Genomic DNA, 121,896 nt, shown 5'->3' on the forward strand with positions numbered 1-121,896 from the left:
AGAGAAGGGCAACGAGGCTGGGGAGAGGCCTTGAGCACAGCCCTACGAGGAGAGGCTGAGGGAGCTGGGATTGGTTAGCCTGGAGAAGAGGAGGCTCAGGGCAGACCTTATTGCTGTCTGCAACTACCTGAGGGGAGGTTGTGGCCAGGAGGAGGTTGCTCTCTTCTCTCAGGCGGCCAGCACCAGAACAAGAGGACACAGCCTCAGGCTGTGCCAGGGGAGATTTAGGCTGGAGGTGAGGAGAAAGTTCTTCCCTGAGAGAGTCATTGGCCACTGGAATGGGCTGCCCGGGGAGGTGGTGGAGTCGCCGTCCCTGGAGCTGTTCAAGGCAGGATTGGACGTGGCACTTGGTGCCATGGTCTGGCCTTGAGCTCTGTGCTAAAGGGTTGGACTTGATGATCTGTGAGGTCTCTTCCAACCCTGATGATACTGTGATACCTCCCTGACCACTCTTGCAGGAAAGAAATTCTCCCTAACATCCAACCTGGCCCTCCCCTGGCACAGCTTGAGGCCATTTCCTCTTGCCCTGTTGTTAGCTACTTGGGAGAGGAGGCCAAGCCCACCTGGCTCCAACCTGCTTTCAGGGAGCTGTAGAGGGAAGAGAGGTCTCCCTTCAGCCTCCTCTTCCTCAGCCTAAACAATCCCAGCTCCCTCAGCCCCAAACACACATGGCCTGACTGCCAGCCAAGGTGGGCTCTGACACCACATCTCTGACCCCTCCTCACCTCCTTTCCTTCTCAGAGCAGCACAGACAGCAATGTTGGGGCACATTTTGGCACACTTCTGAACAACAGTTCTGATACCTCTGATTTCTGCTAAGCTTTCCTCTTTCTTTTCCTATCCTTCCTCTCCCACCCCCCTTCCCCCCCCCTTTTTCTTTTGACATTTTACACAGGACAGATGTTGTCACCAAGGCTGCTGTTGTAAACAAGAGATGGAGATGGTCTGGATTGGGTTACCTTGGTCAAACAGCTTAAAATAAATAAAAGGATGGTTGGTCTCTCTCGGCAGAGTTAGCTTGATTGGAACTGTCAGATTAAAAAGGCCTAAATAAACAGTTGTGCATCTACCCTTAGTGGAGTTAAGGGCCCAGGACAAGTAAAGATACAGAAAGTGAAAGCCTGGATGAGGGAATTCATCCCTGCACAGATACAGCTGATGTCTGCAGGCATCAGGAACGATGTGGTCAGTAGGACAAGGGAGGTTCTTCTACCCCTGTCAGGCCATACCTGGAGTGCTGTGTCCAGTTCTGGGCCACTCAATTCAAGAGAGATGTTGAGGAGCTGGAAGGTGTGGAGAGAAGGGCAGCAAGGCTGGGGAGGGGCCTGGAGCACAGCCCTGTGAGGAGAGGCTGAGGGAGCTGGGGGTGTGCAGCCTGCAGCAGAGGAGGCTCAGGGCAGAGCTCATTGCTGTCTGCAACTACCTGCAGGGAGGCTGTAGCCAGGTGGGGTTGGGCTCTGCTGCCAGGCACCCAGCACCAGAACAAGGGGACACAGCCTCAAGCTGTGCCAGAGGAGGTTCAGGCTGGATGTTGTTAGGAAGTTGTTGTCAGAGAGAGTGATTGGCATTGGAATGGGCTGCCCAGGGAGGTGGAGTCACCACCCCTGGGGGAGTTGAAGCCAAGGCTGGCTGGGGCACTCAGTGCCATGGTCAGGTTGACTGGCCAGGGCTGGGTGCTAGGTTGGACTTGCTGAGCTCGGAGGTCTCTTCCAACCTGGCTGGTTCTATGATCTCCAAGACTCCTGTCTCAAGAGGGGTTTGCATGTACAGACACCACAGATTTAGCAACCACTAAAAGCTGAGCTGATTCTCCTTCCCTGCTAATAAATGATTACATGGAAACTTAAAGACACGAGCCAAGGAGATCTAGAGATGATCTAGAGAGCCCATCACTGCCTTCCTGGGATTCCAGAGCTCCAGGGACAGGGTAAGGATAAATGTTGCTCCACAAACTGTGCTTTGCATTGGTTAACATCTTCACAGAAGCCTTAAAAAGCAAACCTGTTGCACTACTCTGCCTTCTTCCACAGGTACCTATGGTCTGACTCTATGCACAGAGCTCCTGCACTCCTGTGCCTGCAGAGTTGTGTGGCACTGAGGCCTTTGTCTATTGGAGAAGGAAGGAGGGGGGGAAAAAAAAGGGTCCAAACAACCTCTTCTCCTACCCCACTCCTCCCACGGCTTCAGCGAAATTCTCAGCTCGTGAGGGCATGTAGGGAACAGCTGCTTATGATCTCTTCACAAGTGCTGGGTCACTGGTAAACAGCCATCCCTCCACCCTCTGAGAGAGAGAAAAAGAGAGAGAGAGGGAGAGAGGGGGAAAAAAATGATACAAAAAATGTATTCACGTTGGTGATGCTGAAGAGTAATGAAGAGCACGTGCACGGCGCGGCGAGAGGCAGAGAGCAGCAATGACAAATTAAATCATGTCTGGTTTGACAAGCCTCTAAGTGTAACAGATCTGCACTTGTGCTGGCTGACAGGCATGATTGATACCACGGAGCACTCGTCAGGTTTTAAACACACAGCCCCGAACAAAGGCTCACTTTCAGCCTTGCTCCTTGGCCCTTTTGCAGGCTGCCCGGTGCTAGCCCGGCTAAAGCAGCCCTGCTTGCAGCCCTGTTTGCCTTGGCAGCCTGCTCCCCAGCCTCACTGTTTGGACAACTATATTTATTTTTTATGGTCCTTAAAAATATTGTAACCCAGTCAACTCCACAGTCATTTAAGGTAATTTCTGCTCTGAGCAGCATCTATTTTCTGGGCGGCTTCACAAGCAGGGATGTTCGCTGCGGGCCAAGTTCTTTGTGGAGCTGCCTCCTGTTCCTGCGCTGCGCTCAGAGCCCTTCCCTGGGAGGCAGTCCCAGGAGCCAGGAATTCCTAATAACTTGAAATCTACACCTCCTGAGATGGCTTTCGACCATGCCATGTGTAGAGGGTCATAGAATCATAGAATGAAGCAGGTTGGAAGAGAGCTCCAAGCTCAGCCAGCCCAACCTAGCACCCAGACCTGTCCAACCAACCAGACCATGGCACTAAGTGCCCCAGCCAGGCTTGGCTTCAACACCTCCAGCCACACAGACTCCACCACCTCCCTGGGCAGCCCATTCCAGTGCCAATCACTCTCTCTGACAACAACTTCCTCCTAACATCCAGCCTAGACCTCCCCTGACACAGCTTGAGGCTGTGTCCCCTTCTGCTGCTTGCCTGGCAGCAGAGCCCAACCCCACCTGGCTACAGCCTCCCTTTAGGTAGCTGCAGACAGCAATGGCCAAACAATCTGCTTTGCTTCACCTTTTAGTTGTGTGTAAGCAAAACAACACAGAGGTGAGCAGCTTCAGGTTATGTTTTGGGGTAGAAAAACTCCTCTTGAGATGGCTTTTGACCATGCTACCTGTAGATGATGTTTGGCATGGCCAAACAACCTGCTTTTCTTCACCTTCTATTTGTGTGTAAGCAAAACAACACAGAGGTGAGCAACTTCAGGTTACCTTTTTGAGGTGGAAAAAACTCCTCCTGAGATGGCTTTTGACCATGCCATGTGTAGATGTTTTTGCCATGCCAAGCATCAATCTCTTTTTCTTCACCTTCTATTTGTGTGCAAGCAAAACAACACAGAGGTGAGCAACTTCAGGTTACTTTTTGGGGATGGAAAAACTCTGCCTGAGACAGGCTTTGAAGGTTACAGGATGAACAGCTCAAGGTGGACAGCTTTGAGGTGACTGAAAAGAGGTGATTCTGCCACTCTGCTTTGCTCTGGTGAGACCTGACCTGTAGTGCTGTGCCCATCTGTGGAGTTCCCAGCACAAGAGAGACTTGGACATGATGGAGAGGGTTCAAAGGAGGCCACAAAGGTGATAAGAGGGCTGGAGAATCTGTATGAGAACAGGCTGAGAGAGTTGGGGCTGTTCAGCTTGGACAAGAGAAGGCTCCAGGGAGACTTTAGAGCTGAATTGGAGTATCTGAAGGGGACCTACAGGAAGGCTGGGGAGGGACTCTTTAGAATGACCTGCAGTGATAGGATGAGAGAAATGGTTTGGAACCGGAGCAGGGCAGAGCTAGGCTGAACATCAGGAGGAAGCTCTGCACAAAGAGGGTGGTGAGACATTGGGACAGGCCACCCAGTGAGGTGTGATTGAGGCTCCTATCCTGGAGACATCCAAGATCAGCCTTGCTGTGTCCCTGGGCAGCTTGCTCTATCTGAAGGTGTCCCTGCTGGCTGCAGGGGCCTTGGACCAGATGGACAGAGGAACCAGATGAAGTCCAACAAGGACAAATGCAGAGTCCTGCATCTGGGGAGGATGCTGGCTCTCCACCAGCACAGACAAGGAGGTGATCTGCTGGAGAGCAGCCCTGTGGAAAGGGACCTGGTGGAGAACAAGTTCCCCATGGCACAGCAATGTGCCCTTGTGGTCAAGAAGGCCAATGGGAGCCTGGGGTGTATTAGGAAGAATGTGTCCAGCAGGTCCAGGGAGGTTCTCCTCCCCTTCTGCTCTGCCCTGGAGAACTCATCTTGAATACTGTGTTCAGTTTTAGGCTCCCCAGTTGAAGAGGGACAGGGATCTGCCAGATAGAGTCCAGTGAGGGCTATGAGGATGAGGAGGGGACTGGAGGGCAGGGCTGATGAGGAGAGGCTGAGGGACCTGGGGCTGTTTAGTCTGGAGAAGAGAAGACTGAGAGGGGATTTGATGAATGTTTATAAGTATCTGAGGGCTGCCAGGAGGGGGGGACAGGCTCTGCTCACTGCTCCCTGGGATAGGACAAGGAGCAATGGGTTTAAGTTGCAGCATAGGAGGTTCCAGCTTAGCACAAGGGGGAACTTCTCTCCTGTAAGGGTCCCAGAGCACTGGCACAGGCTGTCCAGAGAGGTTGTGGAGTCTCCTTCTCTGGAGCCTTCCAAGGCCTGTCTGGATGTGTTCCTCTGACCTGGGTTAGATAGCATTGTCCTGCTCTGGCAGGGGATTGGACTGGATGATCTCCTTGGGTCCCTCCCAACCCCTGACATCCTGTGAGCCTTTGAGATTCCTTCCAAGCCAATGCAATCTGTGTATCTCTCAGTTCATCCTGAGAAGGAAAATCTAACCCCAGGTCTTTTTGTTCTTAAGACCACCTCTCCTTCTCTGCCATAAACAAGCTGTCTGCCTCCTGCTAGCACATTTCCCATGCAGCCAGGGCTGGGCCAGCTCAGAAGCAGATGTCATGAGAAACTCCTTCCAAGCACAACAATGACAGTCCTGTCTCACATGCAGGAGAGCCCAAACTGAAGCCTTACTTATTCTAGCACTTCCTATGGAAAGATTTTACAGGTCCCCACTGAAAGTGAGCTGGAAGTAAGCAGAGGTAGATCTCTGCCATGTTCCACCATGGTGCACCAGCAAGGTTATGCTCTGAAATGCTTCTAACAGATGAACCTAGAGACACAAGGCTGGAAATTCTGAAGCAGGAAGTGTCAGCATTTCACCCAGTGAACCTTTAGGTCCCCAAAGCAGTAGGGGTCACCCATAAGCTAATTCAGGGCTAGGAGACAGAACTTCCATAGCGAGGCAAGAGGGTAGAGAGGCAAAGCACCTCAGCTCTGCTGGATGTCCATGCACTGCTGCCCACTTTGAGCAGATGAAAGCTTTACAGGACAGTCTTGCTTCAGTGCCAGCCTCAGGTTGGAAGAGAAATCAGAGATCACAGAATCACAGAACCAAGCAGGTTGGCAAAGCCCCTCAGGAGCACCAAGTCCTACAACCCTACTCTGCAAGATTCACCTTAAACCATAGCCCTAAGCACCACATCCAAACAACCCTTAAACACAGCCAGGGTGGGCAACTCCACCACCTCCCTGGGCAGCTCATTCCAGTCCCTGACCACTCTCTTTGTGAAGAACTTAGTCCTAATGTCCAATCTGAACCTCCCCAGCTTCAACTTGAGGCCATCCCCCCTTGTTCTGTCTCCAATAACCTGTGAGAGGAGCCCAGCAGCAGCCTCTCCACAGTGTCCCTTCAGGTAGTTGTAGAGAGCTCACCTACTCCAACCTCCCCACACCTCTCAGCTAGACTCATCCAACTTTGCCTTGAACACCTCAAGGAAGAAGACATCCACAGCCTCCCTGTTCTGGAGCCTCCTCGCCTTCATACAGGGAAACTGATAAGCTCCAGTCTCACCCTACTCTCCCTCAGCTTCAAACCATTCCTCCTTGTCCTGTTGCTAGACAGCCTCACGAGGAGTCCCTCTGCAGCCTCCCTGCAGGTTTCAGAGTGGCCACTCCACGAGGAGCAGCCAAGAGGAAGCAGGAGGACAGTTGGCCTTAAGCACATGCTTGATGGGTCTGCTGAGCTGAGACCCAAACCCTGCCTTACCTGTTGATGTGAATAGCCTCATTGACTTCAACTGGGCTGCTACTGGGAGCATGGATAGGAAAATGCTGGCTCTACTTTGGTAAATTAGACTCCAGAAACAGCCTGAGCCTGCTGCAACAAAGACCCCAAAGCCAGGCAGCACCACGAAAAGGAGCTCATTTCGTTACTAAATCAATTGCTGAGCACAAACCTGGAGTTATCTGGCTAAAATATGGATATTGCCCAGTTGAAATACTGCACCTCCAAGCTACTCAATGTCACCAAAAGGCATCCCTGAAGGAAGCAGGCAGCATGCTGCCTTTGGATGCCCCAGCTATAAATCAAGAGATTTCCTGAGGAGAGTGGAGAGTAGCCAAACTTGCATGAAGTGCTATTTGTGTGCTATTAGTTGTGGGGTGAGAGGGGGAGGAGTGTGGGAAGGGAAAAGGGGGAAAGAAGGAAAATCACTTTAAGAGTTCCTACAATGTTTGGAAAGCATTCCTTCAGAGCATCCATTTATCAGGCTTCCAGGTCCTAACTCCAGGCCAAAAGAAAGTGGAAAAGGAGGCAGATGGGGAGGGGAAAAAACAAATCAGGGACACTAGGCTGCACCAGGGAAAACTTGGAGTGTTGTCAATGCTCTTGCATGTAAAAGCAATATCATCATTACAAAGGGATGCTTGTGTCTAGGTGCCATGAGGATGCCAATTGGCTCTGCTCAGTGGATTTCTATCTGGCCACCACTCCAGTCTCACAGTCAAGATTTGAGGTGCAGCCTCCCACGCTCCAGATGCGTTTATCTTCACTCAGAAAATGCTTACAGTGCCATCTTGATAGCTGGAAAAACCTGGCAGATGTGCCAGGCCAGGTCCTGTGGCACAGCAAAGGGACCCCCAGCAGCTGTACTTGGAGCATTTCAGGTTCTGTGCTAAGCAGCATTGGTCTGAAAGGGTTTGCAGTGACAGGACAAGAGGGAATGGATTGAAGGCTGAGGAGGACAGATTTAGATAGGAGATCAGGAAGAAATTCTTGACAGTGAGGGTGGGGAGACACTGGCACAGGTTGCCCAGGGAGTCTGTGGATGCCCCATCCCTGGAGATGTTCAAGGCCAGGCAGGATGAGATCTTGAGCAACCTGGGCTGGTGGGAGGTGTCCCTGCCCATGGCAGGGAGGTTGGAGCTGGATGAGCTGTGAGATCCCTTCCAGCCCAAATCATCCCATGGGTCTATGCCATGCCATGTTGATGTGATGTGTGCACTGCAACAGGGGGGGGTCAGGACAGAAAACTGCCCCCACAGCACTCACACAGCTCCAGCTTGGTAGCTCCTTCTCACTTAGGGACCACACCAGCAGAGTCATCCAGGTGAGACCCTCCGGGGGAGCATCTCCATTTGCCAAGGCGAAGAATTAAAAGGCACAGCACAATTAGCCCCCAAGGATCTAATTTCACCCTGAACTTGAAACATGCAGCAGGAACCAAGGAAGGGAAAGGGAACAATGTGCATGTATGAAGCCAGAGACAGAGGATGGGAGCAGGCCATTATTAGAGTGCTGGAGCTGTCAGGAGGGACCTTCCCTGCTGAGTATTGATATGAGCTTAAAGGCAAAAGACATTTTTGCACCAGCTGTCATCTGTGAGAAAGAGAGAGCTGAGGGCAGGCAGAGCACAAGTTCTTTGTCTCCTGTTTTAGCAGATCACATTTGTGGTTGTCTTTTGATGTTTCTAGCTGAGAGAACATTTTCATCACACAAAACAAGCTCTCCCCCCCCCCCAAGAAAAGAAGAAAACCCTCTTTGGGAATCCCTGTTGCTGCAGTGGTTTTGATTAGTGCTAATGTTTTTCTGGCTGGCTGTGAAAATGCATTTAACTGTAATTGCTCAGGCATTGTAATTCCAAAGCTTTATGAGACCCACACAAAATCCACAGAGTGACAACCTGATAGAGGCATCTGGCAGGAGAAGAGGTGTTGCTGTGGTAGGCTTGATAGCCCCAAAATAGGCTCATACATGTCCTGCCTTGCCTAGGCATGGTTTTTTGTTCCACCAGAAAATAGGCACAAAAGAACCTGGAGCCACTGTATCTGGCCTGGCCAGGGTGCTGTGGTGTAAGGTACACACATTTGGCTTGTGCCTGCCCAGTGCAAGGCCTGTGCTCTTCCCAAACTGGGGATAAGTGAGCCTGTGGCATTGCCTAATGGGGTAAGGTTTGGCTAACTGCCATCCTGATTGAACTCTGTGTAGCACTCTGTGTCCAAAGGGCAATGAATCTCAGCCCACGTTGATGAAAGGAGATAGGCAGGTGAACAACCTGCTTTTGCTGCCCTGCTCTGTGCCTGCTCTCTCTGCTGTGCCCAGCCCTGCTGCTGTTGCACACTGCCTTACTGCTGCCTGCTGAACTCCACTGCTGCCAGTTACCAGCAGCAGACCCAGCATGGCACCCTGCTGAGACTGCACCACATCCAATCAACCAGGTTGGAAGAGAGCTCCAAGCTCAGCCAGCCCAACCCAGCACCCAGCCCTGCCCAAGCAACCAGACCATGGCACTAAGTGCCCCAGCCAGCCTTGGCTTCAACACCTCCAGGCATGGCAACTCCACCACCTCCCTGGGCAGCCCATTCCACTGCCAACCACCCTCTCTGCCAATGACTTCCTCCTAACATCCAGCCCAGACCTCCCCTGGCATAGCTTGAGGCTGTGTCCCCTTGTTCTGTTGCTGGTTGCCTGGGAGAAGAGCCCAACCCCATCTGGCTACAGCCTCCCTGCAGGTAGTTAGAATCATAGAATCAAGCAGGTTGGAAGAGAGCTCCAAGATCATCCATCCCAACCTATCCCCCAGCCCTATCCAGAGCAGATCACACAGGAACTCCTCCAGGTGGGTTTTGAATATCTCCAAAGAGGGAGACTCCACAGCCCCCCTGGGCAGTCTGCTCCAGGGCTCTGTCACCCTCACAGGGAAAAAAAAACCTCCTCATGTTTGAATGAAGCTTCCTCTGCCTCAGCTTCCACCCAGTGCCCCTTGTCCTGGCACTGGCATCACCCAGCAGAGCCTGGCTCCAGCCTCCTGGCACTCACCCTGCACACATTGATAACCACTGCTGAGGTCACCTCTCAGGCTCCTCTTCTCCCAGCAGCACAGCCCCAGCTGCCTCAGGCTCTCCTCCTAGCAGAGCTGTTCCATTCCCTTCAGCATCTTTGTGGCTCTGTGCTGGACTCTCTCCAGCAGTTCTATGTCCCTCTTGAACTGGGGGGCCCAGACCTGGACACAGCACTCCAGATGTGCCTCATCAGGGCAGAGTAGAGGTGCAGGAGAACCTCTTTAGACCTACTAACCTCATCCCTTCTAGTCCACCCCAGAATGGCATTGGCCCTGCTGGCCACCAGAGCACACTGCTGGCTCATGCTCAGCCTCCTATCCAGCAGGACCCCCAGATCCTTTTCCCCTTCACTGCCTTCCAACAGGTCAGTCCCCAACCTATCCTGCTCCCCAGGGCTGTTCTTTCCCAGGTGCAAGACTCTCCCCTTGCCCTTCTTGAATCTCATTCACTTTCTTCCTGCCCAGCTCCTCTCATTCCCTGTTGTAAACCACAAAGGTCCTGCTGAAAATGCCAGCACAAGGAGCTCTGAAAGGACCAAATAACACTAGAGGAGGAGAGAAGGAGCAGAATTTCCTCACCAGGATCCCAATTAGACTGCTGCTGTACCCAGCCAGCCAAAGATGGACTCAAAACACTGTTTGCCATTTCCTGAGGAGCTCCTTTTTATGGTAGCCATAAGGAAACCATGTGTTTGCTCTACTCAACCTCAGAGCTGGAAAAAGGCAAGCCTGGTTGGTTCTCAGACTGTAAATTTCAGAGAGTGCTTTTCAATAATGCTCTAAGTTGGATCTTCTTGTGGGCAAAAAGCCAATTCTGTCAGGAGGGCAGACTTTGAATGTGTGAAACAAGGAGATCAGCTGCACAGCAGCAACACCACCACCAATTTGCTTCTCCTAGTTGATGATAAAGCAAAAGAAGGACACACAGATTGAGACCCTGAGCAACCTGGGCTAGTGGGAGATGTCCCTGCCCATGCCAGGAGAGTTGAAATGAGATGATCATTAAGGTCCATTCCAACCACTTCTGTGGCATCTCCTTATGGGAGGCTTGAGGTCAGCACAGATATGGAAATACAGCATAGACAAAGCCTGTGCTTAAACCAGCTTGCCACTGGGTCCAAAATGAAATGGGACACAACATGCAACCTTTTCACATATCCATTCATGGAGTTGCTGGGGTGCTGGTGGAGGAGAAGCTCAACAGGAGCCAGCAGTGTGCACCTGCAGCCCAGAAAGCCAAGCAGAGCCTGGGCTGCAGCAGCAGCAGTGTGGCCAGCAGGGCCAGGGAGGGGATTCTCCCCCTCTGCTCTGCTGAGACCTCACCTGGAGTACTGCATCCAGTTCTGGAGCCCCCGGGACAAGAGGGATGTGGAGATACTGGAGAGTGTCCAGAGCAGGGCCAGGAGGATGCTCAGAGGCTGCAGCAGCTTTGCTGTGAGCACAGCCTGAAAGAGTTGGGGCTGTTTGGTCTGGAGCAGAGGAGGCTTCCAGGTGACCTTCTTGTGGCCTACTAGGATCTGAAGTGGGCTACGAAAGAGCTTGGGAGGGACTTTTGAGGCTGTGAGGGAGTGCCAGGACTGGGGAGAATGGAGCAAGGCTGGAGGTGGAGAGAGTCAGAGCTGGAGGTGAGGAGGAAGCATGAGAGTGGTGAGAGGCTGGAATGGGTTGCCCAGGGAGGTGGTTGAGGCCCCATGGCTGGAGGTGTTTGAGGCCAGGCTGGCTGAGGCTGTGGGCAGCCTGCTCTAGGGTAGGGTGTCCCTGGGCATGGCAGGGGGTTGGAACTGGCTGCTCCTTGTGGTCCCTTCCAACCCTGACTGATCCTATGAACTTCATCAAGTCACCTTCCCTTCTTCTAAGGAACTACTGAAACTCCATCTACTTTAGCTTATCCCTCCTCCTCCTCCTCCCCAGTTTGTCATCATTAAAGGTCTTTTCCAACCATACCACCTCTATGATTCTGCTTCCATCAATCTACGAAGGCAGCACTGACCAGGTGTGGAACCAGGGCTCTGCCCACAGCATCCTCCTGCTTGATTTTACCCCTGGCAAAAAACATTAGGGATAGGTTTTCCTTCTTCAGATTTGCTGTCTACAACTACCTGAGGGGTGGTTGTGGCCAGGAGGAGGTTGCTCTCTTCTCTCAGGTGGCCAGCACCAGAACGAGAGGACACAGCCTCAGGCTGCACCAGGGGAAATTTAGGCTGGAGGTGAGGAGAAAGTTCTTCCCTGAGAGAGTCATTGGACACTGGAATGGGCTGCCCGGGGAGGTGGTGGAGTCGCCGTCCCTGGAGCTGTTCAAGGCAGGACTGGACGTGGCACTTGGTGCCATGGTCTGGCCTTGAGCTCTGTGCTAAAGGGTTGGACTTGATGATCTCTGAGGTCTCTTCCAACCCTGGTGATACTGTGCTACTGTGAAATGGAGAAAAAAAAAAAAACAAAAACCCTTACAGAAAAGAAGAAAAAAAAAATTAAAAGTCGAGAAGCCTAAAAGGGGAGGGAGGGGGGGAGGAAAAAAAAGCAGAAGCCAAAAGAACACTGGGGATAAGGAAAGGAATCGCAGCATCGAATCAATTAATGCAAGTTCTTCCTAACTTCCATGCAAGCTTTGCCTTCAATTAGCATGATCTCACTGAACCCTCTTGTGCAGGCCTGGAGCAAAAGCAATGGAAACTTTCTCCCTTCTTGTTTTAATCTTTCACCAAGTCCTGACTTTCGCCTCCAGCCCGTCTAATTGAAACTAATCTTCGCGGGCGAGGTCTGTCTCTTTCCCTTAATCCCTCTCTAAGGAAGCTCACATGGTCCCAATTACAGCCACACCGGCCCCTTTTATTCCCCTCCTCGTCTCCTTCTGCCAGTTTCATTTCTTGAAAGTTTGCATTATTAACTCCATGCTTGCAAGTTCCTGTCTGTCACGGGGGCCTCGAGATGTTATCGCCGCTCGCCGCTGTCTAAGGTTACCATGAAAGCATTTTATGGATTAGGGTTTGCAAAAAGGCGATAGAGGGCATGATAGGCAGCGCAGTGGCCAGCCTCAGAGCTCTCTCTATCTGCCAGAGAGGAGAAGCCAAGTGTTTGTCTTGGAGCCCACTCTGTACCTGCTCAGTTATCTGGAGGCAGAGACACTAGAATGGGCTGCCCGGGGAGGTGGTGGAGTCGCCGTCCCTGGGGCACTTCAAGGCAAGGTTGGATGTGGCACTTGGTGCCATGGTCTGGCCTTGAGCTCTGTGGTAAAGGGTTGGACTTGATGATCTGTGAGGTCTCTTCCAACCCTGATGTTACTGTGATACTGTGATACAATAACGGCTAAGAAGGGAGCGGCAATGTTGGCTACAAGAGGCTCACGGAGATGCTGGAGCGATGGGCAAGTGAGGCTGCAGGGACACCAGCAAGGAGCTCAGCTTTAATAGCAGAGTCAAGGAGGTTGTGAAGTCAGAGAACACTGTTTGCTGCTTCCCCCACTGGCTCCTAAGCCCAGCTCACTAACAGATGCTAGAGTAATAGGGCTGCTGCCCTGGGAGACAAAGCGAGGCTGCAGGGACACCAGCGAGGAGCTCAGCTTAACATTAATGAGGTTGTGAAGGCAGAGAGCACTCTGTGGTGCTTCCCCAGCTGGCTCCTAAGCCCAGCTCACAGCCTGGCCTGCTAATAGATGCTAGAGTAATAGGGCTGCTGCCCTGGGAGGCAAAGCTAGGCTGCAGGGACACCAGCGAGGAGCTCAGCTCAACATTAATGAGGTTGTGAAGGCAGAGAGCACTCTGTGGTGCTTCCCCAGCTGGCTCCTAAGCCCAGCTCACAGCCTGGCCTGCTAATAGATGCTAGAGTGATAGGGCTGCTGCCCTGGGAGGCAAAGCAAGGCTGCAAAGACACCAGCAAGGAGCTCAGCTTCAACGTGAATGAGGTTGTGAAGGGAAAGGTAGCATTCTTTGGTGCTTCTCCAGCTGGCTCCTAAGCCCAGCTCCAAGCCTGGCCCACTGATGCTGAAGCTCAAACAATTTATTTGAAAGAGTCAATTTTGTCTCCTTTTCCTCTGCACTTCCTTCTCCTAACTCACCCAGTGGCAGGCAATGGCTTCTGTGTTCCCCCAGTGCCATGATTTATGGCTTGCTTACAGAGTTTCTGGTTCAAAGCTAGGTGCATAAATCAATCACAGTGAATACCTTCACTGGAACTTCTCTGTTGTAGCCTTGAGAGAGGGCTGCTCAGCATCACCACAGAGACCTTTCTCCTTCCCACCATCCCCAAAGCTCTCTCTGGATTTCTTTCAGCACTAGCATGCACACCCCAAAATGCCTCTCCCAAACTCATTGTCCTTCAGAGGCAGTCATACAAGAGTCTTCCTCATTGCACTGGCAGTGCAGGTGGCATCACTACTGAGCCAGCTGGTGACAGGCAAGGGACAGGAAGAGAGATGCCATCACATTAAGCAGTAGTCATGGTCTTAATAATCCCCAGTGGTCCTAGAAGTCACCTTACAAGCACCAAAAGCCACCAACTGCTGCAGAAGCTGGGTCTGAGCCTCACACAGCTCAATCCCCGGAGCACAAACCTGCTCATTGCTCACTCAAAGTGGAGGCAGCTGAAGTCTCTGCAGAGGAAAAGCACAGCAGCTCATCCACACAGGACATTCAATCTCCTCCATAAAGGAGAATGTCCTCAGACTGCTTCCCTTTCCCAGAGGAAGGAAAAGTCAGGGAGAGGATCCCCTGTGGCAGATATGAACAAGGCGTCTTGAAGGGGAGGGGGTTACAGAACAGCTTTGGGTACCCAGCTCAGCTGCTTTAGCCCATACATCCCCCTGGGATCCTTCCACATCTCCTTTTCCTGTCCTCAATCACCCCAACTCCAGCCACCTGAACTACAAAGGTACTTTATATAGTGCTGAAAGGGGAAATGCTGCAAGAGTTGGGGATTTTGTACAGCCCTGAAAGAGGGAATGCTGCAAGAGTTGGGGATTTTGTACAGTCCTGAAAGGGAGAATGCTGCAAGAGTTGGGGGTTTTGTACAGTCCTGAAAGGGAGAATGCTGCAAGAGTTGGGGATTTTGTACAGCCCTGAAAGAGGGAATGCTGCAAGAGTTGGGGATTTTATGTAGTCCTGAAAGGGAGAATGCTGCAAGAGTTGGGGATTTTATGTAGTCCTGAAAGGGAGAATGCTGCAAGAGTTGGGGATTTTATGTAGTCCTGAAAGGGAGAATGCTGCTAGAGTTGGGGATTTTATGTACAGTCCTGAAAGGGAGAATGCTGCAAGAGTTGAGGATTTTGTACAGTCCTGAAAGGGAGAATGCTGCAAGAGTTGGGGATTTTATGTACAGTCCTGAAAGGGAGAATGCTGCTAGAGTTGGGGATTTTGTACAGTCCTGAAAGGGAGAATGCTGCAAGAGTTGGGGATTTTATGTACAGTCCTGAAAGGGAGAATGCTGCAAGAGTTGGGGATTTTGTACAGTCCTGAAAGGGAGAATGCTGCAAGAGTTGAGGATTTTATGTACAGTCCTGAAAGGGAGAATGCTGCTAGAGTTGGGGATTTTATGTACAGTCCTGAAAGGGAGAATGCTGCTAGAGTTGGGGATTTTATGTACAGTCCTGAAAGGGAGAATGCTGCAAGAGTTGGGGATTTTATGTACAGTCCTGAAAGGGAGAATGCTGCTAGAGTTGGGGATTTTATGTACAGTCCTGAAAGGGAGAATGCTGCAAGAGTTGGGGATTTTGTATAGTCCTGAAAGGGAGAATGCTGCAAGAGTTGGGGATTTTGTACAGTCCTGAAAGGGAGAATGCTGCAAGAGTTGGGGATTTTATGTACAGTCCTGAAAGGGAGAATGCTGCAAGAGTTGGGGATTTTATGTACAGTCCTGAAAGGGAGAATGCTGCAAGAGTTGGGGATTTTATGTACAGTCCTGAAAGGGAGAATGCTGCAAGAGTTGGGGATTTTATGTACAGTCCTGAAAGGGAGAATGCTGCTAGAGTTGGGGATTTTGTATAGTCCTGAAAGGGAGAATGCTGCAAGAGTTGGGGATTTTATGTAGTCCTGAAAGGGAGAATGCTGCAAGAGTTGGGGATTTTATGTAGTCCTGAAAGGGAGAATGCTGCAAGAGTTGGGGATTTTGTATAGTCCTGAAAGGGAGAATGCTGCAAGAGTTGGGGATTTTGTACAGTCCTGAAAGGGAGAATGCTGCAAGAGTTGGGGATTTTGTACAGTCCCGAAAGGGAGAACGCTGCTAGAGTTGGGGATTTTATGTACAGTCCTGAAAGGGAGAATGCTGCAAGAGTTGGGGATTTTATGTACAGTCCTGAAAGGGAGAATGCTGCAAGAGTTGGGGATTTTGTACAGCCCTGAAAGGGAGAATGCTGCAAGAGTTGGGGATTTTGTACAGTCCTGAAAGGGAGAATGCTGCTAGAGTTGGGGATTTTATGTATAGTCCTGAAAGGGAGAATGCTGCAAGAGTTGGGGATTTTATGTACAGTCCTGAAAGGGAGAATGCTGCAAGAGTTGGGGATTTTTAGATCTATAGGTGAGATCTTATAGGAAGAAAATCTCAAACCACAGAAAACACTGCCCCAGCTAAATGTGCCAAACCCTAGAACCTCCTGAAGGAAACACTTGGCAAAACCTCACCACTTCTGCCCATCAAAATGCCCTTCCTGCATCTCAAAACATTTCACTTTCTAAACAGTTTGGGAGCATCTTTGCTTCGGTTCCCTGAAGGCTGAGAGCAAAAAGCCACCTAAACCAGAAAGGTGACAACTGCATCCTTCCAAATGGCCAAAGAGGAGAATTTCAACCAGCTCAAAGCATTTCTCCAAAGCACAATCCCAGTCCAGAACTCACCAGAAACCTTCCCCACAAGGAAAAGTGGCATTTTGAGGAAGAAATAATCACTTGCACATCTGGACAATGAATTCTTGGCCAAAACTACCTCGTGAATTGTGGTCTAGTTAGCAGCAGTTCCACCTGTGGAGCTGTAGCAGGCTCCTAAGAGCCTCAAGGAAGCAGCCCCAGAGTAGGTACTGCAGCTATTGCAGTCACCCTTGTGTGAAGCCTGCTCACACTTTGGCTTTCGGTGCCCCTAACCTTCCTTTGTAATGGAAATTCAAGATGTGCTTCTCTCCAGTGGCTCCCTCAGCATGGAAACCTCCAGTCCTCATTTGTCATTATTTCAGTGTCTCCCACAAGCTGCTTTGAATAAAGGCCTGGGGGGGGAGGGGAAAAATCACACCTTTCATTAACAACAAAACGTTTCTGCCTTCTGCAGTTGAGAGTCAAGCTCGGAAAAATCCCTTGAGCCCCAAAGTTTAGGATGATAAAGTTGATAATATAATGGAACACTGGAGCTTGGCTGCCAAGTCCAGCTGCTAGGTGCTGAGGTAGAGCAGGCTGCATCACTGCCCTCACTTGCATGTCATCCTTGCTGACTCTTTTCTTTCTCTCTCAATACCTTCACATCCAATCTCCTTTTTTATTTGGCCAGGAAAGCAGAGTCAGCAAGAAACATCCCCTTGCAACCTCTGCTTTGCTGCTGCTGAGTTTGCCACCTGAGGGCTGAGAAGTGAAAACTCATAGCATGAACCCACACATTTCATGGCACAGCAAGACCAGGCAGTTCCTTTTCTTTGCCTGGGATATTTATGAGGACTTAGAAAATGATTAACTGAGGGGGATGGTGGAAATGAATCCTTCTGAGGAGTGAAGCTTTAGGATTCTCCAACCAAATGAATGGCCTTTATTTCAGATTTATGACCTCCTCCCAGCCTGGCTGTGATGAGTAATGACCTATCTCCACACCATTCAAGAATTTATGATGACTATTTGTCACCAAAGTAACCTAACAAGAGTTGAGGAGGCACAGAATAATGCCAGGAGGGCAGTCAATGTTGTCTTAGTTGTTAGCTTGCCCAAACACTGCATGGCAAAGAAGGGTTATCTGCACCTGAGCACATGCTTGGAGGGGAAAGTGAGCAACTGGGTAGGAGAAAGTCCAGAGACCAAAGAGATGTGCAGTGTCTGAGGGGAATGCTCACAGGTTGCTTGCATTGGGTTGAATTCTGCACCTTTTCAGTTGTAAAGCTGTCAGAATTGCAGCTGCCCTTCAAGACTTTTCAGGTTGGTAATGTAGCTTGAGCCCAGTGCAAGAGCTAAAAAGCCACTTCTGCCTCTTTGCTAGCTCTGAGCAAAGCATTAACAGCTTAATGGCTACCAGAAGGTCTCATAGAGGAGTGTCAAAATTCACTCCTGAGGAAACCTCAGCCAGCAGAGCAACTCATCTGCTCTCAAGAGACTCAGCCCCTCCTGTTGGCTGAGCTTTCCTCCTTGCAGCAGGCTACGTTCTGATGGGAGCTCTGCCCCTGGAAGCAGGAGCAGCAAGGGGCTGCCTCCAGAGCCCCAGCACGTAGGAGAGATCAGGCCCTTCCACTGCTGAAGCAGGCTGCCAGTGAACATCACCTTTTATTTTGCTCCTGAAAGACAAAAATGGCAATGCTCACTTTGTGAGCAGGCCAAGAGAACGAGAAGTGTGTTCTGGTGAAAGCAGTGTTGATTGGGATGTAGCCTAGCACTGCTTGTACAACTGAATTACACTGTGCTTGCTCCAAAGAGCTGTGACCTTAGGCTCCTGACACACAGGCTCTGCTGGCAGCACAACTGCAGCTGATGCTCAGAGGCAAGGCAGCTCCTCCCAAAAGCACAGAAAGTCTCCCTTGACTCAACCCAGGCTTCAGCAGCAAGAGTATTATGTGAGAAGAGAGAATTCATATGGTCCAGTTGATAGGACAGGGCTGGGTGATGGGCTGGACTAGATGAGCTTGGAGGTCTCTTCCAACCTGCTGGATTCTATGCTTCTGGATAGCTGTAGGTGATCCAATACCAAGTCAATCACAGAGTAAAAGCTCCTTGAGTGCCTGCAGTCCCATTCAGTGCACAAGGAACAATGTCACCTACTGGTAGGAAACTTCCTCCTGAGCCATCTCTTCAAGCAGAGATGCTTTTAGAGCAGAACAGAGGAGAGCAGTGCACAAGGGACAATGTCACCTACTGGTAGGAAGCTTCCTCCTGAGCCATCTCTTCAAGCAGAGAAGCCCTTAGAGCAGAACAGAGCAGAGCAGTGCCCAGCCTGCTCCTAATTCCATCAAGCTGATGTCACCCAAGTGACAGAACCCATTTGACCTGTTCTGCTCTGCCTGGTTCTCTAATGACCTGCAGAGCCTGGAAAGCTGGTGGCAAAGGGAGGCTTTCTCAAGAGAAGGGGAAGGCTGCTTCCCTCCTCACTGCCACAACAGCTCAGAGAGACCTTTCTCTGTCCTAGGACTTCAGGTCTTGGTGTTTGCTTCCTCTCTCCGCAGAGAGCTCTGCCAGAGGCAAGGATGCTTTATGCTTGAGGAGCTCAATGGGCAGCTCTTGGATTCTGATGGGGTTTAGACAGTTCAAACACCTCTGAGACAGTGGTTCCTCTCTCTCTCTCTCCACGATGTGTTTTTGTTCCATAATGCAAAGAGTTCTAGGATAGTTCAGAGGCTCAATCCCTGGTCTGAACCAGATAGTCTACTTTCAGGCTAGGATACCAGCTCTGCCAGCTTTGGGCTGCCTTGGTCACAGCATCTCAGCTGTTGTCACTCAGGTACTGTTTTGACCTCTGCTCTTTTTCTCTTTTCTCCAGAAGAGTCTGGAGTGCAGGCAGAGCCCTGCTGTGGCTGCTAGTTCCAGCTTAACCACACCCAGCTGGACTGCAGGAGGAAGTTCTCTACTATGAGGATGGGCCAGGAGGATGCTCAGAGGGCTATAGCAGCTCTGCTGTGAGCACAGCCTGAAAGAGTTGGGGCTGTGCAGGCTGCAGAAGAGGAGGCTCCCAGGTGACCTTCTTGTGGCCTGCCAGCATCTGAAGGGGGACACAAAAGAGCTGGGGAGGTATCAGGGAGTGCCAGGAGTGGGGGAATGGAGCAAGGCTGGAGGTGGAGAGAGTCAGACTGGAGGTGAGGAGGAAACATGAGAGTGGTGAGAGGCTGGAATGGGTTGCCCAGGGAGGTGGTTGGGGCCCCATGGCTGGAGGTGTTTAAGGCCAGGCTGGCTGAGGCTGTGTGCAGCCTGCTCTAGGGTAGGGTGTCCCTGGACATGGCAGGGGGATGGAACTGGCTGCTCCTTGTGCTCCCTTCCAACCATGACTGATTCTGTGATTCTATGAGGGTGGTGAGACACTGGAACAGCCTATACAGGGAGGTGGTTAAGGCCCCATCCTTGGAGACATTTGAGATTAGATCTGATGTGGCCCTGGACAGCCTGCTCTAGTTGGAGGTGACCTAATTGGAGGTGACCCTGAGGGTCTTTTCCAACTAGAATGTTTCTGTGTGTCCCTGATGAATGCAGAGGGTTTGGACAAGCTTCCCTTTGAGGGTCCCTTCCAACCCAGTATGATCTATGAAGCTATAAAAGCACCTTAGGTGGATTGAGAGGAGTCACTACTTGAGCCCAGGCTGGTTTCTGTGTTCCCAGAACACAATCTCAAACCCAAACAACACCACCAGCAGCCTCCAGCTTCCCAAACCCACCATCTGCACCAACCATTAAACAAACTCTTGGGGCTGTCTTCTGCAGTTTTTAATGGACTGGAGCACTTTCACTGTCAGCTCTTACTGGGCAAGATGTAATTTTCCAATAAACACCACCTCTTCCAAAAAAGCAACACTTGCTGAACCTCTTCCAGGCTCCAAAAGGTTTTTGGCTGCAGCTGCAGCGATGGGAATCGAATTAGAAAAACAAAATCCCTCCTTTCACTCCAATGTTTTTCCAGGGCTGAAAGGAGAGGTGCACTCACTATTTGTTTCTGCTTCTGTTGGCTTTTAAAAGCAGGAGAGGCTAAAGGAGCTGGGTGGCTGGAACTTTCACAGCTTGCTTATGTACACAGTGCCATAACCTTTGTGTCTTGCTGTGAGCAGCTGCACGGCAATTGTATTAGCCTGCCTGACTGTAAACTGTGGGGGAATATGGAAAACATATTGTGAGTGATGATGACTAATTGGAGAACATCTTGTGAGACACTCCAAACGTGTCTAAAATGCCATCCAGCTGTAAGCTGCCTGCTGGCCCCCCTTGGCTGAGCAGCGCTTCGCCAGGCTGCGGGGCTCAGCAGCAAACTTCACTGAGGGCAGAAGTATCTCCTTGTTTCAGACTCCTCTGCCTCTGGTGATTGGGAAATGAGCAATGGAACTCAGGTACTGAGTTCTGCTCTCCTAAGAGTCAGAGGATCACAGATTGCATCAGGTTGGAAGGGATCCTCCAAAGGCATCTTTTGTCCAACCCCCATGCAGTCAGCAGAGATGGCTCTGACTAAAGCAGGCTGCCCAGGGACACAGCAAGGCTGAGCTTGAATATCTCCAGGGATGAAGCCTCAACCACATCCCTAAGCAACCTCTTGCAGTATTTCACCACCCTCACTGTGCAGAGCTTCCTCCTGAAGTCCAGACTAAATCTGCCCTGCTCCAGTTTCAATCCCTTGCCCTTCATCCCATCACCCTTCTGAACAGTCCCTCCCCAGCCTTCTAAAGGTCCCCTTTAGATACTGAACTCCAGTTTCAATCCCTTGTCCCTCATCCCTTCACCCTTCTGAACAGTCCTTCCCCAGCCTTCTAAAGGTCCCCTTTAGATACTGAACTCCAGTTTCAATCCCTTGTCCCTCATCACTTCACCCTTCTGAACAGTCCCTCCCCAGCCTTCTAAAGGTCCCCTTTAGATACTGAAACTCCAGTTTCAATCCCTTCACCCTTCTGAACAGTCCCTCCCCAGCCTTCTAAAGGTCCCCTTTAGATACTGAAATGCTGCTCTAAGGTCTCCCTGGAGCCTTCTCCAGGCTGAACAGCCTCAGCTCTCTCATGAAATGGGAAGCCCTCACTAAGACAGTGTGCAAAAGGAGACTCCTCAGGCCTGCAGAGTGACATCTCCAGGCAGTCTCCTTACAGATGCTCAGCACTTTCACTGCCTAACCTGCACTTACATCAGCAACAGATGCCCAACAATGTCTCCCATTGTTCACTTCAGCTCACACTGGTCCAAAACAATAGGTTGGTTGTAGTCCCAGTGAACTGGAACATATCTGCTATCTGCTGTGCAGGCAGCAGGGAGGTTAGTTAAGGGGGGAGATGATTCTGCCCTCCTTGGTGCTGAAAAGCCTTTCATTTGCACTGGTACCCAAGGCCCTCGTTTAAGTAGGACCCATCTTTTTTGGGCCACAGCTGACTGGCAGTGCAGGGTAAGGTTTCAGCTGCAGGGTCTATCTGGTCCATTATGCATTCAGACACCATTAGGATGATGCTAGTAGCCCTTGCCATGACCACTGCTCCCTTGGGATCAGGGCTAACTCCTCTGAAAGCTTCTGGAGATGATCAAGCAGCAGCAATGGAGTACCATAGAATCAGTCAGGGTTGGAAGGGAGCACAAGGATCATCCTGTTCCAACCTCCCTGCCATGGGCAGGGACACCTCACACTAGACCAGGCTGGCCACGGCCTTATCCAGCCTGGCCTTAAACACAGAATTTCTTAGATTGACAAAGCCCTTCAAGCTCATTGAGTCCAATCATCAGTTTCACACTGACAAGTCCTTGGCTAAACCAAATCCCTCAGCACAACATCTAACCACTGTGGTTGGAAAGGACCACCAGGATCATCCAGTCATAGAATCAACCAGGTTGGAAGAGACCTCCAAGCTCATCCAGTCCAACCTAGCACCCAGCCCTATCCAATCAACCAGACCATGGCACCAACAGTCCATCAATACCTCCAGGGATGAGGCTTCCACCACCTCCCTGAGCAACCCACTCCAGGCTCTCAGCACCCTCACACTGAAGAGCTTCCTCCTACCATCCAGTCTGAACCTGCCCATTCCCAGCTTGCTTCCATCCCCCCCCCTCCACCCCATCCTATCACTACCCGAGTTTGGTTTCCTGCAGCAGACCCACGGGCAAAGGCAGGACCCAAGGGAGCCTTGTCCAGAGCTTCCCAGGCTGCTGGCTCTGTCCTGGCAGGCAGAGCATGCCTCAGGTGGAGGCGCACACCGAGCACAGCAGCCTGCCGCTGACCTGCTCCTCACCTCCAGCGCCGGGGCTTTAACAGAGCCGTTTTGTTCCTGCCGGCGTGGAGGGCGTCCAAGCAGCGGCCGCAGGAAGAGCACTGGGAGGGAATTCTTGCAGAAATAAATGGGAATTTACTTAACTTACCATGTCTCCTGCCTTTCCCCTCAGCCCTCTCCCCCCACCCCCCCCCCCCCCCGCCTTTTCCTTCCTACTGCTGTTCCTCAATAGCATCCCTCTACTTTCCAAGTCATCCCTCACACTCACCACTGTGTACCTCTCTCCCTCTTGCCACCCACTGCCTGTTTTCTTTATTTTCTTTTTGCTAATTTCTTTCCCCTCCCCTCCATCCCAGCACAGATTTCTTTCCAGGTGAGAATATTTAACTCAGTGACTCCATTAAAGGGAAAAAAAAAAAACACCACACCAAAACACAGCACAGTGTAAAAGAGCTTTTTTTAGCTCCTCTGAGCACACTCCTGCAAACCAGGCAAGCAAAAAGGCTGGGAGCACCCACACAGTCAACCCTGCATGGGAACCTTGGGCTGCCCTCCCATCTTCTTCCCTCTCTGGGGAACCTTTGGCTCCCATCTTCTTCCCTCTTCCACATGGGGAACCTTGGGCTCCCCTCCCATCATCTTCCCTCTCCCTCACCAGGGATCCTTTGGTTCCCATCTCCTACCCTCTCCCACACATAGGGAACCTTGGGCTCCCCTCCAGTCTTCTTCCCTCTCCCTCACCAGGGAACCTTTAGCTTACATCATCTCTCTCCCACACGGGGAACCTTGGGCTCCTGTCTCCTTCCCTCTCCCATACGGCAGAAACTTAGGCTCCTTTCCTGTCTCCTTCCCTCCCCCTCATCAGGGAACCTTTGTCTCCTCTCCTGTCTCCTTTCCTCTCCTTCACTGGGGAATCTTTGGTTCCTCTCCTGTCTCCTTCCCTCTCCCTCACTGGGGAAACTTTGTCTCCTCTCCTGTCTCCTTCCCTCTTCCTCACTGGGGAACCTTTGGCTCCTCTCCTGTCTCCTTCCCTCTCCTTCACTGGGGAACCTTTGGCTCCTTTCCTGTCTCCTTCCCTCTCCCTCATCAGGGAACCTTTGGCTCCTTTCCTGTCTCCTTCCCTCTCCCTCACCAGGGAACCTTTAGCTTACATCATCTCTCTCCCACACGGGGAACCTTAGGCTCCTCTCCTGTCTCCTTCCCTCTCCCTCAGCAGGGAACCTTTGTCTCCTCTCCTGTCTCCTTCCCTCTCCTTCACTGGGGAACCTTTGGCTCCTTTCCTGTCTCCTTCCCTCTCCTTCACTGGGGAACCTTTGGCTCCTTTCCTGTCTCCTTCCCTCTCCCTCACTGGGGAACCTTTGGCTCCTCTCCTGTCTCCTTCCCTCTCCCTCACTGGGGAACCTTTGGCTCCTCTCCTGTCTCCTTCCCTCTCCCTCAGCAGGGAACCTTTGGCTCCCCTCCTGTCTCCTTCCCTCTCCCTCATCAGGGAACCTTTGGCTCTCCTTCCCTCTCCCTCACTGGGGAACCTTTGGCTCCTGTCTCCTACCTTCTCCCACCTAGGGAACCTCTGGCTCCCATCTCCTTCCCTCTCCCCAGCAGGGAACCTCAGGCTCCCCTCCCATCTCCTTCCCTCTCCCCAGCAGGGAACCTCAGGCTCTGTTGTCTTTCCTCTGAACAGCTCTGAGGTTTTATGGCTGCATTAGGAGCTTCTGCATCTCTGTGCTTGCCTGCTAACTGAGCTCTCCTTCACAGCAAGTTTCACCTCTCATGTTTTGGGCCACAGCTTCATAAAAGGCTTTTAAAATATCTTAGATTTCCAACAAGCACTCTCAGGTATCTCCTGGCTTTAAGGCAACCTCAGCAGTTTGGGGCTAAGCCCCTTTTTGAAGGCTCCTCCTCAGGGTAATCCATTAAGGTTTGATGCTCTAAAAGCCAGACCTCCACATTTCCCAGACACACCAGGGGCAATGGGCACAAACTTGAGCCTAAGAAGTTCCACCTAAACATGAGAAGGATTTCAGAGTGGTGGAGCCCTGGAGCAGGCTGCCCAGAGGAGGTGGTGGAGCCTCCATCTCTAGAGTCATTCCAAACCCACCTGGATGTGTTCCTGTGTGACCTTCTCCAGGTGACCCTGCCTTGGCAGGGAGGGTGGACTTGATCTCCAGAGGACCCTTCCACAACCCCTACCATCCTGGGATTCCTGGAGTGAATTTCAGGGGGTCAGCCTCAAGTTGTGGCAGGGGAGGTTCAGGCTGGATGTTAGGAGGAAGTTGTTGTCAGAGAGAGTGATTGGCATTGGAATGGGCTGCCCAGGGAGGTGGTGGAGTCACTGTCCCTGGAGGTGTTGAAGCCAAGCCTGGCTGGGGCACTTAGTGCCATGGTCTGGTTGATTGGGCAGGGCTGGGTGCTAGGTTGAGCTGGATGAGCTTGGAGCTCTCTTCCAACCTGCTTGATTCTATGATTCCTGCTCTGAAGGCTTAGGATAGAGATTGGAGGAATCAGGCAGCAAACAGGCAGGTGAAGGAAGGGTTTGGCTCCTTGTGCTGAGCACAGTTGAGGGCAGGAGCTTTCTGTCCCAGGGGCTGTAGTCTCTCCAGAGAGAGCAGAGCATGAGATGTTGAGGACCTGCTCTCTAGAGAGGCAGCACACAAGAACTAAGCTGGCAAAGTGCTTTCCTGGACTTAGAGCACCCCCAGCCATCCAGAGACACTACCCAGGTGGCAGTCAGGCTGCAAAAGCAGCTAACAATCACGCTGCTGTGCAGCTTCTTCTCCAGCTACCTCCTTTTTTGCAGTGGCCTGACCTCCTCACTCCTGCATCCTCCACCCTGCCAGGACTCAAACACATCCACCTAGGTAACATCCTTCCCTTCTCCACATTTTCACCCTCTCCACTTTGTCAAAGTTCTCCTAGCAGAACAGGCTCAGAAGAAACAGCTTCCAAAGCAGGAGTATCCCAGTAGCCAAACAAAGAGGAATTATCCCTTGTCTGCAACCTACCACCACAATTCCCAGCACTGGAGTTTCCCCTGTGTGGTGGCAACTGGCACCAGGTGCCCTTGCTACCTGCTGAGTGCCTGGCAAGAGTTAAAGTCTCTCCTGTTCTAGCTCAGAGAGCAGGGCAGCTGTGCTCAGAATGATCTGCAGGTGGAGTTTATTCTATTAATACTTGATATTAAATTTTAATACAGTGATTAGAGAGGAGAAAAATGATACTTCAGATTAGGAAGGTATTAAAGAGGTTGGAGAGAGAGGAGGGAAGGCCTTATTTGGAAAGCAGCATTTAGCAGGTCGTTCCCAGGATGTTGTTTATTCCTCACAGCACTCTGGAAGGATGCTCAGAGCAGGGGAAAAGCTTCCTCATCAATAAGAGGATTCAGCAGCAGCTTCTCTTTGCTTTTGCTCACCTCAACAATATGGATTGGGAGTATGTTTCCAACCCTGCAGGCACCCAGGTTGAGCATAGAACAACCCAGAGATCTTCCCATCAGAGAAATCATCCCAAAATTAACCCTGAGTTAACACATCCAGGCCAATATTTTGCTTAAACAGACAAGAAGTCTCCTCTGGAGACTTTCCAGCCCTGTCTGGATGCATTCCTGCGTGACCTGAGCTAGATTCTGTGGTCCTGCCCTGGCAGTGGGGTTGGACTCCATCTATGGAGGTCACTTCCAACCCCTAACCTCCTGTGATCCTGTGACCCCAAAGAGCTTGGGCATGCAAGACTTGAGCTGGAGATGGGTAGGTTCAGGCTGGATGAGAAGAGGAAGTTCTTCAGCATGAAGGTACTGAGAGCCTGGAATGAGTAGCCCAGAGAGGTGGTTGAGGCCCCATCCTTGGAGGTGTCCAAGGCCAGGCTGGATGAGGCTGTGGACAGCCTGACCTAGGGTAGGGTGTCCCTGCCCATAGCAGAGGTGGCTGGAACTGGCTGATCCTTGTGGTCCTTTCCAACCCTGACTGATTCTATGGTCCATTCCTCCCAGGATGTGATCAGCAAATCCCAGTGGCTCTGGCTGAGGATTCCCTTTAGCCAAACCCCTCAATGCAGCTGCTGCTGGAGAGAAAAAACCAAACAAGAAAATCCCAACCACCTTCTTCTGGCAAAGCCTCTGCAAAACCCATCACAAGCCAGGCCTCAGCTGGACCCCCTCTTGCCTCCATGGGGATTTGCATGGGGTCCAGTTCTCCTCCAGACTACCTGGAAGGCTTCACATTTTCCAGAGGGAAAGTGGTTGCACTGGGAGAGCACTGGAAGCATCCATCCCAGAGGCCCAGGAGGAAACAAAGAGCCTTGTGTTTTCTGGGAAGGGGATGGAAGGAAAAATCATTTTGGCTGAAGCAGCACTTTCCAGTGAAAACCTCTTTTGTCAGAGAATTCCCAGCTAGGTCTACTGATGGGAAAGTTATAAATACCATATCCCATTGCTCTGAATCACCCCTGACTGCCCTGTCCTGACCACAGCTGATCCAGGAGCACCACAGGCAAGTTGTCTCCCTTGAACACCCCATGGCACCAGCAGCAGAACAGCTTGGGAGGAGCAGCTCTTGTCAAGCAGAGCAAGTTACAAACCCACTTCTTACAACTGTGTCAGGCAGAAGACTCCAATTTCCTTCTGAAATGACTCCTTTGGGTTGGTATTACACAGCAGGAAGAAACAAAGATGAAACTGGACTGGAAGAGACTTTTGGTACAAGCACAGACACCCAGAGATGGAGTCAAAAGGGGTTTTTGTTCCGTGGAGAGATTTCTTTACTAACAGAAGTGACACATCCCAGCCCTGCTCTGGCTTCCTTATGTGCACAGCCACTGGTGAAAGGCAGAACTTAATGGTTAGTGCTAACTGCCAATAGCTGCCTTAACTCTTTGGTTCCTCCAGGTGCACCTCGAAGGCATCCCAAGCCCAGGGCCAGAACAAGCTGTTGTCTCTGGGCTTTCATTAGCAGCAAAGCCACAGTTAATTTCCTAAAGAAGAAAAGGAAATTGAAGGGGTTGGTTTTAATCTTGTCCTGGGCTGAGTGAATCCAAGAGGGGGAGCCAATGGTATCCCTGCAAAGCTCACAGCAGCCCCAGTGAAACACTATCCTGGGCCCTTCTGAGGAAGTACTTAGTGTAAGAAGTAGCAGAAATGCTTAGTGGAAACAGACCCCTGCCTCAGCACTGCAGCCACCCCTTGATGCTGTGACCCCTCCAGATGTGTCCAGTTCAGAGGCAGCACCAGGGCCAGAAGGAGGATCCTCACCATGGAATGAATCAGTTCCCATTTCCTTAACCCCTCACTTGCCTGTGCAGTGCCTCAGGGTTTCTGGGCTGAGAAAGATGTGGGCAAAGCTTCACCAGAATGAAGCAGGTTGGAAAAGACCTTTGAGATCATCGAGTCCAACCTATCACCCAACACCTTCTAAGCCATGGCACTAAATGCCTCATCCAGGCTCCTTTTAAACACCTCCAGGCACAGCAGCTCCACCACCTCCCCAGGCAGCCCATCCCAATGCCAATCACTCTTGCTGTGAAGAACTTCTTCCCAAGAACCACTTCTTCCTTGCTCCCTGCAGCCCTACTAAAGGGAGCAGGAATCCAAGCAGCCCCTGGCACGTTGGCAAGGCTGCAGGGTGCACTCATGATTGACAAGATGATGCTTGGAGCTGAAGGGCTTCATAATCATGGAGTCCTAGAATGAGTGACCTCAGAGATCATCTACTCAAACCCCCTATCCTGGACAGGGACACCTCTCAGCTGCTCAAGGCCTCATCCAGCCTGGCCCCCCAGGATGAGGCCAGACTCTTCTCAGTGGTGCCTGATGACAGGACAGGGGGCAATGGGCACAAAGTGGAACCCAGGGGGTTCCATCTGAACAGGAGGAGAAACTTGTTTGACATGAGGGTACCAGCCAAGGATTTTATTTCTAGCACAGAAATGAACCCTACAATGGCTCAGGTGGGAATGGACCTTAGAAATCTCCTACTCCAACCTCCCCACCATGGGCAGGGACACCTCTCAACTAGACTTGCTTGCTCAAAGCCTCACTCAACCTGACCTTGAGCATCCTCACAGGGAGGAGGCATCCACAACCTCCCTGGGCAACCTGTTCCAGGGTCTCATCACCCTCACAATGTAGCAAACCACATGTTAGAGGTTGAAAGGGACCTCAAAGCTTCACCCAACCTGGCCTTGAGCACCCCCAGGGAGGAGGCATCCACAACCTCCCTGGGCAACCTGTTCCAGGGTCTCATCACCCTCACAATGTAGCAAACCACAGAATGTTAGAGGTTGAAAGGGACCTCAAAGCTTCACCCAACCTGGCCTTGAGCACCCCCAGGGAGGAGGCATCCACAACCTTCCTGGACAATCTGTTGCAAGGTCTCACCACCCTCACAGTGTAGTGAACCACAGAATGTTAGAGGTTGAAAGGGACCCCAAAGCTTCACCCAACCTGACCTCGAGCACCCCCAGGGAGGAGGCATCCACAACCTCCCAGGGCAACCTGTTCCAGGGTCTCATCACCCTCAGTGTAGTGAACCACAGAATGTTAAAGGTTGAAATGGACCTCCAGAAATCATCCAGTCCAACCCCCCTGCCAAAAGCAGGGTGGATGAGCAGAAAGCAGAGATGCCCTTGAAGGAAAAGGGAAAGAATCTGAGATGAAAGCTTGGGAAGAGCCCAGAGAGAGAAGAAATGCACCTTTTGGGGAGGAGGGAAGAAGCAGCATTAGCAGTGCCATGGGCTGGTTGATTGGCCAGGGCTAGGTGCTAGGTTGCACTGGATGATCTCACAGATCTCTTCCAACCTGGTTCATTCCATGGGTCCAGCAGGGAAGCTGCCATGCTCTCCTTGCCCACCTGTGCCTCAGCCACAGTATTTCAGGCTTCCTCTTGGGGTGTTTCTTAGTTAATTTCCCAGGGAACACACTCTTTTATCATCCAGAACCGTGAAAAGTAAATTAAGAAGAAATGGTTTCCTTTCAATTAGCCCCAGAGTTGCTTTGAGTAACTGCCTATAATTCCATTTAATGAAAAAATAAAATCATTACTCCCCTTCTCCCTCTGACAAGCACACAGAAGGGCCCCATTAGCAGGCACTGTAGATTTACTTAATTAGAAAAATATTTTGTTTGCTCCAATTTTTTTAAAGACAGGAGAGAAAAAGAGGGAGGGGGAGGAGAGGGGGGAAAGGCAGCAAAAAGAAACCTCCAGGCACAATATTAATCCAACCTGTTACCTGGTGCTTAATAACTTATAAACTAAAGGCATCTATCAATCTCTAATTTAGTGTAGCCTTTGAACTGCTGCAGCATTTGGGGGACATTCTCAGCAGCAGCCTGCTGATGTCTTACCCTTTCTGCTCTGCTTCCAAGGCTGAGGTCCCATGCCCCTGCCCCAGCACTAATGGGCTTCTTTGGAGCCAAGACCCTGAGGTGGGTAGGTGTAGAAGAGTAGAGCTTGCAGCTGGAGGAAACAGCAAAGCAAGAGCCAGCTGCCAAAGCTGGAGCCCAGCCCCAGCCTAGAGCTGCTGAATCCCAGCCTGAGTGCAGGGTGTGTGGCTCCAGCAGCTGGTGTAGGCATCACTGCCAGGGCAAGAGGGTTTAGAGTCTGCTTTCAAAGAGGTCCCAGCAAAGGGAGAGATCATCTCTCTGGAGCACAGCCCTGTGAGGAGAGGCTGAGGGAGCTGGGGGTGTGCAGCCTGCAGAAGAGGAGGCTCAGGGCAGAGCTCATTGCTGCCTGCAGCGAGGCTGTAGCCAGGTGGGGTTGGGCTCTGCTGCCAGGCAAGCAGCCACAGAAGAAGGGGACACAGTCTCAAGCTGTGCCAGGGCAGGTTGAGGCTGGATGTTAGGAGGAAGTTGTTGTGAGAGATAGTGATTGGCATTGGAATGGGCTGCCCAGGGAGGTGGTGGAGTCTGTGTGCCTGGAGGTGTTGAAGCCAAGCCTGGCTGGGGCACTTAGTGCCATGGTCTGGTTGCTTGTCTAGAGTTGGGTGCTAGGTTGGACTGGCTGAGCTTGGAGGTCTCTTCCAACCTGGCTGATTCTGATTGCCTCCCATCAAGTCCTATCCATTTTCCCTCTGGATCTACATATCCCAGCCTCTGTCTCCTTCCTCTAGCTCCAGACAATGCACTCCTGTCCCACTCTTGGCTACCAGATGGGGGGCACTAAGGACATGCTCTGCAGTCTAAGTGGCTGCCTTGGCAGCAAGTGTTAGCAGGATCCAGAATGAAGTTTGAGAGCAAACACCCTGCTCTTCAGTCCTTTTGCTGACCTCAGAAGAGCAGTGACAAAAGGACAACTAAGTAGTACTGACCAGAAAGAACAGCTCCACTGTGCCAGGCACCAGCTACCCTTCACACAACCACACTTCAAGGAGGAGACTTGCTGGCAAGAGAGACCAGACACCAAGATTCTGATGGCAGATCTACTCTGCACTGGTGAGGCCACATACAGAGTACTGTGTCCAGTTGTGAGCCCCTCAGTTTGAGGACCACCTCAGGGAACTGCTTGAGAGAGCCCAGTGCAGAGCCAGAGCTGCTGCAGGCAGCAGAACCTCTCCTGTGAGGACAGGCTGAAGGAGCTGGGGCTTGGAGCAGAGGAGCCTGAGAGCTGCCCTCATTGTTGGTGATAAGGAGCAGTAGATGGAAGCTGCAGCACAGGAGGTTCCAGCTCAACACAAGGAAGAACTTCCCTCCTGTGAGGCTCCCAGAGCACTGGCACAGGCTGCCCAGAGAGGTTGTGGAGTCTCCTTCTCTGGAGCATTTCAAAGCCTGTCTGGATGTGTTCCTGTGTGCCCTGAGCTAGACTGTGTGGTCCTGCTCTGGCAGGGGGATTGGACTCGATCTCTTTGGGTCCCCTCCAACTCCTGACACCCTGTGATAAAGATGTGCAGTGAGGACAGAGCCAGGCTCTGCTCAAGGATGGCCAATTATAGGAGAAGAGGCAATGGGGGCAAGCTGGAGCAGAGATGCCAGTAGGAAAGTGAGGGTGCTAGAGCCCCAGAGCAGGCTGCCCAGAGAGGTTGTAGAGCCTCCTTTTCTGGAGAGATTCCAAACCCAGCTGAATGAGTTCTTGTGTGACCTACTCTAGCTAACCCTGCTCTGACCAGGGGGCCTAGACTGGATGATCGTTCAAGGACCCTTCTGACCCTTAACATCCTGAGATTCTGCTAAGAAAGAAAAAAGAAGAGCAGAAATTCCAGGGGAGATTCCTTAGCACAGCTGCATGCTTGGCACTAGGTGTCAGAGCAACCCTGGCTTCTCAGCATCACAGGATATTAGGGGTTGGAAGGGACCCAGGGAGATCACTGAGTCCAAGTGCCCTGCCAGAGCAGGACCATACAATCTAGCTCAGGTCACAGAGGAACACATCCAGACAGGTCTTGAAAGCCTCCAGAGCAGACTCCACAACATCTCTGGTGAGCCTGTGCCAGTGCTCTGGGACCCTTACAAGAGATAAGTTCCCCCTTGTGCTGAGCTGGAACCTGCTGTGCTGCAGCTTCCATCCACTGCTGCTTGTCCTATCCCAGAGAGCAGTGAGCAGAGCCTGTCCCCCCCTCCTGACCCCCAGCCCTCAGATGTTTCTAAACATTGATTCAATCCTCTCTCAGTCTTCTCTTCTCCAGACCAAGCCTGGAGGCTTAGGTCTCAGCCTCTCCTCATCAGGCAGTGTGCTCCAGTCCCCTCATCATCCTCATAGCCCTCCACTGAAACCTCTCCAGCAGATCCCTGTCCCTCTTAAACTAGGGAGCCCAAAACTGAAGATGAGTTCTCACCAGGACAGAGCAGAGGGGAAGGAGAACCTCCCTTGCTCTGCTGGACACACTCCTCTTAATACACCCCAGGCTCCCATTGGCCTTCTTGGCCACCAGGGCACATTGCTGTGCCATGGATGCTCCCCACCAGCACTCCCAGCTCCCTCTCTCCAGGACTGCTCTGCAGCAGATCACCTCCCAGCCCACATTGCTGTGCCATGGATGCTCCCCACCAGCACTCCCAGCTCCCTCTCCACAGGGCTGCTCTGCAGCAGATCACCTCCCAGCCCACATTGCTGTGCCATGGATGCTCCCCACCAGCACTCCCAGCTCCCTCTCTCCAGGACTGCTCTGCAGCAGATCACCTCCCAGCCCACATTGCTGTGCCATGGATGCTCCCCACCAGCACTCCCAGCTCCCTCTCCACAGGGCTGCTCTGCAGCAGATCACCTCCCAGCCCACATTGCTGTGCCATGGATGCTCCCCACCAGCACTCCCAGCTCCCTCTCCACAGGGCTGCTCTGCAGCAGATCACCTCCCAGCCCACATTGCTGTGCCATGGATGTTCCCCACCAGCACTCCCAGCTCCCTCTCCACAGGGCTGCTCTGCAGCAGATCACCTCCCAGCCCACATTGCTGTGCCATGGCTGCTCCCCACCAGCACTCCCAGCTCCCTCTCCACAGGACTGCTCTGCAGCAGATCACCTCCCAGCCCACATTGCTGTGCCATGGATGTTCCCCACCAGCACTCCCAGCTCCCTCTCTCCAGGGCTGCTCTGCAGCAGATCACCTCCCAGCCCACACTGCTGTGCCATGGATGTTCCCCACCAGCACTCCCAGCTCCCTCTCCCCAGGGCTGCTCTGCAGCAGATCACCTCCCAGCCTGGCCCGGCCTTTCGGGGTTCCTCCAAACACCACACTTTCATGTTCAGCTGCATCTTGCCCTTCCCCTGCCCCCCCTCTTCTATTCAGCAGCCATCACTACAGCGCTGCAGCAGGAACGCCTCCGAGAAGAGGAAGTTTCAATTAGGATGCCGAAACCCTAAGCTGCAGTTTTATGGCTCTAAATTAACATATAGAGATTCGCTCCAGGTACCGTAACCGAATCAACATCCAGCCCTGCTATCTGATTACAGCAGCTGATAAAGGGTTTATGGAACAGAGCACAGGAAGCTCTCTCTTTACTGGCTGCTGTTCCGCAGGGCACTGCCCCTCCCGAGGAAACGATGGGGGCCAGTGGCAGAGGAGATAAAACACAGTAGGCTGCATCCTCAGCTGGTGTAAATCAGCCACACTTCACTGACTGGGCTGGGGAGCTAGGCTGGAGTGCTCCAGACCTGCTTTATGCTCTGGCTCATGCAACATTCCCTTCCCCTTTCAGCATTTACTGCCCTTTCAGGATCACAGAACTTGAGAGGTTGGAGGGGACCTCCAGAGATGATCCAGTCCAACCTCCCTGCCAAGCAGGATCCCCAAGGCTAGTTTGCACAGGAATGCATCCAGGTGGGGTTTGGAAGTCTCCAGAGAAGGAGACAGACTCCACAACCTCTCTGGGCAGCCTGCTCCAGGGCTCTGCCACCCTCACTGTAGAGAAGTTTCTCCTCATGCTGAGCTGAAACCTTCTCTGTTCCAGTTTGTAGCTGTTGCTCTTTGGCTTATTGCTGCTGACCACCCAAAAGAGCTTGGCCCCAGCCACTGACCCCCACCCCTCAGATATTTGTACACACTGCTCAGATCTCTTCTCAGTCTTCTCTTCTCCAAACTAAATAGCCCCAAGTCTTCCTTGGTGACATTACAGAGTAACCCACAAGGGTGGCAGGTTCTCAGCTGGACCCCTTCTCTGCCATCATCTCAGCTGACAGCATCCTCTGTGCATGTGTCTGTGAAGTACATGATAACTCTTTGAGGCATCTGCACCCTCAGCAAGTCTGCAGATGACACCAAGCTGAGAGGTTTGGTGCATTAGAGTGAAGGATGGGATAGGATCCATCCAGAGTGACCTGGACAGCTGGAGAGGTGGGGCTGAGGAGAATCTCATGAGGTTCAAGAAGGCAAAGTGCAAAGTTCTGCACCTAGGCCAGTGAAAACCTCAATATCGACTTGGGGTGGTGAGTCTGAAAGCAGCCCTGCAGAGAAGGATTTGGGGGTGCTGGGGGATGAGAAGCTGGACAGGAGCAAGCCATAGGTGCTTGCAGCCCAGAAGGCCAAGGGCAGCCTGGGTTGCATCAAAAGCAACGTGGGCAGAGATGGAGAGAGGGGATCCTGCCCCTCTGCTCTGGCAAGACCTCACCTGCAGCACCTCATCCAGAGCACCAACACATGGCATGGATCTGTTGGAGCGAGTCCAGAGGAGGCATTAAGGATGGTCAGAGGGCTGGAGCACCTCTGTTATGGGGACAGGATGAGAGTTGGGGCTGTTCAGCCCAGACAAGAGAAGGCTCCAGGGAGACCTTAGAGATGAATTTGAGTATCTGAAGGGGACCTACAGGAAGGCTGGGGAGGGACTCTTTGAAATGGTCTGCAGTGATAGGATGAGAGAAATGGTTTGAAACTAGAGCAGGGCAGAGTTTGGTTAGGCATCAGGAAGAAGAGGTTGGGCATCTACACAAAGAGGGTGGTGAGACACTGGGAGCAGGCTGCCCAGGCCTGTGGTTGAGGCTCCATTCTTGGAGACATTCAGGATCAGACTTGATGTGTCCCTAGGCAGCCTGCTCTAATTGGAGGTGTCCTTACTGGCTGCAGTGGAGTTTGACCAGATGCCCTTGGAGAGTCCCTTCCAACCCAATGCAACCTGTGAAGCTGCAGATTCCTTCCTGTGGCTGGCCAGAGCATCCTTGAAGCACTGACTCAATCAATCCCCAGCCACCAGATGAGGTAGCTCTGGATGGTGCTGTGAGCATCTCACCATTGACTCCTTCGCGCTGCCTGCAGCAGTCAGGATGTTGAAAGCAGCCACTCAGGGAAGATTCTGAACACTGAACCCAGGAGGCAGCAGGTTCCTGCTCCGTATTGGCTTCAGATCCTCACAAGAAAGAGAACTCAAATCATGGTACCAATGCACCTGCCTGGTGCGCTGGTGCCCTCTGCTGGCGGCGCCTGGTCACTGCAGGGTGGGCATCGTCTGGCCAGCGGCCGGAGCTGCACCACGCTTCTGACACCTCTGCAGCTGCATTTCCTGCAAGCAGCTGCTTCTTTACCCTTCACACCACATGCCTGGCCCCAAAACTACCGGACAGCACCAGACAGAAACCACAGTCTACTCAGGCAGCTGCCCAGGAAGGTGGTTGAGTTACCAACCCTGGATGTGTTTTAAGGGTGGTTTGGCTGTTGGATACAAGGTGAATCTTGTAGAGTAGGGTTCTAGGTTGGACTTGGTGATCTTGAGGGGCTTTGCCAACCTGCCTGTTTCTGTGATTCTCCTCACTAAGACTTTTTTGATGTCCTTTGTAGGGATAAGGCTTTGTTCCAGCTCTCCACTGAATTCTGAATGCAATTAAAAAGAAAATCCTGACAACATCTTTAACAATGCTTGGAATTTTGGCTCTCCCAGTGTCTAAGAAAGCCAAGGGCATCCTGACCTGCAGAAGAAATGCTGTGGTCAGCAGAGGTGGTTGTCCCCATCTATGCAGCACTCTTGAGTCCACATCTCAAGTACCAAGTTCACTTTTGGGCTCCTCACTACAAGGAGGACCTTGAGGGGCTGAAGCAAGTCCAGAGAAGGGCAACAAAGACAGCGAAAGGTCTGGAGAATGGGATTGGTGAGGAGCAGCTGAGGGAATTGGGGTTGTTCAGCCTGGAGAAGAGGAGGCTGGAGGGAGACCCACTGGCTCTCCACAACACACCAAAAAGAGGTTGGAGCCAGGCAGGGATTGGTCTCTTCTCCCAAGGAAGAAGTTACAGGACAAGAGGGAATGGTCTCAAGCTGTACTAGGAGGGGGTTAGGCTATACCTGAGGAACAACTTCTTCACTGGATAGGTTGTCAATCCCTGGGCCAGGCAGCTCAGGGCTGAATCACCATGCCCAGGGGTATTTAAAAGCCTTGCAGATGGGATACTGAGGGCCATGGGGTAGCAGCAGGCATGGTGGCCTTAGGTTAATGGTTGGACCTGAAGACCTTAAGACCTTTTCCAGATTCTATACTGCTATTTAACATAGCTGTTTGCTCCCAGACAGAGAAGCATGGATCATCTACACTTTGACCACAACAACCCCAAGCAGCACTACAGGCTGGGGACAGAGTGGCTGAGAGCAGCCAGGAAGAAAGGGACCTGGGGGTGCTGGTAGAGAGCAGCTGAAGATGAGGCAGCAGTGCCCAGGTGGGCAGCAGAGCCAATGGCATCCTGGGCTGGCTCAGGAGCAGTGTGGGCAGCAGGACAAGGGAGCTTCTTCTGCTCCTGTGCTCAGCACTGCTCAGGCCATCCCTGGAGTGCTGTGTCCAGTTCTGGGCTCCTCAATTCAAGAGAGATGTTGAGGTGCTGGAAGGTGTTTGGAAAAGGGCAGCAAGGCTGGGGAGGGGCCTGGAGCACAGCCCTGTGAGGAGAGGCTGAGGGAGCTGGGGGTGTGCAGCCTGCAGCAGAGGAGGCTCAGGGCAGAGCTCATTGCTGTCTGCAGCTACCTGAAGGGAGGCTGTAGCCAGGTGGGGTTGGGCTCTGCTGCCAGGCAAGCAGCAACAGAACAAGGGGACACAGTCTCAAGTTGTGCCAGGGGAGGTCCAGGCTGGATGTTAGGAGGAAGCTGTTGGCAGAGAGAGTGATTGGCATTGGAATGGGCTGCCCAGGGAGGTGGTGGAGTCTGTGTGCCTGGAGGTGTTGAAGCCAAGCCTGGCTGGGGCCCTTAGTGCCATGGTCTGGTTGGTTGGGCAGGGCTGGGTGCTAGGTTGGGCTGGCTGAGCTTGGAGCTCTCTTCCAACCTGCTTGATTCTATGATCTCAGAACACCAAGAGAGCCTCCTGCAGAAGCAATGCTTGCTGCAGCCTGAAGCCCAGACAGGTGAAGCCTGAGCAGGCACCACACCAGCGTGTGCCTGGCCACAGGCCAGCATCACCCAGAGGGCACCAGCACAGAGCTGCAGTGGGGAACAGCAGCACTGAACACCCAAGGCTCATCTGACTTCATTAATCTAACTCTTGCTCATGTATCAAAGTGCAGCACGTTTGCTTGTAAAAATGATTAAGCTGCTAATTAAGCTGTTTATAACTTGTTTCCCCGGTTGCTAATGATAATTAACATGCAAATTAGCTGAGGGAAGAGAGGCACAGGGGTGCTCAGTTCATTACCAAGTTAATTACTGTTTGCATACTGAAACGTAGCAGTTATAAATGGTGGCATTTAAGGTAATGGCCAAGATGATAATTAGAGCAACGACATTCTGAAAAGTCATTTCACTTGGTGCTATTTTTCTGGGTGATTGATGTTGCCAAGGCTTGGGAAACTTGGGTCCAACCAGTACGAGCTGGGAACAGCTTCACCCGGTAAGTGGTCCCTTAGCAATGCTTTCTCAGCCCTGTTTGGGAAGGGATGAGAGTCCAGCACCTGAGAGAGGCCTAAAAGAAAGGCAGGAAGGGATTTTTTACAAGGGCTTGGGACAGGATGGGAGGGAATGGGCATGACCTGACTGCTTTTTCTTCCTGCTCAGGTCTGGGAAACTACAATGTGTGGCTTGTGCTCCTGACTTAAGACAACTGCTTTTCAGTGGAGCAGAAGCTCATCAGAAGATAGAATCACAGAATCAACTAGGTTTGGAAGAGAGCTCCAAGCTCAGCCAGTCCAATCTATCCCCCAGCCCTATCCAGTCAACCAGACCATGGCACTAAGTGCCTCATCCAGTCTTTTCTTGAACACCTCCAGGCACACAGACTCCACCACCTCCCTGGGCAGCCCATTCCAATGCCAATCACTCTCTCTGCCAACAGCTTCCTCCTAACATCCAGCCTAGACCTACCCCAGCACAACTTGAGACTGTGTCCCCTTGTTCTATTGCTGGTTGCCTGGGAGAAGAGGCCAAGCCCACCTGGCTACAGCCTCCTTTCAGGTAGTTGTGGACAGCAATGAGGTCACCCCTGAACCTCCTCTGCTGCAGGCTGCACACCCCCAGCCTCTCCTCATAGGGTTTGTGTTCCAGGCCCTTCACCAGCTTTGTTGCCCTTCTCTGGACACGTTCATACTCAGCATACCTCCAGGGACAGACAGGGAAAACAGAAGCCTTTGCCCCTCACAGGTATTCAAGAGCCACAGGCAATTTCAGCAGCCATTACTTCAAAGTTCCTTTTGCTCCTTGGGAACACTCCAGTCACATCATGGACCTTTTGTGCACAGCCAAGCACACCTGTCTGCCTGCACGGTAAGCAGATCCACTTCACCACCTCACACAGAGAGCTGCTTCAGGACTTTCAGCACAAGGAGGGCTGATTGAATCATGCAACTGCAGTGCTGAATCCCAGAGTTAAAACCGCAGACAAGAACTGAGAGCTTGGGGGATGTGTGTGTGTGGTGGCCTCTGGGTGCTTGCTGCTGCTACAGCTTTCATCTCTAGCATGCAAACAAAGGGATCCTTCCTCTCTCTAATGAAGTGACAAAATTCTTCTTGTAATCCTGCTCAAGTGCACCTTAATCCTGGCTCTTTACCGAGGAGCCCTGCAGTGCTTTGTGTTATTATCTCTTTTTTTGGGGTGAGCACAGATGAAAACAGCTCAGTGCAGCAAGAAATCATTTTGGTCTTCTGCAGCCTTCTACCTTTACACACACACAGAGTGTGCTGGGATGGTTCATGCATTAACACTTTGAGGCCAGCCCAGCAAAGCCAAGTGAAAAGTTAAGACAGATCCTGTCGTATTGTACACAGAGCTGACTGAGAACTTGAGCCTCCTGAGAAGAACCTTAGACCTACTTAGGTTTCTCCAGGTTGGAAGGGACCCCAAGGGTCATCTGGTCCAACCTTTCTAGGTGACAGTGGAGTCCAAAAGTCAAGCTGAGCCCTGAAACTGTCCAGTGTAGAGAAATTCACCACTTCCCTTGGGAAATGATCCCCATGTCCACCTGTTCTCTAGGAGAAAATGTTTCTTCTGGATTCGAGTCAGAACCTCCCCAGGATTTTAGAGCACTCAATGTTAGGAAGCAGATCTGCTAGGAACAAAGCTTAGAGGTCTCCATTTGGTATCTGCTGTCCTAACCCAAAGGAACACCAGCTGCTGTGGTCACAGAGACAGTACCAGAGGCACAAATTCCCTCTGTGAGAGGAGTATCCTACTTCAGTTTGACAACAGAGTAGTCACCAGCAGCCTAACCCCCCTGGCAGACTGTGGCTGTGGAACTAAATACACCTAGGGGTGAAATTTCATCATGTGGCTTCGCACATCACCAGAGCCTCTTGACTTCAGTGCTGCAGGCACCCAGGAACCCAGTCTGAGTAATTCAGTACAAGCCACCCTCATTCTCTAGCCTGCATAGAATCACAGAATCAACCAGGTTGGAAGAGACCTTGAAGATCATCCAGTCCAACCTATCCCCCAGCCCTATCCAGTCAACCAGACCATGGCACCAAGTGCCTCATCGAGTCCTGTCTTGAAGACCTCCAGGGACGGTGCCTCCACCACCTCCCTGGGCAGCCCATTCCAATGCCAATCACTCTCTCTGTGAGAAGAGCTTCCTCCTAACATCCAGCCTGTACTTTCCCCAGCATGCTTACAGCAGCCTGAAAGGGAGCAGAATTTGGTGTCTCTCCCACCCAGGTACAACTCAAGAGTGAAGGATGATAGTCAGAGCAAAGATGATTTTTTGGTCAGTTGTTATTCCCAGGCAAGCAGCAATAGAACAAGGGGACAGAGCCTCAAGCTGTGCCAGGGCAGGTCTAGGCTGGATGTTAGGAGGAAGCTGTTGGCAGAGAGAGTGATTGGCATTGGAATGGGCTGCCCAGGGAGGTGGTGGAGTCTGTGTGCCTGGAGGTGTTGAAGCCAAGCCTGGCTGGGGCACTTAGTGCCATGGTCTGGTTGGTTGGGCAGGGCTGGGTGCTAGGTTGTGCTGGCTGAGCTTGGAGCTCTCTTCCAGCGTGGTTGATTCTATGATTGCATTCCTTCCCATCACAGAAAGCTCATTCTCCCCTTTCTCTAAGCCAGACTTTCTGTACCAAATGCACATACGACCAATTTCACTCTATGATGGTTTGGGTGTTACCCACTCCCACACACACTTAAGAAAATCACCTAGACTAGACTCAGCAGCTGGAAATTAAAGAGTGAAGCTTTGTATTCACAGCTTAGCACAAGATCCAAGCAGGTGTTTACAATCCATACAGCTAGAGACACAGATAGACAAGTTGAAAAGTACTACAGAAACACAACAGCCCTCCCAGAAACCTGAGTCCCCAGGAGGGGCTCCCAACCACCCTTCCACCTCCTTTCCACCCCTGAGCCTTATCCCAGGCTTTGCCTTATGTTCAAGGTGAGTTTTGAGGGTCAGACAGGGGGGTTAGGAAGCAGAGGGATTAGTCACACAGACAGCAGGTTAGAGAGAGAAGGAAGGCAGCCAGAGAGCAAATCTGTTATCTATGTTTGTGTTCTTGTTTTTATACACCTCAGCAAGCCTATGAGTGAAGCAGACATCCCCACTGTTTCCTTCTCACAGCCTATCATCTAATTCCTCTCACTAATGTATCCCAGCCAGGCTCAAACTAGCACACACACCTTCAGCCCCAGCCCCACCTAGCCTTTAAAAGCCCTGAGGAGGGCTTCTTGCACATGCTGCAGGCACTGTCAGCCTTTAAAAGTAGGAAGTGCAAGATTTCCCAGCCACATCTCTTCCAAAAGGGCTGCTGCAGATGTGTGCCAGTGCAGCTCCTGCTTTGCCAAGCCCTCCACTTGTGCTGTCTCCTTCCCCACTCACCTCCCTTTAAAGTTTCATGAGTAACCTGAGCCATCACCAGGAGCTGTTGTAGTATCCTCAATATTTAATGTGTGTAGCATACTCTATGTTTAATTTTTTAGGTAAACACCTTCACACCTTTTCTCCCCCACCCCTAAAATCCTAGGAGCAGGACTTGCCATACCCACCCCACATGACAAACAGCAAATTGTCTGGTGGCTTGAAAGCACCAAAGTTAGAAGGCTCTGAATTACCCCTGCTGGTTCTGGACAGGTTTCCAGTCTGATCTCTTTTCACACACCTCAGATATCAAGCTAAGCCACAGTCCTTTCCATCAGAAAAAAACACTCCTTTTTCTGTCAGCACTGAGCTCCTCTGCATGCTGCCCCTCTCATTCCTTTGAGGACCTAAGTTAGGTATCTAAGACTCAAGTTTGAGGCACAGCTTACAATTAGGGCTCTGCAGCAGGTGGTATGGACACAGCCAAGACAACAAACCCATTTCTTTGTGTTGCTCTTCTCTTCCTGACCAACCATGCATAGCAGTGAACATCCTGGATTCTTAGCTAACATGGGACTCTTTATGCTAGAAATGATGAATGGAGGACGTTGGCATCCTCCACAGTCTTTGTATCTACAAGGCAAAACGTGGCTGGGAGCAAATTCCACACCACTCAGTCATGCAGCAAAGTCAGATGATGGGTAATGATTTTTGCAGCCTGGACCACAACCCATGGAAGGCACCAGCCTGGCTTTTATTCCCACAAGCTGTGCTTGAGCCCCAGTGGGGAGGGGCAAAGAGGCACCTGTGTTTGATCAGCCCAGCTCCCTTTAATGGGATTTCTATTCCAGAACTGCTTCCTTTTATGCCCTCAAGCCTTATGTGGCAGTATCACCTGTGGCCTAACATGATGGCAATGCTAAATTAGATCTGGATGGCTAATTAGGGTAATTAAAGTGAAAGTAATCAAATCACACTAATGGGCAAACTCTTAATAAAACGGCAACAAACCCCTATTCATCATAGAGGGTTCCCCCCCTCTCTCTTTTGAATGTCAAAGAGCACAGATGAGGAATAAGTCAGACTCCAGAAAGAGCTTAAAGGAACATCAGCAGCCTAAACACTCCTAAAAGTGGAGCTGATTTACCACTAAAAGCATTTTCGTTGTTAAAAAGGGGGGTGCAGCTTAAATTCTCTTCTATCACATCCCACCGAGGGGGTCAAGCAGCCCGGGTTACTTTTCCTAAGGGCACGGATTCTTCCCCGGGTCACCCTTTCTGCCAGCTCCATGCCCTGTGTAGCCAGCACAGCCCCTCCGGAGACGACAGCAAAGCGCAACCCACCCCCAGCAGTCCGCTCCCGACAGCAGCGCCGAGCGCCAGCGCGGCCGCCCCGCTGCGGGCTCCGCTCCCCCTTCGCCGCGGCCCGGGCAGTGTTTGCCGTCTCCAAGCAACAAGCCACCTGGCTGCCAACCCTGCTGCCCGTCTGCCCGCCTCGCCTTACCTCGGCTCGTCCCGTTCCGTCCCATCCCAGCGGCTCCCGGCAGCAACAGACCGCTCCGAAGGCCGCCGCTAGCCCCCGGCTCAGGTATTTGTGCTCTCCGCCCGGCAACGGCGCAGCCGCACCCCGGCGGGCATCAGCCTCAGGTGTGCGGGGTTGTGGAGGTTGAGTGCTTGCACTAACACCTGGCTGCAGGCTTGTAAAGGGTCGTCAAGCCCTGGCTCAGGCTGCTCAGGGCAGTGATGGAGTCCCCAGCCCTGGAGGGGTTTCAAACTCTCCTGGAGATGTGGTGCTGAGGGGCACGGTCTGGCGGTGACCTGGCGGTGACCTGGCGGTGCTGGGTTAGGGGTTGGGCTGGATGCTCTTAAAGGGTTTTTCCAGCCTAAACAATGGTGGGATCTTTCTCACTGACTCCTGAGACTCCTCTATACAATGGTGTGATCCTTCCCACTGACTCCTCAGACTCCTCTATACAATGCTGTGATCCTTCCCACTGACTCCTCAGACTCTTCTATACAATGCTGTGATCCTTCCCACTGACTCCTCAGACTCCTCTATACAATGGTGTGATCCTTCCCACTGACTCCTCAGACTCCTCTATACAATGCTGTGATCCTTCCCACTGACTCCTCAGACTCTTCTATACAATGGTGTGATCCTTCCCACTGACTCCTGAGACACTTCTATACAATGCTGTGATCCTTCCCACTGACTCCTCAGACTCTTCTATACAATGGTGTGATCCTTCCCACTGACTCCTCAGACTCTTCTATACAATGCTGTGATCCTTCCCACTGACTCCTCAGACTCCTCTATACAATGGTGTGATCCTTCCCACTGACTCCTCAGACTCTTCTATACAATGGTGTGATCCTTCCCACCGACTCCTCAGACTCTTCTATACAATGGTGTGATCCTTCCCACTGACTCCTCAGACTCCTCTAAACAATGCTGTGATCCTTCCCACTGACTCCTGAGACTCTTCTATACAATGCTGTGATCCTTCCCACTGACTCCTCAGACTCTTCTGCACATTTTCTTCATTTCTGCCAAATTTCTTCTCCCTTTCCTGCCTCTCCAAGAGAAAGAAGAAAAAGCAAGCAGTGGGCAAAGCATCAGGGTGTGATTCTGTCTCCTCCTTGTCTACCACCAGCATTAACCTACTGTCTGATGATTAAAAATTCATCAGACTGACATCTCAGCTAGGGAGGACAAAGCCTGGCAGGACAGGCTGCCCAGAGAGGTTGTGGAGTCTCCTCTGCAGACTTTGAAGGCCTCTGTGATCTGGGTTAGATAGGACTGTCCTGCTCTGACAGGAGGGTTGGACTGGATGATCTCTTTAGGTCCCTTCCAACCCCTGACATTCTGTGATCCTATGACCCCAGCCCCACATCCTGGACAGTCAACAGAGTAGGCAACACTGACAGTGTTGTGTGGCTGCTTTCCAGTCAATGCTACGTGGCTGTGGACTAAGAACCTCTCCTCACAGCCTGTCAGGGGCAGCCCCTTGGCTCCTTACAGCATCTAGACTTGCTGATGTCTGTCTGTTGGAAAGCTGCCCCCCCAGGCAATAAACCTCTGCTCTTCACAACCCCTGATTTTCTGTCCTATAGGCACTGGCCACGTTAGGAGTGTGATGCTGCTGGGTGAAGTTACAGCTGCTGAAGATGTCCCCTCAGGAGCTTGCTGCACTGATCTGCAAAGAAGGGGACCACCACCTCTCCCAGCAGGAGGTACCAGTAGCTACTGCTTTCTACATGGCTGCCTTCAGCTGCAGTGCCCCCACAGCAGTGCAGAAAGTGAACTCCTTGGAGAAAGGGCTGTGGGAGCAGGTGACAGCCACTCTGGAGACGTGGTGCAAAGGCGAGAGTCAGATCCCCAAGATCCAGAGCAAGAACTTGGCCGCCGTGTCCCTCAGCGTGGGAATAGCTGCCATCTTCCTCTCCACCCTAAGTCCCAGCAACGTGGTGTCCTCCGTGTATAAACTGGAGGCCCTGCTCAGGCAAGGATGCTCAGAGGAGGTGGTGAATAAGTGCAATGCCCTGCTCAAGGCGAGCCCCAAGTGCTCCCTGGAAGTGCTGCTGCTGAGGGCGCTGGCGTGGGTGCTGTCGGGGACACAGGTCAGGAAGGGAGTTGCAGACTACATCCAAGCCTTCGTGAAGCATGGGGCAGAGGCAGTGGCCTATGTGTGTGCCAGGCAGAAGGAGCAGCTGCCACAGGTCCTGCTGGCCTTCTCCGAGTACCTCTCAACAGATCAGAAAGAAAGCCCAGACGGCAGCTCCCTGGAGCAGTGGCTGGGCAACTGCTATGACTTCCTCTCCGCAGTGGCACCCGATGATGCCTGCGTTTGCAGGGTGCTGGCAGCTTACCTCTTGAAGAAAAACAGGTTTGAGGAGTGTGTGGCAGCCTGCAGCAAGGCCCTCAAGAGCTTCTCAGCCGATAATAGCGCCAGAGATGAGAAAGCTGTGGGGCTGCTCTTGGAGCGGGCTGCTGCCTACTTCTTCTTGGGCGGCCGGCCTCAGGAAATGCTGCAGGACTTAGCAGAAGCCTTTGCAGCAAGCCCTGCCCAGGCAATGAAACACTTCCAAGAGCTCTTCTCAGCACATGACACCGAGAGGATAGCAGAGCAGGCTAGAGCCAGCCTGGAGGGGAAGTTCGCAGCGTACCGCGAGGCTGTGCGCGCTCGGACGGAGCTCAGAGGCAACCGCGGCAGGGAACTGCTCCCCTCTGTCATCCAGACAGCCCAGCTCCTGCTGCACCTCTGCCCAGAGGCCCAACGGGAGCTGAGCGTGCGGCTCGCAGACTGCCACCTGCTGGGCGGGCACAGCCAGGCTGCCCTGCAGATCTGTGACCGCCTCCTGGCGGCAGAGCAGAGCACTTACTGCAACACTCTCTTAGCGCTGCGAGGGTTCTGCGCCCTCCACGCTCACGACCACCAGCGAGCCCTGCAGGACTTCCAGAAGGTCATTGAGCACAGCTCCCCACATCCCAGCAGCTGTGTCAAAGCCCTCTGTGGACGTGGACTGCTCCGGGTTTCTGGTGGCAGCCACTACTTGACAGCCCTGGATTATATCACAGCTTGCCAGTTAAAGCTGGAGGAAACCATCTTCACCATCAAGTCCTACGTGCCCTGGAACCAAAGAGGCCTGCTGCTGAAGGTTCTCCAAGAAGAAGGACAGAAGATGCTGCAGAAGAAGAGGTACCCAGGAGGCAGTGCAGCCCATGGGCAGACAGAAATAGGGCTGTGCGGATTCCTAATGGGAAGAGGGGGTTGAGTAGGGAGAAAGATGGGTTCAGATAGCTGGGAACAGGATCTGGAGCCTCTTGCAGCTCCTAATTAACATCATAAGTTGACATAAAACTGCTTGGGTGTGGTGAGTCCAACAAAATGCCAGGTGGGGTTGGTCTCTTCTGCCAGGCAAGCAGCAACAGAAGAAGGGGACAGAGTCTCAAGTTGTGCCAGGGCAGGTTCAGGCTGGATGTTAGGAGGAAGTCGTTGTCAGAGAGAGTGATTGGCATTGGAATGGGCTGCCCAGGGAGGTGGTGGAGTCTCTGTGCCTGGAGGTGTTCAAGTGCCTGGATGAGGCACTTAGTGCCATGGTCTGGTTGACTGGATAGGGCTGGGTGCTAGGTTGGGCTGGGTGAGCTTGGAGCTCTCTTCCACCCTGATTGATTCTATAATAAATTATGTCACCCACTTTGATATTGGACTAAAAAACAGCTTCTTAGCTTCCAGGTGAGACAAAGAGCCTAAGAGGCTCTGCTTTCTTTTTTTTTTTCCTTCCCTTGAATGTGGCTTTTTTCTTTACCTTTCCTTCCTCCAGAGATGCCCCTGGGGTTTTCCAGCTGGCTTCTCTCTTGGTGGAGCTGGACCCCTCCGATGAAGCCTCACGGATCCTTTGTGCTGATGCCCTGTACCAGATGGGCTGTGTAGAAGAAGCTCACAAGCTCCTCTCAGTAGCACTCTCCAGAAATCCACAAAGGTCTCCCATCCTGGCTAGACTTGCACTCCTGCAGCTGAAGAAAGGATTCATGTATGATGGCAACCAGGTGAGGAGCAGAGAGAAGGAGAGGGTGACCAGTGGTGGTGAGGTGGAGAGGGTTAGCACCTCTTTTGGCTGATAGAGAAGACGAGTGGTAGGGCTTCAGAGGGATCACTTTAGAGATGTAGGCTTGCCCGAGGGTGTTCTGAGAGCTTTCAGTTCCCCAGCACCATGCTCTGCTTGTCTCCTGCTCCTCAGAACTGCCTGACAGCTGTAAGGCACTGTGAGGCCATGTCTTTGGAACTCAGCCTGTCACACAACCTGTGATGGCTTTTCCAGTGAGGCTGCACTCAGCTCAACCTCTGCTGCAAGACATTTCTCAGGACTGCTTGGAAAACTGGGCAGAGGCCTTTGAGAAAGACAGGGAATGCTGCTAAAGCCTGGTGGCTTTCATAATAAACCTCCCTGCTTGAGAGGTGACTTTGACATTCAATCAACTTTGCAACCTGCTGTGGTTTGGGGCAGTGCAAGGTTCCATCTTCAGGGTCATTCCCTCTCAAATAGCTGCACTTGACCTGACTTGATGCTGCTTTTCCCAGCCTGCAATGAGGTTACAAATTACCTTGTCATGCTCAGTGGCTCCTCTGCATTCTCATTTTAAGACTAAAGCCTGTTGCTGGAAGCTCCATGCATAGCAACAATGAGCACTGTTAACAGAGTGGAACTCAGAGCTCTCCTGAGGTTTAGGCAGGTCAACATCTAGCAGATGAGCTAAAGAGAGGCCCCACAAGTAGGACTTTGTGTAGCACAGGTCATACGAGGACTAAATGCAGCTCATTGCTTTACCTGCACTTTTCCCTCGGAGCCTTCAGCTAGGCAGAGCACCACTGAGCATCCATCCTGCCCCTGGGGACACTCCTGATGGGATCAGTAACTGTTCCCTGGAAAAAAGAAGCAGAACTGCTAACTGAGTGCCTTGATGAAGCCTTGCAGGGGGAGAGTGGGGAAAGAAGCAAACCCAGAAAGCTCCAGTATGGGACTGCATTTCCCTTTCTTTAACGACTTGAATGCATGAAAGAGATTCCAGCAGGGCGAGTGCCCCAGCAAGGATTCCCGAACTGACTTAACCAGGTTCTGCCATCAGAGGGAACTGTTGTATTTTTTAAAGTCCCCTCTCCATTCTGCTAGCCATACAGAGAAAGGGTTTGCTGTCACCACCTCACCGTTCCCTGCGACCAACAGAAGTCTGGGGTCGTTTGCTGCATTTAGGAAGGCTCTCCATGAACGGTCTGGCTTCGTCAGAGACCACATGCGGCCCTTGGGATGCTCTTGGGATGCTGGATTCCTATCTGCACCTTCCTCAAGTTCTAAAAGGAATAAAGGTGCCACCAAAAAACTTCTCTTCACGATCATTTTTGTCTCCCCCCCATGCCTGTCAGCACCCAGGCACTTGTATTTATTAATCAAAGCAGAGGAAATAGGAAGTTAAATGGATGTGTCTGGTGCATCAAGGTAACTCTGTCCTTCTCCTGCCTTCTCTGGCTCAGCTTTTGAATCCATCCTTTTCCCAGGTTCCCAAGAACAAGAAAAGCACAGCACTTCACTGATTTCCCACTAATTCACTGGTTCCAGGTTTAGAGTCAAGAGGAGTCACTGGAATCCTTCAATTCCTTCCCCTTTTGGGGGGGCAATATCCTGTAGCTCAGCTTTATTTATAATACCCCACCTGGAGTCCTGTGTGCAGTTCTGGAGCCCCCAGCACAAGAAGGACGTGGAACTGTTGGAGCCAGTCCAGAGGAGGGCCATGAAGATGCTCAGAGGGCTGTAGAAGCTCTGCTATGAGGACAGGCTACAAGAGCTGGGGCTCTGCAGCCTGGAGAAGAGAAGGCTTTGAAGAGACCTCATAGCCTGAAGGGGACTACAGGAGGGCTGGTGGGGGGACTATTGACAAGGTCTTGTAATGACAGGACAAGGGGTAATGGGTTTAAACTGTCAGAGGGGAGATTCAAACTGGATGTTAGGAAAGGGTTCTTTGCAGTGAGGGTGGTGAGACACTGGCACAGGTTGCCCAGGGAGGTTGTGACTGCTCCCTCCCTGGAGGTGTTCAAAGCCAGGTTGGATGAGGCCTTGAGCAACCTGTTCCAGTGGGAGGTGTCCCTGCCTATGGCAGGGAGTTGGAACTGGATGATCCTTGAGGTCCCTTCCAACCTAAACCATTCTATAACCCTAGCTCCCTGCCAGACTGCAACAGATGCTGCCCGAAGTCAGCAAGGCAGGGTTATGGTTTTTTCCCCAGAATGATTTCCACAGCTGCTGTGGTGGTGAGGAAAGATAAGAATTAATGTTTTCTCCAGCATGCATTTGCACCAGGGCCAGCTGAGGAGTTAAGTGAAAGAGACTCATGGGCCCTGGCTGGACCTTGGCTGGCCAAAGCCCTGGTAAAAGGTGGGGAAGCACTGGGCGAGACCACCCTTGTCTCAGCAGACAACGAAGTGGCCAGCATTAGCATGACTTCATTTGTCTCCTCTCTTTTTCTTTCACATCACTAAGCTGCTAAAGAAAGTGATCAGAATTGGAGACACCTCCTGCCTGCTGCCAATCATGGACATTTTCAAAGATGAAGACAGGAGTCTGATGAGAAGGCACTGCCATGTCAGGGCACTGACCATCCTGAAGAGCAAACAGGAGGATGCTGACATCAAAGAGGCCATTGCCTACCTTTCCTTTGCCATCATTGCTTCAGGTAGGCTTTGCAAGGTACTGCCAGGGAATGTTCTTTCATGGACAAGCAGATCAGTGGGTGGGCAAGCATGTCCAGCCAGCTGTCATCTGTCATTTCCCCGAGGAGAAGTCTGAAACAGTGAACTTACAAAGGCAGGTGAAGAGCAGGATAAAATTTGTTTGAAGTAGCATCTCATCTGGACCATGAAATTGTGCAATTAAGCAGGGACTGCAGGGCTGCTGTCTCACAAATGGCTTGTGAGCTCCTGGAAATGGGTTCGTTTTGGTTCTATAGAGCCATCAGCTCCCTTCCCTCACCTGGCCAGACACATGGACTCCTCCTGCAGCACAGCTGAGGCTTACTTTAAATTGCATTATCCACGTGCTAAAAGCAGAGCAATCTGGAAAAGCTACCAAAGCACAGCCAGCTCCAGCCCATTTTAGACAAGCAGTGTGGTAGTGGAAGTAGAATAAAAGTAGAAGTAGGAATAGAAGTAGAAGTGAAAGGAGGAGAGGAGAGGCAGTGTAGAAGTGGAAGTAGAATAAAAGTAGAAGTAGGAATAGAAGTAGAGAAGTAGGAATAGAAGTAGGAATAGAAATATAAGTGAAAGGAGAAGAGAAGAGAAGAGAAGAGAAGAGAAGAGAAGAGAAGAGAAGAGAAGAGAAGAGAAGAGAAGAGAAGAGAAGAGAAGAGAAGAGAAGAGAAGAGAAGAGAAGAGAAGAGAAGAGAAGAGAAGAGAAGAGAAGAGAAGAAGAGGAGAGGCAGTGTAGAAGTGGAAGTAGAATAAAAGTAGAAGTAGGAATAGAAGTAGAGAAGTAGGAATAGAAGAGAAGTGAAAGGAGGAGAGAAGGAGAGAGGAGAGGCAGAGTAGAAGTGGAAATAGAATAAAAGTAGAAGTAGGAATAGAAGTAGAAGAGAAGTGAAAGGAGGGGAGGAGAGGGGAAGAGAGGGGAGGAGAAGAGAGGGGAAGGGAAGGGGAAATGGAATAGAAGTGGAATAGAAGGAGAAGTTGAAGTGGAATAGGAGTAGAAGTTAAAGTAGGAATGGAAGTAGGAATAGAAGTAGAAGAGAATTAGAAGGCTCCTCTCTTTTAGCCTTAGCTCATTACAACAATTAGTACCTTCAAAGCCTTCCTCCCAAAGGGATTTCTGTAGTGCCTCCTGTTTCATCAGCCTGAGCAGGCTGCAAGCACAGCCAGTGCAGCAAGGAACCTGCCATCTGCCTTCTTGTTGCAGCACAGCAGAGGCTGGGCAGTGCCAGCGCAGAGGAGAGCAGCCACTTGCATGCATCACTGCCCTTTTCCTAAGGAGACAGATCAGGCTAACATGGAAATGCTTCTGGCATGTTCCAAGCCAAGGCAGATTTGTATGGAAATCTGCCTTTCACTCTGAGCAAATGTTATGACAGCAGCACGGAGAAGCAGAGAGACTGGTTTGGGAAACTGGAATGAAGCCCTGCTAATTGCTTGGAGATGGCTCCATTTCACAGCCCAGCCACTCCAGCTGATCAGCTCCCCACCTGCTAGAGCAGATGCTTAGTAAGAAACAGATATTGTCTTTAGAGGAGCCAACTGGTGGAGCTCCAGAGCGATAATAACCTTTGGTACAGAAGTTTTGGAGCACCTCAGGAGGGAGGAAAAAGCCTCATTACTGCTAAAGAGCTGCTGGGAACCTGTCTGCAGGCTGAGCTCTGTGGGCAGCTGTGCACATGCTGCATTTGCTGGACCTCCCGATGAAAAACTCTTCACAGTGGCACTGATGATTTATCACCCAGCACTGGGATGCCACAGTTATTGATTGCAACCCTGGGCATAATAAGATCCTTAGCAAAATTGCTTTGAAAGGAAGGGGCAGGGATGGCAGAAAGATCTATGCTCTGCAGCCAAGTGACTGGCTGGGGCATGAATTTCACTGTCAGCTGGGTGGGGTTAGCTGGGCAGCACTTCTGGGAGAGCAAGGGACAAGAAAATAGCATCCCAGCATCACAAATCCCAGTGCAAACTAAGAGTGGCAGGAAATTAGTCAGGCCCATCTGGATGACTCTTTCATCCAAAGCAATGTCAGCCTTCTGACCATGTTATTAAAGCAGTCATATGGCCTCATGCCTCCATCCTCACATATCTTCCTCTCACAGCTTTCTCCCCTCCTCTCTGCTGTTCCTAAATAATAAAGTGGGACTTACTCTCCATTCCTGCAGTCACTGTAACACAAGAGGTAGGTCTACAGCACCATTTTGACTTCACAGAATGCCAGGTTGGAAAGGACCCCAAGCATCACCTGGTCCAGCTTAGCTTCTTTGAAGCCCTTTATCACAGTATCACAGTATCATCAGGGTTGGAAGAGACCTCACAGATCATCAAGTCCAGCCCTTTACCACAGAGCTCAAGGCTAGACCATGGCACCAAGTGCCACATCCAACCTTGCCTGGAAGTGCCCCAGGGGGACTCAGCAGTCTGCCCAAGCTGGGATTTCCTGCACCCTGATTTAGGGTACAGACTTGAGAGCATTCAGGTGAGCCTGGAGTCTTGGAGGCAGGGAATGGATGTGGCCAAGTCAGGAATTACCAAAATAGAATTAGCTTATTTTCCTGGAAAACTCTGCCCCCAAACTACAGAGAGAACTAGTTTAGGCTTATCTATGGATTCTGATTCCATCAGGAATTCTTCAAAGGATGCTATAGACAAATGCAGAGATTTAGCAAGTCAGGAAGTCAGCTATAAACACAGTTTTACCCCACTATCAACCAGGCTGAGCTGAGAATGAAGGGAACAGCAGGCTTTACTCACAGAAGTGAGATGGGTATTCAGCAATGATCCCTTGCTGGATTCAGAATCAGAGAATCAGTCAGGGTTGGAAGGGAGCACAAGGAGCAGCCAGTTCCAACCCCCTCTGCCATGCCCAGGGACACCCTACCCTAGAGCAGGCTGCACACAGCCTCAGCCAGCCTGGCCTTAAACACCTCCAGCCTAAAAAGTCCCTCCCCAGCTTTTTTGTAGCTCCCTTCAGATCCTGGAAGGCCACAACACGGTCACCTGGGAGCCTCCTCCTCTTCTCCAGCCTGCACAGCCCCAACTCTTTCAGTCTGTGCTCACAGCAGAGCTGCTGCAGCCTCTCAGCATCCTCCTGGCCCTGCTCTGGACACTCTCCAGCATCTCCACAGCCCTCTTGTCCCAGGGGCTCCAGAACTGGATGCAGTGCTCCAGGTGGGGTCTCAGCAGAGCAGAGCAGAGCAGAGCAGAGCAGAGGGGGAGAATCCCCTCCCTGGTCCTGCTGGCCACACTGCAGCTGCTGCAGCCCAGGCTCTGCTTGGCTTTCTGGGCTGCAAGTGCACACTGCTGGCTCCTGATGAGCTTCTCCTCCAGCAGCACCCCCTTTCCTCAGGGCTGCTCTCCAGCCACTCACTGCCCAGCCTGGATTTGTGCTTGGCATTGCCTCAACCCAGCTGCAGGCCCAGATTTCTCTGCAGCTCAGCTGCCTTCTGATGCCACAAGCAGTAGCTGATAGTCTGGATCCAGGCAGCAGCAGCCCAATGTGAGTGGCAAAGCTGCCAAACTCAGAAATGCCTCTGGTCACAGCTGCCACAAGACAGGGATTCATGGAAGTGATGCTGGCTCTGCAGCAGCAGCGGGGGAGAACCACACTGCTGGGGTCTCCCCAGGCCAGGATGGCAGGCAGCAAATCAGCTGTGATACAGTCCAAGAGTAGCCAGGTCCAGATGCTGCCAGCAGCTCTCTCAAATGGACCCCAGGGCTTGCCAAGCTTGCAGGCTTGCACAGAACGGTGCAGAAGTGAGGAGAACCATCCACAGGCAGGGACAGTGTAAAACCAAGAGCTGTGCAGAAAAGTAGGAGCCATCCAAAAGCAGTGATGGTCCAAAACAGGAACTCTGTGACGGCAGGAACCTGTCCTGTCGGGAGCTCTGTCAGGGCAGGAGCTCTTTCAAGGCAGAGACCCCCTGGCACCTTCTCCCTTGCTCTATTTATGCTCTTCTAGACAAAGTGTCCATTTGCCACTTTATGCTGGGTGTGAAAACCCAGCCAAGCCCCAGCCTGACTCCAGCACAGCCTCCCCGGGTCAGCAGAGGTGTGGAAAGTCCTCCTGCCATTCGCCCTTCAAGCCTGCAGGGTGGGGAGGGGGGAAGCATTCTTCACGCCGCCTTTTCCTCCCCATTCAAACCCGTGGCAGTGGGGCAGGGAGGGGGGGTGAGAAGAAAGGTCTTTGGAGTGCTCTGGAAGCCCTGGCTGCATTTCTCCCCTCCAGGTGGCTGTGCTGCAGATTGCCTGCTCATCAGGGCTCGGTGCTACAGCCGCCTTGGGCAGAAGAAAACTGCCATCTTCGACTTCAATGCTGTCCTGAAAGAGGACCCCCACAACGTGCAAGCTCTGAGTGGACGAGGACTCACCTACCTTGCTCTGAAGCAGCAGAAGGTATCATCACCCTGTGGCTCAGCTGCTGCTTTCTCTTGTGGTGTTAAGCAATATAAGCATGAGGTACCACAGGCTTTGCCATGGACTCGCTGATACCAAAAGACTTTCTCCCAGGATTTGAGCAGTGAAAGGTTCCTGTTTTGGCTGATGGAGGCAGGACTCCACTTGACATCAGTGCTGGCCACTTCCAGGTCTAGAAAGAAAAGGACTAAACATTAGAGGAGATGTTCAGGCTGGGTTAGGAAGAAATTCTTTCCAGTGAGGGAGAGAAGACACTGGAACAGGTTGCCCAAAGAGGCTGGGATGGATGATCTTGGAGGTCTCTTCCAACCTGCTTGATTCTATGATTCTAACTACCTGCAGGGAGGCTGTAGCCAGGTGGGGTTGGGCTCTGCTGCCAGGCAAGCAGCAACAGAACAGAACAAGGGGACACAGTCTGGAGTTGTGCCAGGGGAGGTCTAGGCTGGATGTTAGGAGGAAGTCATTGGCAGAGAGAGTGATTGGCATTGGAATGGGCTGCCCAGGGAGGTGGTGGAGTGGCTGTGCCTGGAGGTGTTGAAGCCAAGGCTGGCTGGGGCACTTAGTGCCATGGTCTGGTTGGTTGGCCAGGGCTGGGTGCTAGGTTGGACTGGCTGAGCTTGGAGCTCTCTTCCAACCTGCTTGATTCTATGATTTCTATGATTTCCCCTCTCTGGAGGTGTCCAAGGCCAGGGTGGATGAGGCCTTAAGCAACCTGGGCTGGTGGAAGGTGTCCCTGTCCATGGCAGTGAGGTTGGAACTGGATGATCTTTAAGCTCCCTTCCAACCCAATCCATTCTATGAATCTTGCTCCCTGTCACTCCCCTATGCTTGACCTCACATTTCACAACGTGAAGTTGTGTTAGATGAAAACAAACTGTGTTAGACCTAGCAACAAGAGGGTAGAGAACAATGCAAGGTTTCAGGAGTCCCTCTCCATCACCCGTGAAGAGCTCATGTGTGCAATCAGTGGCACAGAGGATGCTGGGGACTGCAGTTTAACAGTGCCTGGAAGCCATGCCAGATGTTTGCATGGTTTCCCTGCTTCTAAGGTGGTCACCTGCCTTAGGCTTTCCCCCAGTCTCACAGCAGTCCTGCAGGGAGTGTGACACGGTGCATCTCCACTTGGATGTGCTGCATTTGGGCTGCTTTATCCTGCCTGAGCCAAATCCTGCTGGCACTTACTCACAGCAGCTCTTTCTTGTTGCTGTAAGGATTATTCTCTTCAGTGGCAATCTGAGGAGTTCAAAGCACTTTGCAAACAGTCACTCAAACCTGTCTTTGTGCTCTCCATGTGAGCTTTGCAAACAGAAACGTTGCAGGGGGAGGACAGGGAAGAGCAAAGAGCTTCCAAAGGTGTGCAGATGAGTGGTGGGACAGCAGCTGTAAGAACAGGTTACTCATGCCTGGTTGTTGCTGCCCTTTCCTGTTTGCTGTTGTTTCCACACAGGAGGCAGTGCAAGATTTGATCTCAGCCCTGAAGGTGGAGGCAGGAGCCGTGATCCAAACCATCCTGTCCTTAAAGCATGAACCCCAAGGGCTGATCACTCAGTGGCTCCTCCAGCACGGCAGGACTGCGTTAGCAGAGCTCGTTGCTGCTAAAGACCTGTCAAGAGAAGAGACTCTCAGGGATCTTCTGCTGGTTGCCAAAGCACTCATTAAAATCTGCAGGGATGTGCAGTATCACATCTTCTACACAGACGTTTTGATTGCAGGTGGTAAGTTCCCACTCCTTGGCACAGCTGAGCAGGCTAAAGGGAAGGAGCAGAGCAGATGTGAATGCTAAATGGCCATGGACTGTGGTGCAGCACTTCTCAAGAGGAGCCTGCAAATGTAGGAAGAACAACTCCAGGGATCAGGACAGGCTGGGGACTGACCTGCTAGAAGGCAGTGAAGGGGGAAAAGGATCTGGGGGTCCTGGTGGATGGGAGGTTGAGCATGAGCCAGCAGTGTGCTCTGGTGGCCAGGAGGGCCAATGCCATTCTGGGGTGGATTAGAAGGGCTGAGGTTAGTAGGTCTAAAGAGGTTCTCCTGCCCCTCTGCTCTGCCCTGGTGAGGCCACATGTGGAGTGCTGTGCCCAGGTCTGGGCCACCGTGTTCAGGAGGAACACAGAACTGCTTGAGAGAGTACAGCACAGAGCCACAAAGATGCTGAAGGGAATGGAACAGCTCTGCTAGGAGGAGAGCCTGAGGCAGCTGGGGCTGTGCTGCTGGGAGAAGAGGAGCCTGAGAGGTGACCTCAGCAGTGGTTATCAATGTGTGCAGGGTGAGTGCCAGGAGGCTGGAGCCAGGCTCTGCTGGGTGATGCCAGTGCCAGGACAAGGGGCACTGGGTGGAAGCTGAGGCAGAGGAAGCTTCATTCAAACATGAAGAGGAATTTTTTTCCCTGTGAAGGTGACAGAACCCTGGCACAGGCTGCTCAGAGGGGTTGTGGAGTCTCCCTCTCTGGAGATATTCAAAACCTGCCTGGATGTGTTCCTGTGTGATCTGCTCTGGATGACCCTGCTCTGGCAGGGGGGTTGGGACTGGATGAGCTTGGGAGGTCCCTTCCAGCCCCTGGCACTCAGTGATTCTGTGTTATTCATACTCAGACGTGGACAGGCAACCCAAGTGCTGCTTTAGTGAGCCCTGTTGATGTCTCTCTCTCCACATGGGAAGAGTGACACAGTTTGTCCTGCTGTTAACCAACAGGAAGGTACGAGGAGGCTCTGGCTCACCTTCGGAAAGCCTTCGGCCCCTCTCCTGGCGATGACTTTGCTGGAGCAAGGCTGGCTGTGCTGCAGCTGAAGAGGAGAAACTTGGCAGTGGCAGCTCACTCCTTCAGCATCCTGGCCAAGAGAGATGAAAGAGAGCTGGAGTTCCTCCTGAACTTCGTAGATGCTAAGCAACAGCAGCACCTCTGTAAGGTACAAGCCTTTTTTTTTCAGGCCACCTCTGGGGATTCGGTGGGGAAAGAAATGGCAGGAAAATTGGGCTGCAGAGGTTTGTCTCTGCCTCCTCTTGAACAGAGAAGTGTGTGGGAAGATCATTTATCAGATGAATGAGGAACAAATTGGCCCCTTGCTTCAGCATCCTTTTCAGCCAGACGAGGGAGTTGAATCCAACACTCCTTTCACTGCAGTGATCTTGCTTCAGGCTCTAATAATTCATTGCTACTTCTTACTACTTGGAGGAATTCTTGTTGGTCTCTCCCTCATGACACCTCTTTAATCCCAGCAATGCAGGGGTGTGAGGGGCAGCAGCTAGAGCTAAGAAGATCTTTGCTGTTGCACTCTGTATGAGTTACCTGCTGCTCAGAGCTGGCCTCTGGGGAAGGGCAATTCACCTTTTGCTCATTTTCTTAATGAGCCTGGAGGTTCTGACTCAGCCACACTAAATGCCTCAATCGTTTTTGCCTTTGGGGTTGGATCCAGGCTGAGGGAGCTGGGGGTGTGCAGCCTGGAAAAGAGCCCAAGGGCACCTTAGAGCTGCTTTTCAGTACCTGAAGGGATCCTGCAGGAAGGCTGCAGAGGGAATTTCCCTGAGGGTGTCTAGAGACAGGATAGGGGGGAATGGTTTGAAGCTGAGGAAAAGCAGGGTGAGACTGGAGCTGAGGAAGAAGTTCTTCAGTACAAGGGTGGTGAGACTCTGGAACAGGCTGCCCAGGGAGGCTGTGGCTGCCTCCTGCCTGGGGGTGTTCAAGGTCAGGCTGGATGAAGCCTTGAGCAGCCAAGTCTAGCTGAGAGGTGTCCCTGCCCATGGTGGGGAGGTTGGGGCAGGTGATCTCTGAGCTCCCTCCCAACCTGAGCCATTCTATGATTCTTAGCTCAAAGACTTTGACACACAAATCCCTGGAGGTGTTTAAGAGGAGGCTGCATGAGGCACACAGTGCCATGGGTTAGTTAATTAGAAGAGTGAGCCAAGGCTAAACTTCCACCATCATCTCAACCTGGAAAGCACAATGGATGACATTGAAAATCAGGAAGATGACTTTCCCAGGCTGCATGTTCACTGCCCAGGGAGGTGGTGGAGTCACCATCCCTGGAGGTGTTTAAGAAGAGGCTGCATGAGGCACTTAGTGCCATGGCTTAGTTAATCAGAAGGGTTAGGTCATAGAATCAATCAAACAGGTTGGAAGAGACCTCCAAGCTCCTCCAGTCCAACCTAGCACCCAGCCCTTTCCAGTCAACCAGACCATGGCACTGAATGCCTCATCCAGGTTTTTCTTGAGCACTCAATGATCCTAGAGGTGTTTTCCAACCTGGTTAAATGTGTGATTCTGTGAACTGCACATTGCTCTACTCACTCCACCCCAGGATGGCCTTTGCAGTGCTTTCCCCCCTCCCCAAAATTTCTCTCCCAGAGCACACCCAGCTCTGAGAAAGCCTCCCCAATAAGACAACAGGCAAGGTCAGGTCACCACTGAGGAGCTTTAACACTCACTCAAGCATCTGCAATTCTGACTCTGCTACCATCCTGTGTTCTGAGAATCAGTTTGCTTCCTTTTATTCAATTTGGAGATGGCATGCACCCTGGTGAGGAGCTAGATTGTTCTGCTTTCTCCCAGGTTATAAACAAACAACATGCTGAGGTACTTAATGCATCTTGAGAGGAGCACTTTGGATGTAGTTTAGCAAAACAGCAGGAGGAGATAAGTAAACAAGTATTAATTTAGCAGTCCCTAGGTAGAGACCCCATTACAGGTCCCTCTCTTCTGAATAATGCAGAAGTTTGGGCAGATGGGGAAGAGTTTGAAGATTCCAGAAGCAATTTGCAGTCTTTCACTAGAGAAAGCTGGGAAAGGAACAATCAAGAACGTGTCTGTGGAGGCCCTCAGGAGGTGTCTGCACTTGAAGGTACACTTTGCAGCTGTGTTTCCCTCGCTGCCACATCCTCTGCTCTGTGTGGAAGGCTCACAGCTAAGTCCATCATGCTGCTTACTGGGAAAAAAAACCTCAGGAGGGATTTGTTTCTGTGTGCTGCCAATAAGAATCATAGGATCACAGAAACAAGCAGGCTGGCAGAGAGCTCCAAGCTCAGCCAGCCCAACCTAGCACCCAGCCCTGCCCAATCAACCAGACCATGGCACTAAGTGCCCCAGCCAGGCTTGGCTGCAACACCTCCAGGCACACAGACTCCACCACCTCCCTGGGCAGCCCATTCCAATGCCAATCACTCTCTCTGACAACAACTTCCTCCTGACATCCAGCCCAGACCTCCCCTGGCACAGCTTGAGACTGTGTCCCCTTGTTCTGTTGCCTGGCAGCAGAGCCCAACCCCACCTGGCTACAGCCTCCCTGCAGGCAGCTGCAGACAGCAATGAGCTCTGCCCTGAGCCTCCTCTGCTGCAGGCTGCACACCCCCAGCTCCCTCAGCCTCTTCTCATAGGGTTTGTGTTCCTGGCCTCTCATCAGCCTTGTCACCCTAAGATGAAGAGGGAGGGGGAAAAAGAGAGAGAGAAGAAGGAAAAAAGGAGATAAAAAGGGAAAAGTAAAATAAAAAAAGAGGTGGGGAAGAGGAAAATAGAAGAAAAAAAACTCCTACTTTTTTTTTGGGGAGGGTACAGCTTAAACTGCCCTGAAGTATTAGGAGCTCCCTGGTGCCACAGGTCACTGAAACCTTCCAAATGAGAAGGGCATTTTGGTTCTGCCTTTTTTAGGCAGCAGTGGAATAACTCCCAGCCCCTGAAGGGATCCCACAGGAAGGCTGCAGAGGGACTCTTCCTGTGGGTGTCTAAAGGCAGGGCAGGGGGGAATGGTTTGAAGCTGAGGCAGAGCAGGGTGAGACTGGAGCTGAGGAAGAAGTTCTTCAGTACAAGGATGATGAGAGTCTGGAATAGGCTGCCCAGGGAGGCACCTCCCTGGGAGGTGTTCAAGGCCAGGTTGGATGAAGCCTTGAGAAGCTGAGTCGAGTTGAGAGGTGTCCCTGCCCATGGTGGAGAGGCTGGAGATGATCTGAGGTCTCTCCCAACCTGAGGCATTCTATGAGCAAACACTTGGACACAAGCACCTGGGAGTCTTTCCACATTCTCTGATCCTCAAAGATGTGCTGAGTCTGATTGGGTTTGGCACTGATCAGTGCCATTTTTAACACACAACTTTTCAACACAGAACTCCTGACCAAAAGAGGAGTTTGTATCTCGCAGGAGTGGGAAGGAATTGGTTAATTCACCTGCCCAGTGCCTCAAAGGATTTTCCAGCAGGACTTCCTTTAGCCTGGAAGGTTATTTCAGTTAGGGGGTGAAAGGAAGATCTCAGTAAAAAAAAGCTCAGAGAGAATTAGTGCCAAACCCCTTTAGCATGGCCTTAATTTGCTACAGCCCCTAACTAGAGTCTAGGGGAGAGTCTTCTTTCTGCTCCCTCCACAGCACACACAAGGAGCCTGGAGCAGAGAAGAGTTTAGTGCTTGACACTCAGCCCTTAGTCTCAGCACCTCATGCAGCAAAGCTGTCTGAGAGGCTCGGGAGGTTGCAGGCAAGCTAGAAATGTGTCAGCATCCTCCTGGAGTCTGGGCTGAGAAGCTAAAAATAACCCTACCTAAGCTGAATAGGAAAGGGTGGAGGAAGGAGAGCTCCTTGATGTACTAAGGGTTGTTGTTTGGTTGGGGTTTTTTTTCACGTGGCAAACAAAGCAGTGAAGTTCTTCCATTATTTATTGTCTAAGGGGTCCCATGCTGAGGTTTGTAAACAAGTGGGAGAGCCCCAGGGGAATAGGAGCCTGAATGATTTATTGAGCTGCAAAAGGTCAGAGGAAGGGAGTTTGCTTGCTGCTAGAGTAGCTTCAACCCTTCAGTTTCCTATGTCAGAGGTTAAATGCATGACTGATCACTAGCTCCAGAGCTGTGCATTCTGCTGCCTGCTGACATCCCACAGCATAGCCAAAGCTGAATCCTACCATAATGGGGGCAAAACCTCTTGTGGTCTGTGTCAGAGTCACAGAATCAGTCAGGGTTGGAAGGGACCACAAGGAGCAGCCAGTTCCAACTCCCCTGCCATGCCCAGGGACACCCTACCCTAGAGCAGGCTGCACACAGCCTCAGCCAGCCTGGCCTCAAACACCTCCAGCCATGGGGCCTCAACCACCTCCCTGGGCAACCCATTCCAGCCTCTCACCACTCTCCTGCTCAACAACTTCCTCCTCACCTCCAGCCTCACTCTCCTCACCTCCAGCTTTGCTCCATTCCCCTCAGTCCTGGCACTCCCTCACAGCCTCAAAAGTCCCTCCCCAGCTTTTTTGTAGCCCCCTTCAGATCCTGGAAGGCCACAAGAAGGTCCCCTGGGAGCCTCCTCTGCTCCAGCCTGCACAGCCCCAACTCTTTCAGGCTGTGCTCACAGCAGAGCTGCTGCAGCCTCTGAGCATCCTCCTGGCCCTGCTCTGGACACTCTCCAGCATCTCCACAGCCCTCTTGTCCCAGGGGCTCCAGAGGTGGCTGCAGTACTCCAGGTGGGGTCTCAGCAGAGCAGAGCAGAGGGGGAGAATCCCCTCCCTGGCCCTGCTGGCCACACTGCTGCTGCTGCAGCCCAGGCTCTGCTTGGCTCTCTGGGCTGCAAGTGCACACTGCTGGCTCCTGCTGAGCTTCTCCTCCAGCAGCACCCCCAAGTCCTTCTCCTCAGGGCTGCTCTCCAGCCACTCACTGCCCAGTTAGGCTGGACCATTTAGACCCAGCCTAAGCCATTCTATGATTAACTCTACCAAGTCAAAAGTGCAAGTAAGCTGCTAATTAAGCCACCTGCATTACACACCAAAAATGGGTCCCAGCTCAGGGAGGCTGTAGCCAGGTGGGGTTGGGCTCTGCTGCCAGGCAAGCAGCAACAGAAGAAGGGGACACAGCCTCAAGCTGTGCCAGGGCAGGTCTAGGCTGGATATTAGGAGGAAGTTGTTGGCAGAGAGAGTGATTGGCATTGGAATGGGCTGCCCAGGGAGGTGGTGGAGTCTGTGTGCCTGGAGGTGTTGAAGCCAAGCCTGGCTGGGGCACTTAGTGCCATGGTCTGGTTGGTTGGGCAGGGCTGGGTGCTAGGTTGGGCTGGCTGAGCTTGGAGCTCTCTTCCAACCTGCTTGATTCTAAGATTCTATGACTTGCCCTGTGACATGGACCCATTTCATCCAGCACCTGCTTGCCTTGCTTCTCTTAACCAGAACCGACTCCAGGCTAAGCCAGCACCTAAAGAAAAGGCACACAGGGATGTGAGACAGTGGCTGGGCTAACTGAATCCCTGGGAGCCACAAGCAGCCAAAGCAAGGTGTGAGCCTCCTCATGTGCCTGAAGGCTCAGCCTGCTCAGCTCAGCCTTCTCTAAGAGCTCAGCTGCTGGGGGCAGCCTTGTCTGTAACTGGAATGTTCACTCTGCTGCAGCAGGTTATGAGCTCTGTTTGTTACCAACACAGGGAAATAATGAGGAACCCATTCCAGGCAAATAGTTCTGCTGGATTTGTCTTTACTGACCTTCTGGAACCTCGAAATTATGGGGAGGGAGTTCCTTTTCTTGTTGCTGCTTTTCCCTTCAGACAAGGGCAGGCAGTTCCCTTGCATTTCAGATTAGCAAAGCCAACATCAGCTGGCCAGTTTTTCTTACAGCTTGGAGAGACTTGAGCAGAACCAACCTGCCCTCTTAGCACATGGAGATACCTGTGGGGCAGCACATGGGGAACATTGTCTGCTTTGAGGCTCACAGGATGTCAGGGGTTGGAAGGGAGCTCCATAGATCATCCAGTCCAACCCTCCTGCTAGAGCAGGACAATCCAATCTAGCTCAGGGCACACAGGAACACATCCAGACAGGGCTGGAAAGGCTCCAGAGGAGGAGACTCCACAACCTCTCTGGGCAGCCTGTGCCAGTGCTGTGTGACCTTTACAGCAAAGAAGTCTTCCTCATCTTGAGCTGGAACTTCCTGTGCTGTAGTTTATATCCATTGCCCCTTGTCCTATCACAGGGTGCAACTGAGAAGAGTTTGTCCCCTCTCTCTTGACCCCCAGGTCACTCAATTCTTCAGTTCTCATCACTCCCAAAGAATGTAAACAACTTCAGAGGAATTTTCTCAGCCATTTCTTAGAATGTTCTGAGTAACTTCTGGTGAAACATAGAGAAAGTGGCTCAGAAAGTCTGGAGGTTAACAGCAAGTACCACTGAGCCATGACTTTTATATCTGCATCCCACACATCTGCCAACTCTACTCACAGAGCCATAGAATGGGTTGGGTTGGAAGGGACCTTCAAGATCATCCAGTTCCAACCCCTGCCATAGGCAGGGACACCTCCCACTAGAACAGGTTGCTCAAGGCCTCATCCAACCTGGCCTTGAACACCTCCAGGGAGGGAGCATCCACAGCCTCCCTGGGCAACCTGTGCCATTTCCCCTTATGGATCTTCTCCAACTAGAAGCAAAACTCAGCACCTGAAAAAGAACCCAAGATTTCTGTGAGTCTGTGCCTGCCTGTGTCCAGACTAGACACTTTGCTTTCTGCACTTGTAATCACAGGACCACAGGATGCCAGGGGGTGGAAGAGATCAAGTCCAACCCCCCTGCCAGAGCAGGGCCATCCAATCTAGGTCAGGGCACATAGGAACACATCCAGACAAAAGGCTCCAGAGAAGGAGACTCCACAACCTCTCTGGGCAGCCTGTGCCAGTGCTCTGGGACCCTTCCAGCAAAGAATCATAGAATCATAGAATCAACCAGGTTGGAAGAGACCTCCAAGCTCATCCAGTCCAACCTATCACCCAGCCCTAACCAATCAACTAGACCATGGCACTAAGTGCCTCATCCAGTCTTTTCTTGAAGACCCCCAGGGACAGTGCCTCCACCGTCCCTAGGGGTCTTCAAGAAAGTTCCCCCTTGTGTTGAGCTGGAACCTGCTGTGCTGCAGCTTCCATCCCCTGCTCCTTGTCCTCTCCCAGGGAGCAGTGAGCAGAGCAATCAGTAACATGCAGTCCCTTCCTCTCCCCCCCAGGCAGCAGCCCAAGAAGCAAACGCTCTGACCAAGAGCCGCCGCTACGAGAAGGCTCTGGGTTATTACACCCTGGCTGTCCTGGCCAGCAAAGACAACCCAAGGTACCTGCGACAGAGAGCTGCTTGCCTGATGCACCTGAAAAGCTACGACGCTGCTTTAAAAGACATGGAGAAAGTGATCCAGCAGCACAGCTCCAGCAGCCTCAAGAGGCAGGTGGAGGACCTGTGCGCCAAGGGGCGGCTGCTGCTGTGCGCGGCCGAGGAGGCGGCAGCGGTGCAGCAGTACATCCAGGCGCTGCAGCTGGAGGAATCCCTGGCCTTGTGCAGCATCATGCATGCTCCTGGCAGTGAGGTTTTGACCAAGGCCTTCCATAAGGTTGCACAAGGCAGTTTGGAGAGGCAGCATTACGAAGAAGCCTGGAAGGTCACAGACTATGGGCTGAAAATTGATAACAACACGGAGCTGAAGAAGCTGAAGACGAGGCTGAAGCGAGAGGCATCGAGCTGTAGCATACACTGATTTGTCTCCTGGGGGCTTTCCCCAATCTCTGACTGGATGGTAGGAAGAAGTTCTACATGGAAGGAGTGATTGCCCATTGGAACTCATTAAAGTGCCTGGGTTTGCAGGGGCTGTGAGCCAGGGCCAAACTTCCACCATCATCTCAATCTGGGAAGCACAATGAATGCGACTGAAAGCCTGAGTGCAGCAACTTTGAGAGATCTTGGTGCTCTCAGCACTGGGCAGGTCACACCTTGAGTGCTGTGGCCAGTTCTGGGCTTATCAATTCAAGAGAGATGTTGAGGTGCTGGAAGGCATCCAGAGAAGGGCAACAAGGCTGGGGAGGGGCCTGGAACACAAATCCTAAGAGGAGAGGCTGAGGGAGCTGGGGGTGTGCAGCCTGGAGGAGGCTCAGGGCAGAGCTCATTGCTCTCTACAACTACCTGAAGGGAGGCTGTGGCCAGGTGGGGTTGGGCTCTTCTCTCAGACAACCAGCAACAGAACAAGGGGACAGAGCCTCCATGGGGGAAGTATAGGCTGGATGTTAGGAGGAAGTTGTTGTCAGAGAGAGTGATTAGCATTGGAATGGGCTGCCCAGGGAGGTGGTGGAGTCTGTGTGCCTGGAGGTGTTGAAGCAAAGCCTGGATGAGGCACTTAGTGCCATGGTCTGGTTGACTGAATAGGGCTGGGTGCTAGGTTGGACTGGCTGATCTTGGAGGTCTCTTCCAACCTGCTTGATTCTGTGATTCTCTTAAGCCTTCAAGACTTCTTAGGCTGTGACACAGGCTGAAGGCTGAAGCACAGCTATATCCAGACACATGTAAAAGGAAAGGCTCTCATGGATTTGCATTGGGTGGATTCCACCAGGCCACAGAGGAGATCTTTTCATTTTTATCCAGCCATAATGGCAGAAGAGCAAAGTATCAACATGCAAATACAGCCACTCAGACTTCCCAGGCTGCATATTCACTGCTTGGGGAGGTGGTGGAGTCCCCATCCCTGGAGATGTTTAAAAGGCGGCTGGGTGAGGCACTTAGTGCTAGGGTTTAGTTAATTGGAAGGGTTAGGTGATAGGTTGGACTTGAGGTCTATTCCAACCTGTGATTCTGTAATCCTGTGATGCTGTGATTCAAGCATGCAGAGGAACTTTTCCTGAGGGTGTCTAGAGACAGGCCAAGGGGGAATGGTTTGAAGCTGAGGAAAAGCAGGGTGAGACTGGAGCTGAGGAAGAAGTTCTTCAGTAGGAGGGTGCTGAGACTCTGGAACAGGCTGCCCAGGAAGGCTGTGGATGCCTCCTGCCTGGGGGTGTTCAAGGTCAGTTGGATGAAGTCTTGAGCAGCTGAGTCTGCTGAGAGGGGTCCCTGCCAACGGTGGGGAGGTTGGAGGAGATGATCTCTGAGCTCCCTCCCAACCTGAGCCATTCTGTGATTCTTGGCTAAAAGACTGTGACACACAAATCCCTGGAGGTGTTTAAGAGGAGGCTGCATGAGGCAGTGCTGTGGGTTAGTCAATCAGAAGGGTTAGGCAGTAGGTTGGACTCGATGATCCTAGAGGTCTTTTCCAACCTGGATGATTCTGTGACTGCTATCTAGCTTTGTTGTGAGGCTTGTAAGAGTAAGGGGAAAGATGACAAATATGCAGTGGACACAGGCACTGCTCATGGCACAGCAAGGTTAGAAGCAGAAAGCTTAGGCAGTGAAACAAAACTCACCAAGTGAGCCATGAGAAGGCAAATTGCAATGTCCAGTGCCCTTCAGAGAGGATGTGGATGTTTGTCAACTCTGCTTCTCATAGGCTCATAGAATGGTTTGGATCATCTAGGTCCAATCCCCTGCCTCAGAAGGGGACAGCTTCCACTAGCCCAGGTTGCTCAACCTGGCCTTGGACACCTCCAGGGAGGGAGGAGGCATCCACAGCCTCACTGGGTAGCCTGTGCCAGTGTCTCCCTAGCCTCACTGTCAAGAATTTCTTCCTCACCTCCAGTCTCAGTCTCCTCTCATTTTCTCCTCTGTGAAGAAAGGGTTTTGTCCTGCTAAGAGGAACTAATTATAGCACATGATTTCCAATCACAGTGAAGGAAAACATGCCAGCAGCTTGCAGTTTATGATTAACAGCCCTGGATAAGTGGCCAAGTGAAAAGATCAGGCAAAAGCAACAGTTGTGTTTCTGAAGAGCTGTCTGTGCTGCACCACTCAGATGAGCCACTCCTGAGTGGAAGGAACTGCCCTTGTCATAACCTAGTGGATTTGCAACAGTCAGCACCAACACAGGGGAGTGGAGCAGTACAAATGCCAAGTAAATTGTTTTTCTAACCCAGGGAACAGAGATAATATGGAGGATGAGACTCAACAGAGATGAACCATCCAACCTAGAGGCTAATACCCTCTTATCTGGGACACACAGGCAGCTCTACCCCAGACTTCACCTTGGAGTTGCAGATGCCTGTGTCTCAGCTGGCCAGTGCAGGCAGTGGAGATAACCTCCCAGTTGGGGGTATCTACAAGAGCTTGCTAAATACTTTTCACACTCCTGGATGTTGGTGCACAAAAGACAGCCCTGGAGCATGAGCTAATCAAGAAGTGATCAATGTACAGGCAGGAGGTCAGGGCTGGAGGTAGTGATGGTTGAGCACTCATGAGAGCCCATGAGAATCCACATCTTGCTCTGGCAGGAGGAGTTGGACTCAATGACCTATGGAGGTCCCTTTCAACCCCTAACACCCTCTGATTCTCCAAATGGGCTCTGCTTGCTGGTTTAGAGGCAGCTCCATCACCAGTAGGGACAGCATGGCTCAGGGGCAGCACAGAGACCATAGAATAAGAGAACCATGGAATGCCAGGTTGCAAGGGACCCCAAGGATCATCTGCTCCAACCTTTTCAGGTGATAATGGAGTTGAAATGAGTCACAGAATCACAGAAACATCCAGGTTGGAAAAGACCCTCAGGATCACCAAATCACAGAATCATAGAATTAAGCAGGTTGGAAGAGAGCTCCAAGCTCAGCCAGCCCAACCTAGCACCCAGCCCTGGCCAAACAACCAGACCATGGCACTAAGTGCCCCAGCCAGGCTTGGCTTCAACACCTCCAGGCACAAAGACTCCACCACCTCCCTGGGCAGCCCATTCCAGTGCCAATCACTCTCTCTGACAACAACTTCCTAACAACATCCAGCCTAGACCTGCCCTGGAACAGCTGGAGGCTGTGTCCCCTTGTTCTGGTGCTGCTTGCCTGGCAGCAGAGCCCAACCCCACCTGGCTACAGCCTCCCTTTGGGTAGTTGTAGACAGCAATGAGCTCTGCCCTGAGCCTCCTCTTCTGCAGGCTGCACCCCCCCAGCTCCCTCAGCCTCTCCTCACAGGGCTGTGCTCCAGGCCCCTCCCCAGCCTTGCTGCCCTTCTCCGGGCACCTTCCAGCACCTCAACATCTCTCTTGAATGGAGGAGCCCAGAATACAGAACCATAGAATCAGTCAGGGTTGGAAGGGACCACTGGGATCATCTAGTTCCAACTCCCCTGCCATGGGCAGGGACAACCTAGAACCCTACTCTACAAGATTCACCTTACACCATATCCCCAAGCACCACATCCAAACCACCCTCAAATCCATCCAGGGTCAGTGACTCAACCAACCTCCCTGGGCAGCTCACTGCAGTCTCTGACCACTCTCTCTGTGAAAAACCTTTCTCCTAATGTCCAATTTAAACCTCTCCATCCCCAGCTTGAAGCCATTCCCCTTTGTTCTGCCTCCATTTACGTGGTCCAGCTCCCTTGCCCAGCTGAGGCTCAAAGCTGCCCGAGGTGGCCAGTGCTGCCCTCTCACCTTCTGCCTGGTTCGGTGCTGCTGCTGCGCACTGGGAGCCTACAGCTCACTCGGGAAACAGAATGCCTGATGCTGTGCAAGAAGGAACCAGTGAGCTGGGGCCCGACCCAGCCTGGTGTGTTCGTTTTATCTGGGGCAAGCCAAAGCTTCTCTGTGCTTTTGGAGTGCGATAATGCAAGCGGGAGGCAAATGGGAAGCGCTATTGAAAACAAAGATGAAAGCGCTACTGAGGACTGCTCTCCTGCTTTGATTGGGATGAAAGGCAAAGGGAAACGCCTTTGTTCTTGCCTTGCTTTCTGAAGGGCAGCTTCTTTCAGCAGCCGTGCAACCGACCCAGCAGGCACTGATACCATCCCTACCCTTCCATCTCTTCCCTGCGTGCTCCTTGTTCCCTTCCCCGGGAGCACAGGGAAAATTTGGCTTCTTTCCTTTCAAAGCTTGGATGAGGCACTTAGTGCCATGGTCTGGTTGATTGGATAGGGCTGGGTGATAGGTTCAACTTGATGAGCTTGGAGGTCTTTTCCAACCTGTTTGATCCTATGGAATTCCAGAGAAGTTACTCTGCTTTTAATCCTCCTGAGACTGAGTATTTCTTTGCTCCTAATTGGCACCAGGATGCCACAGGATCATTTCTTTCCAAGCATGAAATGAGACATCCTTAACCAACTGCTGCTTCCATTTGCCAGCTGAAGGAAGTAAACTGCTCCTTCTCCTTCCAGAAGTAATCATCAGGCAGGGATTTCTCTGTGTGCCATGCTGAAATGGTTGAGAAGCAGTGGCTGGGGTTGAGGATTGATGCAGAAGTGAGAGTATTTGTACCACAGATACAGCTACACAAGCAAAGTTTCCTCACCTTATGCTCTGCTGTCCAGCAGGAAAAGAACAGCTTAGGAATGATGGCTGAATGGGTTGGAATGGAATATTCAGCTGGAAGCTTTACCACAGAGTGCAGACAGCTCAGCTTTGACTCTTATAGACTCACAGAATTGAATCATGGAATTGTCAGGGCTGAAAGGGACCTCAAGGATCATTCAGTTCCAAGCCCCCTGCCATGGGCAGGGACACCTCACACTACAGGTTGCTCAGAGCCCCATCTAGCCTGACCTTAAAGACCTCCAGAGACTTCTGCCAATCTCACATGACTTCATGTGTTCAGTTTTGGGCTACCCAGTTGAAGAGGGACAGGGATCTGATGAAGAGAGTCCAAGGGAGGGCTACGAGGAGAATTAGGGGACTGGAGCACTGCCTGGTGAGGAGAGGCTGAGGGACCTGGGGCTGTTTAAGCTGGAGAAGAGAAAACTAGGAGGGGATTTAATCAATGTTTATAAACATCTGAGGGCTGGGGGACAGCCTCTGCTCACTGCTCCCTGGGATAGGACAAGGAGCAATGGATGGAAGCTGCAGCACAGCAGGTTCTGGCTCAACACAAGGGGGAACTTCTTGCCTGGAAGGGTCCCAGAGCCCTGGCACAGGCTGCCCAGAGAGGTTGTGGAGTTTCCTTCTCTGGAGCCTTTCCATGCCTGTCTGGATGTGTTCCTATTTGCCCTGAGCTAGATTGGATGGTCCTGCTCTAGCAGGGGGATTAAACTCAATGATCTCTTTGGGTCTCTTCCAACCCCTGACATCCTGTGACTTTATACCCTTGTATAGGGTTAACACTCCTGGGGGAGTGACCCTGAACCTGACCCTAGGGGTCTCGGCCCCTCCTCAGGGGTGGGCCACACTCCAGGTGATGGTTAGCCCACTCCCCCCACTTCCTGTGGTATAAAAGACAGGAGTTCTCCTGTCTCTTCCTCTTTTCGCCCTCTTGCTCACTACCTGCGTTCATGACCGCACACACACACTGATACTGTATACCAGCCACGAGGCAGAGACACCATCACACTACTCGGGTTGTATCCATCCCTGTTTTGTATTTTGCTGTTTTCCCTTCCTCATCCTTTGTAAACTCCCCTACCTCCAATCCCTTTTTTCTAAGTTATTGTTAAACTTTTCCTTTTTAACTTCCAAATCGAGTGAGATTGATTTATTGGGGTGTCCCTACCTTTTATCTCTCTCCCTGTCTTTTGGGGAAAGGAGGGGGAGGAGGGGAGGGCACTCTATAAATTCTATAAATTGTCATTGGGTCTACCAAATTTATAAGAGTCTCTGGGAACTTGCATTTGAACCCAAGACAATTTATTTGGCGTCTCAACGTGGGGCTAGGTAGAAAGAATTCTTTCAGAGAAGATTTGGAAGTTAAAAAATGGATATTCTGACAGTCTTAATCATTAACGCATTTGGATGTCTGTTTTGGGGCTGGCTGTTAAAGTTTATAAGTTACCATGTCTTCTGGATTGTCATTGATATGCTCTGGGAATATTCTAAGCTTTTGCCTGCCCGAGTCTATGCCTATTTCCTGAATTCTGTTAGTAATATCACTGTGTTTAGAAATGTTTCTGGAACATGGAATCAATCTGAGTATATGCATTGGAGCACAGAAGCTCCAGATATTTTGGGCGAGAAATGGTACTGGATAGCTGTTATTTCACTGTGTGTAAATGTGGGTTTGGGAATTAATAAGATAGCGGTGAACTGGGACACGTGGAAATATCGAGTGGGCGCCGCCATTAGGGTGCTTAGGGGGAGGGGTGGTCCTCACTGCCCCAGCTGCAGTTGCGGGGGTTGGGCGACAGGTCAGGCCGTTCCGGCCGCCCCCAGCGCAGGCACCGCCCCTAGCGCGGCTCCGCCCCGAACTCCGCCTCCGGTCCCGCCCAGGGCAGCCCCCCGGACCCTGCCCCCTCAGCCCAGCCCCCTTCACCTGGCGCCAATTACGACGCGGCCCGCAAGATCAAATCAAAACCCTCCCGCAGATACCGATCCAGGGCAAGGGACCTCTTCGGGAACCAGCACCCCCCAGCAACAGCAACCAGCTGGAAATGGACCTGATAATGGAGTGATCCTTATCAGCTCCACGCCCAGAAAGGAAATCAGGCACATAAGGCAGGAGTATGCAAGGGCAAACGGACAGCCCCTTTTAGCCTGGCTTTTGAAATGCTGGGATGCAGGAGCAGAAACAGTGGACCTAGATCACAGGGAGGCGAAACAGCTGGGATCCTTGTCGAGGGATGGAGGTGTGGATAAGGAGCTGGGAAGGCTCGATGGTACCCACTCACTTTGGGCCAGGCTTCTGATAGCTGTGAGGTACAGGTACCCGACTAAGGATGACATGATTTTCCATCCCCTTAGATGGACAGATATGGAACAGGGGATCTCATACCTGAGGCAAATGGCGGTTCAAGAGATAATTTATGGAGCCGACCAGAGGCCCTCGGACCCTGATGATGTCCGCATGAAGCCAGCCCTCTTAAAGAAACTGACTCAGTGTGCCCCTTCCACATATGCCCCCACATTGGGAGCACTGCTGCTGGGCAGAGACCCCAACAACCTTCCCACAATCAGGGAGTTTGTGAATGACCTAAGACAGTTTGAAGACAGTTTGTCAAGGAAAACCTTAATTGCCACTGTAGAGACCCTCACCCAAGAAATGAACGAGCTAAAAGCCTCTTTCTCTGAAATGCAGAAGGCAGAGGATGACTGCTCTTCACCTTCAGAATGGGTGCAAGTCTCAGCTATAAGGAACACACGCCGCCGTGCTCCTCCTCCTCCCCGCAGGAGACCAGCCCAGAGCAGACAGGGTACACACAGGGGGTCACTCTGGAGAACACTGTGTGACCATGGGGAAAACATGGATAGATGGCATGGCCAGCCCACCTCAGCTCTATGGGCCAGGGTAAGGGAACTGCAGGGGACAAACACAGGGAATAACTCCTCCAGAAGAGGGGTTGCCCCAGTGTCCCGCAGGCAGCGCTCTCGCTCAAGGGGTGGTGAAGCTAGTAACTCAGGTCCATGTGCCTCATGCAGTCACACTGCTCAGAATTAGAGGTGCCCTGTCTCCAGCCAGGCGGAGGCCAGGGATAACAGAGTATATTGGGACGTGTTTGTGAAATGGCCTGGCACTTCTGAAGCCGAGAAGTACAGAGCGTTGGTAGACACCGGTGCCCAATGCACTCTGATCCCCTCCAGCCACAGGGGGACAGATACTGTTACAATTGCAGGAGTCACAGGGGGGTCTCAGGAGTTGACTGTGCTGCAGGCTGAGATAAGCCTCACCGGGAATGTGTGGGAGAAGCACTCCATAGTAACTGGCCCTGATGCACCTTGCATCCTGGGGATTGACTTTCTCCGGGAAGGGTACTTTAAAGATCCGAAGGGGAACAAGTGGGCTTTTGGCATAGCAGCTGTAGAGACTGCAGACAAAGAGCAGCTGTCTATCATGCCTGGCTTGTCAGATGACCCTTCCGTGGTTGGTACCCACAAGGTGGAAGATGTCAAGTTACCTATTGCTTCTCGTGTAGTTCATCGCAGGCAATACCGCACCAACAGAGACTCCCTGCTACCCATACAGCAGCTGATTCGCCGCCTGGAGCAGCAGCTTGTCATCAGCAAGAGCCACTCGCCCTTCAACAGCCCGATATGGCCAGTGCGAAAGGAGACGGGGGAGTGGAGACTCACGGTGGATTTCCGAGGCCTGAATGAAGTGACTCCTCCAATCAGCGCAGCCGTGCCTGACATGTTGGAGCTGCAGTATGAACTGGAAACAAAGGAGGCCAAATGGTATGCCACAATTGACATTGCTAATGCTTTCTTCTCCATCCCCATTGCAGAAGAATGTAGGCCGCAGTTTGCCTTCACCTGGAGAGGAGTCCAGTACCACTGGAACAGACTGCCTCAAGGGTGGAAGCACAGCCCTACAATCTGCCACAGCATCATCCAGACTGCACTGGAGAAGGGTGGCGCTCCGGAACATCTGCAGTACATCGATGACATCATTGTATGGGGTGAGACAGCAGAGGAGGTCTTCCAGAAGGGTGAGAAGATCATTAATATCCTGTTGGATGCAGGTTTTGCCATTAAGAGAAGCAAAGTGAAAGGGCCTGCCAGAGAGATCCAGTTCCTGGGAGTTCGATGGCAGGATGGCCGACGCCACATCCCTATGGATGTGGTGAATAAAGTGGCCACTATGGTGGAACCCACTAACCGGAAGGAGACACAATCCTTCCTGGGGTTTGTGGGCTTTTGGAAGATGCACATTCCCGGGTACAGTCAAATTGTGAAACCCCTCTTTGACGTTACAAGAAAGAGAAATAACTTTGGGTGGGGACCTGAGCAGCAGGTGGCATTTGACCAGATCAAACGAGAGGTGGTCCATGCCATGGCCTTGGGACCAGTTCGAACCGGCCCAGAGATTAAGAACATTCTCTACACAGCAGCCGGTGAGAATGGTCCTAGCTGGAGCCTATGGCAGAAAGCTCCTGATGAGACAAGAGGCCGCCCACTCGGGTTCTGGAGCAAGGCGTACAAAGGCTCAGAGACCAAGTATACCCCCACAGAGAAAGAAATCCTAGCTGCCTATGAGGGAGTCAGAGCTGCCTCTGAGGTGATTGGGACGGAGTCACCACTCCTTTTAGCTCCAAGGCTTCCAGTCCTGACTTGGATGTTTAAAGGGAAGGGTTCGACTCCGCACCATGCCACAGATGCCACTTGGAGTAAGTGGATGGCTCTGATAACTCAGAGGGCTAGGATGGGGACTCTCGAGCGTCCAGGCATTGTGGAGGTCATCACCAACTGGCCAGAGGGCACTGACTTTGGAAAGCCAGCAGAAGAGAAGGCAGTGACCCGGGCTGAGGAAGCCCCCCCATACAGTGACCTTCCTGAGGAGGAAAAGGCATATGCTCTCTTCACAGATGGATCCTGCCGCCTGGTAGGCAGCAAGCGAAGATGGAAGGCTGCCGTCTGGAACCCCACACGCAGGGTTGCAGAGGCAAGAGATGGAGAAGGCGAATCCAGCCAGTATGCTGAGGTGAAAGCCATCCAGCTGGCCCTGGACATTGCAGAACGAGAGCAGTGGCCAATGCTATACATCTACACCGACTCATGGATGGTAGCAAATGCCTTATGGGGGTGGCTGAAGGAGTGGAAGAGAAATGATTGGCAGAGAAAAGGGAAGCCTATTTGGGCTGCTGATCTCTGGCAAGACATTTCTGCACGCCTGGACAAACTGCCAGTTAAAATCCGCCACATCAGTGCTCACATCCCAAAGAGCAGAGCCACTGAAGAGCAGCAGCATAACCACCAAGCTGACCAGGCTGCCCACATCTGCCAGATTGACCTGGACTGGAAGCACAAAGGTGAACTGTTCTTAGCTCGGTGGGCACATGACTCTTCTGGTCACCAAGGAAGAGATGCCACATACCAATGGGCCCGAGACAGATCTGTGGACATATCCATGGAGGCCATAACTCAGGTTATCCATGAATGTGACATCTGTGCCACCATAAAGCAAGCCAAGCGCATGAAGCCTTTGTGGTACGGGGGAAGGTGGTCAAAGTACAGGTATGGGGAGGCCTGGCAGATTGATTACATCACTCTGCCTCGGTCTCGTAGTGGCAAGCAGTATGTGTTAACCATGGTGGAGGGAAGCACGGGGTGGCTGGAAACCTACCCAGTACCTCATGCTACTGCCCGTAACACCATTCTGGGCCTGCAGAGCCACATCCTGTGGAGACACGGAACCCCAGAGAGAATTGAGTCAGACAATGGGACCCATTTCAAGAACCACCTTGTAAGCAACTGGGCAAAAGAGCATGGGATAGAATGGGTTTATCACATCCCATACTACCCACAGGCTGCAGGAAAGATTGAGCGACACAATGGTCTGCTGAAAACCACCCTGAAGGCTATGGGAGGTGGAACTCTCAGAAACTGGGAGAAGCACCTTGCAGAAGCCACTTGGCTGGTGAATAGCAGGGGATCAGTTAACAGAGCTGGTCCTGCTCAGTCTGCCCTACTGCCCATAGTTGAGGGAGATGGAGTTCCTGTAGTCTGTGAAAGGAATCTACTGGGAAAGACTGTGTGGGTTGCTCCTGCCTCTGGTGGGGGAAAACCTATCAAAGGGGTGGTATCTGCAGAGGGTCCTGGTCACACATACTGGGTGATGATGGAAACTGGTGTTATCGAGTGTGTCCCTCAGAGAAACCTCTCTTTAGCTGAAAAGGTTTTGAAATCTCAGAGTTGATTCCATGTGTTCCAGATATTTCAGGTTATCTTGTATTATAGTTGTATAATAGTTGTATCATAGTTGTGCAATACTTGTATCATAGTTGTGCAATACTTGTATCATAGTTCATAAGGGGTTACAAGTTGTTTTTGTAGTTATACCCTCACCACTACACGGCGTCCAACAGAACCTACATGACAGCAGCAGCTATCCAGAGTCCTACAGCATCACATCACACCACGGCGTCCAACCAGAACCCTGCATCTGATTCGTCACTGATGCCCTGCAGTGAGAGACTGTTCCTGATTTCCCTCCAGAGGATGTCTACAGCCATCTCATCTACACCTGTTCCCCTGATGCCAGACATGAAGAGACTGTTCCTGATGTTTTCTTCGCAGAGGGAAAAGACTCTTTTCCTGAGTACCAACAAGAACTGTTCCTGTTTCACTGACTTTTCTTCCGTTCCTGCCCTGCTCACATCTCAGCAACCTGCACCGGGCCAGAGGAGCACATCGCCTTGAGATACAGCCGGGGACCAAGAAGGACTTCACGAACTCTTAACCCATGGACACTTTTCCCATCTTTGGAGAAGAAGACTGTTCTTAGGAAGGTGGAAGTGGTCTAACCAAGGGGTGGAATGTATAGGGTTAACACTCCTGGGGGAGTGACCCTGAACCTGACCCTAGGGGTCTCGGCCCCTCCTCAGGGGTGGGCCACACTCCAGGTGATGGTTAGCCCACTCCCCCCACTTCCTGTGGTATAAAAGACAGGAGTTCTCCTGTCTCTTCCTCTTTTCGCCCTCTTGCTCACTACCTGCGTTCATGACCGCACACACACACTGATACTGTATACCAGCCACGAGGCAGAGACACCATCACACTACTCGGGTTGTATCCATCCCTGTTTTGTATTTTGCTGTTTTCCCTTCCTCATCCTTTGTAAACTCCCCTACCTCCAATCCCTTTTTTCTAAGTTATTGTTAAACTTTTCCTTTTTAACTTCCAAATCGAGTGAGATTGATTTATTGGGGTGTCCCTACCTTTTATCTCTCTCCCTGTCTTTTGGGGAAAGGAGGGGGAGGAGGGGAGGGCACTCTATAAATTCTATAAATTGTCATTGGGTCTACCAAATTTATAAGAGTCTCTGGGAACTTGCATTTGAACCCAAGACAACCCTTTAAAATCACATCACTTCTGTTTACTTCTATTTCAGTTAATGATTTGCTCCCAGGTATTAAGAGGCTCTAAGCACATCAGCAACTGACCAAATGCATGTTTGAATCAGAGATTCACAGAATTAACCAGATTGGAAAAGACCTCTGAGATCATCCAGTCCAACCTATCACCTTACACCTTCTAGAATCATAGAATCAAACAGGTTGGAAGAGAGCTCCAAGCTCATCCAGCACAACCTAGCACCCAGCCCTGTCCAATCAACCAGACCATGGCACTAAGTGCCCCAGCCAGGCTTGGCTTCAAAACTTCCAGGGATGGCAACTCCACCACCTCCCTGGGCAGCCCATTCCAATGCCAATCACTCTCTCTGCCAACAACTTCCTCCTAACATCCAGCCTAGACCTGCCCTGGCACAACTTGAGGCTGTGTCCCCTTGTTCTGTTGCTGCTTGCCTGGCAGCAGAGCCCAACCCCACCTGGCTACAGCCTCCCTGCAGGTAGTTGTAGACAGCAATGAGCTCTGCCCTGAGCCTCCTCTTCTGCAGGCTGCACACCCCCAGCTCCCTCAGCCTCTCCTCACAGGGCTGTGCTCCAGGCCCCTCCCCAGCCTTGCTGCCCTTCTCTGGACACCTTCCAGCACCTCAACCTCTCTCTTGAATTGAGGGGCCTCATCCAGCCTCCTTTTAAACACCTCCAGGGATGGGGACTCCACTACCTCCCCGAGCAGTGAACATGCAGCCTGGGAAGTCATCTTCCTGACTTTCAGACTCCTTCATTGTGCCTCCCAGATTGAGATGATGGTGGAAGTTTGGCCCTGGCTCCCAGCCCCTGCAAACCCAGGCACTTTAATGAGCTTCCATGTGCACATCTGAGGCCATCCCACTCCACTTGCAGAGGCAGATGTTTCACTTTAATGACAGACAATCTAAAAGCCATTTCTTTTACTACCTTTTCCCTCTGGAAGATTAACTCTGTTATCATTGCACTGTGTCTGCATCCAGCAATTTCCAATTTGCCAGGGCTCAGAGGAGCTGCTGTCAGCATTAATTTCATGTGCTAGATGAAATTATCACTGGCACTGCAGTCTGCCTGCAGAGCCTTGGCTGTTTAAGTCATGTTTCAGCTCAAGTGGCCTATGTTGGAAGCTGGAGGCTCAGTCAGCCATTACTCAATGACACCTTAAGGAGAGAGACTCATTACTTAGAAGCCACAGCACTCCAAAGCTGTGAGATTCAGCAAGCTCTTTCTCCTCCTCCTCCTGCTGTGGGTTCCAGGAATGACTTTTTTCATATTCATTAGGGCCACCAAGGTGCTCAGAGGGCTGCAGCAGCTCTGCTGTGAGGACAGGCTACAAGAGTTGGGGCTCTGCAGCCTGGAGACAAGAAGGCTTGGAGGAGACCTTGGAGTGGCCTTCCAGGATCTGAAGGGGGCTACAGGAGGGCTGGGGAGGGACTACTGACAAGGTCTTGCAATGACAGGATGAGGAGGAATGGGTTTGAAGTGGCAGAGGGAGGATTGAAACTGGATGTTAGGAACAGGCCCTTTCTAGTGAGGGTGATGAGGCACTGGCACAGGTTGACCAGGGAGGTTGTGGAGCACAGAAGCACCCAATGTGATCTTTGATCACATTCTGTGCTTCTGTGCTCCACAACCTCCCTGGAGGTGTTCAGGACCAGGTTGGATGAGGCCTTGAGTGACCTGTTCTAGTGGGAGGTGTCCCTGCCTATGGCAAGGGGTTGGAACTGGCTGAACTTTGAGGTCCCTTCCAACCTAAACCATTCTATGAGTCTATGATTTGCTCTGGAGGGTGCCAAAGAATATAGAGCCCTGCCCCTGCCTCAGCTCTGACACCCCAGGTACAGGAGCAGCTATTTGTGTGGTCACAGAAGTGCTTGGAGGGTAGAAGACAAATGCAGAGGGGATGCTGCTGCTGGTAGCACTCAGCAGCTGGGGCTGTAAGAGGACAGGTGGGAACAAACTGCCATCCCAAATGCCACAGTTAGAGAACGTGAGCCAGACCCAAAGAGATGCCAGCAGAGAGTGGAAAGCACTCCTGAGCTTAGTGAGGCTGTTTTCAGTTTCTCACAATGGAAAGGCAATAGATGTGCAGGGGAGAAAACAGCTTCTCTTGGGCAGCTGCCACTGCTCAGCCTTGGCCTTCCCTGCCCTCTGGTTTCCTCACCTGCACACAGATGTTTAACACACACATCTAAAAGCCATGCAGCCATTGAACTTTCAATTCATTTCTCCTCCAAGTTTATTTTGGGCACATGATGCACATGCCAGAACCTCCTCGAGACCCTGACAAGTCTCCTCTGTGTCCCTGGGGACCACCAAGTGCTTGTTCTGCAGCAGAAGATGGAGTCTGACCTCTAGACGAGCTGTGTCTTCAGGTGTCCTACCAGCCAACCCCTGCAGGTTTGGCTTTGTCTGTTCCCTACACAGTTCCAAACAGCCAAGAGATGGAAGAACAATCTGGCATTAAGGATTTCCCCCCCCCCCCCCCAAGACTGTAGAGGAAACTAAGAACAGTATCTGATAAGAAGTTGTCTCACCATCCCCCAGCTGTATCAGAATAAATGTAAAGCCAGAGGGGGAGTGTAGGAGGGAGCAGGAAACACAGGAGGTTGTTAATGACTGCACTCCTGCTTTGTGTTTTGTTATGCCCCTCAGTTGTGCTTTCATCTCCAGGTCAGTGCTGTGTATGCCTAACACAACCTAGCAAAGATGCTCCACGGGTGTCACAAGCATGATCTGCAGCCATGAGGGAGCCACACTTCCAGATGCAGATCAGTAGTGGGTGAAATGAAACACTGGCAGCAATTAGTACTTAAAATGACCATCTCATGCAGCATCCTGATTGCCTAGAAACCTCAGATGCCACATTATCAATCCCTGCTTACAGACTCAATACCTGCTAAGAGCCAGATGAAACTCTGACAAAGTGAGGACCACTTCTCGAGTGCTGGGGGCAGCACAGAATGGCTCAGGTTGGGAGGGACCTCAGAGCTCATCTTCTCCAACCTCTCCACCATAGGCAGGGACACCTCTCAACTAGTCTCAGCTGCTCAAGGCTTCACCCAACCTGGCCTTGAACGTCCCCAGGGAGGAGGCAACCACAGCCTCCCTGGGCAGCCTGTGCCAGAGTCTCACCACCCTTGTACTGAAGAACTTCTTCCTCAGCTCCAGTCTAACCCTGCTTTGCCTCACCTTCAAACCACAGAATCATAGAATCAATCAGGGTGGAAGAGAGCTCCAAGCTCAGCCAGTCCAACCTAGCACCCAGCCCTGCCCAACCAACCAGACCATGGCACTAAGTGCCCCAGCCAGGCTTGGCTTCAACACCTCCAGGCACACAGACTCCACCACCTCCCTGGGCAGCCCATTCCAATGCCAATCACTCTCTCTCACAACAACTTCCTAACAACACCCAGCCTAGACCTGCCCTGGCACAGCTTGAGGCTGTGTCCCCTTCTTCTGCTGCTGCTTGCCTGGCAGCAGAGCCCAACCCCACCTGGCTACAGACTCCCTGGAGGGAGCTGCAGACAGCAATGAGCTCTGCCTTGAGCCTCCTCTTCTGCAGGCTGCACCCCCCCAGCTCACTCAGCCTCTCCTCACAGCAGAGCTGCTTCAGCCCTTGGATCATCTTTGTGGCCTCCTCTGGACTCTTTCCACCAGCTCTGTGTCCTTCTGATGCTGGGAACTCCAGGATTGAAGGTGAGGTCTCAGCAGGGCAGACCAAAGGCACAGAATCCCCTTTCCTGCCCTGCTGGCCACACTCCACGGGCTGTGTTTTGGCACAGGATTCATTCTTCCAGTGGAGCCTCTTAACAACAGGAACATTCATACCTTGCCATTGTCTTTTCTCTCCAACCCTGCCAACAGCATTTTTGCAGTGCTGTTCCTTTTCTTCCCAGCCATTATTCACCCATTCTCAAGCAAGGAAATTTCCTTGCTGCAGACAACAGGTAATTAGCCAGCTCCATAAATTGCCCTGTGTCCATAGCCTTAATGTGTTTGGATGTTTGAATTGATTACATTCTCAGCTGGCCTGGATGGCTCAGAGGCCAGCTAATGCAATCCAGTTAAGCCTCCTAATAAACCTGACAGATGAGCTGCAACATAATCACACACCGAGCAGAGACACAGAGGGAAATGCCACAAGCCTGACACTTCAGAACAGGCTGTGGCATTTGGACAGAGCCAAAGCACTTCTTAACAGGGAAAGCTTCTAATTGACTTTAACTGGTGGTAGATTTGGTAGTCATGATCTGGATACAAAGGGCTGCAAAGGTGCTGAGGGGACTGGAGCATCTTTCAGCCTCGACGTGGCCCTGGGCAGCCTGATCTAGTTGGGAGTGTCCCTGCTCATTTCAGGGGGGATTGGACAAGATGACTTTTGAGGGTCACTTCAAACCTAATACAGGCTGTGCCTGAATCCTACAAGGAAAGGCTGAGATCTGGGGGATCTGATCAATGCTGAAGGGTGAGGGGCAAGAGGATGGGGCCAGACTCTTTTCAGTGGTGCCTGGTGACAGGACAGGTGGGCAACAGGCACAAACTTGAGCCTAGGAGGCTCCATCTGAACATAAGGCAAGAATTCTGGTCTGAACCTCTTCCCTTGGAAAATGGAACTACCTTCTCTCATTTGTAAGACACAAACAGTCCACTTAGTGGCCAGGGCCTAGCTGGAATGGGCATCTGCTCCACAGCTGAAAAGAATCTCAACTGAAAGACCACCAATCCATTTTCTCTGCAATCTATATTCCCACACAACAAAAGGTTGCCCAAGCAGACCTCTGAAATCATGTGGACACGAATTTTAAAGCCTTGTGCCATGAAAAAAAAACCATTTAAGTGCAGTATTCATCCCTGTACTGAAATGAAGCAAATGGGATGCTGCCTTCCAGGAGGAGCCTTCCTGCCAGAGACACTTGAAAAAGCTCTTAGGCAAGACACAAAGCATGGCATGTAAAAGGAGAACATCCCCAAGAACGCATTCCTGCAGCAGGACAGACTTGGCTGAGTGCTAACCAGCTAGGAGATGACCTCCACTTCAAAGTCACTGCTCCTGCCTGCTGCACAATCCAGTTTCCTGCCTGGATAGGAGATCAGCTGGTTTCCTATTTGGTAGAAAGAGTTAATTCTCCCTGGTGAGGCTCTGAGCAGAGCATTTAATTCATTGGGCACTGGAAGCCACTAGTGTGTGAGTGAACATACAAGGGAAAGAGAGAGGGAGATGTAGGCACAGCACTTTGCAAGACCATTGCTGGGGAGAGCCTGTTCAAGAGATGAAAGCTGCTAAGGAGGTTTGGTTCTGCCTGCCAGGGAATGTAAAGATCCCAACTACATGCCAGAAACTGCATGCAGCTGCTGGAAATCGCCCTGCACAAGACAGAGGTAAGACAGCTTCCCATTTTTACCTGCTTCTCCAGGCAAAGTGCATGCATTCAGGAAGGCACTGCTGGAATCACTGCATCCCTGTTACTTAGGGTGGCATCAGTTGTCCCTTCTGATCACTACCTGTAAAGGGAGGCTGAGGGAAGAGTTTTGCAACATCATCCAGGTTTTCCCAACTCTAATCTGTTTGGGCTGTGCATCTCCTAGGAGTTATTCACACTACCCACATCTGGCAGCCAAACTTCAGTGCTGATCTGTACTTTGGGTTGTTCCTTTATTTCTAATGCTAGCTGACAGCTGTCAGGGTTTACAGTGGCTCTGAAAACCAGACCCATTCTTCCTAAGCACAAGCGAGTTACCCTCTGGAGCCAGCAGCCCTGCTAGGAGAAATCAAAGAGCAGCATCCAGCCATTGTCCTGCAGCCATTCGCGGGGCTCATTTCCTTCTATATCTAAGGTAAATGTCTCTGCCAGACTCATTTCTGTCACAGCCTCTTAAATGCTCCTTTCCCTCTTCACAAAGCACCTGAGGAGCCTGAAGAGATTGAAGTTAATGAAGACTTCTACTGGCATTTGACAGCCCTGGGATGGTGCAAATTGCTTTGGTTACTAAATAAAAGCAGGGATGGTGACAGGAAACCTGACAGCTTTAGGCAGGCTTGCTTCAGCTGAGCTCTCCCACTGAGATTGAACTCATGCACGAAGAAGAAACACAACTTAGTGTCTCTGTAACCTGAACATTGAAACCTGGGCCACAGGACTTTTTTCCCCCCTACTTCTCCATTTTTTATTGGACTTCTTTTTTCTTTTTCCAGTTGTACTTTTCTGTCTATTCTACTTCTCTATTTTTTTTCTTATTGTATTGAAAGACAAAAAGGTAAAACAATGAAAAAAGTTTGCAGGGAGTCTTTCCAAAGAGTTTTGAAGCAGCTCACCCTACCCCTGCTTCTCACACACACACACATCCAGGAGGTGGGAATTTGTGCCCTGCACTAAAGGAGAAATGCAAAATGTTTCACATGCAAGTGGTTGAAATGCAAAATACTTCATGTGCAAGTGACTGAAATGCAAAATACTTCATGTGCAAGTGACTGAAATGCAAAATATTTCATGTGCAAGTGACTGAAATGCAAAATACTTCATGTGCAAGTGACTGAAATGCAAAATACTTCATGTGCAAGTGACTGAAATGCAAAATACTTTATGTGCAAGTGACTGAAATGCAAAATATTTCACATGCAAGTGGTTGAAATGCAAAATACTTCACGTGCAAGTGACTGAAATGCAAAATACTTCATGTGCAAGTGACTGAAATGCAAAATACTTCATGTGCAAGTGACTGAAATGCAAAATACTTCATGTGCAAGCAATTTAAATGCAAAATACTTCATGTGCAAGTGACTGAAATGCAAAATACTTCATGTGCAAGTGGTTGAAATGCAAAATATTTCACATGCAAGTGGTTGAAATGCAAAATACTTCATGTGCAAGCAACTGAAGTGCAAAATATTTCACATGCAAGCAATTCAAATGCAAAATATTTCACATGCAAGTGGTTGAAATGCAAAATATTTCACATGCAAGCAATTGAAATGCAAAATATTTCATGTGCAATAGGTTGAACTGCAAAATACTTCATGTGCAATAGGTTGAAATGCAAAATACTTCACAAGCAATAGGTTGAAATGCAAAATACTTCATGTGCAAGCGACTGAAATGCAAAACATTTCATGTGCAATAGGTTGAAATGCAAAATCCTTCATGTGCAAGCAAATGAAATACAACATACTTCATGTGCAAGCGATTTCAGACCTGGTGCTGCACTTCTGCTGGGATGTTAGGATCACAGAGTGCCAACAAGGGACCCCAAGGATCATCTGCTCCTTCCTTTCTAGGTGATGGTGGAGCTGAAATGAGCTGGCCCAGTACTCTGTCAAGCAGAGGCTTAAAACTACCCAGTGCAAGGAAATCCACTGCTTCCCTTGGGAGACTGATGACTGTCACTTGATGACTGCCTAAAAATCAAGATCTCTTTGTGACCTGTTGCATGGTTCAGGTACTCAGAGCAAAGCACAGGCAGGTGATTTTCTCCCATGGATCAGTTTACATGGAGGTACAAAGCGTAAAGGATAAATGTATGCCTCGTTTCCATGGTAACGATACTTTAGACAACTCATCCTAAAGATGATGTCAGTGCTGTGTCCTGCTTGCTTTTGATTGCTTTAGGACACCTTTGCTTTCGATTGCTTTAGGACACCTTTGCTTTCGATTGCTTTAGAACACCTTTGCTTTTGATTGCTTTAGGACACCTTTGCTTTTGATTGCTTTAGGACACCTTTGCTTTTGATTGCTTTAGATCACTTTTGCTTTTGATTGCTTTAGGACACTGAGTTTGGTTTGAAGCAGCCTTTTAATACCTGCAGGAGAAGCTCAGAGCACTGCCTGAGCAGTAGCTGCCCTACTGTCCATGCACTCCTTGATTTTCTTGGAGCACAGGGAGCAGCAACCATTAGAACTTCTACTCAGATGACCCAGCACATCCAATGACATCAACAGAAAAGATGACAAATTGCCTCAGTGCAAGCTGAAGGAGTCACTGGGAGAAGGTCACTGAAAGACTGTGCAAGACCTCAGGATGGCAGGAAACTAAATGAATAAACTCTCCTACAATCCTAGCAGAGAGTGTCCAGATTCTCCAAGGGAAGTATGAAAGTATTCACAGCCCTGAATCAAGAAGTCTCCCAGGAAAGTGAGGTGCTGGCCAGGGCTGGAGCTCTTTGACCATAAACTCCTCTCAGAGCTTTTCTAAGATGAAAAACATCACATCCAGACTCCAGAGCAGCTCCCTTCTCTCTGCCACAAAGGCTGCAAGGTGATGCTGCCACTGCGTGAGGAACCAAAACTGCTTCCCCATAGAGGCAGTGAACAGCCCAGGGACCTGACTGCACTGGAGAGCTGTCAATATGACAGATTGCTCCATTTCAGTGACCACACCAAGCTGCTCAGGGCAATCAGAATGAATGATTCTGCAAATGTGTCCTCTGCAGCTGCTGCTGCTTCTCTTCTTTCACTTTCTTACAGCACAGCAACTTAAATACTTGTTACCAGATTTCCCTTCGTGAAGAGAAGATCTGATCAGACCAAGACACAGCATTCTTAGATCAGAACCATACTGCCTAGCACTGCAAGCTTTGTGTATTGTACAGCTGATGTCTCCCTCATAAACCTCAGCACAAACCAGAAATGCATCAGGCCACAAGATTTTTTCACACCCATCCTTTGCTCACTCAGATGCTTGACTTAGTGTAGGAAAGCAGGTTAAAAAGTCAATAAAATAAGACCTGAAGGAAGAAGGTAAACTTATTAATCAATTTCCTCCCTTTTCTGACATGTCTCAGTGGTAGAGGGTGGGGAGACACTGGAACAGGTTGCTCAGGGAAGTTATGGATCACAGAATGTCAAGGGTTGGAAGGGACTCAAAGAGATCATTGAGTCCAGATTGTATGGCAAGAGCAGGGCCAACCAATGTAGCTCAGGGCACACAGGAACACATCCAGGCAGGCCTGCAAAGGCTCCAGAGGAGACTCCACAACCTCTCTGGGGAGCCTGTGCCAGTGCTCTGGGACCCTGGCAGTCAAGAAGCTCCCCCTTATGTTGCAGTGGAATTTCCTGTGCTGCAACTTATATCCATTGCTCTTTCTCCTGTCACAGGATGCCACTCCATGATTGGAGTCCTTGAGCAACCTGGGCTAGTGGGAAGTGTCCCTGTCCATGGCAGGGGGTTGGAACTGGATGATCTTCAAGGTCCCTTCCAACTCAAACCATTCTCTGAATCTATGAAACAAGCTCAGCTCTGCTTAAACCATTTGCCACAGGTGCCCGTTTGAGAGCTCCCAATGGAAGTCTAACAGCAAGGGAAGTATTTTCATCACAGACCTGAGCTGATATAAAACCCTTTTGCCACTGCTGATTTTCCAGCCTAATGTCCAGATTGGCCTAACATAACCTTGAGAAGATGCAAGTTGAACCCAAAGTTCCTTGTGCTTCCAAAGGCAGACAGTACCCCTTTTCCTCAGCTCCATAAGGAAGTGAAGTCATTAGAGACACAGGAAGAGATTCTTGGTAGAGTTCCCATTAGAGATACAGGAAGAGATTCTTGGTCAAGCTCCCAATTCTTCCCAAGAGGAAAAAAAATAAGGGGAAAAAGGTGTGTGGGTTTTTTTTCTTTCTCTTTATGATTAGGTCAATGCTTTTTGAGGGAACTGGGAATTTTCTGGGGATGTAGGAGAGATCTACATCCTTGGTGCTCAAGCATAACCCCAAGTCACTCTGGACCACGTGCAAATACTCTATTACAGATCTCACTTAGGACTTTGCCAAGCCCTCTGCCTCTTGATTGCATAGGGGGTTAGACTCTGCACCCCAAGCAGAGGTGGTCTGAGTCACTCCTGGCATTCCCAGCCTCGGGCAGCACATCAGTCACAAGAAAAGGAGATTCCCAGAAAGAAGAAGCTAAATCTTTTGGGTAGCAGCAGAACTGCCTGCAGACAGGAATAAGAAGAGCATTTAACTCATCACCAAACGTCTACCTTTGCCCCTAGAAGCCCTCTTCCCTTCTGTAGCTTGTTCCCACAGAGGGGCACACAGGAGCTGCCAAAGGCACACATTCCTGTCGGAGCTGTGTGTTCTCCTGCTCCTCCTCAGACGGTGGGATGGGAGCAGCCGCCTGCACACTCGACAGAAGCCCAAGATAATGTGACTGAGGGGAAAAAGAAAAGGCAAATCCTCCTAGAGGCTTTCTGAGGCAGAACGGTGACTGCAAGAGAAGGCTCAGCCCCCCTGGCAGAAGGAACTGGCATCCTTTGTTTCCTGCCCCATTCAGGGAAGCAGGTCTGCCTGCACATTCCTGGAACACTCTGCCTGGATGCTCCCAGTAAACAGGACTGCCACAAAGAAACCCCTGCTCTGCCCTCAGCTCTTCCTCCTGAGCGCACACTGAGCTGGCACTCAGCTCGAGAGGGAGAGCAGCCTTAAGATGTACACAGGCTGAGCTTTGGCACCGAGTTACAGCAGCTCAGAGTGCCAGGCTGCAGGGGTTAAAGCCAAGCTGAGGGTAAAAAGCAACCTGCAGGGGTTAAAACCAAGCTGTGAGGGTAAAACCCAACCTGCAGGGGTTAAAACCAAGCTGTGAGGGTAAAACCCAACCTGCAGGGGTTAAAACCAAGCTGTGAGGGTAAAACCCAACCTGCAGGGGTTAAAACCAAGCTGCGAGGGTAAAACCCAACCTGCAGGGGTAAAAAACAAGCTGCAGGGGTTAAAAACAACCTGCAAGGGTAAAACCCAAGCTGTAGGGGTAAAAAAAAACAATCAGAAGGGTTTAAAACCAAGCTGCAGGGGTAAAAAATAACCTACAGAGGTTAAAATCAAACTGCAGGGGTAAAACCCAAGCTGCAGGGGTTAAAACCAAGCTGCGAGGGTAAAACCCCACCTGCAGGGGTAAAAAACAAGCTGCAAGGATAAAACCCAAGCTGCAGGGGTAAAAAAACAATCAGAAGGGGTTAAAACCAAGCTGCAGGGGTTAAAATCAAACTGCAGGGATAAAAAACAACCTGCAGGGGTTAAAATCAAACTGCAGGGGTTAAAACCAAGCTGCAGGGGTAAAGCCCAACCTGCACGGGTTAAAAACAAGCTGCAAAGATAAAACCCAATCTGCAGGGTTAGAACCAAGCTGCAAGGATAAAACTCAACCTGCAGGGGTTAAAGCCAAGCTGCAAGGGTAAAACCCAACCTGCAGAGGTAAAGCTCAACCTGCAGAGGTTAAAAACCAAGCTGCGAAGATAAAACCCAATCTGCAGGGGTAAAAAACAACCAGCGGGGGTAAAAAAAGAACCTGCAGGGGTTAAAACCAAGCTGCGGGGGTAAAACCCAACCTGCAGGGAGCGAAACGCATCCTGCTTCTCCCTCATTCCAAAGACAGCTTCTAGAAAAGAAGAAACTAAAAGCCAAGGGAGATCACATGCCTGTCCTGCCCTAGGTCTGACTGCCTGTCCCAGTTGTTAGCAGATAGATTTCCAAGCAGCAGCATGAGGGGATTCTACGCACAGCCTACACCGAGCCATAAATCAGGGCGTTCTCCAAAGCTGTCCCTGTACTGCCCCCCCGCAAGCTGCCGCTGCTCTCGGAGCCAGGAGATTTCAGCAGCTTTGCCCCTCCGCGCTCCTCCTGGGAGCGCAGCAGCCAAGTAACCTGGTGGCGGATCGCAGGCAAGCTGGAGGGAGCTGCGGAGCAGCTGCGAAGCCGCAGCAGAGCGGAGCGGCGCTGCCCGCAGGCTCGCAGCGCCCCGAACCCTCCTCCCGCGGCCGCCCGGGAGCGGGCGCCTGGAGCCGGGGGCAGCGCAGGGCTCCGCTGCGAGCTTCCAGCATGGCTCTGAGAAGGCTGAGGAGCTGGAGGTCACCAACTGCTGCGGACCTGGCAGCTGACACGCGTTCCAGGAGCGTTCTGCTTCCCAAACCCTTCCTCTGTGCTAAGGACGGAGCAGACGCAGCCCAAAGGCACCCGCACCTGTAGGGATCTCGGGTTGGATTCTGCTGCTGCTAACAGAGCTCTCTACAGACCTGCGAACATCCCCGGAGGAGCATTCCGCAGAGCAGCAAGCTCCTTTTCGGAGTGGGGAGTGGAAGGAGGCAGTTTTCCCCCTCCTTCTCTGTTTGGGAGAAAGGAGTTGCCCAACCTGGTCATGAGACTTTTCCACACTTCTCCAAGCAGGCTCCTGAAGTTCTGACACTGCACCTCTGAGAGCCTTGGGGTAACATAGCCCAGAACAGCCCCCACCCCCCCAGCAGCACACCCCGAGTGCAGACAAGCTGGTGGGCACAGGAGATGGAGAATGAGGTTGGCAAATCAATGGACAATCAGATGGACAAATACATGTAATACTTCAGAAGTTTTCTTTCCCTTTGCTCTTACTCCGCTTCCTTCCCCCCCTGCTCTCTCGTGTATTGATCTCTCTTTTGATTTAGCTGCACTCTTTAACTCTTTCTTACCCTCCCCTCCTCAATTTAGAGTGACAATAATGGGGAAATCAGAGAGTCAAATGGATATTGTGGAGAAATCAACAACATCTGGGAAGAAGCCCTGGAGCTTTGTGGCAATCGCTCTGGCTGTCCTGCTGCTCCTCATGACTTGTGCAGTGGTCGCCCTGGTGATCCTATATGCCAGCAGCAGAGGTAAGGAACCTGGGACTGATTCTCCTCTTCCCTCTGCAAGCAGCACAAGAGGCTTTTTGCAGAGCTAAATGAAAACAAAAGTGCAGGGAAAACAGTGAGGTCACCTCGGTGAGGGTCGTGGCTTTCCCTGCCTCGTTCCAAGCTCAGGCATGGAGAGGATCCTGATGGATTTTCCTTCACTCTTGAATTATGTGGTGCAGGTTTCTGTGCTTTTAATTGGTTCTGTGGGGTTTTGCCAGGTTCAGCACTGCTTTGACAAAGGTGAAAAGCCCATGGCACTGCTTTAGGAGGGGGAAGATGTGTGTCTGTCTGTCTGTCGGGTGGGACATCTCCTTAGTTTATGGAAGCCTGAGTCAAGAACTGGTGCTTGCAGGAGCTGCAAAGCACAGCTGCTTGGCAGATCTAAAGGGGAGGCTGTTTGTTACAGTCTGAAGAACAAAAAGCCAGGCTGCTGCTGAGGAAAGGGAGAGTTTCTTAGCATTAGGGCTGGGTGATGCTCAGGGAGTGCAGTTTTGTTCTATGTTAGCTTGCAGAAGGAGCCTGTGGTGCATGGCACAGGCCCCTGCTTGTAGCAGCAATCTCTGTGTGTATTCATGGTCATTTCTGTCTATCAAAACCACCAAAGCTCCCACAGCCACCCAGGTCTATAGGGCTACAAGAACTGGTTCTTGCAGGAGAGGTAAAGCACAGCTGCATGGCAGATAGAAAGGGGAGGTTGTCTGTTACAGCCTGAAGAACAAAAAGCCAGGCTGCTGCTGAGGAAAGGGAGAGTTTCTTAGCATTGCCAAAGGCAGTTTGATCCCTAGGTGAAATTTGGCTCAGTGGCTTTCATGCAAAGGTCTAGCCAGGACCCCACCAGTGAGGTGTAGCTCCCTGAGCTGCTTTGCCTGCCTGTGTGAGCTGCTGAGGACTCTGATCTCAAGACTTAAGTTTTTCCTCTAGCACACCAAGTGCAAAGACCTATTTCAAAATCCTGGGGAGCAGTCAACCTGCCTGCTAGCAGCACCTGCCTCAAGTTTGGCACTTCCATGAGTGCCTCCTGGATTCAGAGCTTTGCTAGGACACCAGAGAATAAAACTAAGCAGCACGAATGGCAGAACTGCTTTCTCCTTGCACTGCCTCTGCATCCCCTGCCTGCAGTGAACTGCTTTCTTCAGCACTTGTGAGTAAGACACTGCACAATAATCCATGAGAAAAACCTTTTTCTGATTTAGTCCTTTGCCAGCAGCTGTTCCACTGTCAGCTGAAGTACTCACAATACTCCTGAGCAGTTTGTTCTGCTAGCCCAGGAGACAGGAGGAAAGAAATTCCCCAGAGTTAGGTCCTAGGGTAGGAGTGTCCATATCAAGATACTGAGCTAGGCAGAGGTGTTTGGGTTTTTTTTTCCTGCATGCATAAAGGATTTGAGAAATCTGCTTTAGGATGAGGGTAGGAAGACCCTGGAACAGGTTGCCCAAGGACACTGTGGATGCCTCCTCCCTGGAGCTGTTCAAAGCCAGGTTGGATGAGGCCTTGAGCAATCTATGATTCAGATTCACTTCATCTTTGCACATCCTCTATCAAAATGATGCTATCCAGGCAAGGTTCTAAGAGGAGGCTCTGAGGTGACCTTATTGTGGCCTTTCAGGATCTGAAGGGGACCTAAAAAAAGCTGGGGAAGGACTTTTCAGGATATCATGGAGTGACAGGACTGGGGGGAATGGAGCAAAGGTGGAGATGGGTAGGTTCAGACTGGATGTGAGGAGGAAGTTGTTGAGCAGGAGAGTGGTGAGAGGCTGGAATGGGTTGCCCAGGGAGGTGGTTGAGGCCCCATGGCTGGAGGTGTTTGAGGCCAGGCTGGCTGAGGCTGTGTGCAGCCTGCTCTAGGGTAGGGTGTCCCTGGGCATGGCAGGGGGGTTGGAACTGGCTGCTCCTTGTGGTCCCTTCCAACCCTGACTGATTCTATGATTCTATTCTAAATAGTTGGTTAACTAATGGCAAATCCAAAGGCTCCCCTGTCCTGCCTTATGTTCTCTCTTTTATGTATGTGAAGTTATGTATGGGCTTGGTGATGCTCAGGGAGTGCAGTTCTGTTCTATATTAGCTTGCAGAAGGAGCCTGTGGTGCATGGCACAGTCCCCTGCTTATAGCAGCAATCCCTGTGAATATTCATGGTCATTTCTGTCTATCAAAACCACCAAAGCTCCCACAGCCACCCAGGTCTATAGGGCTAGAAGCAGACTGGGCATTTCTGGCATCCATAGAAGTTTGTACAGCCAAGAAACCTCATCTAAGCAAGCTGAGAGAAAAAAAATGTAGTAAGGATAGCAGAGTAGTATTTGGGGGATCACAGAAAGGGAAGCAGACAGAGCTGAATCATCTGGGTTTGAATCTGTGTGCTCTCAATCCTTCCATCACACCCCCACACATCTCTGCAGCCTTTTCACAGCTCCTTCTCAGCCATGCTCTCCAAACACTCCCTGACCTCCAAAATCTCATCACTTGTAGGGAAGGTTACAGTCTGAAGAACACTTCAACACTTCTTGGAGCTGACACATCCAGTCACAGTCAGCAGACAACCAACTTACAAACAGCTTCCCTTCCCACCTCACTGCTGGCCCTGCCTGCTCCAAAGCCACTTTATTCCTTTACTTGGGATTTTGGTCACTTTTCTGCCTCCCAAGTTTGTAGGCTTTCTAGAACTCAGACTCACAATTTGTGTGAGTGATTCTTTGGGTCACTTCTCTGCCTCCCAAGTTTGTAGGCTTTCTAGAAGTGAGATTCACAATTTGTGTGAGTGATTCTTTGATTCTTTGGGTCACTTTTCTGCCTCTCAAGTTTGTAGGCTTTCTAGAACTCAGACTCACAATTTGTGTGAGTGATTCTGTGATACTTTGGTCACTTTCTGCCTTCCAGGATTCTAAGCTTTCTCAAAAGTGAGACTCACAATTTGTGTGTGTGTCTGCATCCCCCCTCCAGGTTGTCCCTGTCCACATCTGTTAGTTAGGCTGCTGGAAAGCTGCAGCCATGCTCATGCTGCTCTGCTCCATCCAAACAAAGAAAGAGAGAAATGCTCTTGAGCTACCAGCAGCTTGTTCTGGGAGTGAGCTTCCAACCAGCCCCATTGTGCTGCTGCATTTCCTGGGCTGGAAATGCAATTAATGTGCACTTGAATAACAGATTCACAAGAATCTGCTCTCCAGGGACAATCTCTAAGCCAGTCACTGGAAAAGCTGGTGGCTGAGCTGTGGCTGGGCTCCTAGACTGGTGCCTACTCATCCTTTGGCCTCATGAATGCTCAATAACGAGGCAGCTATCCAGAGGAGATGGAGAATTTGAAGAAGTGGCAGCTATGGCTTTAAACTGGGGCAGGCCAGAGTTAGATTGGACACCAGGAGGAAGTTCTGCAGAGTGAGGGTGGGGAAACACTGGCACAGGCTGCCCAGGGAGGTGGTTGAGGCTCCATCCCTGGAGACATTGAAGATCAGCCTTGCTGTGGCCCTGAACAGCCTGCTCTAGTTGGAGGTGTCCCTGCTGCCTGCAGGGGGTTGGACAAGATGAGCTTTGGTGTAGTCTGCAAGCACAGAAGTCATGATGAAAGGACATCTGGGTGGCAAGAGCCTTCTCACTTGTACTCAGAGCTACATGTGAAGGGGGAATGTGGAGTGACAGAGCTACAAGAGTGGGCAGATACAGGTGAATGCTTACAGGAATTTCCATCTCAGCCTACAGACTGTAGGCAAGAAGTGATAAGAACAGTGGAATAAACCCAAATCCTTGTGTTCTGGAGCCCATTTGAAAACACTGACCTTGGTACAGGCAGTCCTGTCTGAGGAAGAAGTGCCCTGAGTGTGTGACCAAGGCTTCAACACAGGTTTGGCTTCCCTCCTTACACAGCTCAGTTACATTTCACCTTGAGTGCTGTGTCCAGTTCTGGGCTCCTCCATTCAAGAGGGATGTTGAGGTGCTGGAAGGTGTTTGGAGAAGGGCAGCAAGGCTGGGGAGGGGCCTGGAGCACAGCCCTGTGAGGAGAGGCTGAGGGAGCTGGGGGTGTGCAGCCTGCAGCAGAGGAGGCTCAGGGCAGAGCTCATTGCTGTCTGCAGCTGCCTGCAGGGAGGCTGTAGCCAGGTGGGGTTGGGCTCTGCTGCCAGGCAAGCAGCAGCAGAACAAGGGGACACAGACTCAAGCTGTGCCAGGGTAGGTTCAGGCTGGATGTTGTTAGGAAGTTGTTGTCAGAGAGAGTGATTGGCATTGGAATGGGCTGCCCAGGGAGGTGGTGGAGTCTGTGTGCCTGGAGGTGTTGCAGCCAAGCCTGGCTGGGGCACTTAGTGCCATGGTCTGGTTGGTTGGCCAGGGCTGGGTGCTAGGTTGGACTGGATGAGCTTGGAGCTCTCTTCCAACCTGCTTGATTCTGTGATTTCCACAATCACAAGGGCTTTGAGTGTGAGGAAGGAGTGGAGGCTTTATGGGGCACTTGGTGCCATGGTTCAGTTAATTAGGAGGGTTGGATGATAGGTTGGGCTCGATGATTCTAGAGGTCTTTTCCAGCCTGGTTAATTCTGTGAGTCTCTGAATTGGAATCTTGTTTAAAGCAGTTGGGATCTGAGAACTGCCATTAGATTTTGTCACATTGTATTAACCACAAAAGCTTTGATTAAAGAAAAAAGGCTTCATGTGAGTCCTGCTTGGTCTCTGAGAAACAAGGACAGGAGTGCAGCACTCTTGTGCAGTTCTCTTTCTCACCTTGCCCTTTGCTATTTGTTTTCCCCAACAGGATTCTTTCCCCCTCCTTGGAAACCCTCTGGGCTTTCAGAGGGGTTTATTTTGTTGGAAGGATTGGAAAGGTTGGAAAACTCCACAAATTCAACTCTCATTTCATCTGGTACCAAGAACAACAGCTAACCTCCTCTGCCTATAGGAAGCCTCCCATGGCTGCACATACTTTGCTCATCTCATGTTCAGTTGCTAGATGCTAAACTGTACTCAGAGAGTTCTTCTAACCCAACTCTGCTCCCCCAGCACAGCTCAGCTGAACCCTGGATGTGACATTCCCAGTCACAGTGGGGGCTTTTTATGTTGCTTCCACTGATGAGTTTCAAAGCCCTCTTTTCTTCCCTACTGTTTTATTCCTATCTGAATGGCTGTAATCTTGTTTGCCCTTGTGTAAGACCCTTATTTTCATTGGGAGGAATTTAAGAGCTCTTTTCCTGCAAACATCCTAGTGCAAGGGTCAAAGAGAAGTTTCAGAAGGGGCTAAGCCTGTTGGCAAGCAAAGCTGTAAAGCTTTCATTTCCCACTCTGGAACCAAGTAGTTGTCTGTTTAGTTTAAGCAGTTGAGTTTCACAAATTGAAACAGCAAAATTCATTTTCTTGTGCCCAAGGCCAAGCCAATCCTCAGGCTGGGCTGCTTAGACCCTTCCCATTCCAGTTCTGTGCTGAGCAGCACCCAAGGGTGGCCTGAGCAGCATCACAAACACCCCCACTTCTGTACCCAGCATACAGCATTCTCTGTCCAGGTACAAAGGCTTCAGTGTGAGCTCTGCTGCAGAACTTATGGCTGTGAAGTCACATCAAGAACCTGTGTAGTCACAGCCATCAAGCCCCTGGTGCAGAGCAGCAGGCAGTAAGAGCTAGGGACAGGTCCTGTTTCAGTCTCTGCTCACCACTGGTGCATTAGAAGTGCGTAAGAGTTTGGTGGAGCTTCTTCACTGGAAGAACTCCATGAAAACAGAAAAGGAATAGCCAAGAGTAGCCCTTTGTGTGCTGGGATGGCCATACAGAGCCACGTCCCCATGCAGAGGCACACTTTGTGTTCTGCTGTCTTAGAAGCCACAGCAAAATGCTGCTGCTGCTGCTGCTAAGGATTCAGCTGTGAGCTCCCACTCAAACCCCTCCTCACATCACTGCTGCTCTGTGGGCTGAATCCAGCAAGTCACAAAGGTCCCCAGAGCTCCCACATGTGATTGTTTACAGCTGCTGAGGGAGGTGATGACCAGGCCTAAGCCAAGGCTTTGAAAGAACAAAAGTCATGCTTGACTCGAGGTGTGCTCATGTCAGAGCTGAGCCAGCCCTTACTGCTACACCCATTAGCTCTCAGCACAGCCTGTACTGCACTTGGAGCACTGAGATGACTGATGAGGGCTTCACTGGACTTTTCCAGGCTCACTTCAAAGGCAGAACATGGATTTGAACACAGATCCACAGACTGCTTCATGATAGACCTAAGCATGAGTGGTTAGGGGACAACCTCTCTGCTGAGCAGCAAGGAGTAGCCCCAAAGGGCGCATCTGAAACGCTGACCAAACATCATCTGTTACCAGCTCCCCCCCAAAAACAACACCACACACACACTTAGAGAACTCATTTCTTTCCCTAAACTTGATCTTTGTGACTTTAAACAGTGTGAAAGCAGTAATCCACCCATGGATTACTTGGAGGACTTTTCCTCCTCCTTTCAACCTCTGTCACAATCACAACTGAGCTCAGATGCTCAAAGCATCTTAGCAGATTGCCTGGAAAAGGATCTCCTACTTCAGTGTGTGTCAGAAAGGCTGCAGGTGGAAAAGCCTGGGCTTAGTCTCCTCCCAGGAGGCTTCACACTCACTGCTGAGACTCTTTTATTGCTGCTTCCAATTGGTCTTCCTCACAAGTCTGCAGTTAAGAGATGCCATTTGGCATCTCCTCCTGGCACCGATACTCCTGCACTTGCTCTAAAACTAAACACAGAGCAAGTGGTTTGGTTTCAGAGCAGGAGAGCTCTAAAACAACAGAGCTGCCACCGAGGTTGGGCTGCTGGCAACTGACTTCAGTAGCAGCTTCTTTCCAAACCAACTCATTCTAACTGCTTGCTCCTTCCTCTCCCTGCAGGCACTCACTATGGCACCAATTCAGGCAGCATATGTACCACACCTGGATGTGTTACAGCAGGTAATGACTGCTCCTGTGAATGCTGATGGCAGAGGAGATGTTTTACATGGTGTTAGTCCTACTGAACCTCAATAAACAGCACTCCAGGCTCTTTAAGAGTGGAAAATATGTGCTTGTATACTGTGCTGTGCAGAAAATGAGAAGTGAGGAGGAAGTTGTTCAGCAGGAGAGTGGTGAGAGCCTGGTATGGGTTGCCCAGGGAGGCAGTTGAGGACCCATCCCTGGAGGTGTTTAAGGCCAGGCTGGATGAGGCTGTGGCCAGCCTGATCCAGGGTAGGGTGTCCCTGCCCATGGCAAGGCATCACAGGATGTCAGGGGTTGGAAAGAACCCAAGGAGATCATCCAGTCCAACCTCCCTGCCAGAGCAGGACAATCCTATCTAACACAGATCACACAGGAGCACATCCAGACAGGCCTTGAAAGTCTTCATAGAAGGAGACCTCACAACCTCTCTGAGCAGCCTGTGCCAGTGCCCTGGGACTCCTACAGTCAAGAAGTTCCCCCTTGTGTTGAGGCAGAACCTCTTTTGCTGCAGTTTACACCCACTGGTCCTTGGAAGTAGATGACCCTTGTGGCCCCTTCCAACCCTGACTGATTCTGTGATTCTATGATGCTGTGAAAACAGGACCCTGTGAGTCATGGTACAGGAGCAGGAGGCTCTGTCAGCAGCACAAGCAAGGAGCCTTCACGCCAGTCTTTGGGTAGCCCCCCAGATTACCCAGCAGCCTGTGGAGCTCACCCTCCCCTGTTTTGATCCCTAGCTGCTAGATTAATTCAGAACATGGACCCAACAGCTGACCCTTGCAAGGATTTCTACCAGTATGCCTGTGGGGGCTGGCTGAACCGCCATGTGATCCCAGAAACCAGCTCCAGGTACAGCATCTTTGACATCCTGAGGGACGAGCTGGAGATCATCCTGAAAGGTAGGAACGAGGCTGCTCTCACCTCAGTGACACACCTCTGCTTAGCTCCAGCTGTTACTGACTGCACATCAGGCTGAGAAATCAACTCACAGAGGAGTGCTGATTGCCTTCCCCCAGTTCTTTAATCTCTGCATCTCTTCCTACACCAATTTTATGGGCACGTCCTGTTCCCACTAACTATTTGCCATAGGTGGTTTGCTCCTGAGCTCAAAAGGAGCAAGCCAAGCTGTCTGCATGTCCTTCTCCCTGACACTTTTTGCATCAGGAGCTCCTTGGCAGTGCTGAAGAGCACTCCAGTTTCACACTCATTGAAGCCTCCAGTAACAAGTATTTATCACAGCCCTGCATCCTCTGTGATTTCTATGAAGAGATCAAAGCTTTCCAGGGCAGAAATAAACAAACAAATGCAAATCTCCACAATGGTTCTTTCCCCAGGTGTGCTGGAAACTTCAGATCAAGGGGACAGAGAAGCATTTCAGAAAGCTAAAATACTTTACAAGTCATGCATGAATGAGAGTGAGTCTCTTCTTGTTCCACTGATTCATCGTTCGAGTGTGCTGAAGTATCAGTGTTCTTCTAAGCAAGAACTATCATGATCTGTGGAGGTCCCTTCCAACCCCTAACATCACAGGCTCACACCATGTCAGGGGTTGGAAAGGGACCCAAAGAGATGATTATCCAACCCCCCTGCCAGAGCAGGACCATACAATCCAGCTCAGGGCACACAGGAACACATCCAGACAGGCCTGGAAAGGCTCCAGAGAAGGAGACTCCACAACCTCTCTGGGCAGCCTGTGCCAGTGCTCTGGGACCCTTACAGCAAAGAAGTTCCCCTTTGTGCTGAGCTGGAACCTGCTGTGCTGCAGCTTACACCCATTGCTGCTTGTCCTCTCCCAGGGAGCAGTGAGCAGAGCCTGTCCCACTCCTCCTGACCCCCAGCCCTCAGATAGTTATAAACATTTATTGGGTCCCCTCTCAGTCTTCTCCAGCCTAAGCAGCCCCAGGTCCCTCAGCCTCTCCTCACCAGGCAGTGCTCCAGTCCCCTCATCCTCCTAGCCCTCCCTTGGACTCTCTCCATCAGATCCCTGTCCCTCTTCAACTGGGGAGCCCAAAACTCCACACAGTACCCATCCTTTGCTCCTGTGCAAACGCCAGCCAGTACCTGCATAATCCACACAGCCTTGCCTGCAAGACCCAGTCATGTGAAGGAAGCTGCCTTGGTACACCCTCAAGGCTCAAGACACACACTCTGCATTGCAGACAGAGCAGACATCAGTTGCCTGCCTTTGGTATCAAGGCAAAGCCTTCCCATCTGAGTGCAAAGCCCTCTCCTTCCACCCTTACCAAACTGATTCAGCCAAAACTGCCCCCAGAGTCAAAGCATTGCCCTTGCTTTTCTGACATCTAACACAGGAGACTGATGGGTTTGTGGTATCTCATTTTCTGCCCTGACAAAGTCAGTCTCAGCCTCAAACCATCAGGCCCATTACCTAGTTTTCTGCTTTGCTTCTCCCCCCTGCTCCATGCACACAATGTGATGTTTGTCTCTCCTCTCTCAGGTCTCATAGAGGAACGAGATTCACTGCCTCTGCTGGAGGCCTTAACAGTGGTTGGAGACTGGCCAGTTGCTTCTGCTGACTGGAATAAGACCAAAGGTAATGCTGTGCCTGGAGGAGTTCAGTAGTGTTACATCAGAAAGATGTACTGCACTAAGGAGACCATTGTCAATGAAGCAGATCCTGGTTTGGTGATAAGCAGCCAGGGGTTCATAGAGATCTGGCATGCAGGGGTCTGTGCCAGGAGGGGAGCAGACATTTCATACCTGCCTTGTCAGATCTTGTTCATCAGCAGGGCACATTTTGAGACAGCCTAAAGGACCAACCCAAATCACACAAACAAAAGCAGTGCAACCAATTTGGCTGTGTCCTGGTGCCTGTGCATTGGTTGGGGGTTGGAACATGACTGCCTAAGGGGGTAAGGTCATGGTGATCTGTGCTGTGCACAGGCAGTTGTGGACAGAGTTTAGTCAGGGATTGGTCAGTGTTAGGTTAATGATTGGACTCAGTGATATTAAAGGTACCTAAAAGGTTTTCCAGTGTAGGGAACTCTGTGATTCTGTAATGACATATATCAACCATTTACTAATCATGCCACTGAGAGAGAAGAACAGGCCAGCAATTTACAGCCTCTGGAGAAGCACAGAGTCACAGAATGGGATGGGTTGGAAGGGACTCTGAAGACCATCCAGCTCCAACCCCTTGCCATGGGCAGGGACACCTTGCACCAGCCCAGGTTGCTCAAGGCTTCATCCAACCTGGCCTTGAACACCTCCAGATGCTGTGATTCTGTGATCCACAACCTCCCTGAAGGTGTTCATTCTTTGGTTCTGTGATCCACAACCTCCCTGAAGGTGTTCATTCTTTGGTTCTGTGATCCACAACCTCCCTGGGCAACCTGTTCCAGTGTGTCCCTACCCTCACTGTCAAGAAGTTCTTCCTACTCTCAATCTGCCCTCCTCAAGCTGCAATCTGTTCCCTCTCATCCTGTCGTCACAAGCCCTTCAGAAAGTCCCTTCCCAGCTTTCTTGTCAGCCCCAAGGATGTAGGAACATCCTCTATGAATATTCTCAAATCATGCCCAGGCTGGTTCTGAACAATTTCAGCATCTAGCTGGTAAACTGTACAAGGAATCCAGCATAGCTTCACCTTGATCACAGAATCCCAGGATGTCAGGGGTTGGAAGGGACCCAAAGAGATGATGATCCAAGCCCTCTGCCAGAGCAGAACCATCCAGTCTAGCTCAGGGCACACAGGAACACATCCACACAGGCCTTGAAAGGCTCCAGAGAAGGAGACTCCACAACCTCTCTGGGCAGCCTGTGCCAGTGCTCTGTGAGCCTTACAGGAAAGAAGTTCCTCCTTGTGTTAAGGTTGAACCTCCTGTGCTGCAGCTTCCATCCATTGCTGCTTGTCCTATCCCAGGGAGCAGTGAGCAGAGCCTGTCCCCCTTCTCTTGACCCTCAGCCCTTAGATATTTGTAAACATTGATCCAATCCCCTCTCAGTCTTCTCTTCTCCAGCCTAGGCAGCCCCAGGTCCCTCAGCCTCTCCCCATCAGGCAGTGCTCCAGTCCCCTAATCCTCCTCCTAGCCCTCCCTTGGACTCTCTCCATCACATCCCTGTCCCTCTTCAAGTGGGGAGCCCAAAACCGAAGGCAGTACTCAAAAATTGACATGCATGGCTAAAAGATTCCCATTTCCCTTTGCATCTCCCAGAGCCAAACTGGAGCATGGAAGAGAAGCTCTCCATCATGAACTCCAGGTTCAACAAACGTGTCCTCATCGACATGTTTGTGTGGAACGACGACCGGGATTCCAGCAGGCACATCATTTATGTAAGGAAACAAATCCCAAACCCACTGCTGACAATTCCTTTCTATGCCAGAACCCTAAGGGCTGCTTCTTTACACTGCAAACAGCAGCAGCAGCTTTGAGTGAGGCAGCAGCAGGTGTGTGGCACAGGGGAGATGTCCCCAGCAGTTCCGTGCCCCAAGTGGTAGATCTGCTTCAGAGTGGGAAGCATTCAGGGCTTTTTGTTGTTAATGAAATAAGAATAATGAAGAAGAAATAAGAATAATGAAGAAATAAAAGTCAATGGCCCTTTGCTGAGTTCCAGTATTTAAGGGTTATAAACTCCCCAGGGTGAGGTCCCATGAGAGCTTCTTTTTAAAGGCATGGAATTGATAGCGCAGAGTCTGTGGCTTATGCATGGAGTTGCATGGGTTGGAAGGGACCCAAGGAGATCAATGAGTCCAACCCCCCCCCCTAAGTCAAGCAGTTTCTTTCCTAAGGTGCTTAAAAATCTACCCTTGGATCCTGACAGTTTATTAAGCAACATCTTTAATTATTCCCAGGAAGAATCTGCTCCGTCCTTGCCTAGAAATCCAGAGACAGAAGTTGTCTCTTCCATCTCACCTCAGCTCCTAGAAAGCTGAAGTTCTGTGCTTGCTCAGAGTGCTCTGGTGCCCTTCCAGCACTGGAGGGATGGCAGTGCAGCATTTCAGGTTGCCTGCTCCTCACTGATTAAAGATCTGTGTGATTCCCTTCAGATCGACCAGCCAAGCTTAGGAATGCCATCCAGGGATTACTACTTTAATGGGGGCAACTACCAAAGAGTAAGTATTCCTTGGCTTCTGTTTACTGTCTGCTACCAAAACCAACTTGTCCCTGTGCTTTGGAAAGCTCAGGTATGGTTCTTTGTGCTGTGAGGATACAGTCTCATGCCGTGCCAGGGCAGGTTCAGGCTGGATGTTAGGGAGTTCTTCACATGGAGAGTGATTGGCATTGGAACGGGCTGCCTGGGGAGGTGGTGAAGTCATAGAATCAAGCAGGTTGGAAGAGACCTCCAAGCTCATAGAATCAACTGGGTTGGAAGAGACCTTCAAGCTCACTCAGTCCAACCTAGCACCCAGTTGTATCCAGTCAACTAGACCATTAGTGCCTCATCCAGTCTTTCAGTCAGGGCTGGAAGGGACCACAAGGATCATAGAAGCAACCAGGTTGGAAGAGAGCTCCAAGCTCAGCCAGCCCAACCTAGCACCCAGCCCTGCCCAATCAACCAGACCATGGCACTAAGTGCCCCAGCCAGGCTTGGCTTCAACACCTCCAGGCACAGCCACTCCACCACCTCCCTGGGCAGCCCATTCCAATGCCAATCACTCTTTCTGTGAAGAACTTCCTCCCATCCCTGGCAGTGTTTAAAAGGAGCCTGGATGAGGCACTTAGTGCCATGAGTTAGTTAATTAGAAGATGTTGGGTGATAGGTTGGACTCCATGATCTCAAAGGTCTTTTCCAATGTGCTTCATTCTGTGATGATCAGAACAAGCCTGTGACAGTCACAGCTGCCTGTGGCATTCATTGTTATTTACTTGGAGCAGCAAAAGCTGCATTAATGGGAGAGGTATAGAGCTAGGAATGAGCTGCTGCCACTTACTCCCCTCCTTCCCCAATTACCTGACAACTCTTGAGAGGTTTCCTTGCTGCTTTTTCCCTGCCAATGCTCAGAGCAAAGCAGGGAGGCTTTTACAAAGGCTGCTTCGAGCCCAAGCAAATAATTGAGCAGGTTGCAAGCTGAAAGTAGTGCTGTAGTAGGCTTTCTTTCCCTCGGTTATGCCACAGTAACAAAGAGTACTTGCAGCCTAACATCAAACTCATTTTCCTAACGAGAATGGAAGGCAGTAGAGAGAGACAACAATCAGCATTTTAGAGCCCTTTGTCTGGTGCTTGTAAGGGCAGATGAAAACAGCAGTGAGAGCTTGCCTTTGCCTGCAGTGCACTTGCCTGTGTGCTCACAGACCATCTGCTCTCCAAGAGAGGCCTGTGAAGTTTCTGTGGGGTGATTTCCACACCCCCTGGACACCTTTGCAAACTGCCAGCTTCTGTCTGCCTGCCTCATGATGCAAAAGCAGCTCCAGGTAGCTGAGTTGGGGGCTGGCAGACGGCTGCTGGCACTAGGGCTGGTCAAGTGTCACCTATAGATATCCTTTTCTGCTGCCACTGCTTCTCTAGGTGCTGTTGCATGAAAAGCAGGCATAGATCACCTTGTAGAAGGCAGGAAAATCAGGTAAAGTAGGGTAGGAGCCCTAAATCAGCCAAAGCAAAGCAGTGCTGCTCACTAGAGTTTCAGTTGGAAGCTCTAAAGAAGAAGGGCTAAGGCTGTGTTTTTAATCTTAATGAATAAGGAGGAGACACAACCCCTTTTTACTTGCTGTTTAACAGCTCACTTCCCACAGACAATGAACCAAACTGATGACCCAAACTCCCCCTGTGCTTAGTCCAGCATCTTTTGGCAAAGCTCCTGCTGAGGCCTGTGGGAGTCTGGCCTGATTATAAGGGCTCAGCATTCAGCCCCAAAACACAAATCATCACCACCGTGTAAGTGCCCAGACTCAATTTCACAACAGTTGCTGCATTTATCTGGTTTCCAAGGTCTATGGGAGGAAGAGAAGCATGCAAGGAGGAAAGGTAGCATTAAGCTTCCCTCTATCAGAGATCAGCACTCCCTCAGCAGCCAAATCTCTTTTCAAGGTCTATTCTGGGGCACAAATCACAGCCTCCTACTGCAAATAAAGCAAAAGGTATCGCTGGGAACCATCTGAGACAAAGCTTCTCTTTGAGACAGCAGCAGCAGAGTTAGGAGGATTTATGGTGTTGCTTTCAGAGAATTCAAACCTTCCCTGCCTGCCCTGGTTTGGCTAGGAGGGATCATTGCTCCCATGGGGCACCCAGCACAGAGCCTTCTCTTTGCTCACGTAGCCACTCTGAGGCACAGTGCCAGAGAGTTGGATTGCACAGGCAAGCAGAAAGTGCTGCTTTCACTGCATTTTTGAGGCTGGCAACTGCACTGTGAGGTGCTGCAGGATGAGCTGAGCTCCTGCATACTGCAGCAGTGGAAAAGGCAGTGGAGAGGGTGGCACTGAATCACAGAATTGAACAGGTTGGAAAAGACATTCAAGATCACAGAGTCCAACCTAACCCTTCTAATTAACTAAGCCATGGCACTAAGTGCCTCATCCAGCCTCCTTTTAAATGCTCCCAGGGATGGTGACTCCACCACCTCCCTGGGCAGCCCATTCCAATGCCAATCACTCTTGATGTGAAGAACTTCCTCCCAACATCCAGCCTAAACCTGGAGTGCTGGAAGCAAGGGCTGGGAGCCCTGGGCCCAGCTTTTCACAGCACACTATGAAGCTAAAAGGATAGAAAGAAGAAGGGTTTGCTGAATGAGGGGTCCCAGGGCAGCAAACCTCCTCCTCACAATGCTGCACCTGCTCTGCCCCCTGTGCAGGTGAGAGAAGCTTATCTGCAGTTCATGATCACCATTGCCAAGATGATCAGGGAAGACAAAAACGTGTCCAAGGATGATTCCTTTGTCCAAGAGGAGATGGCAAAGGTGATGGAGCTTGAAACAGAGATTGCAAATGTGAGTAGAGGGAACACCTGGGGATGTTGTGGGAGCAGTGGGTTAGAGTACCTTGCTGGTTTGTGCAGCAGCTTTCAGCACAGCAGTAAACACATGGCCTAGGAGAAGGCAGGGGGAAGAGGACTTGCTGTGCCCTGAGCAGTCCATAAAGCAGAGCCTCTGTGTGTGTGGTTATGTCTGCTGCACACACTGCTGCTGTGTCTGCTCTGGTCCTAGCCAGACTTATTTTGGCAGGCTCCCAAAGCAGGATGATCTCTCTGCTGCTACACATGCACCAAGACAGCACCAGGGCTGGCTGCCTTCTGTGCTTTGCAGTCTGCAGCACCCTAAGAACCTCCAAGGGCTTAAAGAGGGAACTGCTTGGCTCAACATATTACTGAGTCATTACTGAGCTTCCATTCTAAGCAGCACTGGACACCATTGAGTGAGCTTTCCTTCCCCAAAGAAACTGGTTTAGACACACTCAGATATGTGAATCTGTGCACCTGCAGGGGTGTGGTTTCAGCCACTGAGGCTTGTGTCAGTTGATTCTAGCAATAACCTTGTGAATGTCTTCAGGCAACCATCCCTGCAGAAGAGAGGCATGATGTGACCTTGCTCTACAACAAAATGACCTTAAAAGAGCTGCAGGAAAAGTTTGCATTGAATGTAAGTGTCTAAAGAGCACTCTAATGCTGCCAGCCTCCTCTTCATCACCATGCCAGTCAGAAATGGCTTTGTGAATTTACCTCTCATGCAACAAAGTGGTATGAAATGGTTCCCATCCTTAACCTTCTCTTCAGAGCCTCTTAAAGGGCATTTTTCTGCTGAACACCATCACAGCCACATTCAATTCCATAGAATCATAGAATCGACCAGGGTGGAAGAGACCTCCAAGCTCATCCAGTCCAACCTAGCACCCAGCCCTGTCCAGTCAACCAGACCATGGCACTAAGTGCCCCAGCCAGGCTTTCAGACAGGGTTGGAAGGGACCACAAGGATCATCCAATTCCAGCCCTCCTTCCATGGGCAGGGACACCTCACACTAGATCAGGCTGGCCACAGCCTCATCCAGCCTGGCCTTAAACACCTCCAGAGATGAAGCTTCCACCATCTCCCTGAGCAACCTATTCCAGGCTCTCACCATCCTCACGCTGAAGAACTTCTTCTTAACATCCAGTCTGAATCTGCCCATTTGCAGCTTTGTTCCATTCCCCCCAGTCCTATCACTACCTGACACCCCATGGACTGTACAAAGTGCAGACAGGTACGCCTGGCACTGCTGCACATCTTTCTCTCTGCCTAGGAATTCAACTGGACCTTCTTCATCCAAGGTGTGATGTCTTCAGTAAGCGTTCAGGTTGACCCAGATGAAGAAGTGGTTGTCTATGGCATACCCTATCTGCAGGAGCTGAAAGCAATCATCTCAAAATACTCAGCAAGGTAAAGAAACTGGAGAATATCCCAGACAAAAGCCCTGGGTGGGGAGGGTGGTGTGGAAATGTGAATGATTTGGCCCACTTGCTAGTCAGAACTCCTTTGGCAGCTTCTCTGACCAAAATGACACCACCCAAAAGTGCCTCCTGAGTTCCCAGGGTCCCAAAGCCTTGTGGTACTGCAGGTCTCATCTGCTCGGAACAGGTTAAATGTGGGGGGAAGGAGAAATGAGCACAGATTTGGCTCTTGTTACACTCAGAAAGGAAAAAGAAGAGATGCCTGAAGAGAGCCAACCCTCCTACCATGGGCAGAGACACTTCACACTAGATCAGGCTGGCCACAGCCTCATCCAGCCTGGCCTTAAACACCTCCAGGGATGAGGCTTCCACCACCTCCTCATCCAGGCTCTCACCTGTGGATGCTGTGAAACTCAGGACTAGCAGCAATGATTTGCTTTCTTATCTCTCTTCAAAATGAAGACACTGCCCTCCCCACCCCCCTCCCCCAGCCTGCACTAGTGCTGCTTTTCACAGGGCATTAAGCTCAGCTTTGCTCCCCCTCACAGCACCATCCAGAACTACCTCATCTGGCGGCTGGTGATCGATCGAGTCAGCAGCCTGAGTCGGCGCTTCAAGGACGCTCGGGCCAGCTACAGGAAGGTATCTGCAGCTTTGCAGGGTGCATTGGGTTGGAAGGGACCCTCCAAGGGCATCTGCTCCAACCCCCTTGCATTCAGCAGGGGCACCTCCAACTAGAGCAGGTTGCCCAGGGACACAGCAAGGCTGATCTTGAATGTCTCTAGGGATGGAGCCTCAGCCACAGCCCTGGGCAGCCTGTGCCAGTGGCTCACCACCCTCACTGTGGAGAGCTCCCTCCTGATGTCCAACCTAACTCTGCCCTGCTCCAGTTCCAAACCACTGCCCCTCATCCTCTTCACCACAGGTTCTTCTAAACCATCCCTCTCCAGCCTTTCTGTAGGTCCCCTTCAGAGTTTGAAATGCAGCTCTAAGGTCTCCCAGGAGTCTTCTCCAGGCTGAACAGCCTCAATTATCTCAGCCTGTTACCACAGGAGAGCTGCTCCAGCCCTCTGACCATCTTTGTGGCTCTCCTCTAGAACAACTCTGGCAGGTCATAGAATCAGTCAGGGTTGGAAGGGACCACAAGAAGCAGCCAATTCCAATCCTCCTACCATGGGCAGAGACACTTCACACTAGATCAGGCTGGCCACAGCCTCATCCAGCCTGGCCTTAAACACCTCCAGGTATGAGGCTTCCACCACCACCTCATCCAGGCTCTCAGCACCCTCATGCTGAAGAGCTTCTTCCTAACATCCAGTCTGAATCTCCCCATTTCCAGCTTTGTTCCATTCCCCATAATCCTATCACTCCCTGACATCCTAAAAAGTCCCTCCCCAGCTTTCTTGTAGCCTCTTTAAGATACTGAAAGGTCACAATAAGGTCCACATCTCCTCCCTCTGCCTAAAGACACCCTGGACCTTAGTACTGCAGGAGTCACAGAATCATAGAATCAGCCAGGTTGGAAGAGACCTCCAAGCTCATCCAGTCCAACCTATCCCCCCAGCCCTATCCAGTCAACCAGACCATGGCACTAAGTGCCCCATCCAGTCTGTTCTTGAAGACCCCCAGGCACGGTGACTCCACCACCTTGCTCGGCGACATCATTTTGCAACGTGAATCCCAAACCAATCTAGGAGCAGCAGTCACAAGAAGGAAAACCTTCCTCTGAGGCTATCCACCTCTGCAGGCAATGGGAAGGGGCAGGGCTGATGCTGGGGGGGGTGGCTGTGTTGCAGGCACTCTATGGGACCACGCTGGAAGAGGCTCGCTGGAGGGAGTGCGTGAGTTACGTCAACAATAACATGGAGAACGCAGTGGGGGCAATGTACGTCAGGGAGACATTTGCTGGTGAGAGCAAGAGGATGGTATGTAGATGACCCTTCATACTACTGTACCTCCACAATGTCTGCAGTGCTCCTTCTCCTCTAGCTCAGCTCCCTGAGCCTGGGGTTGGGGTTATTGTTTTTTCCCCCCCTGTTTGAGATCTCAGTCAACCAAAAGGCAGAAGGTGTAAGAACTTCTAAATGCTATTTTAGGGTTTGGAAGATCAGATCTGGGGACTGGATCACTGGGAAGCTTTTCACCCCCCCTCCCCCTAGCTGTGCCTGGGGGAAAACCAGCCTGTAAATGATTTGATTTGTGGCTGCTTCTCCTTTAGGTCCGAGATTTAATAGAGAAGATCCGAGAAGCCTTCGTGGAGACTTTAGATGAGCTGCAGTGGATGGATGAGGCATCGAAGGAGAAGGCTCGGGAGAAGGTCAGCAGCAAGAGGGGACTGCAGCATTCCATCAGCAATAGGAACCCTTGGAGTTTTGCCCCATCAGCAATAGGAACCCTTGGAGTTTTGCCCCATCAGCAATAGGAACCCTTGGAGTTTTGCCCCATCACTGCTCCCAGCTCCAGAGGAGCAGGCTTTGATGATGACTACACTGTTCTGCATCACACTCTTACGTTGTCCTTGTTAAGGCTTCGTTAGCTCAGGTGGTTGTGTTTCATAGAATCAGTTGGATTGGAAGGGGCCTTAAAAATCATCCAGTTCCAACCTCCCTGCCATGGGCAGACACACCTCCACCAGCCCCAGGTTGCTCAAGGACTCATACAACCTGGCCTTGAACACCTCCAGGGAGGTGTTCATTCTGTGATACACAACCTCCCTGGGCAACCTGTTCCAGTGTCTCCCTTCCCTCATTGTTTCCTTTTGAGTCTTGTGAAATGTTGATCTGTTGGAGAGTAGCAAAGCCCTGCAGAGGGACCTAGACAGGCTGGATGTGTGGGCAGAGGCCAAGGGCAGGGTTCTGCACTTTGGCCACAACAACCCCAAGCAGTGCTACAGGCTGGGGACAGAGTGGCTGAGAGCAGCCAGGCAGAGAGGGACCTGGGGGTGCTGGGAGAGAGGAGCTGAAGAGGAGGCAGCAGTGCCCAGGTGGGCAGCAGAGCCAATGGCATCCTGGGCTGGCTCAGGAGCAGTGTGGGCAGCAGGACAAGGGAGGTTCTTGTGCCCCTGTGCTCAGCACTGCTCAGGCCACACCTTGAGTGCTGTGTCCAGTTCTGGGCCCTTCAATGTAAGAAAGATGCTGAGGTGCTGGAAGGTGTTGAGAGAAGGGCAGCAAGGCTGGGGAGGGTCCTGGAGCACAGCCCTGTGAGGAGAGGCTGAGGGAGCTGGGGGTGTGCAGCCTGCAGCAGAGGAGGCTCAGGGCAGAGCTCATTGCTGTCTGCAGCTGCCTGCAGGGAGGCTGTAGCCAGCTGGGGTTGGGCTCTGCTGCCAGGCAGCCAGCACCAGAACAAGGGGACACAGCCTCAAGCTGTGCCAGGGCAAGTTCAGGCTGGATGTGAGGAGGAAGTTGTCAGAGAGAGTGATTGGCATTGGAATGGGCTGCCCAGGGAGGTGATGGAGCCACCCTGGAGGTGTTGAAGCCAAGGCTGGCTGGGGCACTTAGTGCCATGGTCTGGTTGATTGGCCAGGCCTGGGTGCTAGGCTGGGCTGGATGAGCTTGGAGGTCTCTTCCAACCTGCTTGATTCTATGATCCAAACAAGATGCCAGCACCAAATGCATCAGCTTAGAATGACAACAGAATGTTGGTGCAACCCCTCCCTTTCCCAGGGGAAAACTTCATAGACTTCAGGACCATCAACACTGTTTTAATAGCAAGGGGAAAAAAAAGCCACTAAATGAGGGTTAAGGCCAATCCCTGTTGAATGGTGCTGTATAGCCTGCAGGTCTGACTCAGTTCCATGTTAAGTAGGCCCTGGGGTGCTTTTGAACAAGGTCTGAATGCTTCTCACAAACAGGTCAACAACAGAGTAGTTGAACTTGCTGTGTACTGAAACACCAAAGCCACCACACAAACACAAACCACAATCAAGAGGGAACCTGAAACTCTTCTCTTCCAGGCAATGGCAATTAAAGAACAAATTGGCTATCCAGATTATATTTTGGAAGACCAGAATGAAAAACTAGACCAGGAATATGCCAATGTAAGTATGTTTTGTATACCTCACCAAGTACCTCAGCCTGCATTGATTTGCTTGCTGCTTGATTCCACACACACACACAGATTGCACTGGGAGGGACCATCAAAGGTCATCTTGCACTTAACATGGACCTCTCCAACTCAAGCAGGCTGCCCAGGGTCACAGCAAGTCTGATCTTTAATGTCTCCAGGGATGAAGCATCAACCATAGCCCTGGGCAGCCTGTTCCAGTGTCTCCCCACCCTCATTGTGCAGGGCTTCCTCCTGATACCCAACCTAAATCTCCTCTGCTGCAGCTTCAAGCCTTGTCCTATCTCTGCAAGCCCTCCCCAACCTTCCTGTGGGTCCCCTTCAGATACTGAAATGCTGCTCTGATCATAGAATCAACCAGGTCCATGTCTCCCTGGAGCCTTTTCTTCTCCAGGCTGAACAGCCCCAACTGTCTCAGCCTGTCCTTGCAGGTTCTCCTGGCCAGAAGGTTTGTTGGGGCAGGGCAGGAGATTCGGAGGTCAGAAGGGAGCTCTGAGGTCACCTGGCCTCAAGGGCAGGGGAGAGTGAGGTCAGTTTGCTTCTGCTGCAGATGGAGGAATGGACATAGGGAGCTCAAGGGGTGGATTTTTGGGGCAGTCCAAGCATCCTGGAATACTGATAGCTGTGAGCTGTCACTTCCAAGAGCTGGGCTAAAACTAATGAAGTTGAACCTAAACAGAAGGATGCAAAGAGCTAAGTACGAAGCGACAGCTTGGCCTCAGAACCTGCCTTTGTTCTGAAGCTCTCTTCCTCTTTCTGCACAGCTCACTAAAAGATCTGGCTCTTTGTTTTAGTTGAACTTCAGTGAGCATGGGTACTTTGAAAACATCCTGGAAAACCTGAGAGCTGGAGCCCAAAAGAGCTTGAAGAAGCTTCGAGAGAGAGTTGACCAAGATATGTAAGTGTCTAATACTGCTCGCTGCGTTTCACTCTCGTGCTGTGGAGAGCTCAGGATGCTTCTGAGATCTTACAAGCCAGTTCCTGGAGTCACCCAAGCAGTTCAATGCTGCTTGTGGTAGGAATTCCTGCTTCTTTTGGAATCCTTGAATCCTTCATAGAATCAGGCAGGGTTGGAAGGGAACACAAGGAGCAGCCAGTTGCAACCCCCTGCCATGGGCAGGGACACCCAACCCTAGAGCAGGCTGCACACAGCCTCATCCAGCCTGGCCTTAAACACCTCCAGGGATGAAACTTCCACCACCTCCCTGGGCAACCCATTCCAGGCTCTCAGCACCCTCATGCTGAAGAGCTTCTTCCTAACATCCAGTTAGACTCTCTCCACCTCCAGCTTTGCTCCATTCCCCCCAGTCCTCTCACTCCCTGACATCCTGAAAAGTCCCTCTTGTAGCTCCCTTGAGATACTGCAAGGCCACAATAAGGTCACCTGGGAGCCTTCTCCTCTCCAACCTGCACAGCCCCAACTCCCTCAGCCTCTCCTCATAGCAGAGCAGCTCCAACCCTCTGCCCATCCTCGTGGCCCTTCTCTTCTCATCAAGCTGCCTCACATTCAGATATTACATTGCAGTCTCTTAACCCAAAAGCAGTGACAGAGCTTCCTGAAGACTCAGCAAGGAGGAGATGAGATAAACAAGATCATGGAACTTGGGAAAGTTTATATTCAGGAGAGTTGGGGGGAAAGTAAAAGCAAAACAGCTTAAGGAGTTGTGGCCAGAATTCTGCTGGAAGCATGCCCAGTCCTGGGAAGCTGAGCACCAGATCTAATTTATGGCCATTTCCAGGCCATTATTTCCCACTGCACTTAGTAAAATCTTAAATGTATTTTGCAGGAAGTTGTTGGCATGAGTGAGGGTTTAGCTGCTTCCTGAGCCCTTCTTTGACTCCACAAATTCATCCTGAGCGAGTCTCAGGTCTCAGCCTGTACTGCCCTAGCTGCTGCCCCCCTGTTCTCCACCCCTTGGCACCATCCTCAGCTAGTGCTAGTTTGGCCAGCAGGACCAGGGCAGTCCTGCTCAGGCCACACCTTGAGGGCTGTGTCCAGTTCTGGGCCCTTCAATGTAAGAAAGATGCTGAGGTGCTGGAAGGTGTCCACAAGAGGGCAGCAAGGCTGGGGAGGGGCCTGGAGCACAGCCCTGTGAGGAGAGGCTGAGGGAGCTGGGGGGGTGCAGCCTGCAGAAGAGGAGGCTCAGGGCAGAGCTCATTGCTGTCTGCAGCTGCCTGCAGGGAGGCTGTAGCCAGGTGGGGTTGGGCTCTGCTGCCAGGCAAGCAGCACCAGAACAAGGGGGGACAGTCTCAAGCTGTGCCAGGGGAGGTCTAGGCTGGATGTTAGGAGGAAGTTGTTGTCAGAGAGAGTGATTGGCATTGGAGAGGGCTGCCCAGGGAGGTGGTGGAGTAACCACCTGTGGGAGTGTTTAAAAGGAGGCTGGATGAGGCACTTAGTGCCATGGCTGAGTTAAATAGAAGCTGGTAGGTGCTAGGCTGGACTCGATGATCTCAAAGGTCTTTTCCAACCTGTTTAATTCTGTGATACAACCAGATCCCAGTGGCATGTCCACAAACTGGCACTAGCAGCTCAAGGGCCATCAGCTGGCACCACCAACCAGCAAGAGCATTACTGCAGAGCATCGCCAGGATGAGCCCTCTGGTCCTTCAAGTGCAGCTGAGCTCTTGCCAAGCTCATGGCAGAGACATCCCAGAAGCCCTGGTTTGCACATTCAGCAGCAAGTGCCTTGGAACCTGACCTGATTTCCAGAGCTGTGAGCTAGCCAATCTGGACTCCTAACAGCCCAGTGAGCTTCCTGAGCTGGGCTTCTCCAACACAGCTATTGGCAAAGCTGCTGCTGAATACATTAGTGGCAGAGATACTGTAATGGAAGGCTCAAGTAGGGAAGCTAATGCCAGTCTGATGCTGTTCACTAGTGGGCTTCCAGCCTGGGTGATGCTGGAAGAGAAGGGCTTATAGAATCATGGAATCAGCCAGGTTGGAAGAGACCTCCAAGCTCATCCAGTCCAATCTATCACCCAGCCCTAGACAATCAACCAGACCATGGCACTAAGTGCCCCAGCCAGCCTTGGCTTCAACACCTCCAGGCACAGCAACTCCACCACCTCTCTGGGCAGCCCATTCCAATGCCAATCACTCTCTCTGCCAACAACTTCCTCCTAACATCCAGCCTAGACCTGCCCCAGCACAACTTGAGGCTGTGTCCCCTTGTTCTGTTGCTGGCTGCCTGCTTGAGACAAAGGGAAGGAGATTCCAACCAAAATTTCAAGCAGCTCTTCCCAAACCATAAATTAACAGAGTTGCTCACAAGCAAGCAAACAAAAACCCTCCAAAAGGAAGCATTAGTCAAAGTTAATTGTCCCAAAGCCTATTCACTTTTAATATCTCTCTTCCTCTGAAGTGGTTTCAACTCAAAATGTGAGCACTTGGAAACCTCCAGTGAATTGCTGAGGAATAATTCAGCAAGGGAGATTTTTTTCTGACCAGTCAGCTAATTAGCAGCAGGGTTTGTTGTTTCAGCATTTCTGCTTCCTCACTCCTTGAGGACTCTGCCTTGGTCCTCTTCATAGCTAAAAAAAAACTCAACCCACCCAAACAAACCTTGCACAGCTTCAGTGTCCTGAACCCACAAGCTGTGTTCTAGAGCACTGCTGCCTTTTATAGGCTATCTGCAGGGACAGATGACCACCCTGGAGCCAGAATCAACATTCAAGAGCAGAAGTATTTCTCTCTTGAGCTTGGCATTGTTCAGGATGAGAGGTGGCCACGAATTAGCCACCAGTGATTTCCTAGCATTGGTATTTCCTTACAGCTGTCTCCAGTGGCACCTTCCTTCCCTCCCTCAGCCCTTCCTTTCCAGGCAACCTGGGTGTTTTTACATACCAATTCATTAGAAAGAATGCCTGACCAAAAAGCTGAGCACTAATCTTGTGTGCAACCTTGATTTTTCAGATGGATAATTGGAGCTGCTGTGGTCAATGCTTTCTATTCCCCCAACCGGAACCAGATAGGTAGGTTTACAACAGCTCTCAGCTACTCCTGCTTTGCACCTCAGGGGTGTAGCTCTGTTATCCAATGGCAAACCTGCTCTTGGGGTCCTCATGGAAATTCTGGGCAAGGTAACCAGGCTGCTCTTTGCAAGCAGTTGCTTTGATGATGAATATTCAGCTCCCCCCACTTGGCAGGCACAGTTTAGATACCGGAACAGCCTGGTGGTTGGAAGCCTGAGATGGTAACTGCTGCCACCCCAGTGCCAGCTTCAGAGAGCAGAGAATGCTCACAGTGTATCCTGGGCTGCTTGTGCTCATGTTTCCACATTGCTGATAAACACACGGGCAGCTCTCCAGTTTGCTCTCTGTACTGATGGCAAGGAAATTAGATTGACAAGAGCCAGCCCAGAGTAAAGAAACCAGCTCCTGGTTACAGATCGTCAGCTCTAAGAGGTTTTGCAGAGCTGCTGGCAGAGATCTTCAGACTTAAGCCATAATGATCCTGGCTTCTCACAATGCCTGATCTTTGAGCTGGTGCAGGTGGACAGAAGCTCAGGTGAAGCCTGCAGATACTGGAGAGTTTTGCTGGACTCTGAGCAGCCCAAGCAGGAGAGCAACCCAATGCTTTCTGCTAAGCAGCATGTACTCAAGCTCCCAGGAAGAGCCACTCTCTAAGTACTGCCAGATAGCACAAGAGGACACATCTCTGCCTTTTTTTCCTGGCCAGACAGCAACTGCACTCTGCTCACAAAGACCAGAAAGAGAAGACAACCCAAGCAACAGTCCCAAGGGAAACACAGAGCACTGCTAAAAGCAGTTCCAAGGGAAACACAGAGCACTGCTAAAAGCAGTTCCAAGGGAAACACAGAGCACTGCTAAAAGCAGAAACACCCAAAGTGCTGACACAGTTTACCCCTCTGGCCTCATCAACAGCAGCTGGTTTGCCCTCCTGTAGCTCCCACTTAGCTCCATGCCAAGGGTGCAGTGGAATCTGTGACCTGTCCCTCAGCCATTGCAGGATCTCCTTCAGCTTGCTGGTGCACACCCCTGTGGAGCTCTGCTTGCAGCCACACTCAGGCTCCCTGCTTGCCCACAGTGGTTTTATGCCAGTGGTGGTCAGCTAAGAACCAACTTTCCCAGGCAGAGAACTTGGGTCCTAAAGCAAACCAATTCCTCTACAGCTTTGCTCTTCCAAGTGATAGGGAAGTAACTGGATGGAGCAATATGAAGAGGAATGCACCAGCTACAAATCCAGACAGAGTGACCTCCTGTCTCCAGTCTGAGGAAAAGACTTTTTCCTCCTCTGTTGTCCTACTTCTATCTTATTGCTTCCCCTTTCACATCTTTTGGGGATATTCCTGCCCAGAGCTGTATGGGCAAAGCCTTCTATGGAGTCAAACAGGATTTGGTCCCTCAGTAAAATATTTGCCATCTAGTTCCAGGATCTCACTTCTTAGGAAGCATCTTGGTAGATTTAACTGCTTGCAGTCCTCATTCCTCTAGGAGCTTATTGCTTTCTATCTTAACACAGAGGGGATGAAGACTAAATCCCAAGGATCCCAAGGCTTTTACCAGCAGACTGAAGCAGCCCAGACCTTCTCCTGCCTTCCCACACCCCAGCCTGGCATCCAAGTGCACTCAGTGCTCTGCAGGAATTCCTACTGAGTGTATTTGACCCGAGGAGCGTTGTTGGCAATCAGCATGTGCTTGTTAACCTCTCTTTAACACAAACACAGCACCAAAACCCCCCCTTAGCTCCCCTAGAGAAGGGCTCTAGAACACAAACCGCACCTACCCCCCTGCACATTCTGTCCTTGGCTCCCTGCAGCAGCCACGGAGCAAGTCAGGCTGAAGCTGCAGCGTCAGTGGTGCTTGGGCCTCGCTCAAGGAGCAGTGAGGGTGTAGATGTGCTGAGTTAGACCTCGCCTAAGTGCTCCTTTGCCTTTGCCAAACGAGGCACAGCTGCCCGCGGCAGGCGCAATGTTGTTCATCACCCTTCTGCAGCCTCTGCTCCTTCCCGACCCTTAAACCCAGCCAGCCTGGGAGGAAAGCAGGAATAAAGCTGCCTCACAGGAGCTCCTTCTCTCTCTCTCTCTCCCCCCATCTCTGCAGTGTTTCCTGCTGGGATTCTGCAGCCTCCCTTCTTCAGCAAACACCAACCTCAGGCCCTGAACTTCGGAGGGATCGGGATGGTTATCGGGCATGAGATTACTCACGGCTTCGACGACAACGGTGAGGAGAGAGGGCTGAGGACAGGCTGCTCTGCTGGCTGCAAGTTAGAGGTGCACACCGCTGTGCCCGGGCTGGCTGGGCACACACAGCAGCCCGACACCGCTGTGCCCGGGCTGGCTGGGCACACACCAGCAGCCAGACACCGCTGTGCCCGGGCTGGCTGGGCACACACACAGCAGCCAGACACCGCTGTGCCCGGGCTGGCTGGGCACACACCAGCAGCCAGACACCGCTGTGCCCGGGCTGGCTGGGCACACACCAGCAGCCAGACACCGCTGTGCCCGGGCTGGCTGGGCACACACCAGCAGCCAGACACTGCTGTGCCCGGGCTGGCTGGGCACACACCAGCAGCCAGACACTACTGTGCCCGGGCACACACCGGCACATGCTGCTCCTGGCTGCGTGCTCTTCACCTTCCACTCTGCAGTGGATCCCTCCCGCACTGAGCAGGTGTTAAAAAGCAATCAAGTCACTGACAATCCTCAGCTGTTACTTTTACACCCTCAGCAGCAGCGTGCAGGCAGATCTGTGAGCTCTTAAAGTGAAATGAAACCTGCACAGTGTGTGCTTGGGGTAGATGGAACCATCAGGAGGGGCTTGAAATCACAGGAGACTTTATTTTCCAGCACAAACGTTTGCAATGAATTGAGTTCATTGCTTCTCTAGAATGCTTGGACCAAAACCTCCCTCCTGATACAGCAAGCCAAGAATTTCTCCCAGATAGGTTTCTTCAGTGGGGGTGATGTTAATTCTGTGCAGCCCACACAGCATCCCACCCCAGATCCTCAGAAATCCATCTCTAGAGCAGAGCAAAGCAAAGCATGCTCTGGCCAGAGAGCTGAGAGCACAGACACCAGGCTCTAAGTCCAGCTTTCTCCTCCTGTGGCAGGGTAATTCATTCTCTGTGAGCCTCAGCTCTGCCCCATGGGCACACAGAATAAAGCAGCCTGGACACCTGAGAGGGGTGGAAAGTTGTGTTAGGAGGTGTCTGCGTGATCCAGGCAGAAATAAGACCAGGCCTGGGTGCTGACTGAACAGAAAGTAGGGAAAAGAGAGGTCAGAGATGGAAAGGCTGCAGCTGATCTTGTCCATTTTCTCGTGCCAGAGCAGAATCAGCTGTGCCAAAGCCATTTCTGATAGCTCTCTGCAGCAGCACAGCAAACCCAAGTGGCAGGAGGGAGGAGGGGAGAAGAGCAGCTTGGACAAGAAGCAGAACAGCTGCTCTGACACTCTCACTCCATCCAGACTTCCCTTTTCCCCCCTGGATTTTCACACAGGCAGGAACTTTGATAAAGATGGCAACATGTTTGACTGGTGGAGCAACTTCTCTGCCATGCATTTCAAGGAGCAGTCTCACTGCATGGTTTATCAGTACGGGAACTACACCTGGGAGCTTGCAGGGGGACAAAATGTGAGTAAAGCAAAACAACCACCCCAACATTTCTGCCCCCCCTGGGCTGCCCCACAGCAAAGGAATGGCTGGGAATGGGGGAATCTCTGCAGGAAACCCACACAGCACAGGCTGATAAGATACAAGCACTGTTCCTTGTGAATGGGGATCCCAGGGCAGCCTGGAAACCCAGAACTGCCTGTGAGTAGGTGGGGGAATGGTGAGCTGGACCCATGTGTGCTGCTGCCAGACCCTGCAAGGTGGTTTTGGTGAGGAGGGAGGAAATCTGGTGTCAGCCCTGCTAACATAAGCTCTGCCCAGCAGCCCAAACTCTGTTCAGGCTATCACAGAATGGCTCAGGTGGGAAGGGACCTTAGAAATCATCTCCAACCTCCCTGCCATGGGCAGGGATCCCTCTCAACTAGACTCAGTTGCCCAAAGCTTCACCCAGCCTGACCTTGAACACCCCCAGGGAGGGGACATCCACAACCTCCCTGGGCAGCCTGTTCCAGTCTCCCCATCCTTCAACTGAAGAACTTCTTCCTCAGCTCCAGTCCAACCCTGCTCTGCCTCAGCTTCAAACCATTCCCCTTGGCCTGTCTCCAGCCACCTTCATGCAAAGTTCCCCTGTAGCCTTCCTGCAGGATCCCTTCAGGTCCTGGCAGGCAGCTCTAAGGTTGCCCTGGAGCCTTCTCCTCTTCGGGCTGCACACTCCCAGCTCTCTCAGCCTGTCCTCACAGCAGAGCTGCTCCAGCCCTTGGCTCATCTTTGTGGCCTCCTCAGGGCTCACTCCAGCAGCTCTGTGCCCTTCTGCTGCTGGGGACACCAGAACTGGACAGAGCATTGGAGGTGAGGTGTCAGCACAGCAGAGGGGCAGAGCAAAGCCAAGCTGTGCCTGTTCTCTCTGTTCCCATCTGCAGCTTTCACCATTTCCATTCTTTATTCTCCCCTCTCTCCCCTCTCCCCCCTAGCACAAAGTTGCTGCTTCCTTCTGTTCCAGGCACCACTGCCTGTCTGTTTGTGATGTACAAGTGCCTCAGTGGCTCTTAGGGCTGCTAATGGTCCTGGCTGTGCAGTAATTGATGATTCTTTTACAGATCAGTGGAATAAGCACATTAGGAGAAAACATTGCAGATAATGGAGGAGTCCGGCAGGCTTACAAGGTAACTTGGAGTTAACTGTGCCCCTGGGATCCAGCTGTGGCCTGTTCTGCCAGGGAAAAAACAGCCAAACAGACAATTAACATGTTCTAGAATCACAGAATGGTTTGGATTGGAAGGGGCCTTAAAGATCATCCAGTTCCAACCCCCCCTTGCCATGGGCAGGGACACCTCCCACTAGAACACATTCGCTCCCCACTGGGTCAGAGCGTGGGGAGGCAGCAGCAGAGCTGTGTGCTAGAAGCTTCCTGGAGAAAACTTTCATCCATGCCTTAGTAAAATAAAAAAGAGGCAAGAAACTGCCCCCCAAGATGGACCAATTCTTCATGGTTTCTTCAGGCAAAGTTTGAGCCATGTCCAGCACTCACAGCTCTAAGCAAACAGCTCCCTTCTTACTAGCCATGGGACGTCTTAAGAGCCCTGGGATAGGACTGGCTAGGGGGGAATGGAATGAAGCTGGAAATGAGCCATCCTGCAGCCTCTCTGAATTGAGTCTCTGATCCTTTCTAGGCCTACTTAAAGTGGCTGGAACAGGAAGGGAAGGAGCCAAAGTTGCCTGGACTGGATCTGTCCCACAAGCAGCTTTTCTTCCTCAACTTTGCCCAGGTAAGAACACTTGGATGGAACCAGAGAAAAGCCAGCCCCAAGCTCCACTGAGACACTGATTCAGCACTCACTGAAAGGTGTTCAAGACAGATATGGATTGAAGGTGGAGGAGGGCAGATTTGGATTGGAGATTAGGAAGAGAGAGTGGAGAGAGACTGGCACAGGTTGCCCAGGGAGGTTGTGGAGCACAGAATCACCCAATGTGATCAAAGATCACATTCTGTGCTTCTGTGCTCCACAACCTCCTTGGAGGTGTTCAAGGCCAGGTTGGATGACTCCTTGAGCAACTTGAGCTGGTAGAGAGCAGCTGAACATGAGGCAGCAGTGTCCAGGTGGGCAGCAGAGCCAGTGGCATCCTGGGCTGGCTCAGGAGCAGTGTGGGCAGCAGGACAAGGGAGGGTCTTCTGCTCCTGTGCTCAGCACTGCTCAGGCCACCCCTTGAGTGCTGTGTCCAGTTCTGGGCTCCTCCATTCAAGAGAGATGTTGAGGTGCTGGAAGGCATCCAGAGAAGGGCAGCAAGGCTGGGGAGGGGCCTGGAGCACAGCCCTGTGAGGAGAGGCTGAGGGAGCTGGGGGGGGTGCAGCCTGCAGCAGAGGAGGCTCAGGGCAGAGCTCATTGCTGCCTGCAGCTCCCTGAAGGGAGGCTGTAGCCAGGTGGGGTTGGGCTCTGCTGCCAGGCACCCAGCAACAGAACAAGGGGACACAGCCTCAAGCTGTGCCAGGGAAGGTCTAAGATGGATGTTAGGAGGAAGTTGTTGTGAGAGAGAGTGATTGGCATTGGAATGGGCTGCCCAGGGAGGTGGTGGAGTCTGTGTGCCTGGAGGTGTTGAAGCCAAGGCTGGCTGGGGCACTTAGTGCCATGGTCTGGTTGGTTGGGCAGGGCTGGGTGCTAGGTTGGGCTGGCTGAGCTTGGAGCTCTCTTCCAGCCTGGCTAATTCTATGAAATGGAATTCCCTTTGCTGCTGGCTGACTAATGCTGAATCCTCCTTGTCCAGGTTTGGTGTGGTTCCTACAGGCCAGAATATGCCAGCCAGTCCATAAAGACAGATGTCCACAGCCCTCTGAAATACAGGTGGGTGTCTCTAACCAGTTCAACACCAACTGGTCGCTGAGGTGGTCCCAGCCCAGCACAGGAGCTGCAAGAGGCTCATTGCTGGCAGTTAGTAAGCTGCAGGTAAGAGTCATAGAGCCCTGGAGCAGGCTGCCCAGAGAGGTTGTGGAGTCTCCTTCACTGGAGACTTTCCAGCCCTGTCTGGATGTGCTCCTGTGTGACCTGAGCTGGGTTCTGTGGTCCTGCCCTGGCAGGGAGGTTGCACTCAATGATCTCTGGAGGTCTCTTCCAAGCCCTAACATCCTGTGAGTGTATGCCCCAGGCTGCAAGGTGCTGCCTTTGGGCCATTCCTGCTCCTGGCCTGCTGGATTTGCTGCTCAGTGAGGAGCAGGCCAGAATCCAGAGCCACTCCATTGGAGCATTCCCTGTGTGACATGAGCTGTGTTCTCTGGCACCAAGTGCCCTCATCCCCAGCTGGGAGGCACTGAAGGGCTTTGTGGACAGAGCACCAGGGAGCCACTTAGGCTGGAAAAGACCTTTAAGGTCATTGAGTCCAACCATTAACACAGCACTGCTGAGTCTGCTGCTAACCCATGACCCTCAGCACCACATCCACACAGCTCTGAACCCCCTTCAGGGGATGGAGACTCCACCACTGTCCTGGGCCAGGCCTTTGACAGCCCTTTTGGGAGGAGAAATTGTTCCTCCTAAACAAGCTAAACCTTCCCTGAGACAACTTGAGGCTGTTTCCTCTCATCATGTTGCTTGATCCTTTGGAGAGTAGACCAATCCTTGGCCCCAGCCTCCTTCCAGGGAGCTGTAAGGAGCAAGAAGTTCTCCCCTGAGCCTCCTTTTCTGCAGGCTGAACAAGTCAGTCACTCCCCACAGCTCTTTTCCTCCACAACCACCACCCCCATGGGCTGTCTTCCTCTCTCTCCAGGGTGATGGGATCTCTGCAGAACTTTGAAGCCTTCTCAGAGGTGTTCCACTGTAAGAAAGGCACAGCCATGCATCCTGCAGACAAGTGCAGAGTCTGGTAGCCAGAGAGCCCTGGCGAGGGCAGCAGACACCTGCTCTGGTGACACAACAACCTGCTGCTGCCAGCTGTGTGCCTGATGCTCTCCCACCCAGCCCTGCCAGGGCAGGAAGGAAACAAGCTCTGGAGCTCTGAGGGCTCCCTGGCAAGTCTGTGGCTGTCTCCAAGGGAGCTCTGAGGGCTCCCTGGCAAGTCTGTGGCTGTCTCCAAGGGAGCTCTGAGGGCTACCTGAGATGTCTGTGGCTGCCTCCAGGGGAGCTCTGACAGCTCCCTGGGATGTCTGTGGCTGCCTCCAGGGGAGCTCTGAGGGCTACCTGAGATGTCTGTGGCTGCCTCCAAGGCTTCTGGTCTGTGCTGAGAGCCACAGCAGCTGCCAGAACTGAAGCAAACTCTTTCCAGCCACGTCCTGACTGTTACCAAGATACCACATCAGGGTTCCAAAGCCTTCAGACAACAGACCCAGCACCTAAGGCTTCATCTGTTTCTCACAAGAACAATCATTTTCCTCTCTGCCAGCCCCTGGGGACTCAGCAGAGCTGCCTGAGCTGCCTCACTGGGCTGTTTTCCTGTGTTCCCAGCCAGTTTCTGGTGCATTCCATCCCAAATGCAGGTCAGAGCTGGTCTGGCCTCCCGTGCTGCCTGCAGCCCTGCCCTCTGCTCGCCGTTTGCCCTCAGCCCTGCCAAAGTCAGCTCTGTGTCCAGACGCCTGCTGGCTGCTCCTGAGCATCTCTGCTCCAAAGAACAACTGCAACCTGCCCCTTCACCCGAGGCACTTTTGGGTAGAGCTCTTGTTGAGCAGCACAGATTCTCTTCTTCTGGTTCAGCCTGCAGAGACAGGTTTCCACTGCTCTTTTTTTTTTGTCTTGTACAAAGTGTATAAAAGACTTTGTTGGGTTGTTTGGGTTTGGTTTGGTTTTTTTTTCCCCTGGCCAAATAGCAAACCTGTATCCATGGAAACCATTAAGCTGTTCTTAATCCTGTGCCTTTTTGTTGTTGGTGGTGGTGGTTTGGTTTTGCCATAGGCTATTTTTCAGTATTTACACTTGAAAAAAAAATGTAACAAGTATTCCTTTTTAATAAAAAAATATCATGTCAAAATATCACAGCAGCCAGTCCCTGAGAGAGAGAAGTTTTGGGTGGCTTTCCTCAGCAGGCAGCCTGCTGTAATGAGACTATCTCGAACTGCCAGCACCCAACAGTGAACCTCAAATGCTCTCCCAGCCAAGGAGTTTATTTCTAGCACAGAAATGAGTCCTAGAATGGCTCAGGTTGGGAGGGACCTCAGAGCTCATCTCCTCCAACCTCCATGCCATGTGCAGAGTCACCTCTCAA

General features: G+C 51.5%; 2 protein-coding genes across 3 annotated transcripts; both read left to right on the forward strand.

Moving 5' to 3' along the window:
* The first annotated feature begins 44,214 nt into the window (after positions 1 to 44,214).
* Positions 44,215 to 64,139, forward strand: TTC34 (tetratricopeptide repeat domain 34). Its single transcript, XM_064171762.1, has 6 exons — positions 44,215 to 45,797; positions 46,357 to 46,597; positions 49,081 to 49,273; positions 53,512 to 53,678; positions 55,147 to 55,347; positions 63,621 to 64,139. Exons 1-6 carry the CDS (start codon positions 44,215 to 44,217, stop codon positions 64,137 to 64,139), a joined length of 2,904 nt encoding a protein of 967 aa, XP_064027832.1.
* A 23,880-nt stretch (positions 64,140 to 88,019) lies between these two features.
* On the forward strand, positions 88,020 to 121,664 carry MMEL1 (membrane metalloendopeptidase like 1). 2 transcript variants are annotated; one of them, XM_064171976.1, is made up of 23 exons: positions 88,020 to 88,538; positions 88,672 to 88,835; positions 95,682 to 95,741; positions 96,503 to 96,664; positions 97,100 to 97,180; positions 98,224 to 98,319; positions 99,938 to 100,056; positions 100,771 to 100,836; positions 103,510 to 103,644; positions 104,203 to 104,292; positions 104,930 to 105,066; positions 105,626 to 105,719; positions 106,874 to 107,002; positions 107,296 to 107,394; positions 109,030 to 109,113; positions 109,934 to 110,037; positions 113,053 to 113,111; positions 115,203 to 115,322; positions 116,600 to 116,733; positions 117,810 to 117,875; positions 118,383 to 118,478; positions 119,473 to 119,549; positions 120,469 to 121,664. In XM_064171976.1, exons 1-23 carry the CDS (start codon positions 88,489 to 88,491, stop codon positions 120,566 to 120,568), a joined length of 2,322 nt encoding a protein of 773 aa, XP_064028046.1. In that variant the 5' UTR covers positions 88,020 to 88,488; the 3' UTR covers positions 120,569 to 121,664. The 2 variants fall into 2 exon arrangements, with proteins under 2 accessions (XP_064028046.1, XP_064028045.1); XM_064171975.1 differs by having other exon boundaries at positions 88,476 to 88,835.
* The last annotated feature ends 232 nt before the right edge of the window (positions 121,665 to 121,896 follow it).

The sequence above is a fragment of the Pogoniulus pusillus genome, chromosome 36, assembly GCF_015220805.1.
Source record: "Pogoniulus pusillus isolate bPogPus1 chromosome 36, bPogPus1.pri, whole genome shotgun sequence".
Classification (NCBI taxonomy): Eukaryota; Metazoa; Chordata; class Aves; order Piciformes; family Lybiidae; genus Pogoniulus; species Pogoniulus pusillus.

Excerpts from the sequence above, each read along its gene's own strand:
- MMEL1 (XM_064171975.1), top strand. The coding sequence starts at position 88,496 with ATGAGGTTGGCAAATCAATGGACAATCAGATGGACAAATACATGTAAT. Across the intron at positions 88,836-95,681 it reads CCTATATGCCAGCAGCAGAG|GCACTCACTATGGCACCAAT; the intron begins GTAAGGAACCTG and ends CTCTCCCTGCAG. Across the intron at positions 96,665-97,099 it reads GCTGGAGATCATCCTGAAAG|GTGTGCTGGAAACTTCAGAT; the intron begins GTAGGAACGAGG and ends TTCTTTCCCCAG.
- TTC34 (XM_064171762.1), top strand. The coding sequence starts at position 44,215 with ATGTCCCCTCAGGAGCTTGCTGCACTGATCTGCAAAGAAGGGGACCAC. Across the intron at positions 46,598-49,080 it reads TCATGTATGATGGCAACCAG|CTGCTAAAGAAAGTGATCAG; the intron begins GTGAGGAGCAGA and ends CACATCACTAAG. Across the intron at positions 53,679-55,146 it reads TTGCTCTGAAGCAGCAGAAG|GAGGCAGTGCAAGATTTGAT; the intron begins GTATCATCACCC and ends GTTTCCACACAG.